The sequence below is a fragment of the Rhineura floridana genome, chromosome 1 (assembly GCF_030035675.1).
Source record: "Rhineura floridana isolate rRhiFlo1 chromosome 1, rRhiFlo1.hap2, whole genome shotgun sequence".
NCBI classification, from domain to species: Eukaryota; Metazoa; Chordata; class Lepidosauria; order Squamata; family Rhineuridae; genus Rhineura; species Rhineura floridana.
The window spans coordinates 143829883-143974061 of NC_084480.1; the positions used below are offsets into that span (position 1 = coordinate 143829883).

Here is a 144179-nt window from a genome sequence, read left to right on the forward strand (position 1 = left end):
TAGGGTCGCCATAAGTCAGAATTGACTTGAAGGCAGTCCATTGCCATTTTTCCATATGCCATCCACTCAACAAAGCAAAACTAGACAATAATCCAAAAGGACATCATGGTTGATGCTACTGAAAGCTGCTGAGAAGTCCAAAAGAATTAACAGGGTTGCAAGGTCAGGATCTCTCTAGCAGCAACCATTATCCCACAGGGCAACCAAGGCAGTTGCCATTACAAAACTAGGCCTGAAACCCAATTAAAATGGAGCAGAAAATCAGCATCATCCAAGCAACCATTCACTCGAGCTTCTTGACCTGGAATGTTAGCAAGTAGCCCATTTCTATAGACATCTTCCAGATACAAGTTGGGTTTCTTCAGGAAGGTCGAATTACTGCCCTTTTAAAGAGGCTACTCCCTCTCTCATGAAAAAATATATAGCTTCCTGGACCCAGCCAGACACCTCCTCCTTATTAGATGCAGTAAGCCAGGCTAGGGGAGGGTGAAGCTAGGACGAAACGTGACCAAGCACTTTGTCCACACATGCTGGAGCCTCAGCAACTGAAAATCATCCAACAAAACAGGACCAGGCAGTGCTCTGGACGCCTCTACTACTGGAATTGCATTAACTGTGGAGTAGTCATGATGGATGCAAACAACTTTATTTTTGATGTGTCTCGCAAACTTGTCACAACATATTATTGAGGGTTTCCATTTCTGGAGGATATCTTCTCTGCACCAGATTGTAACAGACTTTGAACCACCTGGAAATGTTCTGCTGGATGACACTGGGAAGATGGAATGGTGATGGAGAATAATTCCTTCTGTATAATCATCACTACTGCCAAATAAGCTCAATAGTGAGCTCTAATGTGTGCTTGTCCATACTTCCACGACCTACATTTAAGCTGTCTCCCAGCTTGCTTTATTGCCTTCAGCTCAGGTGTATGCCAAGGAGCAGTCTGGGCTCTGATCAGGAGAGGGTGTGATCATGTCATGTTTGAAGTCCTGCCGTTGGATGTATTCATGATTAAACTGCAAAAAGAAAAGCAAAGTGGTGCACTGTACATGCATCTATTGTACTAACGCTTGAATCTCTTATAACTACAGCAACATAATCAACATAGGCCAAAGCTACCTTTGTTTTAAGCAGAGATTTAAGTCTCTGGCAAGCATACCTAGTACATTTTATTGTTTATAACAATAGTCACCCGTGGCCAAACTAGAAGATGCACGAGACGTGTCTGCATTTAATATATCTGGTTTTCTTATTTAAATAGTAGTTGGGGGAGGGGGAGGAATTGGGACAACGACATGTCGGGAGGGCGTTCACCTTCTGCCCATGCCAAGGTCCCACTGAAAATGCCTGCAAGCTGTTTGTCCTGGTAGGGAAGCTTCCATTGGCCCTGAAGGAAGCTTCCTTGCTGGGGTAAATAGCAGCACTGGCATACAATTTACAGCAACATCATGACCCTGCCACCACCATCATATGCTACAGTTCTGATCAGGGCCCCTATGCCTGTAACTTAAATAAGAAAAACAATATGCATTCAATGCATAACCATTGTACAGTCTTCCCAAAGCCAAACATTTCCGTAGTAATAGTGTAACGGATAACATTTTTATACAAACACACTCTGGTACAAATGAAGCAACCTTGCCTCCAATCAATGGTGCTTCTTTCTTGTTGTAGCTTGTCTAGCTGCAGTGAGACTGATACTCTCTCAATACAAAAGGGACAATTTGAAAATCCTCCTCCCAACACATGTCACAGATAATTGTGACCTAGCAGCTATATCTGAGGACATCACTCCTGTGTACCCACAGTAGGGTCTTCAACAACCGGGCAAAGAGTCCTTTATGCTTATACCATCTTCCTCAGTTCCAGACAAGCTTGGCTCCCAAAATGGGGATGCAGTTTACAGAAAAGAACCACAACAGTTTTATGATGCAGGCCTTCAACAAGCAGAGAAAGAACCGGGAGTTTTGTGATGTGGCCCTCAGCGTGGACCAGAAAATCTTCTATGCCCACCTCAATGTCTTAGCAGCCATGTCCTCCCATATTTGGACTCTCATATCCAGCAACGACATGAAAGCGGACAATGAACTCTTTATTAGCATTGATGCCAAGTTCCTGAGCTCGGCCTTGGTGGAGGAATTGCTTGACTACTTCTATACTGGGAAGATTGTGATTTCTGAGAAGAACGTGGAGGAGCTGCTGAAGGGAGCCAAATATTTCAGTTCCCAGACTTTAACAAGCCACTGCTCTGACTTCCTCCTTAGGTCCCTGAAGAAGAACAACTGTCTCTACTACATGCTCCTGGCCACCAGTTATGATATGAAAGACGTGGGGAAGGCTGCCTATGACGGAATACGAGACAACTTCAATTACTGGGCAGGCCCTGGCATAACAGACTTTGTGCATTGCCCTTATCACATCTTCAGCAGGCTCCTTAAAGATGAGAATCTTCACGTGCAAAATGAGGACCAGACCCTTTCGGCTCTCCTCCAGTGGGTGAAATATAAAAAGTCTGAAAGGGAGAAGTTTTTTAAAAAGTATTTCACCTACCTGCATTTGTCTGCTGTCTCCACCAAGATGCTGTTAGCTGCTTGCCGTGAAGTGTTACTCTTTTCAGACCACACTGGCCCCCTATCTTCCATAGAGAGTACTTTGAGTGCTCGTCAACAGGGAAGTCCTCAAAGCCTGATGCTTTACCAAAGGAAGGGGGCATTAATGGACGCCGTGGTGGTTTTAGGAGGACAAAAAGAGCAGGGTAAGTTCAACAGCGGAGTTTTTGCGTATATCATTGGAGAGAACATCTGGCTAAAGCTCACAGAGATGCCATACAAAGCAGCCGCTCTCATTGCAACATCATTAGGGAAGTACATTTATGTTTCTGGAGGAACAACAGAGCAGATCTCTGGCTTGAAGACAGCCCGGAAGTATGATATGGATACTAACTCTTGGATCAAACTGCCAGATCTGCCGATAGGTTTGGTCTTCCACACCATGATGACTTGTGGGGGGGCAGTGTACTCCGTAGGAGGAAGCACAGCCCCAAGAAATTACATTTCAAGTATCTACAAGTACGATGAAGGGAAAGAGAAGTGGATCCTTGCTGGGAAAATGAGCATTCCTATGGATGCAACTGCGTTAATCACCAAGGGAGACAAGGCTATTTACATTGTGACAGGGAGATGCCTGGTGAATGGGCACTTCTCCCGAGTAGGTGTGCTGGATTGCTTTGACACTCAAACCAGGAATGTGGTGCAGTACCTCACATTCCCCATCCAGTTCAATCATAAGCCGTTGCTGTCCTTTCCAGAGGAGCACGTCTTGAGCATACAGAGCCACAAAGAGAGTATGGAAATCAATTTGCAGAACATCAAAATGAACAAATCCACAAACCTTACGCCTCTCTTGCCGAATAACTACGGCTTGGATCTTTCACATGCGGTGTGCTCTCTTGGGGATAACAAAGTGTTTGTGTGTGGTGGCCTGATTTGTCCGGGCGACAAACATCCTGAGGAATATTCTATCAACCGGCAAGCATATATGTTAGATCAAAATGTGGGGGAATGGAGGATATTGGCTCAGCCCCCAGAAGCTCTGGATTGCCCTGCTTGTTGCACAGCTAAGTTGCCATGCAAGATTCTCCAAAAAACTGTAGTCAATTAATTTGGGAAGACAAAATCAAACAGAATTCCTAGCAATAAAGAATGACTCACTTGCATGTCACAGGTAAACACAAGGTTGCTTCCCTTCATCTCTTTACCGTGTACTTTGTTTCAGCAATGTAACTAGAGTGGGCACAACCAGGACAGGGGTACAAAATGGGCATTCAATGATTATGTAGTGTACTGATAGTCAAAATATATTACAGGCATACCCCGCTTAAAGTCGCTTCACTTAGGGCTCATCCAGACAACTGTAAAATGTGTGACACGCCTGCTATGTGTGTTCATTATTTTTCGGTCGTCCAAATGACGTCTCGCGCTGTTATGCATTTTCGCGGGTTAAATCCGCTCCTTGCAATACCGGCAAAAATGCGATTTGCTGTTTAAAATCGGGAATCATCTGCTGTGCCTTCAGGAGTTAGGATGCAATACTGCGGACTTTACAGCTGATAGGTGGTTCTTGGGTGTTTCCCCTTGCCCCTTCCCCTCATTCCAGCCAATCACGTATCTGCACTTTTGCGCATGTGCGAGAATAAGCCTGGGGAAATTGAACCAATCATCACAATGGTGGGGTGTTGTGGGGGGAGTCTGCAACTACTGCGCAGATGCATTTTATTTTTTGCCAGCCTGCAACCTGGGCGGCCACTCTGGGTGAGATCTGCAATGCACAGCAAGTGAGAAAGGCGGGGTGGTCAGTTTCAGCCTGCCTCTGGAAAGCTTTCTCAATTTCATTCTACTTGCTGGGGTTTTTGCTTCAAATCAGAAAAGCATACATTAGTTTAAGTGTAATATCGCAAATACAAACAAGAAAAGGTTTGCTGGTCGGTTTCAAGCCTGCTCCAGAAAGCTTTGTCAATTTCATTCTCCATGGGAAGGAAAGGGAGAAGGAGGGTGTGTGTGACACGTTTCTTGTTTTTTTGGAGAAATAAGTGCAATTGCCAGCGTGTGTATCTCCTTAAATATCAATAAAAGCAGAAAAGCATACATTCATTTAAGCATAATATCGCAAATACAAAAAAGGCAGGCGTGAAACCGACCAGCAGCCTTTCCTTCCGAGGCAAGAACTCCTTTACAGCCATATTGTGCTTCGTTGCAAAGGGGGAGAGGAGCATACGTAATTTTTTTGCTGACCAATTGGTTGATAGGGGGAGGTTTTAGAGGCGGAGCTTGGAAAAAGCGAAAAGAATGTAGGGGTCTTACCGCTGCGTGTGCAAAAAAGCGTGTTTTTTTATTGGGAAAGAGCAAACTAAAAGGCAAAGTGAGGACTATCAGATGACAAACCGAATATGGAAATCGTGGATTATCCCGCTCCGTTTGGATAAGCCCTTAAAGTCGCCTCGCTACAACGGACATGCTCCGTACTCCCCCATACCCCACTTTAACGTACGCGCTTTGCAATAACGGACACTTAATGGCATGACGCGGCTGCCATCTAGTGGCGATTGCCTTGCAGTACATGCATATATAATTGCCTCTCTTTAAGTACGTTTTCACTTTACATACACGCTCCGGTCCCATTGCGTATGTTAAAGCGGGGTATGCCTGTGTATAATGTTTTCTTTGGGGTGTGAAAACTCAAGCATGTTTTCACAATGGTAGATGGAAAGTCAGACACCAGCCTGTTCTGAGGGCAATAGGCCAGGCAGAGTGCCACCACTGCAGCTCCTCCACGGACTCTGTGCCCGTAGCCTAAGCACATCCAGCCACTGAGCGTTGCCGGCAGTTGAGGAGAAAATCCAAGAGGTGACGTTGGGGTAGCAGCAATCAGCACAACAGCTTCTGGAGACACTCATCTGAGCAGTGAGACTTTGGAACTGCAGCCGTAGTGGCTTCTAAGTCCACAACCGCTCTTAACTATTTTGCTGCTGGTTGCAACACAGAACTTAGGGCCTGCCCAAGGCCTAGAAATGAGTAGTTACAGCACTGCTTTCATTCAGGTGTAGATGGTTCCACAGCACCAAGGAATCCTGCACTCTGTATATAACCAGGGTCAGGCTCTTGCCCGCTTCTTGCTTTTAGGAAACATAGTGTGGTTCCTGAGGATCTCGAAAATGCACACGATCTTCAAGTGGAACAAATGCTAATCTCACTGATCAAGGGATTGCAATTCAATTCATTTATTTCAGTCCAAGACCAGCACATTTAAAATAGCAGAATAATATACATTTACAGAGCAGGTACAATGTAATTAAAACAAATATTAAAATGTTTGGGCCAGACACTTTCTGCGTGCCATGGCTGCAACACAGAATCTTGCTACCCTCCCCGTAATAAATGGATCGCAGTTGTCAAGTAAAATCTGTACCTGATTATCTTCGGAAGATCTAAATTTTCTAGAAAGAGAGGGGGAGATAAACAGAGTGTGGAGGTCTGTATATAGAGAACAATGGAATATAACATGTTCTACCCCTTCCACCGCTCCAGAGCCACAGAGACAAAACCGTTCCTTGAAAGGCACTTTCTTATATCTCCCCTCTAATACAGCAGAGGGGAGAACATTAAATCTGGCCAAAGAAAATGCCTTTCTATATTTGGGGATGCTCAAAGAAGTTAAATAAGTTGCGAGAGGAGGAGCTTTTACGCTGAAGCCGATATTGGGGAATGCTGACAATTGGCTCATGTTATGCTGTAGTTCAGTGTCTCTGATGTGTAACAAGATGAGCTGTTTGGCTTTGAAATATCCCATATATAATACTGCTGCCCATGAGAAGCCCATAGACAGCAATTTAGAATTCGCCGCACGTTTCCAGCGCGATAAGGGTCAATAGTTAGTGGAGCGAGTCCCGGGGGGGGGAAATTCAGCTTTAGCCATAAGTTTATCCAATAGACCCAAGCCCTAGTTTCAACCAGCAAGGTATCTAACTCCTGGTATAATGCAACATTTGGGACGCAGCAAGGTAAGCCCAGAATGTTCCTGAGAAATTTAGATTGCGCACGTTCCAGGGGGATGTAAATACCCTGGGTGCACAATTGGGAACCGTAGAGGAGTTGGGGTACGACTTTGGAGTTAATGACTAACGTTGCCGCTGGGATGTATTGCCCCCCCCTTAGAGAAGAGAAACGAGAGAAGAGCCCTAATACTTCTCTGTGCACTTTCGGCTGAGTTTCTTAGGTGGAAATTCCAGGAGCCCGACGAGTGAAAAATAATCCCCAAATATCTGAAAAGGGGGACTTGTTCAATTGGATGATTATTCAGCCTCCAGCGATGTTTGAGTTTCTTCCATGTAAATACTACGCTCTTAGATTTTGACTAAGTGCTCTCAAAAGGAAACGTAGACCCACACAGAATAGGGACAGGAGGGCGGCATCATCCGCATACAAAAGGGACGACAGTGGCCTTCCCGCCAATATAGGCGGGTGAGCATTTTCCCTAGCAAGATGTTTAATTAGTGGGTTAATGTAAAAGTTGAATAGTGATGGTGCGAGAACACAGCCCTGTTTAACACCATTGTAAGTCGGGATGGGTGCAGTTAACTGTCCCGCACAGTTACACCTAACCTTTAGGTAGGTGTTCGCGTGTAGGCTTTGAATTAATAGAAGAAGTCGCTCATCTATATTATGTTCCCTCAATTTTTCCCATAGTCTGTTCTTGGGAATCAGATCGAAAGCTTACTGAAAATCAATGAACGCTGCATATAGAGTTCCACCTGAGGGAGACATATACTTCTCCACAAGATGCTGTAACACCGGTCCCTGGTCAAGGGTGGATCGTCCCCCCCTGAAACCAGCCTGTTCATCATCTAGGATTTTCTCAGTATCCAGCCACTCCTGGAGTTTATCCAGAAGATGGGAAGCATAGAGCTTGCTGATGGTGCTTAAGAGGCTAACTGGGCGGTAGTTGGCGAGGTTGGAGCGTTTCCCTTTCTTAAAAATTGGGATTACTATAGCCAACCTCCAATCCTCTGGGAAACGTGCCGTTCGATCTATATTAAGAGCACTGCCAAAAGCGGAGCCCACCAGTCCACATTCTCCTTGAGGAGTTCAGCTGGGATATGGTCGCTTCCTGGAGCCTTGCCCCTATTCAGTCTGCCAACAAGGGAGATAATCTCCGAGACAGAACCTGTAGGCCATTTTGGGAGCATTTTCAATTGAGTGGTCTTTTTGTGTACACAATCTTTACTAAGGGGCTTGGAGAATACATACCCTCCTAAAGTGGGATTCCCATACATTAGGTGGAATATGGAAATCCGCGGCTGAAGCGGCAGTCTGTCCACCCCTAGACACCAATCTCTAAAAGGCAAATGAGTTCTTTGTTCTGCGTTGATCAAATTTTTCCAGTCCTCCCTCCAAGCCTGCTGTTTTTTTGTTTTAATTAGGGCTTTATAGCTCCTCTTGAGTTCAAGGTATTATTTAGGGAGAGAGAGTGAATCTACAGATCTATAAGTTTTATATTTAGACAGAAGGAGATTCTTAAGGGTGACACATTCATGGTCATACCACGATTTGGAGTTGGAGTAAGGAGTTCCAAGCCTTCTGGTCATTTTTGGGGCTAACGAGTGGCAAATAGAGGTGATGAGTTTCTCAAAGAGCTCCAAGGCTATATCTGGAGTTCACGCAGTTAGTATAGGTTTGCGTAAACAATAGCCTTCCTCAGATTGAAGGAATTTTAGCATGGTGTCACTCAATTTCGGGGACCATTTCATACGGGCGGGACCATACTCCACCAGGGAATTCATCATGGGCACACATTCCAAGTCACTTGCCTGGGCTTCCAGATTAAGCGATACAAGCAATGGTAAATAATCACTGTCACATCTCATCCCCACCACACCCTGGAGCACCCTATTAAGAAACACGTATGAGATTATAAAGTAATCAATGGTGGAAGCCCCCCGGTTGGATAGATTGCAGCACCTTCCCTGCTAGGATAACTGAAAGAGTTGGGGCCTTTTAAGTTAGGCAGACAACTGGGAGGAGAATTATCATCATTATCATTATTAGCTTGCTTGCTTATATCTCCTGCCCTTCCTCCCAGTCGGAGCCCATGGCAGCCAGATATGATAAACGTTTATAACATTTTGCTAAACCTTGCGGTCAGATAGCTCCTCTTGAGTTCAAGGTATTCTTCAGGGAGAGAGGGTGAATCTACAGATCTATAAGTTTTATATTTAGACAAAAGGAGATTCTTAAGGGTGACACATTCATGGTCATACCATGATTTGGAGTTGGAGTAAGGAGTTCCAAGCCTTCTGGTCATTTTGGGGGCTAACGAGTGGCAAATAGAGGTGATGAGTTTCTCAAAGAGCTCCAAGGCTATATCTGGAGTTTGCACAGTTAGTATAGATTCATGTAAACAATAGCCTTCCTCGGATTGAAGGAATTTTAGCATGGTGTCACTCAATTTCGGGGACCATTTCATACGGGCGGGACCATACTCCACCAGGGAATTCATCATGGGCACACATTCCAAGTCACTTGCCTGGGCTTCCAGATTAAGCAATACAAGCAATGGTAAATGATCACTGTCACATCTCATCCCCACCTCACCCTGGAGCACCCTATTAAGGAACACGTATGAGATTATAAAGTAATCAATGGGGGAAGCCCCCCGGTTGGATAGATTGCAGCACCTTCCCTGCTAGGATAACTGAAAGAGTTGGGGCCTTTTAAGTTAGGCAGACAACTGGGAGGAGAATTATCATCATTATCATTATTAGCTTGCTTGCTTATATCTCCTGCCCTTCCTCCCAGTAGGAGCCCATGGCAGCCAGATATGATAAACGTTTATAACCTTTTGCTAAACCTTGCGGTCAGACAATAAAAAGGGATTGGCAGAAGGTCTGGGCCAGATTAAGAATGATTCAGTCTTGATATAATGCATAATTTAGCTTCTAGAATTCGTTAGTATAAGATGCAAAGATGATCACAAATTTAGATGCATTTTAAAAGGATGACAGAATGGGAGGCAGAGGCAATTGCTTCATACATGCAATGGGCCAACCACCATTGACAAATGCTTCAGCAGAGAACTAAAAACAAGACGAACATAAAGTGCAGTGTAAAGGAAGTGGGCAGGGAGGAGGCATCCAAATAAACACCTAGCCCCTGTGCTTCAGAATCCGAAAAAGGGTCCAAGGAGAAGCCACAGATCAGTGGGAGAGCACAAGCTTTGTATTCAGAAAGTCCCTGCTGAAATCCCCTGCATCTCCCGGTTGAATCACCAACATCTGCCTGTTCAAAGGTATTTGCCTGAGTCCTTGGAGAGTTACTACTCCTTAGAGATGGCCGTACTGGGTGACTGGACACAGGATAAGGAACCTTCATTTTTGCTACGCTGAACACATTTCTTTTTGTGGTGAGAAGCTCCAGGGATGCAGTGCTTACCTGGATTCAGTTTCCTTTGGAAGGTCACTAGAAGTTTATGTCACTGGTAATGTTTGAGGGTTAAAAAAAGTTTCACATACGTAGAACAGCAACAGACAGACAAATCCCTTCTCCGACATCAGAGACAGAGGGCACTCCACCCAAAAGACACTTTCCAGAGCTTGCCAAGCCCCAACTCAGGGGTTTTTTTGTTTGCTTTTTTGCCTCTCAGTGTCTCACTGGAAAACTGCAGTCTTCCCCATCAGGATTGGAATGGATATTGCCGCCACCACCGCATGGATAGGAGGCTTAGGAAATATTCCCATTTTTCTAAGGCTCATAACCCTGTGGGTTAAGTCAATATCCTTTCCAGTCTTGTTTGGGGACGGGAGCGGGGCAGGAGGTGTGCAGATAAGTACATGCTCACAGGTATAGTTCTTCATTCTAGAGTTGTCTGTTACACTTGTACCCTGCTCTTTTTCTAAAGATCCCAACAGCGGCAAATGTATTCAATACATACACATCTCTTTTTCCCCATTAAATTAGCAGCATGGTCACAAATGGGAAGGGTGGTGCTCAATGGGGTGTGTAGCTAAAGGGGAGAGCCACTGGAAGACCAAGTTTAACAGGACCTGCTTAATATATATTTGTTTTACTCTCTCCCCCCCCCCCGCTGTCAGGGGCATCATTTCAGTTTTCAGTAGGGAAAGGCTGAGGGCTCATCCATACTTCCATTTAATCTGTAATGTAAGCCTCCTTGTGTCTCCATTAATTCACCCTCATCCATATGATGTTCTCCTCCAGTCACTGCCTTCCCACACTTTCCCTTCCCTTGATCTAGAGTTTCTCTTACCAGGTATACTCCGAAAAGGAGAAAGCGATTACAACTCATTGCTAAGGGCAAAGCCTGGTTGCTTTGACCCACTGTTTTCCATGTGGGTGGTTCTAACTCCACCTCCTTCCATGCTTCCTGCTTCTGTAGTGTTGCCATTGGCTCCCCTCCCCTCACTCCTCCCCCTTCCCCCTCTGTTGCCTGAGCCAAAACACAATGAGATGGCAAGAAAGCAGTATCTCGGGCTGGCTTCTCTCAGCTCTCCCCCTCCCCTCATTTTTACCAATGGGTATGATGGTCAGTGAGAGCCAGTGTGGTGTAGTGGTTAAGGTGTTGGACTATGACCTGGGAGACCAGGGTTCGAATCCCCACACAGCCATGAAGCTCACTGGGTGACCTTGGGCCAGTCACTGCCTCTCAGCCTCAGAGGAAGGCAGTGGTAAACCCCCTCTGAATACCGCTTGCCATGAAATATTCATAGGGTCGCCATAAGTCAGAATTGACTTGAAGGCAGTCCATTGCCATTTTTCCATATACCATCCACTCAACAAAGCAAAACTAGACAATAATCCAAAAGGACATCATGGTTGATGCTACTGAAAGCTGCTGAGAAGTCCAAAAGAATTAACAGGGTTGCAAGGTCAGGATCTCTCTAGCAGCAACCATTATCCCACAGGGCAACCAAGGCAGTTACCATTACAAAACTAGGCCTGAAACCCAATTAAAATGGAGCAGAAAATCAGCATCATCCAAGCAACCATTCACTCGAGCTTCTTGACCTGGAATGTTAGCAAGTAGCCCATTTCTATAGACATCTTCCAGATACAAGTTGGGTTTCTTCAGGAAGGTCTAATTACTGCCCTTTTAAAGAGGCTACTCCCTCTCTCATGAAAAAATATATAGCTTCCTGGACCCAGCCAGACACCTCCTCCTTATTAGATGCAGTAAGCCAGGCTAGGGGAGGGTGAAGCTAGGACGAAACGTGACCAAGCACTTTGTCCACACATGCTGGAGCCTCAGCAACTGAAAATCATCCAACAAAACAGGACCAGGCAGTGCTCTGGACGCCTCTACTACTGGAATTGCATTAACTGTGGAGTAGTCATGATGGATGCAAACAACTTTATTTTTGATGTGTCTCGCAAACTTGTCACAACATATTATTGAGGGTTTCCATTTCTGGAGGATATCTTCTCTGCACCAGATTGTAACAGACTTTGAACCACCTGGAAATGTTCTGCTGGATGACACTGGGAAGATGGAATGGTGATGGAGAATAATTCCTTCTGTATAATCATCACTACTGCCAAATAAGCTCAATAGTGAGCTCTAATGTGTGCTTGTCCATACTTCCACGACCTACATTTAAGCTGTCTCCCAGCTTGCTTTATTGCCTTCAGCTCAGGTGTATGCCAAGGAGCAGTCTGGGCTCTGATCAGGAGAGGGTGTGATCATGTCATGTTTGAAGTCCTGCCGTTGGAAGTATTCATGATTAAACTGCAAAAAGAAAAGCAAAGTGGTGCACTGTACATGCATCTATTGTACTAACGCTTGAATCTCTTATAACTACAGCAACATAATCAACATAGGCCAAAGCTACCTTTGTTTTAAGCAGAGATTTAAGTCTCTGGCAAGCATACCTAGTACATCTTATTGTTTATAACAATAGTCACCCGTGGCCAAACTAGAAGATGCATGAGACGTGTCTGCATTTAATACATCTGGTTTTCTTATTTAAATAGTAGCTGGGGGAGGGGGAGGAATTGGGACAACGACATGTCGGGAGGGCGTTCACCTTCTGCCCATGCCAAGGTCCCACTGAAAATGCCTGCAAGCTGTTTGTCCTGGTAGGGAAGCTTCCATTGGCCCTGAAGGAAGCTTCCTTGCTGGGGTAAATAGCAGCTCTGGCATACAATTTACAGCAACATCATGACCCTGCCACCACCATCATATGCTACAGTTCTGATCAGGGCCCCTATGCCTGTAACTTAAATAAGAAAAACAATATGCATTCAATGCATACATACATTGGATGCATAATCTTGTTTGGCCCTCTTGATGAAAAACTAGTAAGCTGGCCAGAAAGCCCAAAGGCAGCAACACCCTTCCCCCGCTTCCATCCCCACCCTCCACCCAGTCTCATGACACCCCTGCTGCTGGTTCACCTTGCAGCAAACTAGGATTCCTATACTTACAGTATCCAGTTCAAGGCCCTACTCCAAATCCTATGAAATTCTGAAACCAAGTCATATCAGTGGAATTGTGGCTCCCAGTCTGTGGAGTTCGCTCCCAAATGATCTCCGTCATGCCCCCGCTATGATGAGCTTCCGCCGGGCCTTGAAGACCTGGCTCTTCAGATAGGCTTTTGGGGTGGGTTAGGTTTATTACTACCGTTGAGATTTTAATGTTTTAATGTATTTGTATGTTTTTATTCTGTACGTCGCCCAGAGTGGCTGGACAACCAGCCAGATGGGTGACTAATCAATCTAATAACTAACTAACTAAATAAAATGTTTCTTCTGCCATGGCACTGTCAAAAGACATCTACCAAAACTGGTTCTACTGCTAAGAACAGAATGCTCTGTTAGATCATATGCAGTGGAACCTAATAAATTCAATGGGAACATATTCCTATTTGACCATCACCAAAGCATGCTGCTATAACCACTGTACAGTCTTCCCAAAGCTGCAGTGAGACTGATACTCTCTCAATACAAAAGGGACAATTTGAAAATCCTCCTCCCAACACATGTCACAGATAATTGTGACCTAGCAGCTATATCTGAGGACATCACTCCTGTGTACCCACAGTAGGGTCTTCAACAACCGGGCAAAGAGTCCTTTATGCTTATACCATCTTCCTCAGTTCCAGACAAGCTTGGCTCCCAAAATGGGGATGCAGTTTACAGAAAAGAACCACAACAGTTTTATGATGCAGGCCTTCAACAAGCAGAGAAAGAACCGGGAGTTTTGTGATGTGGCCCTCAGCGTGGACCAGAAAATCTTCTATGCCCACCTCAATGTCTTAGCAGCCATGTCCTCCCATATTAGGACTCTCATATCCAGCAACGACATGAAAGCGGACAATGAACTCTTTATTAGCATTGATGCCAAGTTCCTGAGCTCGGCCTTGGTGGAGGAATTGCTTGACTACTTCTATACTGGGAAGATTGTGATTTCTGAGAAGAACGTGGAGGAGCTGCTGAAGGGAGCCAAATATTTCAGTTCCCAGACTTTAACAAGCCACTGCTCTGACTTTCTCCTTAGGTCCCTGAAAAAGAACAACTGTCTCTACTACATGCTCCTGGCCACCAGTTATGATATGAAAGACGTGGGGAAGGCTGCCTATGACGGAATACGAGACAACTTCAATTACTGGGCAGGCCCTGGCATAACAGACTTTGTGCATTGCCCTTATCACATCTTCAGCAGGCTCCTTAAAGATGAGAATCTTCACGTGCAAAATGAGGACCAGACCCTTTCGGCTCTCCTCCAGTGGGTGAAATATAAAAAGTCTGAAAGGGAGAAGTTTTTTAAAAAGTATTTCACCTACCTGCATTTGTCTGCTGTCTCCACCAAGATGCTGTTAGCTGCTTGCCGTGAAGTGTTACTCTTTTCAGACCACACTGGCCCCCTATCTTCCATACAGAGTACTTTGAGCGACCGTCAACAGGGAAGTCCTCAAAGCCTGATGCTTTACCAAAGGAAAGGGGCATTAATGGACGCCGTGGTGATTTTAGGAGGACAAAAAGAGCAGGGTAAGTTCAACAGCGGAGTTTTTGCGTATATCATTGGAGAGAACATCTGGCTAAAGCTCACAGAGATGCCATACAAAGCAGCCGCTCTCAGTGCAACATCATTAGGGAAGTACATTTATGTTTCTGGAGGAACAACAGAGCAGATCTCTGGCTTGAAGACAGCCTGGAAGTATGATATCGATACTAACTCTTGGATCAAACTGCCAGATCTGCCGATAGGTTTGGTCTTCCACACCATGGTGACTTGTGGGGGGGCAGTGTACTCCGTAGGAGGAAGCACAGCCCCAAGAAAGTACATTTCAAGTATCTACAAGTACGATGAAGGGAAAGAGAAGTGGATCCTTGCTGGGAAAATGAGCATTCCTATGGATGCAACTGCGTTAATCACCAAGGGAGACAAGGCTATTTACATTGTGACAGGGAGATGCCTGGTGAATGGGCACTTCTCCCGAGTAGGTGTGCTGGATTGCTTTGACACTCAAACCAGGAATGTGGTGCAGTACCTCACATTCCCCATCCAGTTCAATCATAAGCCGTTGCTGTCCTTTCCAGAGGAGCACGTCTTGAGCATACAGAGCCACAAAGAGAGTATGGAAATCAATTTGCAGAACATCAAAATGAACAAATCCACAAACCTTACACCTCTCTTGCCGAATAACTACGGCTTGGATCTTTCACATGCGGTGTGCTCTCTTGGGGATAACAAAGTGTTTGTGTGTGGTGGCCTGATTTGTCCGGGCGACAAACGCCCTGAGGAATATTCTATCAACCGGCAAGCATATATGTTAGATCAAAATGTGGGGGAATGGAGGATATTGGCTCAGCCCCCAGAAGCTCTGGATTGCCCTGCTTGTTGCACAGCTAAGTTGCCATGCAAGATTCTCCAAAAAACTGTAGTCAATTAATTTGGGAAGACAAAATCAAACAGAATTCCTAGCAATAAAGAATGATTCACTTGCATGTCACAGGTAAACACAAGGTTGCTTCCCTTCATCTCTTTACCGTGTACTTTGTTTCAGCAATGTAACTAGAGTGGGCACAACCAGGACAGGGGTACAAAATGGGCATTCAATGATTATCTAGTGTATTGATAGTCAAAATATATTACAGGCATACCCCGCTTAAAGTCGTTTCACTTAGGGCTCATCCAGACAACTGTAAAATGTGTGACACGCCCGCTATGTGTGTTCATTATTTTTCGGTCGTCCAAATGACGTCTCGCGCTGTTATGCATTTTCGCGGGTTAAATCCACTCCTTGCAATACCGGCAAAAATGCGATTTGCTGTTTAAAATCGGGAATCATCTGCTGTGCCTTCAGGAGGTAGGATGCAATACTGCGGACTTTACAGCTGATAGGTGGTTCTTGGGTGTTTCCCTTTGCCCCTTGCCCTCATTCCAGCCAATCACGTATCTGCACTTTTGCGCATGTGCGAGAATAAGCCCGGGGAAATTGAACCAATCATCGCAATGGTGGGGTGTTGGGGGGGGGGAGTCTGCAACTACTGCGCAGATGCATTTTATTTTTTGCCAGCCTGCAACCTAGGCGGCCACTCTGGGTGAGATCTGCAATGCACAGCAAGTGAGAAAGGCGGGGTGGTCTGTTTCAGCCTGCCTCTGGAAAGCTTTCTCAATTTCATTCTACTTGCTGGGGTTTTTGCTTCAAATCAGAAAAGCATACATTAGTTTAAGTGTAATATCGCAAATAAAACAAGAAAAGGTTTGCTGGTCGGTTTCAAGCCTGCTCCAGAAAGCTTTGTCAATTTCATTCTCCATGGGAAGGAAAGGGAGAAGGAGGGTGTGTGTGACACGTTTCTTGTTCTTTTGGAGAAATAAGTGCAATTGCCAGCGTGTGTATCTCCTTAAATATCAATAAAGGCAGAAAAGCATACATTCATTTAAGCATAGTATCGCAAATACAAAGAAGGCAGGCGTGAAACCGACCAGCAGCCTTTCCTTCCGAGGCAAGAACTCCTTTACAGCCATATTGTGCTTCGTTGCAAAGGGGGAGAGGAGCATACGTAATTTTTTTGCTGACCAATTGGTTGATAGGGGGAGGTTTTAGAGGCGGAGCTTGGAAAAAGCGAAAAGAATGTAGGGGTCTTACCACTGCGTGTGCAGAAAAGCATGTTTTTTTATTGGGAAAGAGCGAACTAAAAGGCAAAGTGAGGACTATCAGATGACAAACCGAATATGGAAATCGTGGATTATCCCGCTCCGTTTGGATAAGCCCTTAAAGTCGCCTCGCTACAACGGACATGCTCTGTACTCCCCCATACCCACTTTAACGTACGCGCTTTGCAATAACGGACACTTAATGGCATGACGCGGCTGCCATCTAGTGGCGATTGCCGTGCAGTACATGCATATATAATTGCCTCTCTTTAAGTACGTTTTCACTTTACATACACGCTCCGGTCCCATTGCGTATGTTAAAGCGGGGTATGCCTGTGTATAACGTTTTCTTTGGGGTGTGAAAACTCAAGCATGTTTTCACAATGGTAGATGGAAAGTCAGACACCAGCCTGTTCTGAGGGCAATAGGCCAGGCAGAGTGCCACCACTGCAGCTCCTCCACGGACTCTGTGCCCGTAGCCTAAGCACATCCGGCCACTGAGCGTTGCCGGCAGTTGAGGAGAAAATCCAAGAGGTGACGTTGGGATAGCAGCAATCAGCACAACAGCTTCTGGAGACACTCATCTGAGCAGTGAGACTTTGGAACTGCAGCCGTAGTGGCTTCTAAGTCCACAACCACTCTTAACTATTTTGCTGCTGGTTACAACACAGAACTTAGGGCCTGCCCAAGGCCTAGAAATGAGTAGTTAAAGTGGAACAAATGCTAATCTCACTAATGCAGTGTTATAATTCTTTGATCTTGTGAGTCCAATATGAATTTGCTCACAAAAGTCTTAGAGAAGGCAAAGCTCTGCTGAGGCATTACTTTTTCACAACCAGCTAGAAATGGAATTAAACCATGGTTTCACATAGTACTTACTATAGAGCCCTATTATCTAGCAATGCCTATTTCCATGGCCAAGATCCTCCTTTAACATTTGAGAAACACTGTAGCCCTATTAGGCAAATGACCCCTGCAACATTAATTAGACACTTCCTCCTTGCTCCTTCTAACTGCTTCTTGTACTCAGTGCAGCTGTGGCATTACTGATTAAATTCGCCTTAAAGAATGAGTTCCTCTTCCCTGTACAGGGTGTGTGTGTCAGTACTGATTTCTTCTTATGTATTTATTTCCTTCTCTTTTAAAACATGAAACGGTACTTTTTTACAAGGGAGGAAAAGGGGGGGGGGATGAGAGGAAACCAGAAAGGAATCCCTGTCTCAAGAACAACCTGAACATGGGTGCCATGCTAGCATCTAATATATTAACAGTTAGCAAAACAACATTATACCCTCCTTCTTTGAAACAGATGTGTTTTCAAAGCAGATGATGAAAAGCATCAGCTTGCTCAATGCCCTGATGTGTAGTTTTGAAAGCCAAACAAAGCACCATCCTTGCAGTTTCTCACTGACCCACTGCCATTTTGCTCACAGGTGAAGACATTTATTTACTAGAGTATCCCTAATTATTAATGTTGCTACAGTTCTCTTGTTACACTTTAATTGGACTTTTGTCTTTTAATAGAGTGCTTCTGCAAAGGAAGCTTTTAGGTGCTTTGAGTGTTTTCCTGATATTTTGCACTGGCTTTGTAGGGTTTCTTAACAGAAAAGTGACATGTAAATTTACAAAGTAAATACTAAATACATTCACACATGGTGGCTAAATGTGTACTTCATGGTTCTACTGTATTATTCAGACGTAGCCATGTAGGTATGCTTAATAATTGAGTAGGGAGCAGAAACTGCACCCACTCCAGCCCTGTAAAGGGTACTGTGTTCCCCGCTGACCACCTCCCCCCATTGCACACCAGAACTGAAAGAAGGATGTGGAGGGAGAAGGATTTTAGAGCAGGATATGGGGCTTTGGATCTGGGGTTGGGGCATTGGCCCAACAGCTCTTCCATTCCAGCAAAACTACTTGTCAGAAAAGGAACTAGGATGACTCTGACAGTATAGCAAGGTTATGGAAATCAAGCAACTAAAGGTTTACTTATGATTGCACAATCATTTCCAGAGAACTATAACAAAGAACTGAACCAGTTGTCCTTTAGAAGGGAGGGAAATGAAAAACACCGGCACCGGCTAGGAGAAATTCTTCTGAGCATTGACACAAAGCTCTATGCAACTCTCTTAGGGCAACGTCACTCCAGTAAGGGTCCAGAATGTTGCCATCTTGTTCCTGTGCTTGTAACAACTTGCCATGCAAAAATCTAGCAGGCAACTCTTTCATAATGAAATGCCAGGAAAAACTTCACTTGCTTCATCATAGCTGTAATGTGGGGAATCTTTAACCCTCTAGATGTGGCTGAACTACAACTCCCATCAGCCTCAGCAAGCACAGCCAATGGTTAGGGAAGATGAGAGCAATAGGTCAGCAACATTTGGAGGGCCAAAGGTTCCCCACACCTGCAGTAAGAAGTACAGGAGCAATGCCAGTAAATAGCTGGCAACCCCAAGAAAATGTATTGAAGCCATGGAGTTTTACATTAAAAGAAACAAACATTTAATACTAGCTGTAGAAAGAGAGAAACAAGAGGAAAAATGCTAGTACTGCAATCCTTAGCCCATATGCCTGGGAATAAGTCCTACAGAATGGTGTAATTTACTTCCAAGTATATATGCATATGATTGGATTATAAATGCTGCAATCCTGTACACACTTACCTGGGAATAAAACCCATGGAACTGAGTGGGACTTACTTCAGAGTAAACCTGTATAGAATCAGACCACATAAGGATCTTTATCATGTGCTTTATTTCTATACTAACGGTCTGATCTTTTTTATGTTGTAATGGCACTAATTTCAGTGGGAAGTTTCTGCAGGCCTCAGCATGCACACGAGAAACATGAATATAAGATTGCCCTGTGCCTGAGTCAACATATGGGTCAATGTGAGGCATGTTTACACAGCTCCAGTGAGTTCAATGGGACACCCTCCCACAAGGAAAGGTGCACAGAAGTGCCACCCTAATACAAAGTGAAAAGAACTTAAATCATGGTCACGATTATCTAGTTAACAACCTAGGGACTGTGCAGATATACAGACGGTACAGACCAAGGCAGTCTTTCACGCTTTGCTGCTCACTCTACCATCAGCAATTGTCACATGATGCCAACGCAGCAGCGGGCCTTTGGGGTGACAGCACCCACCCTCTGGAATGCTCTCCCTCAGGTAATTCGTCAGGTAGAGACAGTAATGCCCAAACGCCTCCTAAAGGTTTATTTACCCAAGCTTTCCTGGACTGTGACTCTTACTGTCTTTGCTTTGCACACTACTCAGTTTTATCTGTAAAAGGCAGTTGCGTTTTGGGTTTTTTGATGTAGTTTTTAGGAAATGTTATTGAATGTTGTGTTTTTATGTAAACCGCTTAGACATTTTGTTTTTATTAAGCAGTATATATTTATAAATCAATCAATCTAGGGCACGCCTTCCTGCCGGCAGCACTGAGAAACTGGCGGGGGAAGCCATTTCCTAAGAAGCCAAGCACAGACAGACACGCGCAAGTTAGTCAGCGATCTTCTCCAGCGCGCGCGGAGAAATGGGAAAAGAATGGGGATCATGCGGAATGTACTACAAAGCACGCCTTGTCGGCGCGCTGGTTGGATTACGTTTTTCGACCCTCTTCGTTGGTTGGTGGAAATGCGCCGTCATTCTAGGAGCTTTCCGGCTAAGAGGAGGGAGGAGGAAAGGAGGACTGCCTGACTGAGTAGCTCGCGGAGGCCGGAAGTTGTAGCCGCGTCTGCTGCTGAGCCCGTTAAACGGCGGAGTCTGTCTTGTGCACGCTCACTCCCTTGCGGCCGTTGCTTCCTCCCCCTCCTGTTCGCCCATGGCCGAATTCGATCTCTTCGGCGCCCCTCAGCCGGCGGCGGGGAACGGAGCGCTGGGTGGCGGCGAAGAGGATCCGGCCGCTGCCTTCCTGGCCCAGCAGGAGAACGAGATCGCGGGCATCGAGAACGGCGAGGGCTACAGTATCCTGGAGAACGGCGACGTGCCGTCGGGGATGCAGGACGCGGAGGGGCTGTCCGCAGGTAAGGGGGCTGCTAGGGAGAGGGAGGAGCCGCCCGTGCGTGCTTGTCATGTGATGACTGGCACGTGTGGACGGGCCATCGCGGGTGTCCGCCATCGTCGAGTTAGAGCTTCCGTGTCGTTTTTCAGCCTGCATGGGCCCTTGGGTCTCGCGCTCATCTGGCCCTTATCCAAACATGGGGTGGTTTAGGGCTCCAGGGAGCTGCTGAGGTGTGAGTTGGTTAGTGCTGGGATCTCGCTTGTTCAGCCTTGGCCATCCCCTTCTCTTCCTCTTTCGGCCCGTCGCCTGTAAAATGGAGGTTACAGGATGGTCCGAAGAGTCGCTGTGATCATGTACGTGAAGTGCGTTGAAACTTATAAATTACAATTTGTTATTCCCAGGCGAAACGGAGTGATTGCATGCGCGAGCCACCCCGAGGTGGTCCAAGGCATTTGGTGTGCTTAAGGCCGAAAGTTCTTTTCCCCTCCCCCCCGCGTTAGCAAAAGTAACTAAATAGTAGTAACGTGCTGCCTCTTTAATGATATCCCCCAAATCTGCAGCCTGAAGCAGTTTAATGGGGAGGACAGCGATGGGTTTTAAGTGGCGAGGAGACTGCTGGCTAGAAGGTGATGAAAAGGGGTGGGGGTACTGGATCCTTTTCTTACCTTCTAATTTTCCTAGTTGCCTATCTGCACTTACTTGCAGTCCTCATCCCACTTGCCTGGGAGTATGTCCCATTGAAGTGAAAGGGACTTATTTCAGAGTAGACCTGGTTAGGATTGTGCTGTTAATCCATTTTGCTCTTCTTTCCCACTTCCTTCAGTCCGTTGATCAGGCAACTGTTTTCTCTTGCCTGCATTCATTTAGGGAAAGGCATCCTTCAGCAAGAGTTTTTATCATGGAAAGCTCAACATTGTTTCCTGCTATTGACAAACCAGGATTAGGATGCTTTTATCTAAGGCTTGATGGAGATGCCCATCTCCTTGTTTATCCCATGTATCTGCATGAGCAGGCACGCTTTCTCAACATGGAGGCTCTATAATGCCTGTGTCTATAATGCATCTTAAATGTTCAACATTCTTTGCATGCATTCTCAATAAGGTTTGAGCAACAACCTTGTGGGGTAGTCTAACCTTGCTCAGGCAATGCATGTGAAACACGTGATCCTCTATGGGTTGCAGAGTTGGAGATGAAATTGAAGGGGATTGCTGAAGGTCACACAGCAAGTTAATGAGGGAGGTGCTGCTGTGCTGTGGTAGCTCTGTGGTACTGCTCTGGGTTGCAGCTGTAAGCTCCCCAAGCTTAATGCCCCTCTTCCATCCACATTCTTAAAAACATGACCTTTGTATTTGTGCAGCTCAGTTTCTGCAGGTTGCATTATGGACAATCTCTTCAGTTGTACCTTCTCCTCAGTTAATATCATCTGTCTAAAAATCCCAGAGCAATAACTTACGTTCTGTGGTTTCCTGTTAACTTTTTTGATTGTGTGATGTAGGTCTATTCACACAGCTGTTTTTTATTTGTGTTTTAAAACTTCTATTCTGCATATCTTCAAGAAGAATCCAAGGTGTTTTTACAATAACATGAACAGACAATGTAGAGTGTGTGTATGCATATGTTTTTAGGGTTGTTCTAAGTACATCACAGTGGGCTTCTCTGAGGAAATAAATATTCATTAAAACGTAAATTATAATAATAAATTGTTATAAAACATGTAGATCAGAAATAAAAATGGTAGAAAATGGCAGTTAACATAATCCCTGAAATCAATTAAATAACAAAGCAGTAATAAAAAGGGAATAGCAGTAATCATAAGAGCAAAACCAAAAGGGAATAGAAAACGTGGATTGAGTAGTGCTTGAGAAAAAGAAACTTTTTAATCATTGCATGTTTTACTGACTTGGGAGCCCTTCTGAGGGCTAGAAGGGGATATGCAAGTGATTTTATAAATAAAACTGTTTGGAGGTGAAATAGTTTGCAGTAACAAATTATTATACCAGACAACTTAGTGCACAACTGCAAAGCTGTCAAAAGTAATTTAGAATAGCATAGAACATTGGCTGTGTTGTACTTGCAGCAAAGACACGTGATCACTTCTATCTGAAGCACAACTCAGCCTAGATCTGCCCAGTTTGCATTCTTCTGTTAGCAATTTCCACTTCTATATGAGAGCTGTCAAGCCCCTAATATTGTGTGTCTTCAACCATAAAACTTGGTTTTTAAAAGAAGGCTTTTGGCTGACTGTTCTTACTGACAGGCAGATTAGTTGTGTGCATTAATCTGATTCTTCAGGGCGCCCGGTGCCTTTATATCATAAGCAGTAGATGAATTTGATGAACGCTAGAATGATTTGGAAGAGCCAGTGGGGTCCAATGAACAGGTTAGCACTGTGTTTTTAAAACTAAAAGTACTGGCTCTCCTTTCAAACACAACGAAAATGAGATTGCTACAGACTAGTTCTTCAACAAATCTTTCAGACATGGAACAAACCATAGCTGATGCTTGCTTCTAATGTTGCCAGCAGTTAGATGATGCATGTCAATATCTTGTCAGTGAACTCCTGTATCTCTTGTATTCCAAGTTTCTCTCCACGCTTTTTAAAGAGTGTCTAGATGTACATTCATTCCGCACAGATACTGAAGGACTTAGAATGTCTTAAGACAAGCTACCCAGTACTAGTCTTTTAGGGTGTGTTTCAACTGACAGCAATAGCCCAGTGCCAAATATCATGCAAGTAAGTGTCACTGACTCTGCTGCCTTCCCCAGCTGTTTCTCCTCATTGAGTTCCTCTCTGATATTGTAGTCCAGCTGAAGGAAAACAATGTTACAGGCACATTTAGGGGAGGTAAGAGTTGGGAGGCAGCTTAACCTTCCCCAGCCTTTGTCTGTCTTAAAATCAGGGCTGTGGAGCCAGAGTCGGAGTCGGAAGCAATTTTGAGTGGAGTCAGAGTTGGAGTCGGTAGAAATGTTCCGACTCCGGCTTCAAAATAAATTTTGATTGACAAATTTTTTGAAATATAAATTCAAAATGTCAAAGAAGCTTCCCATGAAGTCAGCTGTAGTTGAGCATTTCGCCATAACTCAAGATGGAAAACATTTTGTGTGTCAGTGTATGACACAGGACCCAGATGAAGACAAATGCTGTGATGCCAAGATCAGCGCATATTCAGGCAGTGATAAAAGTGCTCCTATGAGAGCTTCCAATTTAAAAAGACATTTACAGCCCTTTCAGGGCTGTGGAGTTGGAAGCAATTTTGGGTGGAGTCGGAGTCAGACAGTAGCAAAATAGAGGAGTCGGAGTCGAAGGTTTGGCGTACCGACTCCACAGCCCTGCTTAAAATGATTCTCTTCCTACTCTGGTTTATATATAATTGAGGGAAATCCAAGTTTTAAACACATGGGTCTGTTGCACGTAGTGCCGATCTGAATCTACAAACTGCATCTTCAGCCACAGCCAAACTTAACTACTGTGTATCATGTCATGCCCTTTCTAGACTCTGGATGCTTGACATCATTAAGCAAGCTGGTTAACTTGTCTGCAGAAAGATGTTGACTTCCACTGGGACTGAAGTACATTTCAGTACTACGAATTGGGAAAGCAAATGTTAAGGTGAAATGAAGCCAAATGAAAGATCTGTTTTTTAAGAATCTAAGGTTCTTACTGTTTCACTTTTTAAAAGAAATCTTTCTCTGTTAACTATGTAGAATTCTAGACCTGATGCCAACTGCCTTGTAAGACGGTCCAGAAGGAAATGTGAAAAAATGTTTAGAGATGGATTCTTATTCTCCTCCAACCTCTGTGGTTTTCAAATTGTATTTGGGGAAGACTGGGGTTCATCAGTGAGATCAGTAATAGCAGTTCCCTTAAAGACAGCTTGCCTACCTGTTGCGGGAGAAGATGAGGAATCAGTAGATTCCACTGGCCATGCTCTGAATCACACTTCCATAGGCATCTGGTTGGCCAGTGAACGTGATGCTGTACTAGATGGGCAGTTGGTCTGGCTCAGCAAGGCTCTTACACTGTGCAGTTTGGCCCAGCAGCCCTAGTTAGTTCCACAGAAATACTGAGGGTATATCTGGAACATGCCCCAGAAATCCTCTACGGCATGGTGGTGCAGGGTGGCAAATATGGAGAAGTTTGTCAATGCAGAAATGGTTTCCTGAAGGTAAACGTTTGGACAACCGCTGCCCTACATTATTGAAAGTTAGAGATGGAAATCTGGCTGTTGCATATAAAATCCTAAACAGCTCATGATATTTAAGGGATCACCGCATCCCATGTGATACTTCACATAAGAACAGTAAGGGGCCATTTTGCATGCTCACCTTGGTCTGGTGGGTATGACAGATATATCTGGGATCCTTACTGACCCCGCTCCCTGTTGTCATTTTGTTGTCTCCTGAAAACATTCCTGTTCCAGCAGGCAATTGTGACTAGAGGCTTAATTTTTACTATCATTTAGAGATTGTTTTAATTTGTGTGTGGTATTAAAAGTGGCTTCACTTGTTGATGTCAGCTATTGGTTGCTTGAGTGCTGGGATCGAAATTGGGAAGATGAGAGATGAACTAAACACCCTAGTCTCAGCAGTTTATTTGCTCTTGGTACTTCAGAGCTAGATGCTGAGTAGCACGATTGCCTTTGCCCCACTAACCCCCTTGCTCTGTTTAAAAAAACAGGAAATAGTAGTATAGGAAAACTAGTCTGTTGCACTACAGTGGAAAAATATTTTTATGGATTATCTGCTTTTTGTGACCGAGTACACTACAAACATACTGATAGGAAACTTGTCTTGGACTGAACTGCTGTTTCAGCCATACTTGGCCAAATCTTCAAAAATAGGACTAACTTTAAATACAGTTATCTTTCACAAACATATAGTTGATTGATGGCAATAGAGCACATTTTAATAACAACGCTCCCATTCTGTGTATGTAACATTGGGTTTATATTCCCAAAGCTTGGTGGAATGTTCTTTTGAAGAGATTTCAAGTGTTAAGAGTACACAACTGGACTTGTTTAAGAAGTGGTAATAAACTCTTATGTTAGAATTCTGAAAGGCTGGATTAATTTTTGCATGTAGAAATGGCCTTTCTCCAGGCACCCGTATTGATATTAACAAGGGGGAGGGGAGAAATAAAACTAAAATGCTAAACCAGTACCTCCCCCAACTGGGCATACATGGCATCTGACAAGATCTCGCCCCTCTTCTGTTGGGAGTAACGGGGGGCCCTGGTAAATACAAAGCTTGGCTGGCTAAGTAAATACCTCTGCCTGTGTTGATAGTTGGCCTTAATAGAGGGAACATATACTAAAGTGCTATCTGAACATGGGGGGGGCGGCAATTTTTAGATTTGTGATAACACAGGTAATTAAAATTTGCTGACAGAAGCGCTGGCATCCAGTGATTGATGAACCAAAAGGAGAAAAAAAACTCGTATGTCAGAAAAGGAATTCTTTGTTTTGACAAATTACCTGATGCATTTCAGCCAAATGGCCTTTTTTTGAGCAACCAGAAAGATGACTGTACACGTGGACATCACCAAATTATCAACATAGGAATCAAATTAATTATATAATTGGTAGCAGAAGATGGAGAAGTTCCATACTCGCGTGAAAACAAGTCCAGGAGCAATCATAATGCCAAAATACAATCTAAATAACATCCCAGAAGAATATAAAGATTAAATAAGGAACAGATTTGAGGCTTTAAACTTACTTGATAGAGAACTAGAAGAACTATGGAGTAAAGTCAGAGACATGATCAGGGAAGAATGCAAAATGACAATACCTCTAGTTAAAAAGAGAAAGACCTCAGTGGATGACTGAAGAAACTCTTAAAATGGTTAAAGAGAGAAGGAAAGCAAAAGGCTATAGAAACACGGTTAGAACCCTAAATGCAACTATACAGCGACTAGTACGCAGGTACAAAGAGAACTATTACGAGAGCTATTGTATAGAAATAGAAGAGGACAACAAAAAGGGTAGAACAAAAGCCCTATTCCAAAGATTACAGAAATGAAAGGGAAATTTAAACCAAGGGTAGGGATGTTGAATAATCAACAGGGGAACACACTGACTGACCAAGATGAAATAAAAGGAAGATGGAAGTAATACACTGAAGAACTCTATAAAAGAGATGCAATTCATTCAAGGAGGAACTGTATGATGAAGAACCAGAAATTTTAGAATGTGAGGTGGAAGCTGCTCTTAAAATACTTGGAAGAAACAAATCACCAGGAACAGATGGCATACCAATAGAGTTGCTACAAGCTACTGAGACTGTCCAAATTTTGACAAATATGGAAAATAAAACAATGGCCCACAGACTGGAACCGTTCCGTATACATCCCAATTCCAAAGAAAGGGGATCTCAGGGAATGCTGTAATTATTAAACTATTGCCTTAATATCCTATGCAAGTAAAATAATGCTCAAGATTCCACAACAAAGGCTCTTACCATATATGGAGCAAGAAATGCCAGATGTCAAGCTGGATTTAGAAAGGGCAGAGGTACCAGAGATCATATCGCAAACATATGCTGGCTAATAGAATGGACCAAGGAAGTTCAAAAGGAAATCGCCCTGTGCTTTATAGATTACAGCAAAGCCTTTGATTGTGTAGATCATGAAAAACTATGGAATGCTTTTTAAAAAATGGGGGTGCCACAGCATCTGATTTGCCTGATGCGCAACCTGTACTCTGGACAAGAGGCTGCTGTAAGGACAGAATATGGCGAAACGAGTTGGAAAGGGTGTGAGACGGGTGTATTTTATCACCCTATTTGTTTAACCTATATGCAGAACATATCATATGGGAAGCGGGATTGGACCAAGATGAAGGAGGTGTGAAAATTGGAGAGAGAAATTAATAATTTAAGATATGCAGATGATACTATACTCTTAGCAGAAACCAGTAATGATTTGAAACGAATGCTGATAAAAGTTAGAGGAAAGCACAAAAGCAGGACTACAGCTGAACATCAAGAAGACCAAAGTAATGACAACAGAAGATTTATGTAACTTTAAAGTTAACAACGAGGACACTGAACTTGTCAAAGATTATCAATATCTTGGCACAGTCATGAACCAGAATGGAGACAATAGTCAAGAAATCAGAGGAAGGCTAGGATTGGGGAGGGCAGCTGTGAGAGAACTAGAAAAGGTCCTCAAATGCAAAGATGTATCACTGAACACCAAAGTCAGGATCATTCAGACCGTGGTATTCCCGATCTCTGTGTATGGATGTGAAAGCTGGACAATGAAAAAAGCAGATAAGAGAAGAATCCACTCCTTTGAAATGTGGTGTTGGAGGAGAGCTTTGCGCATACCATGAACTGTGAAAAAGACAAATAATTGGGTATTAGAACAAATTAAACCAGTACTATCGCGCGAAGCTAAGATGATGAAATTGAGTTATCATACTTCGGACACATCATGAGAAGACATGATTCACTAGAAAAGACAATAATGCTGGGGAAAACAGAAGGGAGTAGAAAGACAAAGGCCAAACAAGAGATGAATTGATTCCATAAAGGGAGCCACAGACCCGAACTTACAAGGTCTGAACAGGGTGGTGTGTAACAGATGCTGTTGGAGGTCACTGATTCATAAGGTTGCCACAAGTCATAATTGACTTAAAGGCACATAACAACGATGATGATATAAAAGCTAGCACTGGAACTGTAATTCAACTACTTTTATAGAGCTGACCAATTTCTTTTTTAATGTACAGCAAAATTAAGCAGCTACATGCAGACAAACGGCTTTTTTGCACCTTGCTTAATTTTAAGCACAAGCAAGGGGAAGCAGCTGGGGTTTTTGTGGATTTACTATTTATAACTCTAACCCTCTGAACCATCTTATTCAATTTGGAGCTATTGAAATGTGTAGCTTCTGCCAAGCTCTACTCCCACGTGGAATGAAATACGGTGTTCTGGTGGTAGTTGTGCATCTTAGGTGCTTTCTTGGCACTAAATACAGCCTGAGTAAAATTACATAGTAAGAACGACTGGTTTAGAAGTGGGAGTCTATGAAAAGATGCCCTGAATTATACTGTAGTGTTGATGGCTCAGTAACTTAGCAGGGTGCTCAAATGTAAAAAGGACGATGTGGATTTGCTGGGGTGTAAGGTGATTGAGAGAAATGACTGTTTGTTAGGTTTTCTAAAACTGAGCTCCCCAGCAACCTTCATATGCAAGTTAAGTACTACTATTATTCACACTTTTTGGATATTTAACATAGATGGGCAATTTTAAAAGCAAATATTCTGATGTTTTACAAACACCTGTTAAGTTTCTGCAGCTATCAGAATGATCACATCACGACATAGGCCTAATGAGCATACTCATCTGGGCATTGATTTTTCTTGTGAGATAGAAAAGTGGACATGCTTCCTTCCCTTCCATACACCTGAAGTAACATGTGAGGTAGTCCTTTACATGGAAACCCATATATGCAGTTATTTCCCTGAAATAAAGGAGATGGGGATAATGTGAATCGACTCTCCATGAAGCCCCTGCATAATGTGATTTTTGATGCATGGTGGAGGAGAGGTGCATACTCTCATCAGCTATGCAAATGGGTGGCAGTACATGTCTCAGAGCTACGTCCTACACCTTCCCAGTGCCGGCACCCATCTCATCCTCTCTACAGAACTTTCCTTTGGTTGGCAGAATGCTGTTATGTCCTCTGGCAGATGAACACTTATTTATAAAAGTATTTTCTAACTTTTCTAGTCAAGAAATGCCACTACCCAAAGTGTCATTACAATATTATACAATAACCATCTAAACAAGCACAGCAACCAATAAACTGCAAAAATCCATAGCGATGGGGCAGAAAAGGTTAAGTTTCAGGATTGTGTACCCAGTATACAATATCAGCTTGTGTAGGAGTAAGCTGCTCCTTAAAGTGTGCTTTTTGAATGCAGAGTTTAGACACTAACAAGCGAGAAACTTCATGTGATGCCTTCTGCAAGAACAGCAGCCCTATAATCTACAGTGGATCACTTGCTAGGTGTACACAAAACAAAGGCGTGGCTTGTAATGGAAAACAAACCAAAATCCACATTTGGGTAATATTTTTATTAGGACCAACTAAAACGTTGCAAGATATTGTGCAGTCAAGTTCTCCAGAACTCTTCATCAGGTGAGGTGTTAGACAAAGCTGGAGGCAGGACTTGAGGACTTAGTGAGAGGGGAATAAAGCTAGATCTTCTATTTCAGACTTCATTTGAAGACAGAAATTGCAGACTGAATGAATCTGTTAGATGTTTGCAGGTATCTAGGTACACCTCGTATTCTTGGATGAAGACGCAATGGCTGATCCCCATTTTTGAAAAAATTGTTACCTAGATCTGTCTTCTGCCTTAAGCAAAACACACAGGTTCCAGGTTAGGCAAGAAGGGATATAGAGTCTTTTATTAACAAAGTTAGAAATAAATTTTGCATGGTGTATTAGGTAAAAGTTGATTGAAGCTAGGCCAATATAGCTGCCTTTGTGTTTTATGTGCAAGAACACCATATTTATCCATTGAGGACAGAATAAAAAAGATGGCCTTTTTGAATTTTGAGAGTTCATTTTATTTATTTTTAAATTCTTTATCCCGCCCTTCCTCCCAGAAGGAGCCTAGGGCAGCAAAGAAAACCACTCTAAAACATATTAAAACAAAACATATTAAACGATTCCAGCATTGACACAGATTGGGATACGGTCTACTTAACAGGCTTGATAAAAAAGGAAGGTCTTAAGTAGTTGCATGCTTGCCAACCTCTAGGTAATACTACAAAATTTGGCTTCAATTTGCTTACCATAGTTTCCCATTACATCCAAAATGGGGAAACAGTGGTTACCAGGATCAGAACAACCAGTTCCCAAATCTTGGTTTGTTCCAATCCTCATAACCATAGTTTCCCATAGTTGCCCTCATGGCTCAGAAGAGAGAACAAAGATGTCTCCTCTCTCCTCGGACAGTCAAAGAAAGAGGGGCAGGTCAGCTTCCTGACCATATCAGTTTACAACAGAAGGAAATTAGGTAGAGAAGACTACAGGTAAAGGCAGGCAAGCCTAGCCAGCTAGAGGACCTTAACTCTATCTTCCTTCTGGAATACAAACCAAAGATCCCAAACAGGAGTTGCTCTTGCCCCACTTCCAACATAATTAATCCAGGCAGTGTCCAGTTGGGTGGTGCCCGTGCAATGCTTGTGCATAACTTGGATTAATGGGTCAAGAGTCTGCCCAAGCTGGGCCAATGAGTTTGCATTTGTTTCAGGTCTCTAAATTGTTGTACTGGATTGATTACTTTTTAGTTGTGAGGGACAGAAATTTATTTTTTTTAACTAAAAGATGAGGTTCATGGATCCAGAGCCAAGCGATGCACAAGTTTTCACACTGTCCATTCTTGATGTTTTATACCAGGATTGGGCAACTTTTTAGCCCCAACAGGCACATCCAGCAGTGGTTGGGCAGTTGGGTGCTGCACGCCAGTGGAAAAGACTGGCAGTAGGCAAGGGTTGTGCTGGCAGGCTGAACTCATTCATTCATTGGATATTTGCATATCTGTCTTCCATCAATAGCGAGCAATAAAACCTACACAAAGAAAAATTATCTAGCCAATTTTGCATTACCGTACGATCGCTTTGCAGGCCACCAATTAATTTCCAGTGAATCTGTATGGATCTCAGACAGGCATGAAGATGCCTCACAGAAAAACAGAACACTGTTCTAGTATCAGCAGGCTGAGAGAAGCAGAATTCTGATGGATGGGGTGACATAGGGAGAGCCATTGTAAAGGGACTGGCAAAAGGGGTGATTATTGTCCTCCAGCCATTTTAAACATGATGGTTTTTCTTTTGCCTTCTCAAACCAGTTTCTCCATATCATGTAGGCAGGTACCCCAGCATGTGACTAGTATGCAGGGCATTTTAGGGCAGCAAGTGCTACATAGCTCCTACTTTGCCCAGGCCTGCATAGCTTAGGACCTACACATGGGTGCCTTCCAGACTTTGTTGGACTCCAGCTCTCATCGCCCCTGACCATGGGCTAAGTTGGCAGGGGCTGATAGGAGATGGGAGTCCAGCAACGTCTGGAGGGCTGCAATATTGTTTTGTTGTACTAAAACAATAAGGTCATTAATCGATGTATGCTTTAAACAGCTTGCATCTTTAAGCAACAACTAAGATCGTAGAGGAAAAGCAAAGAGCTGAGAAATGAAAGCTTCCTAACTAAATGCTGTTGAAAGCCAGATGAAATGAATGTTTTTACTGCCTGCCTAAAACTTATATCAATCAATCTTTATTTTTACCCCGCCCTTTTTCCAAAACTGGAACTTAGGGCGGCTTACAAATAAAAACTACACATAGGTAAAAAACATATAAAATATACAATTAAAATAGAATTAAACTATTCGTAACATTAAAAACATAAAACATACACTTAAAATACTAAGACAATTTAAAACTTTAAGAATAGGACCATAGAACAATACAACAGACCTTATGAGGCCCTATCTTAAACATCTTCTAGTCCAAAAGCCTGTCGGAATAAAGTCTTTCCCTGCTAATGGAAGGATAGCAAGGAAGGGGCCATTCGTGCTTCCCTAGGAAGAGAGTTCCAGAACCTGGGGGCAGCCACTAAGAAGGCCCTGTCTTGCGTCCCCACCAATCGCGCTTGCGAAGGTGTTGGGACTGAGAGAAGGGCCTCTCCTGAGGATCTCAACACCCGGGCAGGCTCATATGGGGAGATATGGTCTGACAAGAGATGGGGCTGGACTTAATGTCTTTTTGCCAAGAAATTCCATAATGAGGTTCCTGCCTCAGCATGTACTAAAATGGTACTGAATTTTATGATGATGTTCAGTTATCTTTGTTTTAGTTTTACTCATTGATAAGCATTAAAACCATCATCATGTGCAGCCCTAGGATCTTTTGAATCAAGGGAGAATTTTAAGGGAAGTTCTTTTCATCTCTTATAACAGATAATGAATGCTAATGTCAAAGCTTTCCAAATGCTGCAGAGCTGTCATTGTCATGATGGCTTTTACAATAACCTTGCAAGGTCTGCTGTTACATTGCAGCTGGGAGGATAATGAAGGTGGGGTCTGAAACGTAGCAACTTGCCCAAGATCACCGAGATGAGAAATAGCAGCTTTCAGGTCTTTTCCATTACCTAACATTGTCTCTCAATTTCCTATTGAGGGTGTTTGAGGCCTGTATCCCTGTTGCTGAGTAAAAACTCCAGTCTCTGATTCATTCCTACATACTCTTTTAACTTCTGCTGTCATCTGTAGTAATGCTTTTTTTTTAATCTTTATGATTTATTATGTAGAAACCCTTTTCTTGCCAAACCAAAGCTAACGTTGATAATTTTCTTTCCTGCAGATGCAGTTGACGGAGTGACAAATGGTGACATCTATCAGGTAAATGGAAATGGAATGAGCTGCTCCAACAGTAAAGTACCACGAGTCCTCGAAGAGCTCTTCAGACAGTGGATCTTACTGCTCCCCTTGCTTTTGCCCCCATCCAGCCACTCTGTTGGTTTGCTGTTTCTGCTGTATTGGTGTTTGCCACCAGTGTGCCAGACTTGGCTTCTGTTAGCATCTGCCTTGTTACTGAACAAGGGCTGAAGGGCCAGGCACAGGTTCTCGGGGTTTAAAGCACTATCAGTTCTTCCCATCTGCATCTCAGTAGCCCACTCCCTATATTCCCAAGTCCTGGCTTGCATAGAAGACTGGGCAAGCAAAAATGAAGCTTCTGCTACCATTCTGCTGGGGGAAGAGGTAGTCTCTTGCCTGCCTACACTTAGGAAAAAATAAGCAGAGCTACCTTAAAGGAAAGCAGGGGGTAGCCTGGAACCCCCTGGATTTGATTGCCTAGGCATGTGCATTTCTACATATCCCTTGTCCTGCTTTTGGAAGCTGTGAACTCAAGGCGGCATATATAGTTCTCCTCCCCCCCTTTTGTTCTTTCCACAACCCTGTGAAGTTGATTCGGATGAGAGACTATAACTCACCCAAGGTCTCCCAGTGACCTCCATGGCTGAGTGGGGATTTGAACCCCAGTCTTCCATGTCAGAGGCAACTACTCTAACCACTACACCACGTTGGTGCATATGCAGTGAGGTGCTGCATATCAAGTCTGAATTGGCTTTGGTAAAGCAGCGGACTTATAACCTTAAGAGTTTGGATTTCAAAAAGCTGGGCAGCATAATTCGTAAGGGTGGTAGTTAAAGATAAATGAAACGGCAACTTTTGATTTCTTATTTACAGGGGAACTATTCAATGTTTGCCTTGTCTTGGTGCATTGTATAATATCACATTTTGCTGAACGCTTCTGGCTTCCTGTAAACCATGTGATGGGTAAACAATGTCCGGAGGAGTGGGAGAAGAGACTTGTCAATATGCCAGTTTTACAGATGTTGTCTGGATGCTTCTTTCTCTCCTCACTCCCTACACATGGATTGATGCAGGAGCCCAATCCAGTTACTCCCTAGTAGGCTGGCACTGTGATGGTTGCTGATACAAGAGTTCCTTCTGATCTGTTAATTGATGGAGGGGTTTTAGGTTTGCTCCTTCTCCCCCCCCCCCCCCGCAGTCTGGATTAGCAATCAAGGCAGTTAATTTTTTTCTTTTTAAAACGAGCCTGAAGCCCTGTTCTCTTCCCTTCATTGAATAGTTCTGCTTGTTTTTCTTACTTTGAAACAGATGTCTTGTAGGAGTCTCCCCATGCAAGCGATCTTGGCCTATCCACCAAATCTTTAACTCTTGATCCTGCTTGTTTTTAAATTTGTCCTGCAAACGTAGCGCTACCTTAGAAGTGTGTTTTTATCTGTTGGGAATTATAAAATGCCTGTTGCTTTCTGGTTAAAGGAGAGCAATGGTCCCACAGACTGCTATGCTGCTATTTCACAAGCTGATCGTCTGCAGACAGAACCGGAGAGCATCCGCAAATGGAGAGAAGAGCAACTGGAGCGTCTTGAAGTACTTGGTAAGGGCCAGGACCAGAAGCGGTTCATCTCCTAACTTAATTGAGCAAGACCTAAAGTGGCTCCACCCCTTGACTTCCAAGGCACAGACAAGAGCTGCTTTGTCCCCCATCCCAGTATGAATAGCAACATTGGTTGAGGTCTCTTTTGACTCAGATACAAGGATGAGCTGTTGAGGCACATAAGGGGAGGATTTTGGTAGAGCTTCTATTGCAGCTCATACTGAGAATTAAAAAGCCCTCTGCGTATGACTTGCATATCAGACCATCAGAGATCCTTGTGCAGGCCCCAGTTTTGAGGGACTATACGGGAACAATCCTGGGGAGTGGTTTGGCTTCCAGTCTCTCAGTGGCCTGTTTCTTGTTTTTCTTGCTATAACGGCCAACTTTAAGGATTAGTGCCCTGCTTCTGAAGTTCATTGTGTTGGGCAAAGGGAACCTGGCGTGGTATTGGAAGAGGTGGGAGGTCCTCTCCAGCAGCAATCTTTTGTAATACACATGAAGGCTGTTGGTTGCAGTGTTCAAGTGGAAAAGGGACTGATTTCTTATTGCCTTAGGTAAAGCTTCCTATGGGCAGGCTTGTGTAAGTGTAGAACACACAGTCAAACTTCTTGTCGGAATAACTCAAACTATGCAAATGTATATTTCTCCTTTTGGCAGTCATGATGCAGGGGTGGCGGCGGCAAAGAGGGATTCAGTGCCCTGAATGCCTAACCCAGGGGTGGCTAATGTGTGGCCCTCCCGATGTTGCTCGATTACAGCTCCCATCATCCCTGACCATTGACCATGCTGCCCAGGGCTGATTGGAGTTGGGAGTCCATTAACGTCTATAGGACCATTGATACCTCATCCCTGACACAACCCCTGGCGAGCTTGGTCAGCAACTCCTCTGGCTGCTGAGGTCACGATAGGTGTTGCCCATATATTCAAGCAGATCCTCACAACTAAAAAGGCTAGGAGCTTTTCATTTAAAAAAAATGAGAAGAAATGAGAGTCAAATCAAATAGCTAATTTTTCATTACTAGTCTTTCATTTTATGTTTTTATGTTTTCCAATAGAAAAACTGCTGTTTAGGCCTGCGAGTGTTGGCCAGTGGCAGTGATATTTGCAAATATTCTATGTAGATTTTTGGGGAACGAGGACAGAACAGTCAAACTTGTTCTACTAGTTGGGCTTGTGTATATGAAGCTTATGCTTATCTATGGAATCCCAACTATTGAGTACTTCCATCACTGCTCCAATAGCCCTTGAATTTAAAGCTGTTATTGGCACATCAGAGTTTTGGAAGCAAGCTGGCTGGTTTCTCCTAGTGTGGTGACTCTTTGCCCTCCAGCGGTTCCATGCCTTCCACACCTTGGGGTACTTACAGTTCAGAACCTTAGCTATAGTTAGCTCTAAGAGCAATTGTGTTTAAGCCACATTCTTGTCTGTCTTTTTTTTTTAAAAAAAGATGCAAACTCTCGAAAGCAAGAAGCAGAATGGAAAGAGAAAGCAATAAAGGAGTTGGAGGAATGGTATGCCAGGCAAGACGAACAGCTACAGAAAACAAAAGCCAACAATAGGTAAGGAGGGTTTGCAGGCTTACTTGTGCTGGTTGGGAGGAACTATAACATGGTTGCAGATCAGCTGCTATGCTGTTGGCTTCCTCTGGTGTATGGCCCAGTGCCAGCGTAATGTTGGCTCCCTGCAAACCATAACTTGTACATGGGAGGCCAGCTTCTGGAATACCCACTCCTTCCTCTTCCCCTCTGCAGGGTGAATTCCTCTACCACCCACTTGCCTTTCCTTCTCAATTTAAACTTCAGTTTAGTACTATGACTGCACAGATGGCAAAACATAACCTTCCCCTGTTAATCTTGGTTTTTGTTGGTGCAGTTACAGCACTAAACTGTGGATAAGGCCAGTGGGGTTCATCCTCCTCTTCCCTTGGAGAGGAATGGAAAGATGGTGAGGAAGCATTGTTCCCAAGGTTGGCTCCTGATTTGAAGAGGGTGCCGGCATTGTGTCTGCCCTGGATCTGTTATGCTAGGCCTAACTCTTGCAAGAGTTCTGTGGGTTGTTCCAGGAAAGCAGGTTTGGCTATTATCTCTGTAGGTAGAGCCATTATAATACCTGTTGAATTAATATGCAAATTAACAATTGGAATTACTTGGCATATTCTCTAATAATGGGGAAAGCAAAAGGAATATTAGGATGCCAAGTGATGCTTGAATAGCAATGTCTCCAAGTAGCCATTCTAAAGCTACAATCTGAATTTATACTACTTTAAAAAAAATGAGAAAATCTCTCTAGCTCTGCTCTTGGCAACAGTTGGAGACGTTTGGAGAAAAAGGTGGCATGTTTAGTTTAGAATACATGAGATCTCTCGTGCAAGCAAGGTGAGCAGACTTTATCTTGCAATCCAATACTGCTTGGAAACTGAAGATATGCGAAACTAGGTCACACAGGCTCCTTAACAGCCTTTCATGCTGCAAAGTAAGCCTCTTTTTATAAAGGGGGGTTATTTCTGAAGTAGTTTGTTTTGATTCTTCAGGGTGAAAGTCTGTTTTTCAGAGAGAAGTAAACAATTCCACAGGGTGTGGGCTAATCCTTGGCCATGACTAAAGTAGTCAGTGGCCAGGATTCAAGGAGTTACAATGCTAATGGTCTTTAACTTTGGGGAATCAGATGACTAGCAGGGCAGTGTTGCCGGTTTTGTTGCCAGTTCTACCCATGTTCAGTTAAAACACTTGGAGTCATCTTGCCCTAAGAACATAAGAAGAGCCTGCTGGATCAGGCCAAATGACCATCTAGTCCAGCATCCTGTCCTCACAGTAGTCAGCTAGATGCGTATGGGAAGCCTGCAAGCAAGGCCAGAGTGCAACAGCACTCTCTCCTGCCACTTCCAGCAACTGGTATTCAGACACATAGTGCCTCTGACCGTGCCTTTCCATTCAAACCATGTGGTTCTGATGCATAACGAGCAGCAGTGATTCACTGGGAGGCCAACAAAATCTATTGGATTTCCTAGGCTGATGGAAATTCTGGAATGTTGATGGAACAAGGGAGATCTTGATAGAACATGAATGCCTAACTGCATTTCAGTGTAACCTTCCCCTCTTAATGGTTTTCATTGCTGAAGGTCTCCTTATAAATCAGCTAACAAATATCTTCTTGCAAAACTCTCAGAGAAGTAGTAAGGATGCCATTGATTTCATTGCGCTTAGGTGTCCTTCACTCTGTGGTTACGATGTATTGGTATACTTGCTTGGTCAATTAATATGCTTTAGTTTAACTGGATAGCAGTGTCTTAGGGAAGGTGATCTTGTAATATACATGCATCTGATGATGATGTCATATATTAGCAAGGAAGTAGGCTGGCCTTTGTCTGCTTACTGTACTTAGGTAATCAGTAGTTCTAGGTCTTTGATCTTAAGAACCAACTCTCAAATCTGGTGGAAGGAAACTGTTTTCCTGTTGTTGAAAGCTATAAATAGCCAAAGGGGCAAAATAAAATTCTGCCCTTCCTCAAAGGAGTTCGGGGTGGTGTATATTAAGTTAGGCCAAGAGATGACCATTTGCCCAAGTCTGCCTGAGCTTTTTGACCAAGCAGGGATTTGAACCTAGGTCCTCCAGTTCTATTTACTAGTGGGAGATGAGGGTCAAAGTCAACGCAGGTTTTTGAGCTCTGCTTTTGCTCCCTTTTCATAACCCAGTAAGGTACCTGGATCTCTTAACACAACAGATTGAAAATCTACCATATATGATAGACTATTTTTGTATTTGGGTGACTAATAAATCAAATTAATGCTAATAGATTCCTGAGTAGAGTAGTTCAGAAGTCCTATAATGTTCAATTGGCTTGGCCATGAAGTTAAGAGTTGTTTCTTCCTTCAACTGCTACAAGACAGAAAATTGAACCTGTCTCTTGCTTAGCTCACTTCTGCGGTACTGCAGTTTTGAAACTTGTGAAAAATGTGAACTGTGGAACACAGGGGCATGCCAGTGCACGTCACAAGGCAGTTCTCTGGTGCAGACCTAATGCCACCTCGCTACCACCCGTGTCTTGCAGATTAGGAGTCAGCCTCGTGAACTTGCACTTGTTTGCTTTCTGGGGGAATTCTCTTCCTTTCTCGGCAACAGCCAAAGCACGAACACAAGCCATGGCTAATGCAAACTAGGTGCCCTTGTTAGTCAAATCTATTTCAGTGGTTACAGTATGGTTTCTTGGAGTTGGTGCACCTGGCGCACAAAATCTTGACTAAGATCATGCAAGGGTTCGGGTGGCTATTTTCATGAGTCTGGCTCTCAGTATGCAAATAAAAGTGTGCGGGGAGCCAGCATTTGACCTGATCTGGGCCAGAGAGTTTAACTCTGCTTAAACCATTTTCTTAAGATTTTTCTTGACTGGGAATTTCTTAATATTTCCAAGATCAGACTAATCGGCTGCATGTTTTAACATATTAAACCAAAGACTACTTCAGCTGTATTTCCTTCTGCTTATTCTTCTCTTTTTCTCTCCTGCCTGCTTGCCTCTTCTATGGACCACTTGCCACCTAGGGTGGCAGATGAAGCTTTCTACAAACAACCCTTCGCTGACGTGATTGGTTATGTGTATGTTGTCTAACTACTGGTTATTTGTTTGATCCATTCTCCATCAGCTTTCAGTTAACATTTCTAATCTGTTTGGCTTATTGTGCACAAAGTATCCCAAGACCAAACATATCAGGCAGAGAGGTGTGTTCTGCCACAGAGCAAATTGCAAGGAAGCACCTGACTTTCCAGGATATGGAGGAGGGGGAGGAACGGCAGTTCTCATTCCCAACAGGGAAAGCCATAAATAGTAGTGATGGTAAAGTAGGAAAGAATACTGGAGGTCTGGGATGGCCAGCTGGAATCTTGTTGGCCACATCTAGCCCAGAAAGCCATTTCTGTGGCCTCCTGGTGGTTCTACCAAGTTTTAATCAAGGTATGGTGAAAGCTTTATGGTAAAACTTTAACGGAAAGAGGGATTTCAAAAGCTGGAAGGGGTGAGGTTCCACAGTTAAACTTACTGTTCTCATTTGGATTTTGAATATAATGATGAAAACCTTACTGCTAGGTGGCACAGGCTTGATTTGAGCCTGACAACCCAGGAAAGAGTTTAGATTGACTTAACAAGATAGACTTAACTCCCTAATCTGAACAGCTAATGAGAGAACATTGTGACCTCTGAGAATATATTGGAGATGACTGTCCATGCCGTGGCTGAAATAAAATGGTAGGGTCGTGCACTGCTTGTTTCCAAGTCATTGCCAGGTTCCGTAAGCTTTCTAGGAAAAGTGGGTCTGTGTGAAAGGAAACTGTCCAAGCTATGTTGGAAAGTAAATGCTTCTAAAAAAATGCAGTGGTGATTTTTCTCAACTGGATTAAATTGGTGGGTATTTAGAAAGCTGAAGAGTGGAAGAACCAGGGTTCAATTATTTTTGATCACTATTGGTTAGACGCTGCCCTGTTGTGCTGGTTAGAAATGTGGGCATGTAGAGTTGTGTGCCAGGAGCATATAAAACTTTGGCAGAAAACATATGCAGCTTCCCTGGAACTATAATAGCTTTTAAAAGCTGGTTTTGATAAGCAGTAGTAATATAAAATGCATAGGATAGGAGGAGTCATTTGAGAGTGCAGAAAACTTGGATGTGTTTCATCAAACTGACTGGTTCAAATGGCCATTCCTTTAGTATTAAGATGGTCCCAAGGACAGTAGGACACTAGATTTGCTGCACTACTTATTGATAAGAAATAACCAGCATCTTCCTGTTTCTGGAAGCATGGATTTCTTTCTTATCATTAGATTAGTCTGGTTCATACTCTTCCACTAACTCCAAATCTCCAATTTCATACTAGGTGTGCCTTCCATGTACGATGTTTCTTGGATGGTTGCTACTCTGAATTAAGAAGTCTTCTACCCCTTACTAAGAAGGTGGTGGTCCCTATGCTGGTTCATGCCACTCCAGATTGACTAGCAGGATCAACATGAAAGGCAAAGCTGTTGCCTTGACTAGTAGTGACAATGGCTGTAAGCCAGCCTTCCCCAAACTTTGGTCCTCCTAGATTGTTGGACTACAACCCCCATCATCCCCAGTCAGCTTGGCCAGTGGTCAGGAATGATAGGAGTTGTGATCGAACAACATCTGGGGTCCCAAAGTTGGGGAAGACTGCTGCAAACATTAAAAGGGGAGAGAGGAAAAAGCAGCATTTCCCTGCTTCCTGTTCCCATTTGAAAGCCATCATTTGGGTGCAAGGTCAGGAGACAAAGGAAGTTGCTCTACCTCTAGCTCTTTGGGGCAAGCACTAGTTGACTGATATGCACCACCCAAACTGGGAACCCCTTGCTCTAACATTATACATTGGGTACTACCTATTTCACAGCCTGTCTAGGCCACCAGGATCACCCATAGCAGCACCTGAAGAGGCAGATGGTTCTTCCATGCATGTTTCTATTTTAAGTCTAGCATCCTCCCCCTACATTTGACAGTGACCTAGAATATCTCCAAACTGGTGAAATGCTGGACTTACAGGTGGTGTTTGCCTTTTGCAATTGTAGTTGATGTGGATGGACTTATTTCCTGCAGGCAGTAGGGGAGAAGAGTCTGCAGAATAACATGGGCAGCATGGTTCTTGAATGTAGACAGTGCTCAGAAGTGCATGTCTGGCCAGCTTTACTTGTCATCTGCATTATGCTCATTTTCATTTTCTATATCTGACTTAAACTCTCCTTTTTGTTTCTCCTCACCTTTAAGCACAAACATAAACCATCCTTGCTACAGCCTAGAACAGTTAAGTAAACTCTTCACTGCCCCTTAAGTGTCCTGTCACATGAAATAGCAGTGTTGTAGTGACCCTTGTCATCAGTGGTGTTTGTCAAAGACAGTCATCCTTGTGATCTGTGCCACACCTCATGGGCTCCGCAATCATTGCTTCTTTTCTATACTGCTTGTTGCATAGATGGGAGGCCGCCTCTTCCCTCTCCTATGATTAGGGTGCCTTCTGCCTCTGCCCATGTGTGAATTCCAGGGTCTTGCTATTTGCTTTAATTAGCCAGTGAAAAATCCATTTTGTGTTTGCATAACATAGTTAGTTGAAAGGATAACATTGATTCTTGTAGAGATAATCCATTGAGCACAACTGGATGAACAGGCCAAGTCATCCCGAGAGGGCCTTTTGTTGCTCTCTCCTGCTCCTACCTGTATCATCAAGTCCATAGCGCTTTCCAGCATGAGGGCTATGTTTCTCCATAGCATTGGAAATGTTGTCATATGCATTTTTATACTCTGGTTTTATCAGCCTTGGAAGTGGCATTTAAAATCTTTTAAAGGGCAATTGTAGCACAAATTCCTAGCACAATTTTAAGTTGGGTGGCTAGCCTAAAAAACTAATGTGTGCTGTAGGCGAAACTTGAGGGCTGTGTGTGGTGAGGAGATTGAGATACTATCTGCCCCCACTGGCAGATCTCTCTGCATTGGATGTCATGTTTGCACAGAGGCCTGTGCATGTAGAGTCTGCCATTTGTAGACCCCGACCATGTAATCTGTATACTTTGATTTTGTGGTAATCCCAGTCAGTCTCCCTCACTATACATAGTCAGTGTCTGCATAGGACATCAGAGTGCCTTAACAGCATAACTGAGGTAACTCATAGCTCAGTCTTGTTTGTGTATTACAGACGTTGAGTATGTACGACTCTCTTGGATCAAACACCTGTATTCCAACATTTTACATAGTACTTCTCTGCTCCTGTGGGCTTGCTGACCTTTTGGGATGGAGGGTGTGGGAAGTCCTCAAGATGCTACTATTTTGAAGCCCGTTGAGGGGGGAAATTCAAGGAAGCAAGTAGCTCCTGGGAGCACAAAATGTACATAGATGAAATTAAACATCGTATTGCATTGCTTCTAGGGCAGCTGAAGAAGCCTTTGTGAATGATGTTGATGAATCTTCCCCGGGCACTGAGTGGGAACGTGTGGCTCGGCTCTGTGACTTTAACCCCAAGTCAAGTAAGCAGACAAAGGATGTGTCCCGCATGCGCTCAGTGCTGATTTCACTCAAGCAGGCTCCGCTGGTTCGCTGAAGGGGAAAGCACATGCAACACTACAAATGCAATATCTTTAACTTTACTCAGAGAAGCTGTGTTTGCAGTAATTGAATTATGTTTCAGTGTTTTTTGTTTTTGGACCAAACCTCATGATGTATTTAGAGTTTGATCATTGTTTTGTGAGTGCATGTTTTTTCCCCCCCTCATCTGTGTCCTCCTAGTGTCCAGACTGGGAAGAAGCTTCCAGAACTGTAGTCTTTGTGCTCTCGGGCATTGAGATTTCACTTTCAGCTGTACTGATATTAAAGATCTGTTTAAACAGCACTCTTGTGTGGGATATTTAATAAGCCAAGACACCTTCCTTACCTAAAAAGGTACTAGTACATTAGCATGGGTGCTAAGTTTAAACAATGCAATTTGAAGCAAGAAAGATCTCGTAGATGAATTGGCCCCATAAAAAGCAAAGCAAATGGGAGTTCTCTCTTTACTGTATCATCCAATGTATGGTGTCTTTCCTCATGTCGTGTTTTTACAAGAAGCCCCAACCCTACAGCTGTGCCTTCAACAGAAGAAGCTTTAGCTCTAGGTATGAAGGCAGATGGCTCAGGGGTTGTTTCATAAATCCTCCCTCCCATCTGCTAGCTTAATTTAGAACTGTGGTCTCTTTCTGAACTGCTGTTGCTCTCAGCTGGTGTGTTTGTGTGGAGAGGGAGGTACAGTAGTGTGTGGGAGTAGTAAACCAAACATTGGTCTAACAGATGTGATCTGTGACTGTGGGGGTAGGGGCTTATTTCCTGCGAGAGCAGGGTTGCCAAATCCAGAACTTGAGGGCACTTAAAACTTCTAAAAATGGCAATAGGGAAAATTCCTTCAGGAGCTTTTCTTAAGCAAAATGACAGAGAAAGCCTGTAGCTAGCAGAATTATATCCGCTGTTAAACTAATGTCCTGGTTACCCTGTTCTTGACAGGTGACAATAGTATAGCTTCCTACCTAAAATCCACCTCCAGAAGGTCTTACTGCTCTTCTCTACTTCAGTTGACGACATTCTGGGTATGGTAATTCCTCTTGTTGGACTCCAGAGGCTGGGTAAATTTAAACAGCTGAACTCCTAGAGAAGTTCTCCCCCTTCCCTTGCCCTGTCTTAACCAGAAAAGCTGGGATCCACCCCGCCACAGCTCCACTGAAAGTTAGCATGCTTTCTTCTCTTCTCATATTTCTAACTTCGCTTGGTGAGAAAGCAGAGGAGGCAATTTCTACCCAGAGGCAAAAGCTAGATAAGTGTTTCCAGTTCCAAGAATGTCTCCCAGCCTGTCCTACCCACTGTCCTGCCCTCAAGGCAACCTTGGAACTTAGGACATCCCCTTTTTTCCTCTGTGGCTGATAAGAGGAAGAGTCCCAAGGATATATGGTTTAGGCATTGTAGACTGAGAGCTAGACCAACGAATGAGTTGGCACCGTAAGTGTAGGGACTAAAGCCCATGTTGTGTAACAGATTCAAGAACCACCTCCATAGTTGCCAAGGTGGCAGTGCTCAGATTTTCAGCCGTTAGTTCCCACATTCAGTTGACAGACTCCTTGAACGCAATCATAGGTTATAAATGGATCTGGCAGTATTTATGTGGAAACCCTGGTAGCAAACTATCAACAGGCAGAAAAAGCTAGCCCCAAGCACCTCCACTCACTGCCTCCATGCTACCAGCAGCGGAGGTTCTTTACTATTTAGATATGGGTCCAAGTAGCACTCTCAATGTTTCCCTCTGCCCAACTGCTAGGCACCCTTTTCTAGCAGGGTTGCTGCCTGCATATATGCAGTTTCTGTACCTCCTCTTGTGGTCCCTGCACTTTGTTCAGAATGTACAGCTATTGCTAGTACTGTTAGTATGCAAATAGCTTGTAAACTTATTTTTTACCATATAATGTATGGTGGGAGTCCTCCTGTTGTGATGTCATGACAATCCCACCCATTGAAGACCAATACATATACACCTTTACTCCTTTAGCTTTACAAATTTGCTAACAAGTTGGCGCGTAATGTAAAGAAAACCACGGAAGGGCAATGTGTTTACTATACTTTTGCCTTTGAAAATGAACTAATCCTGGAAACTTGGGGCACACAATAGCTTTATTTTTTCTTTAACACGCTAATATCCAAATTAAAACATAGGCTACATGAGCCTTGTATTTCAACGTAAGTGGTAGATCAGAGAATGAAATTGAACAAAATTATTTTAAGCGGCAAACTAGGCGCCAATAATGAGGAAAAAGTTAACATTTACCCCCAAAGTCTTCATTGTTACAAGAAATGTCATACAAAATGACAATGAAATCTGATCCAGTAATTTTCTCCCAATATTATCATCTGCACTTACCACTTGTGCATAAATAGTTGTTATAACTAATGAGAAATACCTTATCACACCAGACAGCAGTGATTACTTCATATGGAATCAAACAGTAAAGGGGGTTTCTTCAACCGAAAGGAGCATGATTCACTTAAAAGTAACAAATATTAACAATGGCATCCAGTTAATTATTAAAAGATTTACTGCCCTTTGCCAGAAGGCCACAGGGTGGTTTACAACATAACAATGTAACAGCCCCACAATACAAATTTAGTGACAATATAGTTCCTAATAAAAGCAGCGGCGTCAAACCACTCCAATTCATTCCAGCTCCTCCTACCCAAAAACCTGCCCCAAGGGTTGCATCTTCACCCATTGGGAATAGCAGTCCCTGGACACTGAGCTGCTGCCAGGAAAGCCCTTCCAAAGTCTACAGCACTACACACTTCATGATACCCAGGGCTCCTTCAGGGGGAAGGGTGGGATATAAATTAATGTGACAAGAACGGAGAAAGGCTCTACCATTTGAACATCATGAAACAGAAGTGAACAAGCTTTTGCTAACATGCCCATAACTTTGGTAAAAAGGGATTTTCTCAAAGTCCCCATTAGTGCTTATCAAACTGGACAGCAATGTGCATTTAGGGCAACATGGATCCTCAAGTTTCAGTGTGGTACAGGGGAGAGGGAGTGAAAAGTTCTGAACCATCTTCAGCTGAGAGCTCCTGAAGATACCTGTATATAAATAGGAGTCTTGTTCAACAGCAGTTTTTTTTTATAAATCAAAGTACATTATTGCCCTCTGTTGGTGAATACATTCATCTTTGCTACTCAGCTGTAATTCAGGCTTGGTATAACACATATAATTGATTAGGATACTTGATCTTTATCTAAGATTGTCTGAAAAAGTAAATAATAATTTATTCTGATTCAGCAAAAGCAGTTTGCTCATAGAAATAGCTTTTTTCACTGCACCAGATCCAGTCCTCTTTCTACCCCCACCCCCCCACAAAGAATTACTGAAGATCTGGGATATAAAGTCTAGACATTCCCTTCCACCCACCTGTCAAAGTGATGGCTGCACCATCTCTACTGACGTCTGAGGTGTGTGGGCCTCTGCAAGTGCAACAGTGATCATATACATAGCCCACAATTCTTTGAATTGGGGTGACAGTGAATAAACATTTCAGAAAATATAGCTACATACCTCTGAATGATGTTGCAAGGTTAAAACAGGCATCTCAATTGAGATGGGCATCTAGTAGTATTTAGTTCCCTCCCCTTCCACCACCACCATTGCAAAAATGGCTTATGCTTGTTGGCTAAAGAAGCATAGACTCATTCACTGAAAACTATCATCATGTGCCGGTTTTGCTTCTTTTGGTGAGTACTTGCAAAGAGATAAACGAAAGGTTCTCAAACCTGTTAGATGACAAACCACCTAACACCTAAGTCAAGAAAACTGCAAGTTGCCCCAGAGTGTACAGAAGACAAATCAAAGGCAAACTGGCAGCACAATGGTCCACTTACACATTACCACTACCACTCTTAGTACTGAACTGGAAGCAAGACAGGGTCACACTACAGCATTTTGTTTTGGGTCCCTACGTGGGCCCCTACCTATTAGTTTTGCAGCAAACAGGTATACCCACAGACAACGGATCAGTTTCTATACATCCTGGAAACTTGTAGGTATGCAGAAAAATATGTTCATAAATCTAAAGAAAGAAACTAATGCCAAATGGATGAATGAACATGCCTATTGCCCTCCAGGAGGCATGGAATGTAGGGCAATTGAGCATCATTTAGCAGAGGGGGAAACTAGCCCACACAACCCCCTAGCAACTTACAGGAACCTGGGGGGAGGAGGAATAATTATTATTTGTATTTAATTATTTTAAAGATTTATGCTCACACCCCTCACCAGCCTGCTCCAAGCCCTCATACCATACCATAATTGTTTTATTTGTTTAGCAATATGCCATTACAAACATAGATCATTCAAAGCTGAGACACAAATTTAGCTCTTACATTCCTAGCTGCCAGGGCAAATAAAGAAGCATGCAATGAGATTTATATTTTTTTGTCCAATGACAAAACAACACACAAACTCACTTGGTCAAACAAAATTTTTCCTATGACTAAATTCAGACAGACAGGGCCGGTTCCAAGGGGCGGCCAGGTGGGGCACTGGCCAGAGGGCCCCTGAGGCTACAGGAGCCCCTGGAGGGCCCCTCTGCTCCCCTTCCGTGATTCTGCCACGGATCGCAGGGTGAGAGCTTCGGGGCTCTGCCATTCCCTTCCTTAACTTACCTTGTTCTGCGGTTGCACACGCAGCAGTGGCCTTAAGAAAGTTGGCGGCTGAGGTTTTCCTAAGGGGCTGAAGCTTCTGCCGCCATCTTGGCTGATGGCACGCATGCGTGCTGTGCGCTCGCATCCCTGCCATGAACCACGATGGCGGCAGAGGCTTCAGCTCCTTAGGGAAACCTCAGACGCCATCTTTCTTAAGGGCACCGCTGCATGCGCAACCGCAGAACAAGGTAAGTTAAGGAAGGGAATGGCGGAGCCCCAAAGCTCTCACCGTGTGCGAGTCGCAGAAGGGGAGCGCTGGAGCCTGGGGCAGGCTTTTGCCCAAGGGCTCCAGCATGTCTGGGGTTGGCCCTGGGCGTGCGCACACATGCATGCCAGGGCCCAGGGCAAGCTGGTGCTCAATGGCCCTGGCAGACAGATATTTCTCATGAGGATCTTTATCTAAAGGACACTGGGTAACATAACAACATCCTCTATAGCTGTTACAAAACCGGTGTTCTAAGGGAAGTTTTTCATAACCACCATCGAGAAAGGCAGAAGGGCCCCTCAAGTCTTTTTGCGTGGAATATGTTGTTGAACTGTGATAATGTATTTTGGTTGTCTGGATGAAGAGAGAGGAAGCGTAGAAACCTGATTTTGTGTGGCAGGAATATAGCCTATTGTACAAAGGTACGAGACACATCCATTACTCCCACCGCTGGCAATATTCTCCATCCCTGTCCTAATAGCTTAAAGGTATCCTGGAAGAAATGGTAAAATAAAGGCTGAGGATGTCCACCATCAAGTTAAGCATTTCCTGGTCCCCGTTTTTCTCCAACTCTCCCATATATTGCAGCAAAGGAAACAGAAAAATAAAGCTCTCTCCCCACCCCATCCCTCAGGTTCAGGCCTCCTCCTCACCTAGTGACAAGTCTCAGCAGTCTCTTGCTATTTGCAAGTGTGAATATTCGCACCAGTCAATTCCCCTCCCAACAATTCCAGAACCCACCCACCCCGTTTCTACAAAATCTGTAATAAATATGTTTGCTCTACTCTATGGAATCTCCTAAGCTTTTCCAAGCTTGTTCATGCAAAAGGGTGCTATATGCATAAAGCAATGGGAAAGCCCCAGGCACCTCAGAAATTTCACCATAGCAGAGCAACTAATACTGCACTTTGCAAAGTGCTCCATGCAGGCCTGCACAGGTTGTGACCTTCTGCTGTTGAGTGCAGCTTGCCCTGTTGGACAAATCCCCTGCTTTTACAGCCTAAAGCAGGCAGGCACTCTTAACGGTCATGGAGCCCCCCCCCCCCCGAGGGTTGTGCTTGGTTTGGGCTGGAAGGGCTTCATGGCTTAACTGCTGCTGCAAAAGATCAGCCATACATACTCTCACCAGGCAAGAATGCATTGCCTTCTTTTTCCTTTTTCAGAGTACTGGGAAGCATGGGTGGGAAAGTGTCATTTCCTGCTGGCTGCAGACATGTTAAGATCTTAGCAGTAAGAATTGAAAATGCAAGCTGAATTTGGGGAAGCGTCACGGAAAGGGAGTAATGTTCTTCCTATATTATTTCTTGAAGAGAGGTCATTTTCCAGACCAAGTATTTTTAAAACAGTTCTAAGAATTTTATAGCTTCTATTACTGTCCTAACTTAGTCATGGAAGACTAAATGATACCCTCAGGCAGTTGGTCTCCTGTCTGGGGGCATTACTCTTCCTCATCCCATCTCACTGAGGGGTCATGAAATCCTAGCTCACTTTAGTGTGTCAGTCAGGCCCTATTTTTTCTTACCGAAAAGGGGCACATTTTCCAATTAATATCTGTCTTCTTGCAGTAAACAAACTGAAGCAAATATTGTAAGTTAATATGAACTTTGATTCATCCAATTTGAAGTGTAAACTTTGCTTCATCTTCAAATGTGAAGGTTAAGTTTTTATATTCGTATGCACTACACACTAAAGCAATTGATCCTGTAGTTTTTATGACGGCAGTCCTCAAGCACTCCACTCATGTCTGTGTTATTCTAGTACTGGGGTGGGGAATCTTTTGCAACCCAAGGGCCACATGCCAGTAGTGGGAAGAGACAGGGCCAGAGCCAAAAGTGGGCACAGCAACAGTAAAATGCGGGAGTTGCTACACACACTTAACAACCCTCTCCATCTTCCATCCAGGGAAGCAAGAGGCATTATCGGAATTCAAGGACACATTTCAGCCAGGCAAAAACACTGAGGGTGTCAATCGGAGCCAATGAGAGGCAAGGCCTAAGGAGAGTTCCAAGGGCCACACAGAGGCCTGGAGGGCCACATTCAGCCCACAGGCTCACGCTCCCCACCCCACCCGTTCTAGCATGTTACATTTTTAAAAATGTCTTCAAAATTGAGTCAAGAAATCAGATTTATAGCCTCACGCTGCTAAACAATGCTTGCACAGAACCAAATCGGGACACAGAGTTGTTTCATATTTTGCAAGGTGTTTGGGGTGCTTCAGTATTTGCTGAAGTAACTATGTGAAATGTGAAAGAGAAAATTGCGTCTTCAAACATGCCAGAGAGAACAGCCAATCCTGGCTCCCCAGCAAGTCTCCACTTAATGTCTTCAAACATGGTTACTGCAAACATCAAACACTGGCATGCCCACAGTACTGTGTAAAGAACCAACCCTTATTTTTGGGTAAGGCTGCTTAGACTTGCAACCTCAAAGAGTCAACATACAGTTGAGGCTATTGGTGGGAGCATCATAAGGGAGCCTAACAAAAACCTAGCTATATACAATAGGCACATAAATAGATAATGTGCTTGGGCTGCTAAAACTCTGTGATGTCTTCGGAGGTCAGTTTGAGTATGGAATTTATCCAAACAAGGATAAAGCAGACATTGCACACACACACACCAACTAAGACTCCTCTTTCCAGCCAGATGTCTAGCAACCTCAATGAATGGGTAAAGGAAACCTGTAACACAAGACACAGTTCTCTAAAGCTCTAAACATGAGGCCACTGACTGAAAAGCAAGACCAGAAAGTCTCTTCAACTTCCACATTAGAAATAACAGGTGTTTGAGACAAAGCCAACCCTTCAGCCCACTTTCTTCTTGATTCTAGTACGTTGTCTAGGCTCTTGGAAACTATACTTGTAAGTGCACCATTTATCATTGGGCTCTTCTTCCAAACTAGGATTCTTAATATTAATTTAACAAATATGTATATATATATATATATATATATATATATATATATCTCTCTCTCTCTACTACTTGATATTCTAGCATTAGATGGTTGTAGTCTCCCCCCCCCATCTCCCTCAAGCAGAGATTATAGCTGGTCATTTAGTCTCTGCCAAGGCAGGAACAGTTGCACACATCTCTAAGGGAAGGTTCTTTGTTTAGTGACTATCCCATTTTCTGGTAATGGAGATGACATTGGCTAACACAGCTGGAAAATCCATGTGTAGGGAATTCAGATCTCTCATCTTTATTTTTAGATGTCTCGGCTTCAGGAATTCCCAGGAATTATTTCGTTTCACAAGGGTCTGTGAGAAAGTCTTCCTGTGAGTCATCTCGAGTCTGTGATCTCAAGCATACCACAGCATATTAAAAACAATTGGATAAAGAGATTCTGAAGACCTTACCAGTCTACTTAAAAAAGAAAGGTGACACCAGTAAGAAGCCACTCTTTCCAAAGAGCCACTATAAATTAAAGTAATCCATTTCTTCTTTTTTTCTTTTGCCAGATGTCTAGTATATCCTGCGTGTAGTATAGTCCAAGACCATACTAGCAGCTCCAAGCAGGGCAGGATCAGACAGGTCTGAGACAACCACATCCACTGTCTGCGCAGAGAACAAGGCCCGCTGACGGATCACATCTTTGACAATATTGAAATAATGGCTTGCCAGGATGCCAGAAAGTATCACAAGGGAGGGGTTAATAGTGTGCAGGATGTTCACAATTCCAAGGCCCAGAGCTGTCCCTGCTGTGAGGAAAGCCGGAAACAGAAGTCAGAGAGAATATGGCAATAGCTAAGAGGCAGCTTTCTTGAAGTTGAAAAATGCTATCACAGGAGTAGTATTGCTCTTGGCCTACATCTACATTTCTTCTGCTTCACTGTCATCTATAGTCACATTTTGCAGGTTTCTTAAAACACCACAAAACATGTTTGTTTATCAGAGGTGACAGTGGGATGAGCATATATATCTTGGGCAGCTATGACTCTCTTATTCCACTTTCAACTGTCCAAAGTAAAGCTAACGTCTGCTTTATTTTAAGAGAGACCCAGTTGGTACATGACAGTTTAAACTCAAGAGCTGTAACACTGTGATTAAAAAATGACAAATGTTATTTAACTAAAGTGTATGTATTATATAAAAGACTTGTAAATCATTATAACAGCCTCTCAGGGATACAAAAGGTTCACAAAATGCTGCACTCAAATCTGGTACAGGGATAAAAATTACAGGGTATCCCTGTAGAATTGTACTTCAGAAGGCAACAATCTCTGCTAGGTATCACTCTATTTAAGAGCATATATAATTCCTTAAATTGTAGGCTGGACTGATGTTTAGAGCATCTAGCAGGGAACAGAAGGAGCAAAGACCAGGACATGCCCCAAGTGACAGTGGCCTTAATTCCATTAAGGTTACATCAGACAGCTAACTGTAAAATGCCTATGCACTGATTGCAAAGAGAGCCAGCTTTTCAGAGAGCAAATATACTTCAGCCTAACTCCAGTGAAGTATGGACCCATCCCTAAATGAACAAAAATTAAGAATGTGTAATTAAATCTGCTCATACCCATCCCTGCTTACCTTGCCTCCCTTATTTTTTGCCTCCCTTTGTTGCCTGCAAGTAAAACATAAAATGTAAGGCTTGTATCCAATGTAGGGCTAAGTAACCATGCCGTCAGCGCATAGCTTTACACTTGCACAACAGGGCTTTCTCCACTCTCCTTCCCCCTCCCCATGCACGCTCCCTGCATCCTTCCTAAATTTGCTCTGGAGGGTTGGGGTAACCCCTAGAACAGATTTAGGGGACATGTTGCAGGGGGAGTCCTGCTGTGCAAGTGGAAATCCTTGTGTTGACAGGTTGGCTACTTAGCACTACATTGGATACAAGCCTAAGGTCCTTGGGGGTAAGGACTCATCTGATTTGGCTAAATGTCATTCTGAAACTGACAATGCTATATCAAGAACAAGTTACCACATCACATCTTTAACCCTAGTCAGGTTCCAACAAAGATTTCTGCCACATGTTAGTATTCCTACCTGTTTTAACAATATTGTCAGCTTTTGGATTTCCCAGTTTGGAGGCCTGAATGAGATGTGCAGCAGTTACAGTGTCTTCCTTCTTTACAGACATCCCTCCAATTAACAATAAATCTTCTGCTTGGACAGATAATGGGGGTGGGAAGAAAGCAGCAGCAAACAAGGAGTGAAAATCAAGCAATACCATAAACAAACTGGAAGTTTGTTACATTTCACCAGCCTTAGAAGCAAAGGAAACATACAGATTTTGATGTGGGCAGTTAGTACATGGCTCTTATCTAATGGAACAAGATTAATATTGTTGTAGCTTTTTGCTGATATGAAACTTAAAATTTACCCTTCTGCTGAAATATCACATTGACTTACTTGTGTATGTAGAATTATTCCACATGCAGATATATCAAGGAAGAGTGAGAGCACTCTTTTGCCAGCAAGCTCTGTCTACACAGTACAAATGCACAATTCCACAAAGCATTATGGATGAAATTGTAGTCATACCAGGCGTGGGTGGAGCTATCACTAGCCTCCTGGTTAGGGGCATCATTGCCATCCAGCAGAAGAGGCAAGGTGGTAGTGAGGTAAGGACTGTCCAGGCACACCAGTGGGAGTGCACATGTGAAGCCCCGCCCTTACTGCTGCCTCTTCCAGGTATGTCTCTGCCATTCCTGAGTCAGACAGATACTATGCCTGGCACTAGTCAAATACCTACTCATTAGCAGTGAGGTGCTCTTTGTTTTTTTCTCTTTCTCTGATCCCTATAAGCAGAACAGCTACCTTCTGATGATCAGAGACAGCAAGGCTGACAACTCTTTATAAATGTAAAGTGGTGCAATTTAGGTAATTTATCAACTTTTTTTAAAAAAAGAGCTTTAATACAGCTACACTACTGTCAAAGTTTCATTATGCGAACAAGGCATCTCAGAAGACATGAAAGTGGCATTTTGCCAAATGAAATACATGGCCATAGGAAATTGCCTTACATTGATTCAGACCATTGGTCCAACTAGCCTGATGTTATCAACTCTTGGCTCTCTGAGATTTCATGCAGAAGCTTTCAAGCTGTATTATCTGGATCTTTTTAGCCACTGAATTTGAAACTTTATGCATGGAAAGCATGTTCCCTACCATGGGGCAACTATCTCTTCCCCACTAACTAATATCTCAGTTTAAAGTAGGCATAGAACATTTTTTACAGAAGGACATCTGCACCTTGGTCTTAATGGAAAAGCAAGGCCTGGCTGATGTGTATATCTGGCAATGCTTTACTTATGCTTGGGCCTATATGGTCATTGGAGACGAAGAGAAGCACTGGAAACGAATGAAGGAGATCTAAAGAATATTGCCCTAGCAACAATTTACATTAAGGATGAGGTTACCTTTGCATTGTACGTTATCCAAATATCTCACCAAAGCAAGAATTCAAAAGATGAAACTTGAAATCAGAAAATAGTTTTGAGCTGTAGAAAATACAAAGGCTACAAATCTGTAAGGAGCAATCTGGACATAGTCATGTTTAAGTGGGTTAACTGGCACCACATGATTTGTAGATTGCAAATTAAGAGGAACCCTTACATATTCTATTTACATGTGCTTGGTAGCACCCTCGTGATGTGTTGTATAATATAGCTCAGCATGTGCTTCTTCTGAATCATATAGAAGAACTTCCATACCAGGGCTGCATATTTCTGGTGAGATTGCCTATCTGGCAAGTGTGCACGTGGGTTCACATGCAGGCTTGCCTTCCAAGTAGATTTCTCTTTACTGGCTTGGGCTGCAATCCAATACACTTTCCTAGCAGTAAGTCCCACTGAACGCAATGGAGCTTACTTCTAAGTAAGCTTGTACTGGATTGCAGCCTTGCTCACTGGGAGCAAAGTTAAATCAGAACAGACTGCTCCGTAAAATCTTGCCACTGTTTTTTGCTTAAGATGACAACTGTATATGGTGTTCTGATGCTGTGATTATTTAAATGAAAGTGCTGTAGGTGAACTTTTTGATTTTATGTCACTTGTATTATATAAACACCACGTAAACAAACTTGAAGGGTTCCACCTACCATCATGCAATTTCTTAGCTTCTCTCTGCAAGGCTATTCCAGAAGCGTATGCTTCAATACATCCATAGCTCCCACACAAGCACTCAGGCCCATCTAGAGACACCACAATGTGCCCAAGCTCAGCTGCACAAAAAGAACTTCCATGGATCAGTTCATTTTGATGAATGATTCCACCACCAATACCTATAAGACATGAAAATCAATGACTTCCAAACTCTCAGGCCTGAAAAAGTGTAGAAAACCCATACACTCAGAATGGTTTACCGATTAGAGCTCAGTGAAGGACAAATTATATTTTCATCCAGACATTTTCTGTAAATCTAGAATCTGTAAATCTCTATTCCACTTTGAGATAAAGATTTTATATTTTCCACTGTTAGAATAATACTGCTTGGATCCTAAGAACCCTGAGCAGAATGAAGCTTGTGGAAAGGGCATGTCCATCTCCTCCTCCCTGCACTAAAAAAAAAACCTATCCAAAGAGTCAGGGGATCCTCATGAACAGCACTACACGATGCGTAAGTGGGGGTGCTATGAGAGGGAAACTGTTGAAAATCGGGCAGAGGTCCCTTGGTATGAGCTGAGCTCTACTTGTGTAAGGTGTTTCTACCCTACTTTGGGGGAATTCCTTCCTCAAGTTGTATCTGACTATTAGCAAGTAGTTCAGCGTGATTTGTTGCAGGCATGCTCATCTATGAGTTCCATAATCAATGAATTTCTGAACGCGTAAGATTCAGAAGAAGTACCTATACACTTATTATTCACTCCATTGATTTCTAAGGCAACCATCACTTAACAGTACATGGGAAGATTTGTGCATGAAGTTTAAAGCGCGTAAAACATTTTACAGCCTGTATTTTCTTTAGTCAAAGCAGCTAAAAACACAATAAAACAACTTAAACTAATAAGATGTTATTAGAGAAGTTTGCTGCTATTTGAATTACTACTACTTAAATACTCCCAAATATATTTCCTGTAGGTTAAGAGAAATTAAGTGACACAACCAGCCATCAGGTTCAAACTGTAGCCACTTGCAAACAGTTCACCTAAAAAAATTTGGTGCTTTAAGTAAATCCAGCTCAAGCCTTAATGTGTGTTTAAGATAAATTATTTCAGTGGCTTAACTCTGTGCTGGGTTAAGTTTGAGCATGTAGATACCTGTACCAGTGATGAGGGTTACAAAGTTTTCCACTCCTTTTCCATGTCCAAATTTTCTCTCTGCCAGAGCCGCACAATTGCCATCATTGTCGATCCACACTGGCAAATGCAGCACATCAGATATTGGAGTCCGCAGATCAACAGAGCTCCACTCCTGAATAAGTTTTGTTGAATGAAGAACAACACCTTCGCGGGGATTTACTCGTCCACCTGTAGAAATGCCTAGTCCCAAAGCACAAGAAGGTGAAAAAACCACACATATAAAATGGATAATTTTAGCACATGAAACAAAAAATCTAAAAGAAAGCCTTTACAACTGTCAGCTTGCCATTCAAAAAACAAACATCTTCTCCCCAGTCAGTCAGGTCAGATTTCTTAAAAATAAAAACAATTGCCATCAGTAATTCCCCTAAACAAGCTAAGAACTGTTATCCACTTGGTAACATACTCAAGAATGTGTATTTCTCTTTGAATTTACATATTTTAAGGAGATTCCTTCAGATGTATCAACACTACTGTCTAGTGTCTAATTTTGACTTGTCCTTCATTACTCCTTGCCCATCACACATAAATATAAAAATAAAAGAGAGGAGAGAAGCTACAAAGGACTAAAAGGCTAATGAGGGCTGTGTCTCTCACTTTACCTTAACCATTAGCACTGGAATCAGTGACATTTTGCTTTAGTCTCTAGGGGAAAACAGTAAGATCAAATCTGTATGTGCAAATTCCAATTACTATTGCAGAATTTAACAACTCGTCATGAAAAGGATCAGGTGCAGAATTATTGAACTATATATCAACATTAACACAATATACTCTTTGCAGTTTATAACTACAAAGGGATCCGTCTTAAACTGTGTCCCCATAGTATGTCAGTTTAAAAGCAGCTCTGGCACTGTACTGCAGATCCAACATTGTTCGAACCACCCAGGGGATAATGAACAATTGTCCCTAAAATGTGATAGCACTTTCATTTAATGCTCTCATTTAGTGAAAAAAAAAACCGAATTTAAAGCACGCTAATTTGTTTTTTTTTACAATAATTTTTATTCAAATTTTCATAAAACAAACAAAACAAAATCATAAAACATTCAAAGACAAAAAACAAAACAAAACAAAAATGATTAAACAAAAAAATAAAATGTTGACTTCCCATTTGTCGCAGATCAGTTATAGGTCTACAATATGTAACAATCCTGTCTCTTAAATTATATTATAAAATCACTTTCCTCCAGTAGTTATCTTAATTAATCATCAAATCTCATAGACATTACTTTATTCTTTCCACAAAAAGTCAAAGAGAGGTTTCAATTCTTTAAGAAATATATCTATCAATTTTTCTCCAAATAAACATGTCGATTAATCCATCTCGTTAATAATAATAATAATCTTATTGTCATAACCATAGTCCAAATAAACATATTGATTAATCCATCTCATCAAATCTGTTAAGTCCAATAATTTCAATAGCCATTATTCCATTATCCATATTAATTCCATCTTCCATCTTCAATAGTCCTGTTAAGTCCAGTAATTTCAGTGTCCAATCTTCCATTATCAGTATTCCATAATAATCTTGCTGTCATAGCCATAGTCATATAATAAGAGTCTGATGGGAATTTCTTCTATCCCAAATATTTTCTTGCCATCGATTCTGAATAAGTTGCTGAAATATTGTTGTAAAGTCATATCTCTGTTCTTCTTTTTACAAAATGCACTGGCTCATCTCTTAAGAGTTTTTCCATTGTCACATGGCTGCAGTTAATTCCATAGATTTTCTCTATATCAAGCTCCATCACGTCATTCCAGTCCAGAAAATTATCCAAGCCATTGATAACTTTATCTCTAATATCTTCATTAATTTCTTCAGAGATAACGTTAAGTTCCAAACAGTAGATTTTATTTCTAATATCCATAAACTCCAGATCTTTTTCCAATTCCACATTTGTTCCAATCTCCAGGGCTTGTATCTTCCCTTTATTTTTTCTTTTCTCATCTCTGATCTCATTCTCCTCTCTCACAGGATCCCCTATTTCTTTAAGCTCCTGCGTCATTTTGCTCAGTTCAATTTTCAGCTCCTTACTGCCCTGTCGCAGGGTTTGTTTCGTTATCTCAATCTCATCCATTATTTTCTGAAACATAATTACTTCCAGATTCTCAGTCACTTTCTTGATTGCCATTTTTAAAACCACGAAAACAAAACAAAACAAAAATAAAGAAGAACCACTTCTTATTTCAGCAACAATTGGGTTAATATTCCAGGCTTGATGACATCACAGTATAAACAGAGCAGCCTGCCTTATCTCTCTATGTTCAAGAATACAAAACAAATTTAGTTCCCAGCATCAAAACAGTTAGTGGCGTCGTGAAGAAGCAGATTCGTCAAAATAAAATAGACCAAAAAGAATAGTCCCAGACATTATAATGTTCCAAAGTTCATATTTTTTATTTTTTTCTCCTCGGAATACAAATCCCTCTTCTGTTTATATCTTTAGAATGCACTTCCAGGACAGCTTTTTGCAATAGAAACAGAGATAAGCTGTTAATTTCGTGAATAACAGAGAAGAGTTATAGCTCACCCAGAAGTTCTTTAAAGCTGATTCATTTGACAAATCTCTTTTTGCTGCAACAATTTAAACCAAGTAAAAAAAAAATAGAAAGAAGGGTGCTTGCCTGTTAGTCCGTTTTCTCTTTGAAGAAAGATAAACGTATCGCATTAATCAGATAGAGCTTGTTCGGAAGTCCGTCCGGCATTGCTGGCTGGACCTTTTCTCATAAATTAATGAAATCCAGTCCTCCCAATAAAAACAGGCTTTTGAGGTTGATCTCTACGTTTCTCCCTGCCCGGGAGAAATTTCATCAGTCAAAAAAAAAAAATGTTCTGACTGATTTATATCTGAATAAGCTTCTTGTGAGGCGGGAGCCCGTCTCAAAAGCAGGCACAAGCGAAGTCACCCTTCCCGGAAGTCCCTCTAAAGCACGCTAATTTAATGCTCTTATTTCGTGAGGTAGAAAATAAAATGCTTGTTAAAAACTTACCCACACCCAGAATTCTGCAATTCAGATTTACCGCTTCTGAGGCAGCTTCTACACACATCTTAAGGATCAATGCCACTCTGTCCTCATAGGTTTTCGGGTTGAGCTGGGTATATTTCTTAACTATTTCACCCTAAGTGAACAGAAAAACCATCAAGCTTTTGTATTTTTCTAATTATCCCCATCTATATTAAAAGTGGCTTCTCCACAGGCTATCAAATATGCAATAGCTAGAGGTCAAAGAGCAAGAGAACATGCATGGCATGCTAATGTCATACGAGGAGTATTTGTGCATGTACACTTCTCTCCCTGGGCTTTTATTCAGGATTGGATGTGCTCAATCAGCATATCCTATTCCAGAAGCCATACATCCAAGCTCAGTCCAGACGTATTTGCTAGGCGACTGTTTGCACTCCAGGGGGAGGGCAAATGGCGGAGTCAACATGCACCACAACAAGGAGCAGTGTAGCGCTGTCACCCAACGGACAGGCTAAGATTTCTTTGAATAAGCTTCACTAATACAAATCTAATTAGCAGGACTAACACAATAGTTTAAGGGGGGGGGAAGTATACCAGCTGCATTTTTAGTTGGTGTGTGTAAATGTCTCAGCATGCCATCTTAGAAAAGCATCCCTCCTATGCAAGAGGGAAGACGAGAATGTCCCTTCTAAACCAATATTTGTCACTTATACTTTTAATAAGAATTTTTTTAAAAAAACTGGATTAATCAGGAATGTTTTAAAATTTAGAGCAGTGCTGGCTAGCATGGGGGACCCATGCCACATCATGCCTTCCATTCCAGGATACAGGCATAGTCATATTCTGCTGAATAATCCCCATTTTTTTCATTCTTACTACCACAGCTGGAGATGTGTGCTGTTTGTATGCAGCCTTCATCACCAGCCGGAATGTGTCTGCATATGACAGGCCTTCTCTCTGATTTCCAAGTAGTTCAGCACCACCTAGAGCTAGATCATCAGGATTTTGAGTTGCATCTTCTTCGGTAAATTGTTTGAATACATGTGCATAAAGCCTTTTTTGATCGTTGGGACATTTGTGTACTGTTACATTTGTATGTTTTGTTACTCTGCATCAATAGATAATTATTGAGGTGCCTGCGTATTATATTTCAGTGCCCTCTCTTTTTTTTTCGCCTCCATAGGAAATCACCATGAAATGGACTTCTGATATCTTTGGAACTTGAAGGAAAAATTCTCCTGCAGAACACAATGACCTCCTTGGTACATAAGAGATAAGGCCAACCTGGTCCCGAGCTGTATAGGGCCTTATATGTTAGTACCGAAACCTTGAACTAGGCCAAACAGCAGATTGGACCCAGTGCAAATCCTGAAAGCAAGATGTTATATGCTGGCAGTAGTTTGCCCCCACAAACAACCCAGCCATGTTCTGCACCAGCTGCAGCCTTCAGACCAGCCTCAAGGATAGCTTCACACATCAATATACATACACGCTGTGCAGATTTTTAAAAATGCGGTTCATTAGTCTGTTTTAAATTGGCACTGTGCACCGCCCAACAATCTCTCCCAAGGGATATCCTATCTCCTGTTACAGTTTATATTTACCTTCATGCTGACAATTGCTACTCGGAGGTTTGTTCCACCCAGATCCACTGCCAGAGCACTCTGGGTTTCAAGGATATGGTCAATATCTTGGGAGATGTTTTCTTTTACAGGCGGGAAGCAGAATTTCTTCTGAATGGGTTCTTGGAGGTCAATAGACTTAAGGAATTTCAAGATTCTTGGAACGGCATTCCCATCTCCATATATCTTTGAACTAGAACATCAAACAACAGCAATTGTAACATGTCATACCTTCTAGATTGCAAGTAGGGGGAAAAGACAAAACACTATTGCATTAGGAAGAACATTATGTATTTGTGCCTGTGATAACTTGGTTTTCTACATATATACACACACACTTGGAATGTTTGTTACAATTCAGTCAAAGGTAAGAACATTTAAATCTCACCAACTGGAAAGTCTACATTTAAGGAGACCTAAAATGAGAGGTCTGATATATCCGTGTATCAAACTGCATAACTACTTACTCAAGAAAGTAGCTGTTTTTTGCCTAGTTGGGAAAATTACACAATTAAATTATTCTTACTATTTCTGCTGTGCTTCTGAACTAGGCACTATACATAAAAGAAACAAAAGCGGCAATTCTATTCATATTTAACTGGAAATAGACCCTACCAAAAGGAGTTGGATTTACTTCTGAGTAAATATGCAATGGATCAGGCTGCACGAAATGGAGATTATAACCCTGGGCCTAAGTAAAATGACACACAAGAACAGGAGTGGTGGGAAATGATAAAGGTAAGACATCAGTTTGGGAAAGAGTGAAGAAGGGACACATTTTTATCAGGTATTTAAATATACTCACAGAAGAATTAAAACTTTAAAAATTCCTAAAGTTATGCCTGAGAACTCCATGTGATGGAAAAAAATAGCTTGTTAATAGTGGGCCTGAACAGAAATGCATTTATATAGAGTTTTTGAATGTACAAAGTGCTTAATATACATTGACTCAGTAATCCTGAGAATCCTGTAAAGTGGGCCAGTAGTATTATGCTGCACATGGAAGCTACAGCTGACAGAACGCGATTTCCCTAAAACCACCTATGGCAAAGACAAGATTCAAGCCAGGGACTTCCTGACTGGTACCTTCAGCCTTTTAATTGCTGTGGCCCTTGAATGATAACTATATTGCAATTATTTTATAAAGTCACACTACAAACTTTGAGATTACAAAAAAGAAAGGAAAATTATGTAGGATAACCAACTTTTAAGACATTTTATTTCCATTAAAAGAGGCTGTGAGGACTCAAAGATGTCAACATCCGATCATATCAATCCACAGACAGAAAAAAGCTTCCACTTTACATAATGAGATCTCCTAGAAAACACAGCTCAACAATGTTTCAGCAATTGCACCAAGCAACACCCTACTCTTCAGTGCCAGTAGTATGAGATTTAAAAATTATACCAACTTACATGCCTATAGCACAAATATAACATCTATGCAAAGCCAACATGATATGAGTGCTTGTTAACTATATAATAGACCCTTCCTGTATTAAAGCTTTAACATTTGGCTGCTAGTGAAGCAAGCCTTAATCCATATCAGGGATCATTAGAAAAGGGTTCAAAAATAAATCTGCCGATATTGTAATTCTTTATACAATTCTATGGGGCAACTGCACTTGGAATACTGTCAGGAATGGCCAGTGTGATGGTGCACCACCATCCTCGTGACAGTGGTGTTGCTGCTGCTTAACCAAGGCAGCCAGAGGGCGGCACCAAGGCCAGAAGGGGGCAGGGACACACCTTCATGACTGCCAGTTTGGTTCCAACAGTACTTCCACACAACCCCAACTTTGCTGCCAGCTTGCCCTGGAAAGCAGCAGCGCCACTGCTGGCAGGTTGGTGGCATGGCACTTCCCCACCACTCCTGAATACGGTGTATTTTTAACCACAGTTAAAAATAATATTATACAGCTTGCCAATGTGGGGTAGCCAGGATGATCAGGTAGCTAGATCAACTCCCGTAACAAGGAAAGGTTCCAATGTTTGGGGCTATTTAGCTTTGAAAAAAGGGGAGGGAGGACACATAATAGAAGTGTACAAATTATGCATGGTGCAGAGCAAGCTGCGTGAGATCAGTTTTTCTCCCACTCCTCTGATGCTAGAACCAAGGGTCATCCAGTAAAGTTGCGGGAGGAGAGCACTTCTTACCAGGGCTGTGGAGTCTGAGTCGGAAGCAATTTTGGGTGGAGTTGGAGTTGGTAGAAATGTACCGACTCCGACCCTGGCTTCAAAATAAATTTTGATTGACAAATTTTTTAAAATATAAATTCAAAATCTCAAAGAAGCTTCCCATGAAGTCAGCAGTAGTTGAGCATTTCACCATAACTCAAGATGGAAAACATTTTGTGTGTCAGTGTATGACACAGGACCCAGATGAAGACAAATGCTGTGATGCCAAGATCAGCGCATATTCAGGCAGTGATAAAAGTGCTCCTATGAGAGCTTCCAATTTAAAAAGACATTTACAGCCCTTTCCAGGGCTGTGGAGTTGGAAGCAATTTTGGGTGGAGTCGGAGTTGGAGTTGGACAGTAGAAAAATAGAGTCGGAGTCGAAGGTTTGGTGTGCTGACTCCACAGCCCTGCTTCTTACATATCACATAGTTAAACTATGGACACACTTTTCCTAATCAGTAGTAATGACCACCAACCAAGACAGCTTAAAAAGGAAATTGGGGAAAAAGTGAGGCTAGATAAGACTATAAATAACTACTAGTCATGATGGGGGTACAGTAGGGCCCCACTCACACAGCGGTTTACGTTCCGGACTCCCACTGAAAAGCGAAAACCACTGAAAAGCGGAACTCATTGAATAGAATGGCGTGCGACACCCAAAAACTGCTGTAAAAGTGGAACAAGCGCCGTATGAGTGGGACTTTAGTCTAATTGCGTCTAATTGAGACTGCCGCATTAGCGAAGCGCCGTAAAGCAGGGGCCTACTGTATTCTACCTCCTGGGTCAAAGGCACTATGACTCTGAATGCCAGCTGTTTGGGAACATCAGAAGGCGAGGGCTATTGTTTTCATGCGCTGCTTCTAGGCTTTACACAGGCATCTATTTGGCCATTTCAGGAAATAAGATGCTGGACTATTTATTTATTAAATTTACATCCCATCCTTCCTCCCAGTAGGAGTCCAAGGTGACAAACAAAAACAGTAAAAATACTCTAAAACATAAACAGACTTTAAAATATATTAAAACAAAACATCTTTAAAAACATATTTTTTTAAAAAAAGCTTTAAAACATCTTAAAAAGTAATTCCAACACAGATAGAAACTGGGATAAGGTCTCTACTTAAAAGGCCTGTCTAATATGAAAGGGGAGGGAATTCCAAACAGTAGGTGCCACTACACTAAAGGTCCACTTCCTATGTTGTGTGGAATGGACCTCCTGATAAGATGGTACAGGTAGAGGTAGTGATTGACTGGGTATATAAGGGGTAAGACGGTCTTTCAGGTATCCTGGTCCCGAGCTGTATAGGGCTTTGTTCACCAAAACCAGGACCTTGAACTTAGTCTGGTAACTAATGGGCAGCCAGTGCAATTCTTTCAGCAGTGGGGTGACATGTTGGTGATACTCTGCCCCAGTAAGCAGTTGCACCACCGTATTTTGCATCAGCTGCGGTTTCCAGACCAACCTCAAGGGCAGCCCCACATAAAGGGCATTACAGTAATCCAGCCTGGAGGTTACCAGTGCGTGGACAACAGTGGTCAGACTATCCCGGTCCAGAAACGGACGCAGCTGTCTTAACAGCCAAAGCTGGTAAAAGGCACTTCTACCCACTGAGGTCACCTGGGCCTCTAGTTACAAAGATGGATCCAGGAGCACCCCCAGACCATGATCCTGCTCTTTCAGAAGGACTACGATCCCATCCAAAGCAGGCAACTGACCAATTATCCAAACCTGGGAACCACGAACCCACAGCACTCCGTCTTGCTAGGATTCAGACTCAGTTTATTGGCCCTCATCCAGTTCACCATTGAGTCCAGCCACCAGTCCAGGGCTTGCACAGCCTCTCCGGATTCAGATGCTACAGAGAAATAGAGCTGGGCGTCATCAGTGTACTGCTGACACCTCATCCCAAATCTCCTCATGACCACTCCCAAGGGCTTCATATAGATGTTAAACAGCACTGGGGACAACATAGTAACCTGCCAGGGGCCCAAAATACAATCACGCAATGCTATTCTCTGAAAAAGACCTTGGAGATAGGATGGAAACCATTGTAAAACAGTGCCTCCGATACCCATCTCACCAAGTCGGCCCAGAAGGACACCACGGTCAAAGTAGGAACAACAGGGTTGCATCCCCCCTGTCCTTCTCCCAATAAAGGTCATCCATCAGGGTGACCAAGGCCGATTCAGTCCCATAACCAAGCCAAAACCCAGATTGGAATGGGTCAAGATAATCTGTTTCATCCAAGAGTACTTGCAGTTGCTGCGCCACAACCCTCTCAATCACCTTCCCTAAGAAGGGGGTATTTGCAACCAGGTGGTAGTTGTCACAAACCAATGGGTCCAGGGTGGGCTTTTTCAGCAGCAGTCATCACCGCTTCTTTCAGGGTGGCTGGAACCACTCCCTCCCATAACGACGCACTGATAACACCCTGAATCCACTCGGTCAACCCCCCTCTGCAAGCTTTAGTAAGCCCAAAAGGGCAAGGGTCAAGAGGGCATGTTGCTGGCTCCATCATCACTTTGTCCACATCATCAGGCCGCAGATTCAACTGAATCATTTCATTCAACTGAAACTGATCCCAAGAAGTTGCAGCAGACATTGCACTGGACACTTCACTGGGGACTGCAGTAGATGTAGATCGGGCATCAAGATTGCTACGGAGGCAAGCAACTTTACCCTCAAAGTGCCTTGCAAGCAATTCCCAGTGGGCCTCCAAAGGGTTTAAAAATCCATTTCCTGGAGTTGATGTCAACAGACCCCTGACAATACAGAAAAGCTCCACTGGACAGCTACTTGAGGATGTGATGGTGGCAAAGTGGGCCTTCTTCGCTGCCCTCACTGCCACACAGTAGGCACGGTTATGATGTTTTACTTGTGCCCGATCAGCCTCACAGCATGTCTTTCAACTCAATGGGACTTTGATCTGATCCAATCAGACTCTTAAGAGCACGTTACAAGATGAACAACAAAATCTTGCCCACATCAGCTTGATCAATGGCATCCATTAACAGCTGTCCTGTTACAGCCCAGTGGCAAACTGGGCAAAGAAAAATTGCCATGTTAGTACTGGAGGAACCTAGAGCACATTTATCTACTCACAGCTGAATAGAGAGCCCTTCTACGTTTATAACACTACTCACAAGTTTCTAAGTGCTTACATTCCAAAATGTTCAGCACAGTTCATATACATTAAGCTATATAGCATCCAGTAGGCTAGTACTGTTCTCCCTGTATTGCAGTTGGGAAGCTGAGGCCATGAGATAATCAGATCATTGTCAGAGGAGAGGGCTCTGCTATATCTGCCATTTACCACTGAGGCCAGAGGGCGTTTCACCCTTGATAATGAAGGATTGATTGTTCTGACATCTTGACATAAGATGCTCTTCGTTTGAATTGTTCTTATATGGAGATGTTATAAAGAGTGATGCATTGTACTTCTGGTTGTTGTAACTTGTCATTGTTTTCGTGAACTGCTTTGAGCATAAAAGGACATGTAAAAACAGTACAGTAGGAACCCGCTTTCCGGCGTTCCGCTGAAGAGGCGGCTTTCAATTAGGGGAAATTCCCTGTTTTAAAGCCGATTTTGCGGTTTTTCGGCATTTTTGCACGATGCGACCCATTATAGTCAATGGGTTCCGCTTTACGGTGATTTCTGCTTTACAGCGGGGGCCTGGTCCCTAACTCGTCGTATAAGCGGGGCCCTACTGTATATAAATGAAGCGACTAGGATTATGACTATAGCGCCTTGCCTGAGCATGCCATGCCTGAGACAAGATTTGAACTGGAGGATTACCAGCTCTCCATGCATTCTCCTAGCCACTATATACTATGCTACTACCACAGAGCACGGCACTTCTGTGTGGGTTGATGTCGGGGGGGGGGGAAGGTTGCAACAAAGAAAAGTATTTTCCCCACTATCTTAATATACCTGCAATTACTTACAAGGCTGTACTTACCAAGGATATTGTTTCCCAAACTGGAGGTGGAGAGCTTGCAGTATTTTATCCTGGGTGTCAGCATCACGAACATGAAGGACGTTTTCACCTTGATTTTTTTTTTTTTAAAAAAAGTGATATGTAGAAATTGAGTTTAAAATGAAAAATACTTACTTTTGAATGCAATGTATCCCCAGCAAATGAATGCAGAGTTTGAAAGGGACTATTGCTACTGCAGGGCATAGTTACAAATGATGACATTGCAGCTGGAGTCAGAGATAAGTTATGCCTCCACTGCAGGCAGATATGCTAGTATACTCAGTAGCGGATGGCACGACGGGGCAGCAGAGCTCACCTGACTTCCTGACAGGTGAGTTGCTGCTGCTCACCGGGAAGGAGAAGGCAAGGGACCAGGTGGCAAGGGAGGTCAGAGCCATGCCATTTGCTATTGAGCGTAATTATTTGATTTTACGGTAATTATGCTCTTGCTTTCTCATTTGTTGGCAATGAGAGTCTGCATATCTGAATCTGTAAACGTGTACATGCCATGTTCCCTGAAAGCATAGCAAAAGCATGGTTTATTCTTATTGCGGTGGGATGGCCAAGCAAGTACATGTGGCACTTGGCTACATTCAACAGAACTAAGAGTCTGAGCCTACTGAAGCAGAATGGTCCTCTTTGTCCCTTAATTCCATCAATGTGGTGTGCCTTGACCACGGCTGCACAATGAAAGGGGCTTTGATAATGCAGTAGCACAAATGAGCCTCATGGCAAAATCGTGCAGAGAAGGCAAATATGAGCATGGCAGAGAAGGATTTCCACCCTCATTTTATCTTACCTTCCCATCGACCCCCTAATGCTTCCCTGCTCCTTGGACAACTCAGCACCCACTTCCCACATTCAAGTCAGTCAGTGCTTCTGCTGAAGCTAGGCACTACAACACTTATTATTTATTTATTTTATTTATATATATCCCCCCCAAGCAGGAGCCCAGGGCGCCAAATAAAGGCACCAAAAACACCCCAAAACAGACTTTAAAATATATCAAAACACAACAACCATTATTTTATTTATTATTTATTTATTTCGTTTCATTTCTAGACCGCCCATAGCTAGTAGCTCTCTGGGCGGTGTACAAAACTGGATTAAAATACAATAATATAATAAAATCAATAACACATAGCAGCAAGTTAACTAACAAAATTAAACGTAAAAACATTAAAATGCCTGGGAGTATAGCCAGGTCTTAACCTGGCGCCTAAAAGAAAGTACCGTAGGCGCCAGGCGTATCTCCTCAGGTAAGCTGTTCCAGAGTTCAGGGGCCACCACAGAAAAGGCCCAAGATCTAACAACAGTCCTCCGGGCTTCCTGTGAGTTGGTACCCGGAGGAGGGCCTCAGATACTGAACGAAGTGAACGGGGGTGTATATATATATGAGTATATTGCCCAAACCTCCCTCCCCACCACCATCGTGGTATCACAAGGGGGTTTGTCTTTGGTAATATAGATCCATTTCAAGCTCCAAGTGCTCAAAATCCAAGATAGCATCTGGATCAAAAGGTAGGTTAAGAGCAAGCTTGTTCCCTCTCGTCCTAAAGCTATCAGGGGTCAGTGCACAGAATTTAGCTCAGAAGTCAAAGGGTCATCTGGAGGGAAATTAATTTAAGCTTCTCAAACCTCACCATTACCACTCCAACACCCACACACCCCTTCCTTCCTTCCCCCACTCACCTTTGTTCCTCCCTTGCAGTTAGGTGAGTCTTGGGAGAGGGGATTTGATTCAGGAGATGTGCCAAGTCTGCCCTTCTTTTAGGACCCTGGTGGAATGGAAGCAAGTGGCTTCCCTTCAGTTCTACACCAGCTGAAGAGGGCTTGCCCTTGCATGATGTTCTCTGGCCAGTGCCCCATGGTCTCTGAACAATTTTATGGGGAGGGGACCTTGTTCTAAAACACAAAGCCAAACTAAACAAGATTGCCCTGCAACCTGTGGTCCCCTTGATATGTAAGGACCCTCTCCTGTTCTCTTCGTGCAACCGCTCATTTGCTATTATAAAGAGGGGTTTGGCTTAATTCGTGCAGATACAAGTGGAGGCAGGCAATTCCAACAACAGAGCACACACAGAGGAGTGATGCTTAATCAACTAGAAACCAGACATTAACGGTGCTAATTTTTTTCCTGCACATCCCAAAGGAACACAACCAAATCAACAATTAGCCCAGAAATTATGATTTTGCACACACACTGAAAATTGAGCAGCTAATAACACACCTAAACGCAAAGTAAACTGGCAATTGTACTCCGTTGTATTGTAAAAACCTGAAAATTCCTTAGCTACCATTGGAAGCCTATCATCATCTGCTATTGCCGTCAACCTCATCAGCAAGCAACTCAGTGGTGGGGAGATAATATTCACACATCCCCTGTGTTCTCCTAAGCCTACTAGGATATGGAGAGCAGGGGCAGGGAATTGGAAGAGGTTTGGAGGCTGAGAGCTTGGTGGGCCTCATGGGATACACCAGAACACCAACAAAGCTCTATCAATGCTGCTAAGCAGGATGTGTTCTAGGAAGCGTGGAAAATCTCTCTTCCATTCTCTGTATCAAAGATTCCTCCCAGTCTGTAGCAGGAGGAGAAGCTTCATCCGAAATATAAACCTCTCTCCCTCATGCTACATGAATGCTAAACAATCTTTGCCCCATGTTACTGTCCGGTTTCCAGCTCCTCAGGTAGCTTCCTCAATTTGTTTAACTCAAGCAGACTTCAGATAAAACCACCAGTTGATGGTAACCTGATTCCTGGGTTGCAGAAAAGGTATTTTTCCTTAGTCTTATTAACGTTTTTGAACTATGGCAAAAAGATGCTTCCCTATCTAAAAACAACAAAATCCAACTGCCAATTATTCTTACTAACTATTAACAAAGCTGGGTGTACCTAAGAAAGCAAATGTAGGGAAGCAGCCCTGCAGCCCTCAGGTATCCAGTATCTGTCTGTCTGTGTATGTATGGGCTCTAGTCCATGAAAGCTTGTGCTATAAGAATACTCTTAGTTTTTAAGGTGCTGTGGAAAACTTATTTGAATACCTGTTTCTCTCCCTATCTGGCGTGTCCCAAGATTGATGACAGGAGTACCAAACGCCCCGACTTCTCGCACACCACAGCTGCTGTTCCCAATCACACAGCCAGCATGAGCCACTAGCTGAATGAATTGGTCAAACGGGACGTGTTTTACCGCTCGGAAATTTGGGTGGTGCTCGACACCTTTCTTCCTCATCACCCGAACCATTTCTTTGCTCCCTGTGATAAAAAAGTTAACACTGGATCACTTAGTCGTAAGTAACTGAATTTTGGCAACGTAACTAAGTACACTGGGGTGGGGAACTTTTTTCAGCTCCGGGGCCACGGAGAGGCCTGGAGGGCTGCATTTGGCTGCAGGGGCTGAGGTTTCCCATCCTTGACATACCCAACAGCTGTCCAAAACAGCCGTCTTTACAGAAAGCATTACAGAACCAACCAAACTGGGGAGCTGCTATTTCCAAAGCCTTGCCACAGTCATGTATGGATGATCCCGCTTAACCACTGTAGGACACAGGCAAAAAAGGTTCCTGTTGAATTCAGTTGACTGGCTTTCAGCGTGTTAAATATCAGAAAGCCTGCACAGTTAAAAGCAGAACAAGCCGACAGACCCAATGACCTATCTGTCACACAGCACTAGGTTTTGCAATACAGTTTAATTACCGGGTCATAGGGCAGTCATGTTTTCCACATTAACATCACATCCAAAGATTTAGAAACCACACAAAGTTAAGTGCCTTTCATACCCATTTATTTCCATCTGAGAGTTACGTTGATGCTTAACCTTTTCCCACTGAAACAATATGGGGATTTCAGTGCTTAACTCTGGATAGGTCACATCAACTTATGAAAAGAAGCTGGGGATCATAGCTGAGAATTATTTGGGAAAGCCACATGGTCCCAAGGATTCATTATTTGCAACATGAAGGTACAGCAGGACAGAAGCTGTAAAATTATCTGAAAAAAACCTGTTTATTTGAATTAAATTGTAGGTGGGTGCAGATTTAGAAGTTCCAGTTAGACAGTGTGATTGGCTGGGGTTGGGATAGAGGAGCCAGAAGAAGTGTATATATGGCCAGGTGCTGGTCAGCAGTGAATTAGTTGACTGGGGAGTTGGTAGTGCTTGGTGTTTGTGGAGTCAGCGAGAAAGATGATGATGACGACAGCAGAGGAACAGGGGCGGGGAAAGAGGAAGAAGACCCAAGAGGCAGGTGGAGTGGCTTGGTAGCCAAAGATTCGCTAGGGATAACTGAATCACTTGGCTTAGGCGGAAATGATGAGGAGAAAACCTGTCTGCAATGCTGAGGGGAGAAGCAGCTTGGAATGTTGGCCTCTGTTAGCTGGTAGGAGCACCAGATGGAAGACTTCCAGGACAGGACAGCAAGACAATGTGCTCTAATAGGTCAGTAAAAGGCTGGGAAAAGAGGCTTCCAGCAGATTCCTCAGTTATTGCATTAGTGAAGCTTCAGTGGGGTGGAAAGAATAAAAGGGCAATTTGGCTAAAGGGTTTTAATAGAGTAACTAACTGCTTCCTTAAAGCTGTCTTAGTTTAACATTAACAGTTGCATATAAGCTGTTGGTATTTAAGGTGACAGCAACAAGTTAACAAAGTATATGCTCATTGAAAGACACAGTAATATTTTAAAGTAATCAGAAAGCACCTCATAATCTTGTAATAAATAACCTTTGTTAAACATAATATCTGCATCTGACTGCCTTTATATCACACCGTACCCCACACTTACCAGGTTATTGGTAAATTAAGGGTTCAGAGGGAAGTGAGAGGGAATTGTGGAAGCAGTATGGGTTTAGGAGGACCACTGGAGCAGGAGTTGGATTTTATTGAGTGAGTAAGTAAATACTTCCTCCACATGCTGCCATCCCATTTTTTAGATTCCTTGAACAGGAACTCTTCCTGCTTACCTGCATCAATATTTGGGAATAAAACCAATGTTCTCTTGTTGAAAGAGATTAGGGCATCCAAAGTCAATTCATACATCTTTATGGAATGTTTAATGTCCGTGGTCACTGGGTGTTGTAAAGTAATTATATAATCCTTTGGTTTTACATCTTCACCTGCAAAAGCAAAGTAAAAAAAATACATTTAAAAAAGCAAAACAATTCTTGAGTTAGAGAAGGATTAAAAAACGTACAGGATACATTACTCTGAATGCAAAGATTTATTCCACTGTGAAATAAGAATTTTTGTTCTAATGTTGTTAGTTATCTGGACCATTTTTTGCGCTGTCTACCAGCACTTTGAGAAGATTTGATCATGATTTGTGTATGGTTCCACTGATTTGTTTTTAGTACATTTATTTAGCTGATGAAATCCCTTAATAAAGGAAGGTGTCCTCATTTATTTTAAGATGGAGACAATCGATTGGATCAATTTGTTTTGGGTGGAAAAAAACCCCCAAAACCCCAGACAGCTAGTAAGCAGTCTGCACCTCAAATGCAGGAGCAGATTTAAACTTAAGAACATCTCTTGTCAAAATACCAAAGAAATGAACTCGGTCATCTGGATGGCTCCAATAAATCAGGAGTCTCTAAAATATGTGCTAATGCGTTTTTTTAATTAATCAGGAAACGGCACCCTGTTTTACATTCGGAACACTGAATGTAAAATTCCCTCAGTGTTCTACACTATTCCTCTACAGCCAAAGATCAAGAGACTCCCAACTTTCACATCATAATGTCTACCTATTTGTGTGTTGAGGAACATAAAATCTGCAATAAGACAAGAGCACCAACAAGCCTGTACAATATGTGACTCACCAAGACAAATACAGCCCATCAACCATGATGGGCACACAAGGAGCTACACAACCCCACCCACCTTTTTGCTGTATACCTGGGACTGAAATAAATAAGAGGGTTACCAAGCAGTGGAGGCTGGCTCATTAGGGCAAATAGAGCACCACCCCACCAATCTGTGCTCACCTGCCTGCTTTTTACTTATAACCAATCCAAGGGGTAGCACTCAATGTCAGCTGCTTCTTCCTTCTTACTCTAAGTGTTGCCTTTGTAGAACTCAGGAGGAGAAAGGAAGGGGAAACAAACCACAATTAGTTTGCTCTGCCCATCACTGGCTCTGGCTCCACCTACTGTTGGCCTCCTTCTGCCCTACCGGTCCCAATGGGCACCAACCACAACTGCTATCAAGCATCTGGCAGGTTGCCATATAAAGATGGTGAGCTACATTCAGCTTAGTGGGTCACAAATCATGCAGCCTATATATACAACACACTTACCTAACCACATGCGAATAACACTCATGTAATCCTTGTTCTTGGCAGACAGCAACTTATCGTATGAAGGGCAGCCCGCAATGAGGATACGGTCATGGTCTTCACACATAGATATCAAATGCTGCTCTGCACTTCTTGTGCAACACACATGGTAATGAGCCATCTTGGTTATGGCATGCCTGATGGAGTCATCTATGGTCCCACTGACTTCTCCGCCTTCAATGTGAAGAATTCGAATGTTCATTAAGGCTGCAGATGTAGCTAGCGCAAGAGCATCAAATCTGTCTCCATGGACTATCATTATGTCGGGCTTCAAACGATTGAGAACATCTGGAAGCTTGACTAAGGCAAGGCCCACAGACTCTACCATGGCTGCCTCATCTTCGCCTCTCACTATTGTGTGTAACCTGGTGTGGATGTCAAAGTCATCCTGTTCAATCATCCGGTAAGTGTTACTGGGAAGAGGAAGAAGGAAAAGTGTTTAGACTGCAATGCCACATGCCTTCATAGCAATATTTTTTTTTGACAGTTAGATTAACATTAGGAAATATTGACTTTTTAACTCAAGCAACTTGTTATAAACTGTCAGCATTTCTAGGATCACCTATGGCTGAGATGTTTTGAATTGCTGGTTTCCAAACGTTTATCACAAAGCATGAATTTGCTGCATTACTAAACATAGGTGTAGTAACATTAACTGGGAATTTCCCCTCTCACTTACATATACAATTTGGTAGTCTGAGAACATTATTATATGCAGTTAAGTTAAAGCCATATGCATTTCCCCTAATACAGGCCAAAGAGCACCACACAGAAGCACCTATACTTCCAGGTTTGATTTTAAAAAAGATTAAGCTTTTGAAATTGATAACAGATCAATTCTTCTAATGACTGATGATCAAATACTCCATAATCCTTTTCTTTTTCCATTCCTCTTTGACATGGATACATTTAACAGCTGTCAGAGGAAACCATGTACAATGAGATGGGATATGAGGAACTGAGCTGAGGATGGGTGCAGACAAACTTTCAGCCACTCGTCCAAATGACTAATCACTGCTGTGAGTATTGCTGCAATTCCACTTTATTAAAACGAAACTGTACAACATTCTCGTGTTTACCTTAATTTATAATATAATCAACAGATCTAAAAACTAATAATATAGAAATGTAACTACATTGTGTGCCAATAAAAACTCTGTTCTGCTGTTAATAACTGGATATTTATTATTTATTTATTTATTAGATGTATATCCTGCCCTTCCTCCCAGTAAGCACCCTGGGCGGCAAACAAAAGCACTAAAAACACTCTAAAACATCATAAAAACAGACTTCACAATATATTACAACAAAACATCTTTAAAAACACATTTTAAAAAAACCTTAAAAACATATTTTATGAACATTGCTGATGCATAACAAAAAAGAGAAAGACATAAAACATTTGTGGTGTTCTAGCATCATCATCAGTATTAATGTTAACACTACATTCATACCCCAGGACTATGATTGTCAGATGTCACCACTCCCCCTGAAACAAGTGTCCAGGGCAATTTCCTCTAAACCCTAAAACAGATGATTTCAGAGATTTTTCACTGCCAAAAAAGTGCCCTAAGGAAAGGCAGAAGCTCCAGCCATGTCCAGTGCTGTGAATTTTTGTCTGACAACAACTGAAAAATAAGCATACTCAAAGACATTCTATACATTCTCAACCTTAAGATTTAACCTTCCATTCTTTCCAAATTTCATTAAATATTGCTTGCCATATTCCAAAGAGGTAACATCGTATTATAGAACAAAGTCACTGCAGCTATAGCTAGAGTGAAAGTTAATTACACATACACACCACTACCACTTGTCTGGCACTGTTTGCAGAAATACCAACAAATCAATTGTTTATATAACAATAGAGTTCATAGAGTTGCCCATTTAATGTGTTTATCAGCACTGCATGCAGTAATAATGGTAAGTATATTGTCCGTGCATTAAAAAATGATAAAAATTATTTACTGGCTAACACCTGTGTAATTTAAAAGACTTTAAATTGTAGCCTAGGGCAGTGCTGGTGAGATTACTAGCACAGGTATATTAGCTCTTAATATATTTTAACAGGAGAGTGCCAATTTATCAAAACACACTATAGTAGGTGTACGGAACCTTTGGCCCTCCAGATGTTGAACTACAACTCCCATAATGTCCAGCAAGCATGGCCAGTAGCCAGGGATGTTGGGCACTGTAGTTCAGCAACATTTGGAGGGCCAAAGGTTCCTCACACATGCACTATAGTAACTAATCAAAGGCTAATCAAAGGGTTATTTGTAATAATTCAAGTTTTAATACAGTTTCAAAGATACACCCAAAAATATACACAAAATATTGGAGGAAATTATATTCATTGTAAACTACCCTGATGGAATGGTATGCGATGGCTCAGTTAATGGTCTGGGAGGACCCAATTCTATACTGTTCTTAAAGCTAAATAGATGCAGACCTGACACATGGCTGAGACACCACTGCATACCTAGGTATGCCACCCTTACTTTGTCAACAAAGAGTAAGATACAAATATATAAAAAATAAAACTGCATTCTTAAGTCTTTTTTAACTGATGAGATTTAACATTTTCTGGACCGTACCCATTAATTCAGATCTGCACTAGCAATTTACAAACAGCTCCAAGGATTAGTATTTTTTCTGCATCAATCAATACATCTTGAGAATGTTGCTTGTTCCAGATAAGCATGATAAAACAAGATTACCCATAGCCTTACCCATAGTCATCAATCAGGTGGGAGCCCAAAACGACAACATCCAGCTCAAAGAACTGCGGTTCTGCTTTAATACCAAACATGATTGGGGCCAATTTAGAATAATCAGCCCGGTTGCAAGTAGCAACGCAAACCCGAAGTTTCCTGTTGTTCCCATTCTTCTCCATTACTTGCTTTTGCTTCTGTTTAGAAAGGTTTTTGAAATATAATTCCTGAAATGTAAAAAACAAGAGTAGTTAGGATGAAAGTGGGGGGTGGATGTGGGGGGGGGTGCATGCTGCTCTGAGCTCTTTGGAGAAGGGGGGAATTGTGACAGACAAAGGCTGCAAACTAGGTCACATGCCCCAAATAATAACTTCGAGCTTCTCAATGCATGAATACACACAATTGCATACTATGGTGCATATATATAAACAACTAGCTACGTGAAATTGCCTATTCATGTACAACATATACTTTGGATGCAATTTGACAAGTGGCTCCTGTAAGAGAAACAGCTGCTTTGTGTGTGAAGCAGATTCTTTAGCTATTGGCCATTTAGCTATTTAGCTGTTAAATAAAAAAACTCTACCATTCCTTTATGGCAGGAGTGGGAAACCTTGTGGGATTTACTTTGTTTTTCACTAGAACCCTGAGGTCCACCAATTGGAGCCCGGTGCAACATAATGGCTCAGGAAGAATATAGAACTGAGGGACAAGATGTTTCTGAGCACATGCTCAGCCCAGGAATTTGTTTTCGGTACCAGAATGGGAGCTCGCACAGAGATCCTTTCACACATATATCTTCTCCAGTTCTGCCCCCCTCCCCCAGCTTTATTGATTTCAGGAACCTAATTTAGGTGAGCGGGAGAGAGGCTTTTGCTATCCTTACTGTAAAAACCATCGGGAGCTGGAAACTTTTGCTGATCTACTGCAAATCATCTACCAGTAGTTCCCTGTCTAACTGGCCCTGCCTTACAGAATTCTGCTTGCTGCTAACTTAATGCCAAGGATGGATATATTTTACTGAATAGAATAATATGTATCTTACATAGAGGTGACCTTAGCAAGAAAGTCTTTCCCCAGTTCACAGATGAATAGAATTAGACCAACCCGAGCTAAAACTGAACAGGCTGTGTCCTCAGAATGATCACTTTCAGCAACTAAATAGTTATATAGCCAACTTAACAAGATGAAAGCACTTTAAATCCAACAGAAGAACCAGTAAGGTTGTGGAGTGGCCTGTCCATAAAGATTACTAAGGGAAAAGACAGGCAATATCAGAAATACAGTCAGAAATATCAGTTCCAGAAACTGAATTGTAATGTTATCAATCAGTGGCAAATATCCCCCTTTTGGGGCAAGGTGCTCAAGAGGACAGTGGCAGTTCAGCTTCAAATATGCTTGGAGGAAACTGATTACAGTAGGGCCCCACTCATACAGCGGGTTAAGTTCCAGACCACTGCCTAAAAGCGAAACCTACCAAAGAGCCAAACTCATTCAATAGAATGGTACCCGACACCTGAAAAACACCATCTCGGTTGTGGTGTTGGAGGAGCCCAGAACGATAGTGCTGGGTAACTTCAATGTCCATGCTAGTGTTCCGGCTCGGGACTTCATGGCCTCCATGATGACCATGGGGTTGTCTCAAGTTGTCACTGGCCCGACGCATAGGGTAGGACACACCCTCAACTTGGTTTTTGCTCCAGATGGAGGAAGGGGTGGTCTGGAGATAGGGGGTGGATGTCACCCCATTATCATGGTCAGATCACTTCCTGGTGAAGGTTAGACTTATGGCTCCAATCCTTCCTTGCAGGGGTGGTGGACAGATTAAGATGGTCCGCCACCGGAGCCTAATGGAATCCACTGGATTCCTGAATGCCCTGGGACAGTTCCCAGTAGATAGAGCAGGTGACCCTGTTGAAGCCCTTGTCACACTGTGGAACAGTGATGCGCGTCGGGCTCGACACGGTTGTCCCCGAGTGCCCTCTCTGGCATTGTGGAGCCCAGTCTGCACCTTGGTACACCAGTGAGCTATGGGCAATGAAACAGGCTGGACAACGGCTAGAGCGCAAGTGGCGAAAGATGTGCTGTGAGGCTGATCGGGCACCAGTAAAACATCATAACCATGCCTGTGTGGTGGTGAGGGCGGCGAAGAAGGCCCACTTCTCTGCCTCCATCGCATCCTCAAGTAGCCATCCAGTGGAGCTTTTCCGTATTGTCAGGAGTCTGTTGACATCAACGCCAGGAAATGGAGTTTTAGACCCTTTGGAGGCCCACTGTGAATTGTTTGCAAGGCACTTTGAGGGTAAAGTTGCTCGCCTCCGTAGCAGTCTTGATGCCCCCTCCACATCTACTGTAGTCCCCAATGAGGTGTCCAGTGCAACGTCTGCTGCAACTTCTTGGGAATGGTTTCAGTTGATGCGGCCTTATGACGTGGACAAGGTGCTTGCGATGATGCAGCCAGCAACGTGTCCTCTCAACCCTTGCCCTTCTTGGCTTATTAAAGCTTGCTGAGGGGGTTTGACCGAGTTTCGTCAATGCATCATTGCGGGAGGAAGTGGTTCCGGGTGCCTTGAAGGAGGCGGAGATCCGACCACTCCTGAAAAAGCCCACCCTGGACCCATTGGTTTATGACAACTACCAACCGGTTGCAAATACCCCCTTTTTAGGGAAGGTGATTGAGAGGGTTGTGGCACAACAATTGCAAGTACTCTTGGATAAAACAGATTATCTTGACCCATCCCAGTTTGGGTTCAGGCCTGGTTATGGGACTGAATTGGCCTTGGTTGCCCTGATGGATGACCTTTATCTGGAGGAGGACAGGGTGAGCTGGGTATTGGAGGAACTGTTTTACAGTGGTTCTGATCCTATATCCAAGGTCGCTCTCAGAGGATAACATTGGGTTACTGTCTTTCGGCGCCTGGCAGTTGTGCTGTAGGGTGCCACAGGGTACCATCTTGCCCCCCATGCTGTTTAACATCTATATGAAGCCCTTGGGAGCAGTCATCAGGAGATTTGGGGCGAGGTGTCAGCAGTATGCTGATGACACCCAGCTCTATTTCTCTGTAACATATGAATCAGGAGAGGCTGTGCAAGCCCTGGACCGGTGCTTGGACTTGGTGGTGGGCTGGATGAGGGCCAATAAACTGAGTCTGAATCCTAGCAAGACGGAGGTGCTGTGGGTTGGTGGTTCCTGAGTTTGGATAATTGGTCAGTTGCCTGCTTTGGATGGGGTTGTACTCCCTCTGAAGAGCAGGTCCATAGTCTGGGGGTGCTCCTGGATCCATCTTTGTCGCTAGAGGCCCAGGTGACCTCTGTGGCTAGGAGTGCCTTTCACCAGCTTCGGCTGATAAGACAGCTGCGGCTGTTCCTGGACCGGGATAGCCTGACCACTGTTGTCCACGCACTGGTAACCTCCAGGCTGGATTACTGTAATGCGCTCTATGTGGGGCTGCCCTTGAGGTTGGTCCGGAAGCTGCAGCTGGTGCAAAATGCGGCGGCAAAACTGCTCACTGGGGCAGGGTATCACCAACATGTCACCCGGCTGCTGAAAGAACAGCACTGGCTGCCCATTTGCTACCGGGCCAAGTTCAAGGTTCTAGTTTTGGTGTACAAAGCCCTATACAGCTTGGGACCAGGATACCTACCCCTTATATACCCAGTCAATCACTGCGCTCTGCAGGTGGAACGGACCTTTAGTGTGGCAGCACCTACACTGTTGAATTCCCTCCCCTTAAATATTAGGCAGGCGCCATCTCTGCTATCTTTTCGGCACCTTTTGAAGACTTTCCTCTTCCAACAAGCCTTTTAAGTCGAGACCTATCCCAGTCTGCGTCTGTGTTAGAATTGCTTTTAATATGTCTTTTAATATCTTTAACCCTTTTTTAAAAGATGTTTTAAAAGTTTTTTTTAATGTTTTTAATGTTGTTTTGTTTTAATGTATTTTAAGGTCTTTTTATGATGTTTTAGAGTGTTTTTAGTGTTTCTGTTTGCCGCCTTGGGCTCCTGCTGGAAGGAAGGGTGGGGTATAAATAAAATAATAATAAATAAATAAATGTGGAACAAGCACCGTATGAGTGGGGCTTTATTCTAATTGAAGCTGCTGTATTAGCGGAACGCCGAAAAGCAGAACCCTACTGTACTTGGATCCATTCGAGTCTAACTTCAGGGCTGGCCATGGTATGGAAACTGCCTTGGTCACCCTCATTGATGACATCTGTTGGGAGACAGGGGGACTGCGACCCTTCTCATTCCCCTCACTCTCAGCAGCTTTTGATAATGTTGATCACAGTATCCTTTTGGAGCATCTCAAGGTGGTGAGGGTTGGGGGCACTCTGCTTCAATAGTTCCACTCATACCTCCAGAGCCGCTTCCAAAAAGTAGCTATGGGAGGCTGCTGTTCAGCACCAGGGGACTTGCCCTATGGTGTTCACCTTCTCCCCCATGATATTTAATATCTATACAAAGCTGATGGGAGATGTCATCAGGAGATTTGGAATGAGGTGTCATCAATATACAGATGATACCCAACTCCATTTCTCTGTTCCATCTGAATCAGAAGAGGCAGTTGAGCTTCTGGATCAGTGCTTGGAGGTGGTGATGGGCTGGATGCAGGCCAATAAATTGAGGCTGAATCCTGAAAACACAGAGGTGTTTTGCAGCCAGAGTTCATAGAATAGAAGACTTGGAAGGGGCCTATAAGCCCATCAAGTCCAACCCCCTGCTCAATGCAGGAATCCAAATCAAAGCATTCCCGACAGATGGCTGTCCAGCTGCCTCTTGAATGCCTCCAGTGTCAGACAGCCCACTACCTCTCTAGGTAATTGGTTCCATTGTCGTATGGGTCTAACAGTTAGGACGTTTTTCCTGGCGTTCAGTCGAAATTTGGCTTCCTGTAACTTGAGCCAATTATTCTGTGTCCTGCACTCTGGGATGATTGAGAAGAGGTTGCCCTCCTCTGTGTGGCAACCTTTCACGTACTTGAAGAGTGCTATCATATCTCCCCTAAGTCTTCTCTTCTCCAAGCTAAACATGCCCAGTTCTTTCAGTCTCTCCTCATAGGGGTTTGTTTCCAAGTCCCCTGATCATGCTTGTTGCCCTCCTCTGAACCTGTTCAGGTTTGTCTGCATCCTTCTTGAAGTGCGGAGACCAGAACTGGATGCAGTACTCAAGATGAGGCCTAGCCAGTGCTGAATAGAGGGGAACTAATACTTCACTTGATTTGGAAACTATACTTCTGTTAATGCAGCCTAAAATAGCATTTGCCTTTTTTGCAGCCACATCACACTGTTGGCTCATATTCAACTTGTGATCAACGACAATTCCAAGATCCTTCTCACATGTTGTATGGCTGAGCCAAGTATCCCCCATCTTATAACTGTGCATTTGGTTTCTTTTTCCTAAGTGTAGAACTTTGCATTTATCCCTGTTGAATTTCATTCTGTTGTTTTCAGCCCAATGCTCCAGCCTATCAAGGTCCCTTTGAATTTTCTTTCTGTCTTCCACGGTATTAGCTGTGCCCCCCAATTTTGTATCTGCAAATTTGATAAGCATGCTCTGTACCTCCTCATCCAAGTCATTAATAAAAATGCTGAAGAGACTGGGCCCAGGACCGAGCCCTGTGGTACTCCACTCATTACTTCTACCCAGTTTGAGAAGGAACCATTTATAAGCACTCTTTGAATACGATTCTCATGTCTGGGTGGTGGAGACAGCCTGTTCCGGATGGGGTTGTACTCCTCTGGAAGGAACAGGTCAGCAGCTTGGGGATATTCCTGGATCCAACATTGTCACTGGAGGCTCAGGTATCCTCAGTGGCTAGGAGTGCTTTTTTTCTAGCTCCAGCTGGTTTGCCAGCTTTGGCCCCTTTTGGACAGAGATGAGTTGGCCACAGTACTCCAGGCTCTGGTAACATCAAGATTGGATTATTGTAATGCGCTCCATGTGCAGCTGTCCTTGAAGATGACTCAGAAACTTCAAATTGCAGCAGAGATTACTGGCTGGGGTTGCTTTTAGATCGTGTAACTCTTGTTTAATTACAGCTACATTGGTTGCCAGTTCATTTCCAGGCCTAATTTAAGGTGCTCCACTACTGTTTAAAGCTCTAAATGACTTAGATCCTAAGCATCTGAAAGACTGCCTCCTTTCCTTGAATGATTTTTATTTCCGTCACAGACCAGCCATTATATCACTAAATCCAATAAAAAGAATTGCATCGTACACAAAAGCGTGAAATACATACAGATTAGTATAAAAAACTGAATTTACAATTAAAAATATTTTTTAAAAAATACATAGTGGCTAGAATAAAATATTTAACCAAGATCCATTACCATTTTCCTACACTTGATAGCTGCCGCACAAAATCTGGCTACATTGCTAGTGACCCATGGGATTTTATCCGGTAACATAAAGGAGGGATAATCAGATTCCGAAACCAGAGGGAATGCTTGTAAGATTGGGGTGATGAAAGCAAGGTGGATGTCCCTGTAAAAGGAACAATGTAAGAGGACATGTCCAATTGACTCCACCTCCCCGTTATCAGATGCGCAGACTCGATCACCAAGGGAGACTCCATTGTATCTTCCCTCCAGGAGAGCAGAAGGCAAGACATTGTGTCTGGCTAGGGTAAATGCCTTTCTATATTTTACAATAGTTAGATCTGCAAGGTAATTTGCCGGTAGAAATACCCTTCAGGTCAGGCCTGGATTAGGGTATGCCGCCAGCAAACTCAGGTTAGTTTGAAGTTCAATGTCCTTTATCCGTTGGGAGATAAGCAGTTTGGCCTTAGTTAGCCCGAATTTAATAAGCTTCTCCGGAGAGAAACCTAAGGCATAATTTTCTTATACACCATCCGCTTCCATTTTGACTGGAAGGGATCTTCTAGTGTAAGAGGGGCTAGTTCCCCAGGGGTAAAGATCAGACCCTCCTACAGATCCTCTTGGGTACTGAGATCAGCAGAGGAGCCCTTTTGGTAGTTCCATAGTTCCACCACCCTTGGAAACTCAGGGGGTAGATGGCCCAGGATAGGACCTTCTCTATGGCAGCCCCTAAGTTGTGGAACTCCTCCACACAGACGTACATCTGGCAACCTCACTATACAGCTTTGGGTGACTGCTGAAGATACACCTCTTTACCCTGGCCTTTGACACCCAAGACACATATTTTTAGGACCCATCTCTTTTGTGATTCTGGTTAATTGTTTTTAACACTGTGTTTTAAGGTGGCTGTAACCTGCCCTGGAACCTCTGGGTGAAGGGTATGCAATAAATGCTAATGATGATGATGATGATAGCTCAGCAACTTTGAATGAGACACAAGCTAGCTTTTGAAAGATGCTCTTCTGTTGAAGGTGTCCATCTAGAAAAAAAAATCAAATACCTGAGTTTCAGGAGCAATTTGACCAACTTCTACCAAGTGATACTTTGTATCAATGAAATGCCAGTGTTTGAAGTTGGACATCTCTGACAGAAGAGGTCAAAACCAGCTGAAAACTGAACATTTTGGCTTTGCTCCCCTGGTTGTCACAATTTTACTCTGTTATGAACAGGATTGCTCCATGCATGGTAACACCATGTACTTGTGGAGAACTTCCAGTCATTCATGTGGCTGTAGCATGTAAATATTAAGTTTAGGGTTTTGTTTTTTAAATATGTAACTAAAAAATCTGTATGGTACTAATACAGACCCCACTATCAGTGGTCATTTTTGGACTTTCAAGGTATTTACATGACTGCTACCTTTCCTTCCCAAATTTTATATACATTGTTTTTGAGCATAACTCACCTGAAATAAAGAACATCAACAAAGAAGTTCCCAGTACACTACATTATGTGCGCTTATTAGTTAACAATGGCAAAAAGTCTTTAAAAAGAGGATACTTTTTACCAATTCCTTATAAACAAGAGGGAGTCCTTCCCAGAATCTTTCCACTGAAGGTCTTTTCCTTTTTAATCAACTACATTTTCCTTAGTTACAATGTTGCTACGCTTGCCAAAAATTACCCAGGGCATTTCCAGAACACCACCATTAAACATGTTCAATTTAATCTGTTTTCTAAAGGGTGCTTTAAATCTGGGGCCTCCTGCTGTAAGAAAGCGTGACATTTTTGTTCCTACTTCCCTCAAAATACCTGTTTAGCATTTGCTTTGTGATGTAGGGAGGCAATCACACATGGAACCAATCAGCTTCCTTCTGCAAAGTCTCACTCAACTCACCCATAAATACCAAGTACTTTCTCAGAAGCAGAAAATAATTGCACTCTGCCCCGGCTTGATAAAAGTACCCCAATTCATCCTCACCAGGAATACCTTTCTACCTTTTGTTCACTGTCTGCATCAAAAAGCTATTGTAAACAAGACAATGCAAGAATGCTGCAGATGTGACTATTTACATTTTGCTAGTCCTGCTGTTCTAAGGAACCACAATAGCATTTAACAATGTATGTTATAACTAGGGGCTGTGCCCCTACTTGTGTTACTCGCCAGCCCATCCCAACCCCTCATCAATCCGTGTACTCTTAGACCTCGCCAACCCCCCCAGACAAACTCATAAAACCAGGGATGGGGAGCCTTTTTTCTCCCAGCCTATGGGCCAACTTTAACAGGTGGGTGGGGCAAACCCAATGTCAATCACATGACATCTGTAATGTCACATAATTGACACCTATCAAAGTTGGCCCACAGGGTGGGAGCAAAAGAGGTTCCCTACCACTGGTCTGAGTTAGTGCATAGGGTTTAGACCTGGCTAAGCCCCCCCCCACTTTCCCCCTCCCCTTTAGAGTTAGCTAAGTCTCCCCACATTCCCCCTCTCCTTTAGAGCTGGCTAAGCACATACCCCTGCTTTCCCCCTCCCCTTTTAGACTGCTGGAATGTATGAGGTTCAACTCCAACTTGGTGGGTTGAGGCTGCATGGGGTTAAAAAGGGTAGCTAGGGAGGAGACCTCTTGGTTGCTAGGCTATACCTGTCCTTTGATCCTTGCCGTGTCTCTCCCCTTCCTGCTAGACTGATATGCAAAGGATGTTGATCCCACTTCCCACCTTCCCAGTTCTTCTTCTTCTCTCTCGAGAGGGGAGCAGACATCTTTCCTTTGTCTCTCCCTCTCAACCAGCATGAGAGCTGCACTGGGACCAGTGCAGACTGCTCCAACACAGCTAGTTAGCTAGATACAGAACTCTTTCCTATCAAGCATATACTTCCAGAATAAAGTAGTTATTTCTTATTTTGAAACTTAAAGTCTCTGTCTGACTAATTTGCAGGGATGGTAGAATCTTAGCAAAGATTCAAACACACACACACACACAAGCTCGCTCAAAAACTCTCCGCTCTGCTACGCAACTCAATAGAATTCCGACATAGACTGCCCTGTCAGGAGTGTTCCTCCACAACTTGCCTGAGCTACTTCCAATGCCTCCTTCCTCCTCCACCGCTGCGATATAGTTCACAGTACCACCTGTCTGTTGGGCTGTGAACTGCAGTGAAATGGATTCATGGCTTGCATTTTTATCTCAAGGTTGTGTAGAAGTTCCACATTTTTGGCTACACAACACAGAAAATGCCTGCCTTGCTTAGCATAATGCAAAAGTTATTGTGACTTATCCAGTACTGTTACCTTTAGCTAGCTTTACTCAGAAACATGCACCATTGGAACATACTTCCAGATAAGTGTGTGTATATAGGATTGCAGATTCAATTAGATAAGCTCTCTAGCTTATTCTTGCATGAGGACTTCCTGGTCCTAAGCAAAAAAAAGTAAACTCTGAGCTCCAATTCCTCACTTTCCAATTATAAGCATAAACAGAAAATAATTATTCTCCATAATTGCATGGGTTAGTGGCTCAGAACAGGCAGCCCTGTGCTCTGAAATAAACATGAAATAAATCCTAAAAACTACAGGTGATAGCTAACCAACTTTTATAGTGTGAACTGTCTATTGCTAGACTTCATGTCAATCAGTGGAATTTTTTTTTTCCACTAAAGGGGAAAAAAATACGTACACAGCAGTCATCAAAAATCTAGAAGATATTTTTCTTCCAGTTTAACCAAACCAAAAAGGCCAGTTAGTTACACAACTAAATAATCAAGATTTTGCTCATAAAAATATATATTTAGCTTTCATCAGGTTTGTTCACAACAGATTTCTCAGTCATGGGCTACAAGCACTGTTGTCTGACTCCGACTCCACCCAAAATTGCTTCTAACTCCACAGCTCTGGCAAGGGCTGTAAATGTCTTTCTAAATTGGAAGCTCTCATAGGAGCATTTTTATCGCTGCCTGAATATGCGCTGATCTTGGCATCACAGCATTTGTCTTCATCTGGGTCCTGTGTCATACACTGACACACAAAATGTTTTCCATCTTGAGTTATGGCGAAATGCTCAACTACAGCTGACTTCATGGGAAGCTTCTTTGACATTTTGAATTTATATTTTTAAAAATTTGTCAATCAAAATTTATTTTGAAGCTGGAGTCGGAACATTTCTACCAACTCTGGCTCCACCCAAAATTGCTTCCGACTGACTCCACAGCCCTGGCTGCTTTCTCTCAGAGTAATAAAATAAACATTTCCCTCTATTAATACCTAGTAAAACCTTTTATCAACACATAAGCTATTGTAGAAAGTGTATTTTGGACACTCCCTCAATCATTTTTTAATATTTGTTTTTAACTTTAGTACAAAGAAGGCTTACCTTCTATCTTCTTGCACACACCATAATGAAGGATTAAATATTAGCTTTTACTATTTACTGTACCTCTTCTGCCGTAACACTGACCGGTGAGTCATGCTTAACTCATAAATTATTCCTCCCTATTAGTTTCATACTTTCTCATCTGAAACAAGCAGCATGCAAGGTATACAGGAGGTTAAAGCATTAGGCCAACATAAATGCCAAAGCAGCATTTGAATTGCATAAGAATCTACAAAATTTATTAACTGTTGCCTATCAACCAAGTAGAATGTGAAAATGAAATAGGTATACTTTTCTGAGTTGAAATACAGATAATTATTATTGTGGCATGTGAGGAACAGGTTACATACGTTTAAACCACGATAATATGTTACCCAGTTAAAGAACTGTTTTCAGGATTAGCGACAGAGACCCTCTTTTTTTTGTCACCACCTCATATTGCAGTTATACTGTAGTCAACATTACCCTTCATAAGAAACACAGGGATGAAATTCACCCTACTTTGTATTGCAGAATTTAAAAACTGTAAAAAAAAAAGTTTCTAAAAATGACAAAGCAGCAGGTAAGTGCCCTTTTGAAAGAACACACATGGCTTTATTTTGGGACACCTGCCTCTCTAAAACACAATGAATTTGCCTTAGGGTTATCCATGTCAGTTTATGTTTAAGAATTAACATTAAGATAGCCATGTGGTTCTTCAAGCAAAAAATATATATAGGGAAGCAGATTAAAGTACTCTTCTGCTGACACAACACACATAGCTTTGTCTGGGACAGTCCAATGCCCTAAAATATATTGGAGATTAGTTTGCAATTTAAAAAAAGCCCTACCACATAAAATTGTCTTTAGTTAGTTTTAGTTTTCTGAAGCAGTGGCCATTTGATGAATTCTAACTGTCCTGACGGAAGAAAAAAAGTTTTTTCAACACTACGGGCTTATCCAAACGGAGCGGGATAATCCACGGTTTCCATATTCGGTTTGTCATCTGATAGTCCTCACTTTGCCTTTTAGTTCGCTCTTTCCCAATTAAAAAAAATGCTTTTTTGCACCCGCACATGCAGCGGTAAGACCCCTACATTCTTTTCGCTTTTTCCAAGCTCCGCCTCTAAACCCTCCCCCTATCAACCAATTGGTCAGCAAAAAAATTACGTATGCTCCTCTCCCCCTTTGCAACAAAGCACAATATGGCTGTAAAGGAGTTCTCGCCTCGGAAGGAAAGGCTGCTGGTCGGTTTCACGCCTGCCTTGTTTGTATTTGCGATATTATGCTTAAATGAATGTATGCTTTTCTGCCTTTATTGATATTTAAGGAGATACACACGCTGGCAATTGCACTTATTTCTCCAAAAAAGCAAGAAGCTTGTCACACACCCCTCCTTCTCCCTTTCCTTCCCATGGAGAAGGAAATTGACAAAGCTTTCTGGAAAAGGCTTGAAACCGACCAGAAGCCCTTGTTTGTATTTGCCATATTACACTTAAAGGAATGTATGCTTTTCTGATTTGAAGCAAAAACCCCAGCAAGTAGAATGAAATTGACAAAGCTTTGGGAGGCAGGCTGAAACCGACCATCCCCCCTTTCTCGCTTGCTGTGCATTGCAGATCTCACCCAGAGCAGCCGCCCAGTTTGCAGGCTGGCAAAAAATAAAATGCATCTGCGCAGTAGTTGCAGACCCCCCCAACACCCCACCATTGCGATGATTGGTTCAATTTTCCCAGGCTTATTCTCGCACATGCGCAAAAGTGCAGATATGTGATTGGCTAGAATGAGGACAAGGGGCAAGGGGAAACGCCCAAGAACCGCCCATCAGCTGTAAAGTCCGCCGTATTGCATCCTAACTCCTGAAGGCACAGCGGATGATTCCCGATTTTAAACAGCAAATCGCATTTTTGCTGGTATTGCAAGGAGTGGATTTAACCCACAAAAATGCGTAACAGCGCGAGACGTCATTTGGACGACCGAAAAATAATGAACACACATAGTGGGCGTGTCACACATTTTACAGTCGTCTGGATGAGCCCTACGTTTCTTTGCTTTTCTGAAATGTCAGATATTCATAACTCAACTGTGTTTGGACAGGGGAAGCAGTGGGTAAAGAAAATGTTAAAAACACACAGCCCCTTCTCCAATCCTGAATGCACTCACCACTGAAGAGACTTTTCTGGTTCAAAATGATCAGTGGGGTTGTTACAATATACATTTGCACACAATGTTTACCTTGGGCCTAAGTCAGGAGTGGGGAACCACCATCATTCTATATTGTTTTAAATGTTTAAATTGTGTTTTAAATTGTTTTTTAAAAGATGTATTTTAAATTGCATTTGTTTTTTGTTATTGTAAACCGCCCAGAGAGCTTCGGCTATGGGGCGGTATACAAGTTTAATAAATAAATAAAAATAAATAAATAAAATCATGCAAGCCAGATATGGCCCATCCTTACCATTCCCAACTGCAATTAGGATTGGAAAAAAGTATTATATTGTAGCCAACAGAAGGCTTTGTTCAACCCTAAGTGTGTGTGTGTGTGTGTGTCAGAGCTGGGGAGAGAAGGGTTAACTCCCCCCACTGCGGCCCCTCCCACAAAGATACACAGTGTGCTGCAATTAGGCTTCAAAGAAGACTTCTAATAGAAAGGAGGGGTTACATCTGGAGAGGGAGCAGTTAACCCTTCACTTCCCAGCTGCAACCCCTTGTACAATCCTCACTATAATTAGCCTTCAAAGAAGCCTTCTATTGTACCTTAGGCTCTACACAAAACAATAAGCAGTAACTTAAGATTTCAATTTTTTTCCTTTTCGGGTAGGGAGTTCGACTGCTGTACAATAGGTGGAACATCTGAGGGTGACACTATACATTATCTTGGCAGCCACATGTTCTTGAAGTTGTAGGCACTTGCATTCCATGAATAACTGCATTCCATGATAATGCTATAACCACAATGATAACTGCAAGCAAAATTTGTGAATGTCTGAAAGCTCAGAGAGATGTTGGTGAATGAAGACAGCTGATATACCCTACTTACATGCGATTCTCAAAATTCACTTCTGGACATATATTAGTTTATAGACAGTGGTCAATATTTATCATTTATTGTAACGATGCACACATTTCCAGCTTTCAAAAACAAGTCAGCGATCACAACAAAAAGGCTTACGTAACCTGTTCAGATATTTAAATTCAGGTGAGCACAAACGTTCACCCTTGGAAATATTTAGAAGATTATTTCTGACAGACAGGATGCAAAAGACAACCTCCAAATATACAGACTTATAACTGAAATGCCTCAAGACCTCAATTTAGAGGATAATATATAAAGAGTTTCAGATGCTTTTAATCCTATTTTAAATATTTCTAGCACCCATACATAACTTTTGTGCCAACTTTCCTGAGAATTCCCTCTGTCCTGAGCCTTTTAAGAACTAAGCTTGAGTGCCCATTTTGAAATTAAACCGTTTTGTGTTGCTAGCGAGGGCACAAGCTGAAACATTTAACAAAACAATGTTATGCTTATCATGGTTCTCTCAGTCACATGTTTACTGGGAAATTTGTGTGACTGCATGCTAGTAAGGATCCAGAGCCTCGTTCAAAGCAGCACTATTTGCTTTCCACATAATGTATATTTACTTCTGATAATAAAGTGGGCGGCACCATATGGAAAACAGGGCCAACCACAGACAAGGGGGAATTGGACTATGTATTCAGGTAGAAACATATGAGCTGTAATTTTTAAAAAAGAACTTCAACAAGTTAATCATTACTTTAAAAGGGGGGAAGGGGGGATTTGGTCTTAACCCCATAATAGCTTATTATAGTGTCCTGATTAGGGTTGCCAAGTTCAGGGCCTGAGACTGATCCTGTATCTTTAGGAGAAGAGAAAGTCAGCCAAGTGCAGGTGTTCTTGCAACTCTGTAATAGGAAAAACCACAAAGTGGAATTCTCCCTTCCCCCTGCACACCTTTTAAAGATACCACTTCACTGCTCACTCCTAACTTCTTCATTAATGACCTAGAATTAGGAGTGAGCAGTGAAGTGGCCAAGTTTGCTGATGACACTAAATTGTTCAGGGTTGTTAAAACAAAAAGGGATTGCGAAGAGCTCCAAAAAGACCTCTCCAAACTGAGTGAATGGGCAGAAAAATGGCAAATGCAATTCAATATAAACAAGTGTAAAATTATGCATATTGGAGCAAAAAATCTGAATTTCACATATACGCTCATGGGGTCTGAACTGGCGGTGACCAACCAGGAGAGAGACCTCGGGGTTGTAGTGGACAGCACGATGAAAATGTCGACCCAGTGTGCGGCAGCTGTGAAAAAGGCAAATTCCATGCTAGCGATAATTAGGAAAGGTATTGAAAATAAAACAGCCGATATCATAATGCCGTTGTATAAATCTATGGTGCGGCCGCATTTGGAATACTGTGTACAGTTCTGGTCGCCTCATCTCAAAAAGGATATTCTAGAGTTGGAAAAGGTTCAGAAGAGGGCAACCAGAATGATCAAGGGGATGGAGCGACTCCCTTACGAGGAAAGGTTGCAGCATTTGGGGCTTTTTAGTTTAGAGAAAAGGCGGGTCAGAGGAGACATGATAGAAGTGTATAAAATTATGCATGGCATTGAGAAAGTGGATAGAGAAAAGTTCTTCTCCCTCTCTCATAATACTAGAACTCGTGGACATTCAAAGAAGCTGAATGTTGGAAGATTCAGGACAGACAAAAGGAAGTACTTCTTTACTCAGCGCATAGTTAAACTATGGAATTTGCTCCCACAAGATGCAGTAATGGCCACCAGCTTGGATGGCTTTAAAAGAAGATTAGACAAATTCATGGAGGACAGGGCTATCAATGGCTACTAGCTGTGATGGCTGTGCTCTGCCACCCTAGTCAGAGGCAGCATGCTTCTGAAAACCAGTTGCTGGAAGCCTCAGGAGGGGAGAGTGTTCTTGCACTCGGGTCCTGCTTGCGGGCTTCCCCCAGGCACCTGGTTGGCCACTGTGAGAACAGGATGCTGGACTAGATGGGCCACTGGCCTGATCCAGCAGGCTCTTCTTATGTTCTTATGTTCTTATACAGAAGACCTCTTGGTTGCCAGGCCCAGTCTCCAAGGGGTCTTCTGTATCTTTAAAAGATGTGCAGGGGGAAGGAGAATTCCCCCTTGTTTTTCCCATTAGAGCAGCCTTTCCCAACCAGTGTGCCTCCAGATGTTGTTGGACCACAACTCTCATCAGCCTCAGCCATTGGCAATGGCTGAGGCTGATGGGAGTTGTGGTCCAACAACATCTGGAGGCACACTGGTTGGGAAAGGCTGCATTAGAATGTTGCAAGAACACCTGCACTTGGCTGACTTTCTGTTCTCCTAAAGATACAGGATCAGTCTCAGGCCCTGAACCTGGCAACCTTAGTCCTGATTATCTTGAAGGGGGTGAAGCTGGGAGATACACCTGGTGAAGTGCGCATCCTCAAACCCTTATTTCCACACACAGAGTCCAAGATGCCCCAACCTTCCAAGGTTATGGCACCCTTGAAGCAGGCAGCTGCATTACTTAGGACTGGAGAAAAAGCACTTGGACTTGGGACAAAGAACACTTCCACAAGCAGTCAGAAAAAGATATATGCTTGCAAAATGCAAGCTTCATTAATTTTTATGTATATACACATATTATATCCACTAGCTATTATCACCATCATCCGTTTACCATCCTCTTAATGCTGCACAATGCACAACACAATGTTAAAACAATCCAGTAAGACAATATAACAGTACAACTAATAACCAGTAAACAAACACACAAGCAGAACATCAGTTTGTAGGGAGCAAGATAAACTAAACTATGGTTTAAAGGCGGTTCACTTGGGGGAAACAAACCATGAGCCAGGGTTTGGACATAATGGTCAGTCAACCCATAGCTTAGCTTGTAGCAGCAGCATCAGGGAAGAGGCAAAAAGCCCACAACTTCAACAGCATGCACCAGGAGCCTGCACATTTAAACCATATTTTAACTTGGAAATTGACTGCCTTCAAGTTGATCCATACTTATGGCGGCCCAATGAATAGGGATCTCATGGTAAGAGGTATTCAGAGGAGGTTTACTATTGCCTCCCTCTGAGGCTAATCCTCCCTCGCTGGCTAGGGCCTGCTCAGCTTGCCACAGCTGCACAAGCCAGCCCCTTCCTTGTCTGCAACTGCCAGCTGGGGGTCAACTGGGCTCCTTGGGGCTATGCAGCTTGCCCACAGCTGCACAGGTGGCAGGGCACATAACCCCTGAGCCACTCCCTGTGGGGGTGATTTTTAGCTGACCCTTGATGCCCAGGAGACACAAGCGGGGATTTGAACTTACAGACTCTGGTCTCCCAGCCAGGCTCTCCTCCCTGCTGTGCCATACCAGCTGTATTACTTTAACTTAAGCATGCTTTAAAGTGATGTGTGAACAAGGCCAATAAAATATGTTAAAACAGCCTCCCCGCCCAATTCAGCTCCTTTAAAAGGCCTCGAAGAAGACTGAAATGGCATTAATATTGACACCAGAGAATTGGAGGGGGAGCTTTCCACAAATGGGGAGACATCAATGGAAAGGCTCTCTTTCTCATTGCCACCCTTCACACCTTGGGAGGGTGCACTCAGAGAAGGGCCTCTGCAGCTGACCTTAAAGCCATCACACACCGAGGCCCCAAACCTGGAGTAAGCTCCACTTAATATAGTGGGATCTACATCTGAATAAACATGCATAGGATTACTCTGTGCACGTTTTTAGGGGGAGGGGATCGTTTTTATTCTCAGTTTCTGCAAAATGAACTATCTTGTGTAACAGGAATAATCCAGTAATTTATTATTAGATTCTGTTGGGAGTCATGGCTATATTCTGACGTTAAATTAAGGCTTGGTTGTGAAATGTGACTGTTAATTTTATTTATGAAGGTATTTATCTCCAGGCTTTCAGGCAAATGACCTCAAAAGGGACTGTTCTGTCTATAATGATTGATAACCATTACCAAAAGCACACCGTGTTTCCTCTCATAACCGAAGCTAAGGAAAACGTTTCTCCAGCGCTGAGTAGCCAACATGAACAGTTCATGTATTAGTACATATGCTTTAATTGTGCATATTTTAACCAGGAACAGACTCGCTTTCTGGCACCTATTCCTCATAAAACACTGCCCGTTTCACTTTCTGGGAGATGTTGGGAATGCCTTTCAGGGTATTTTAATGGGCACTTAATAGGAAAGGGACAGAAGTGGTGTTTTGGCATTTGCGGTCCATGTGTGGTAGAGGCAAGATCCTCTCACTAAGGCTGTGTATACCCCATACACTTAAAGAACGTAACTTCCCCCAAAGAATCCTGGGAACTTTAGTTTACCCTTCACAGAACTACAACTTCCAACATCCTTAAACTACAATTCCAAGCATTCTTGGGAAAGGAATGCTTTTTAAATCTATGTTGTGTAAGCAGCCTTAGTGAGTGCATCGTACCTCTACATGGACCCAAAATGTCAACACCGCACACCTTCCTTTTTCCATGAAGTGATTATGGAAGCAGTAAATGTTACTGGGAATGTTGGCTTTGCATTTACTTTGTAATCGGCACAATTACATCCAGTGGGAGATTAAGCATTATTTTTTTGTGTCTACAAAAAGCAAACAAAGGCTGCTCTTTGTAAGTAACATACTGCTTCAGAAGTCTTTTCGGAAGGACAAGCTTTTGCACAGTCAATTTATCAACCGAAACCGGAGGAGGTGGAAGAGTTGATGGAGACCCTCCTCCCCCTCCCATGTAGAGTAGGAAAGTGGCGCTGCGGCCGCGATCCTCGATACGCCTCTGAAAGGTTGGACCGAAGGTTTTACCTACTCCTCTCTACGCTACAATTCAACACGCCACCACCCTACACGTTGGGGAGGAGGCAACATTTGTAGCCAGGAATAGGACAAGAAAAACAAAAGGTGTTTTTCCCCCTCCGTATCTGGGCGTTTGTTTGGGCCCAGGAGAAGGGGGGGAACAGGGGCTACAGCAAAGCCTGCGAAGAAAGAAGAAGGGGAGAAAAAGAGGCAGACATTGCCCTTTCTTCCACAGGGGTCTGGTGTGGGCCTCGTCGCTCTCAAAGAAATCCACCGAATATAGAAAAGTACGCCCGCTCCGCCTGCCCAGTGATACCGCGGACGTGTCTCTGAGAAATACGCAGGGGGGGGTAGCAACGGCATCGCGCTTACGGCACGTTCCATTTACCGCTATCGGCATCCCATAAGAGAGACTAAACCCGCCTTTTCCTTACCTTTAGTTTGTTCTCCTCGCCTCCCGCCCTCTGGGCCTGGGAGGAATCCGCTCCGGCCCACGCGGTCTTGAGGAAGCCTCGGCGGAGGCGGCGCCCGGGCCCGGCAGATATAAAAAATGGCAAAGACGCCGCCTCCTGTAGGCCGCACGCAGGTGGCGCATATGTATGGCTACGTTAGTCAAAACGAGCGCGCTTTACCGCAGAGGCCTGGTCGTCACGTAGAGGTGCTCCGCTGCACAAATGGCAGCGGCCTCCATCTCCGAGGTTTGGAGAGGCGACTTTCGAGCTTCCTCCGCCTCGGCGGGCACCTTTTCCATTCCACCCCGGAGGGAGCTTCTGCTGTTTCTCTGTCCTGAGAATTCGAAGGGCAGGAGCCTCTCAAGTGCCGCTTCGCATCTCCTGTTCCCGGTTTGGTGCAAGGTCTACTCATAGTTATGAGAGAGCGAAGTAGAAAAGACCTTTTGTAGAGAAAGCAAGCAAAATGTATTTTTGCAATACACCAGCGGTTCCCAAACTGTTTCCCACAGACCACTTGAAAATTGCTGAGGGTCTCAGTGGACCACGTAATGACTTGTCTGCCTGTTGTACCAATCGCAATTCCATAGGATTCAAATTGTAATACAACAAAATACAATATAATGAACAGAAGCAGTGAAAATACAGATAAAAATCAATACGAATATTCAGTGAGTTGCATGTGCTGGGCTCATCCAGACTACTGCAAAACGTGTGACACAGGCGCTATGTGTGTTTATTATTTTTCAGTCGTGCAAATGACATCACACGGTGTTATGCATTTTCGCGGGTTAAATCCGCTCCTTGCAATACCGGCAAAAATGCGATTTGCCGTTTAAAATCGGGAATCATCTGCTGTGCCTTCAGGAACTATGCAATACTGTGGGACTTTACAGCTGATGGGCAGTTCTTGGGTGTTTCCCCTTGCCACTTCTCATTCCAGCCAATCACATATCTTCACTTTTGCGCATGTGCGAGAATAAGCCCAGGAAAATTGAACCAATCATCGCAATGGTGGGGTGCTGGGGGGGGGTCTGCAACTACTGCACAGATGCATTTTTTGCCAGCCACGCTGGGTGAGATGTGCAATGCACAGCAAGAGAGAAAGGGGCTGCTGGTCAGTCTCATGCCTGCCTCTGGAAAGCTTTGTCAATTTCATTCTAGTCCCTGGGGTTTTTGTTTCAAATTATTTCATTGAGGGAAGGAAAGGGAGAAGGAGGTAGGGGTGACACGTTTCTTGCTCTATGGTTCTCCAGTCTCTATGGTTCCGGGCAGTGGGCACGCTGTAGCAAAGCACTCATATGCAGGGCAGGGAATGCCCATTACTTTCAACGGGTAGAGCTGGGGGCAGAAAAGCCCATGCGTCTCAATGGGTAGACATGGTGTCACAACAGCCAACGCGTTTCAATGCGTAAACCTGGCGTTTGGAAAGTCTATGTGTTTCAATGAGTAGACCTGGCCACCAGGTCTACCCATTTGAAGCCTGCTTGCTTTCTTGTTTTGTGTTTGAGATATTACGCTTAAACGAATGTATGCTTTTCTGCCTTTATGGATATTCTACGTTGTGGAAAACACAGCACAGTCTGGTTTTTCATGGGATAGAAACATAATTTGGATGACCTGCATTTTAACAGTATGGAAACCCTGGAAAAACTGAACCAATCATAGCCATGGGTTCTTGTTTGGTTATGCTGCGGGGAAGCGGAAATACGCATTTGCGCACACGCAGGGCGTTTCGAACCACCCCTTTACCATCCAAACATGTATTTTCATGTGTGCGCATGTGCGTTAACATGCTATGGAAACCCGGAGAAAACTGGACCAATTTGTGTAGATTTGAAGACAATTATGCATACATTCGTTTTTTCGCAATAGCGCAAATGCAGAAATAAACAACCACACCAAAGTGTGCCAAGACATCCCACCTTAATAGCTTTCTTTGAATAAATTTCCACTATTGCGCATGAGCAGGAATGTCAGGGTGTTGCTCCAACATCCTAGACATGCCACGTCCTTACTCTATTAACTTTGGTAGAGAAGTCCAGTGGCTGAATGTGGGTTTTGTCACAGAGAAGGCAAACTTTCACGCTTATACATTCAAGCGCGTGCACATTGTTGAGTGGATGACAAGGGGAGAGCGTACATCATTTCTAGAAATGACACGTTAATTGCTTTTTTGGAGAAATAAGTGGAATTGACAGCATGTGTACCTCCTTAAATATGCATAAAGGAAGAAAAGCACACAGGCAGTTTATTGAAATATCGCAAATAGAAGCAAAAAAAAAAAGGAACTATTGCTATATAAGTGGTTTGAAGGTTTCTTTTAGTAGAGGGAAGACCGGAACGCCTGTTTGCATTCCCTGCCCTGAGCCAAGAGCAGCTACCCACGTGGGGGGGGGGGCTGTTTGCGTCCCTCAGGGGAAGCATTTCTGTGGAGGAGCTGGGAGCCGTAGACGAGCGCTGCAGAGTGGAAAGCGGAAAGGAACTCCTTCACAGACATTGGAAATTTTTCGTGCATTCAAGCGCATGCGAGATATTGGGCTTCGTTGCAAAGGAGGAGAGGAGCATACGTTATTTTTTGGCGGACCAATTGGCTGATCGGGGGTGGTTCTACAGGCAGAGCTGGGAAAAACCGAAAAGAATGTACGGACCCGCTGCGTGTGTGGCCGCAAAAAAGTGTTTTTTTCCATTGGGAAACAGCAAACTAAAAGGCAAAGTGAGGACTATCAGATGACAAACCAAATATGGAAACCGTGGATTATCCCGCTCCGTTTGGATAAGCCCGCTGTCTCCTGTCTTCATATCCACAGACATGCTGCATCCATCTGAATGAATCTCAGGGACCACTGGAGTCCACAGACCACTGTTTGGGAGCCCCTGCTATACACTAAATATGAATATACAGTGACTGAAAGTTAAGGGAACAAAATGGGGAATGGGGAATATTTGGGGTGAGCGCCCCTTGGAGACATCCCTGGTTTGGCCAGAGCCTACCCCTTCATACATGTCTTTAACAGCGCAGTCTTATACATGTCTACTCAAAAGTAAGTCTCAATGAGTTCAGTGGGGGGGTTGCTGTTAGTGCCAGGTAAGTGGGTATGGGAATGCAAGGTAAACTGTTAAGAGGAGACAGCCCCAATATTAAATGCATTATTTAACAGGATTCTAATCTGCTCTACTTAGGAGTGAGCCCTTTTGATCTAATAACATCATACTTAAGCAGAAGCAAGTCCCACTAATTTTAGTTATAGTCCCCAATAAGTAGGGCCAGCCCTACCATTGGGCAGAGTGCTGCCTTGGGCAACTGATTATGTGCATCTGAAAAAGACAGCAAATTGTTGTTTAATTTGTTGCTAATTGTAACTTTATTGCACAAGGAGATGAGAGGTGCGTGAGGGATTTTCTCCTTCATATGCCAAAATAACTTGGGTGGCCTTGTGTATTATGCACCTTGGTTTGGTAAGAGGGATGGAGCACCATTTGCTGCTCCCCCTCAGCTAGGAAAACAGGTGCCTGCTCTCCCTCAACTGTTATCTGTAGAAGCCATTCCAGCAAGCTGCCTAAGTGGAGAGATGAGAAGCAGGGCTTATTCCATCAGCTCTGCTCGGAACACCAGCTCCATCAGGCACCTCCTGCCCCTGAACTGTTTCCATTCCAGCTGGTCATATAAGTGCAACCATTTCGCTTTATGAACTGGTGTCAGAAATCTGCTTCTACCGCCTTCTTGCCTCCCTGTATCCTCTTCCTTTTGTGTCATGCCTTTTAGAATGCAATATTGCTGGCAGCCGCAGACTTATTTGGTTGTATGTATGGTTAGGGTGTTGGACTATGACCTGGGAGACCAGGGTTCGAATCCCCACATAGCTATGAAGCTCACTGGGTGACCTTGGGCCAGTCACTGCCTCTCAGCCTCATGAAAACCCTATTAATGGGGTCGCCATAAGTTGGAATCGACTTGAAGGCAGTACATTTACATTTTAAGCCACTGCAGGAGCCTTTTTGATTGAAGAGCGTTTTGTTGTTGTTATGTGCCTTCAAGTCGATTACAACTTATGGCGACCCTATGAATCAGTGACCTCCAAGAGCATCTGTCGTGAACCACCCTGTTCAGATCTTGTAAGTTCAGGTCTGTAGCTTCCTTTATGGAATCAATCCACCTCTTTTTCTATTTCCTTCTGTTTTTCCCAGCATTATTGTCTTTTCTAGTGAATCCTGTCTTCATTATGTGTCCAAAGTATGATAACCTCAGTTTCATCATTTTAGCTTCTAGTAATAGTTCTGGTTTAATTTGTTCTAACACTCAATTATTTGTCTTTTTTGCAGTCCATGGTACGTGCAAAGCTCTCCTCCAACACCACATTTCAAATGAGTTGATTTTTCTCTTATCTGCTTTTTTCACTGTCCAACTTTCACATCCATACATAGAGATCGGGAATACCATGGTCTGAATGATCCTGACTTTGGTGTTCAGTGATAACATCTTTGCATTTGAGGACCTTTTCTAGTTCTCTCAGAGCTGCCCTCCCCAGTCCTAGCCTTCTTCTGATTTCTTGACTACTGTCTCCATTTTGGTTAATGACTGTGCCGAGGTATTGATAATCCTTTACAAGTTCAATGTACTCGTCAACTTTAAAGTTACATAAATCTTCTGTTATTACTTTAGTTTTCTTGACGTTCAGCTGTAGTCCTGCTTTTGTGCTTTTCTCTTTAACTTTCATCAGCATTTGTTTCAAATCATTACTGGTTTCTGCTAGTAGTATGGTATCATCTGCATATCTTAAATTATTGATATTTCTCCCTCCAATTTTCACACCTCCTTCATCTTGGTCCAATCCTGCTTTCTGTATGATATGTTCTGCATACAGATTAAACAAATAGGGTGATAAAATACAACCCTGTCTCACACCCTTTCCGATTGGGAACCAATCGTTTTCTCCATATTCTGTCCTTACAGTAGCCTCTTGTCCAGAGTATATGTTGCGCATCAGGACAATCAGATGCTGTGGCACCCCCACTTCTTTTAAAGCATTCCATAGTTTTCCATGATGTTCATAGTCAAAGGCTTTGCTGTAATCTATAAAGCACAGGATGATTTTCTTCTGAAATTCCTTGGTCCGTTCCATTATCCAACATATGTTTGCAATATGATCTATGGTGCCTCTTCCCTTTCTAAATCCAGCTTGGACGTCTGGCGTTTCTCATTCCGCATATGGTAAGAGCCTTTGTCATAGAATCTTGAGCATTACTTTACTTGCATGAGATATTAAGGCAATAGTTTGATAATTACTGCATTCTCGGGATCCCCTTTCTTTGGAATTGGGATATATATTCTAAATGAATAAATAATACATTAGGCCAGCTGTGCTAGTAGGGCTCGCTGTTGAATGAACCTGCATAAGACTGAGCAGTCAGTGACTGTAGATGTTGTTAACTGCATTTTTTGTCTGTACGTGCATACGGAATTTCTTTTTCTGGAGCAAATAAACAAAATCCCTCCAAGAGTATACTAAAGATAGAGGGCTATCTGGTGCCCTATGGGAAGGGAAGCATAACTCATTGTGAAGGAAGATAGCCTTCACTCGGTCCCCCTAGAAGCCCTTTTTATTGTGCTTTCATTTTGATTTGTGCTTATGATGCTATTAGATCAGTTATATGCAATCCCTTTTGAACATCATTTGTGCCTGCAAAAGTTCTGGGGCGGTTTTACTATTTGGCTGCAACTGGTATGTGTTCCACAATTTCCTGCTAAAATCCCATAACTTTTTATACAATAAATGTTCTGGTTCTTTTTTTACTCCTGCTTTTAATGCGCTATAGCGCAAGAATGTTTTGTCAGTGTGCCAAAATGTATCCACTTCTTTGTGATGGAGCCACTCTGATATGCTTCCTGTTGAAGCCCAATATCAGCATTCCTGTGTGTGTGCGCGCATGCGTAAAAGCAGTGGTTTAGCACAACAATCACAGCCTGAATGTTAAAAGTGTACAAATGAAAGTATGGTGGCATGGGTATCATAGTGCAGCTAAGTTGCACTCGGGTAAAAGGAGGGGGGAATTGGGGATGGCAGGAACATGGACAATGGGGTGGGCAGAGTTAAAGTGCGGTTGAAATATTGTGGGAACACTGGGGAAGCATTGCAGAACAACTGATAAAGCAGGAAGACATGTGGACGGTCCAGTATAAATGCACTATTAATGCATCAGTGACATGTTGCCACATACACTTGCAATAAAACAACAGTCTAGATGGGCCTTCTTTGGAACTTCTGTGTAGATACTGATACAGGAAATATAGCAATCTTGTAACTGGCAAATGTAGGGCATTTCTTTGCTTGTCTCTTGAGAAACTTTCCTCTTTTTTAAAAAAAAAACTTTCTTCCCCTCCTATCAGAATTTCTCCACACCGTTCTTTAAAATGCAAACACTATATCTACTCTGTGTATGTGTAAATATTCCCAAATGGGTCTGGAGAAGCTCAAACTGTCAAAAACGTATTTTGCATATGCCAGTTACCAGTAGGGAGGCTCAACAGGACATTAAGTGGTCATGTGCATGCATGCATGCATATTCAAATGTATATTTTTTTTAATTGGATAATGAAATTATGCAGTCCAAGAAGGCCTTTACCATGTGATTTTGTTGAATGTTTAGTTTGGCTCTGATGCAGTACATATGGGTATATTTCAACAGAAAGGAAGTACCCTTTACGTTTTAGAAAGGGACAGTCTTTGTTAAATATTAACTAGGCATATGTGCACAAGGATAAATGATGGAATGTGCACATAGTCAAAAGGTCAGATAATGAATTAAAATACATGTGCCCAAAGAACAACTACACACATACAGTTGCAGTTTGCAAAGGAGCCTTTTCCATGTGAATAATAAGTTAGGATTCTGCTTGCATGCTACAGTTTGAGCCAAAGAATCACAGGAATCCTATATGTGATTGCAGCACATGGATACCTGTTTGAATATGTATACTTGACTTGCTAATTTCTTCTCTGAAAAACATAGAACATAGCTGACATAGTTTCTGTAGTCAAGCTGCCTCCCAGAAAGGTGTTCTAGATTTATGCAACCAGCTCAAGGGTACACAAGTTCCTTAGGAGACTAACTTGGGTAAATTACTCCTCCACAGAGATGTCTAGCATTCAGGCTGACTATCAGTGAATGTCCCTTCTGATGATTTAGCACTCCCCTTCTTTCCTTTTAACTTCATTGTCAAAGGGAGCTTCCAGATTGGGGCATCATATTGCAAATGGGTCATTGGCAACAGGTTCTTTTAACATTAGTTTTTCCGCAGAAATAAATCCAGGTTAAATACAATTTTGATGCCAATGACATCACATGGAGACTGCAAATAAATTACATGCATAAGGACCACCATTCCCACAATAAACTTTATCTGGAAGCACCCATAATCTTCTCCTTGGCCTCCAAACTCTCTGATTTCCTGCATCTCATTTACCTATGACTAATAGTGACATAATAACTTGGTGTTACATTTTATTATATCAGAGGGCCCTATGCAGGCTCACAGTCTCTGGTTGTCATTAGTTTAGCTGCACTGTGATATCACAGAGAAATTGCAAGTGTAAAGCCAGATAGCAAGGACTTAAGAGGAATAGGGAGATGGCAGGGCTGTGGAGTCGGTACATCAAACCTTCGACTCCGACTCCTCTATTTTTCTACTGTCCGACTCTGACTCCTTCATAAATGGCAAATGTATATTATTTATTTATTTGATTATTTGATTTATATCCCACCCTTCCTCCCAACAGGAGCCCAGGGCAGCAAACAGAAATGCTAAAAACACTTTAAGACATCATAAAAAGACCTTAAAATACATCAAAACAAAAAAATTAAATTATTACGTAATTTTATTTTGAAGCCAGAGTCTGAGTCGGTACATTTCTACCGACTCCACCCAAAATTGCTTCTGACTCCACGACTCTGACTCCACAGCCCTGGGAGATGGTAGACCTCAAAATTCAGATTCTGTGAGCTGAGTTGTGCAGAACAAAACAATGTACCTATTGTATTTACCAAAGCCTTTTGCAGCTTGATGCATTTAAGTTGAATGGCTTCAGAGTCTTTTGTTGGGAACAGGTAACTCCTGTGCCTGTTGATGGTGCAATCCTGTATGTCTACTCAGAAGTAAGCCCTGCTGAGTTCAGAGGGACTCATTTCCAGTTAAGTGAATATCGGATTACAGCCTAAGAAGGGAATCACGTATGAACATGACAACTTGTATATAACCTACAACATTGGCCCAACAAAGCCGTACTAGAGTAATATGCATGTATGATAATAAAACTACTAATTATGTCAGGAGATCTGCAATTGATCTGATGGGGTTTTTTATGCTATAAATGCTTGGTTGATAATTTCAGTGGGGAAGCCATGTGTCTGTGTGGCAGGGTTTCTTTAACCCTTTTCTCCATGTCATAGTCCCTGCTTTAAGACCCCTTCCCCCCAGCTTCTGTTTGCTTCAAAGGTGGAAAATGTATACAATACGCCCTGTGTGCCTTTTTCTATCCTTAGCCTAATGTATAATAAAGTGGTTTTTTAACTTATGACTGGAGCCGAAAATACTTATTGTATATAAATACAGAGCAATTTCTTGACGAACAAGGCATTTTCCATACCCCACCCCAGTATCAGTAAAAGCTTGGATACATAGTTCACATGTCTTCAGACCCAGATTACATGGGTAAACTTTCAGTAATATAATGAATTTGCAAATGTATTATTTAAGGCAAACAGATAAGGTTAATGTTTACTCCTGTTTCAGAGTTATTCATATGGGGGTTTTTTTTTGCACTACAAGTATTAAATACACTGGCAATTATTCTTTGTGCATTTACAAAATGAATAAATAATCCTAGATGTACAGCACAATCATATGCATGATTACTTGAATACAAGACCTGTAGAGTTCAGCGGGCCTGAGAATTGTGTTCTGCAAATTAGGGCTCTATAGTAAGAGGAAAGAAAAGGCACCTGGCAGAGTGAAAAACTTATCACTCAAAATACACAGAACGGAACTGCAGGTTAAGATAACAGTCTGACTTTAGTGACAGAACGGCAAACTCTTCTGTAGCATGCAATTTGCATTGCTTTAATTCAAGGTTGGGTAATCTCTTTAACCCTCATTAAGACGTCAGAAGGAAGCCACAGGCTCAGGTGCCTCTTCCTTCTCTCTGCTATGCAAGTAATTCTTCCCTTCTTAGCACTAATGTGAACACAAAGCACAATTACCTTTAACCAAGGCTTGAATGCCCACTTGTAGTGTGCTTTCCCATCTTCAACCAAAGCCCTTTTTTGGGAAGAGCCAGTGAGTGGCTACCATGGAAAGAATAATTTCTATGGTGATGACGAATGGCATGCTCTCACCAGGGAGATTCACCTGATCCCTATTCTGATGCAATTCCAGGCCCAGGCTCATGCACTCGCTCCTCCTTCCACACTCACGAAGAGCAGAAATTTATATTCCTGGGTTGCAATCAACCACAGTTTTTCATTTCATTTAAACTAGGATTGTGAAATATAATTTCAACATAATTTGCAGTTCTGACTTGCACTAACCATTGTCTGTCAGGTTTGTATGAAATGGCAAATGGTTTGCCACATTTGCAACATTTGGGATCACAAATGTTTAATCTTGGCACGTGGGGAGAAGAGGGAGTATGAGTTCAAGGCTTGTGCTTGTTTGTTCAGAACACTAAATCATTGTTTGATATTGTGTCTGAATAACCTCTGTGATATAATGCTAACCGTGTGGCTTGCAGTGGGGGGACAGTTAGGGAAGGGGGCTCCTTGTCACTTTCCATTTGAAATCACCACAGGCGGACTATATGTGGTTGGCAGTGACCTGAACCAAGACCCAGACAAAAGGGCACTCAAAACAAAAAGGTAATTACAGTGGCTGAGTAGATCTTGTATAGTGGTTATACTGACTGGGCAGCCACTGTCCTTCATATTTTACAAAATACTTTTTCCTATACAAAGATTAAATTTCTGTGTATGAAAAAGTAATATATGAAGTGGTCTCAATAGTGAGAAAAGTAAACAAGTGAATGGTGATCCAAATGTTTTTCATTCTCACGTTATGAAGCTAGCTGCCAGATGATGTATCACCTTCCCTACACATGCAGCATAGACTGAAAAAACAGCACCCAAGCCACCATTCAATACGTGCATGTGTTCTTTCCAACATGAATCTACAGGTCTCAAAAAGTAATGTGTGACAAAGTCCTCAAACACCTTATAACATGCCTCAAACATGGTCTCTTGTTCTGCCAGCATGCCTTCACACCATCACTTTGCCAAAACATAAGGATAGGTAAATTGCTTTTAGGGAGGTTCACAATTATGACTTCCTATTTATTTAATCTAAAAATATTTAAAATACATAAAAACAGCCAGGGGAAGATATGGAGAAATATAAAATAAATACAAATAAAAAAGGGGGGGGGAGGTGAAGAGACCTTAAATGTGCTACTCACCATCTCTCAGCCTATCCTCCCCTCAGGATGAAAACAATGGAGAACCATGACCACCCCCAGGAAGAAGGGCACACTTAAAATGTAGAGGAAAAAAGCATCTGCAACCATAGCATGAAATCAAATACTTACTGGGACACAGTATGAAGAAATATTTATATAAACATGACTATCAAATATGTTTATGAATTACACAATCTGTAAAGATATTTATAGTGCAATCCGATGTTTGTTTACTCAGAAGCAAGTCCCAATGTATTCAATGGGGCTTACTCAAACTGGGAAGTGTGCAGAGAACTACAGCCTCAAGTGATAAGGAACTTGTTCTTTCAACTTGTTCTTTTAAGTTGAGACCTTATCCCAGTCTGAGTCTGTGTTGGAATTGCTTTTCAATATGTTTTTAAATCTTTCTTAATATGTTCTTAACCCTTTTTTCTTTTTTTTAAGATGTCTTCAAAGCTTTTTAAAAATGTTTTTACAGATGTTTTGTTTTAATGTATTTTAAAGTCTGTTTTTATGATGTGTTAAAGTTAAAGTGTTTTTAATGCTTTTGTTTGCTGCCCTGGGCTCCTGCTGAGAGGAAGGGCGGGATATAAATCATATAATAAATAAAATAAATAAATATAATCACAGCCATTGACAGTTATGATACTTTTTATTATTTATTATTATTTTATTTCAAAAGTATAGCCTGCTTTCTCTTTATCAAATAAACAAAGCTACTAACAAACCAAATAATAAAACACATTAGGGCTGCAGTTCTTTGCTGCAAGCTTGGGAGAAAGCCCCATTGCACTCAAAGGGACTTACGTCCAAGTAGATATGGACAGGATTGGATTACACTGTAAAAAATCAATACAAAATAAGCAAATAAATAAACAAAGCAAATACAAAATCACACTACAATATAAATAGCAGTAAGAGATAAAAATAAGACCTCACTAAAATAGCAATAATCAGAAAAATAAGAATAAATGGTAAAACAGAAAACAATGCAAGAACCAGATATTTATCTGTCATGTAGTTTTTGAGCCACCAGGAGGATCAGCCCACAGAATTCCAAACTTCTATATGAAACCATGATGATTAACAACTATGTGGTACTTGTGATGGTTGGTAGATTCTCTAGGTCAGGGGTTCCTAAACAGTGGCCCATGAGCTTCATTCTTCCGCGATCCGCACACCCCCACACGGCCCCCCTACCTGTCTACAGTAGTCTTTACCATTGCCCTTAATTAAGATGGCGGCTGCAGTTTCCCTAAGGTACTGAAGCCACTGCCGCCATCTTAGTAGATGGCAGAGATGTGCGTGTGTAGAACGCACATGTGCCATCAACAAAGATGGCGGCGGAGCCTTCATTCCCCTTAGGGAAACTGCGGCCGCCATCTTAATTAAGAGCAATGGTAAAGACTAGTGTAGAGAGGTTGGGGGGCTGCGTGGGGGTGCGGGGTGTGTGTGTCCTGCCTCCAATGATGTGTTAGCACGCACGCTGCGCCACACCGCTCAGGCCGGACAGCCCAGCTCTCCGCCGTCCGCGGCATCTGCCTGTGGCCTGCCTCGCTTCTTCCTGGACCTGGTGCCACAGCCTAGGGGCGGGGCTGGGTGGCTCTGGTGTCACTCCCTCCATGGTGTCACCCAGGTGCGACCTGCACCACCCGCACCCCACTGGTGATGTCCCTGTACAGCAACATACCAGCACTGGAGGACAGTGAGGAATCAGAGCAAGAAGGGGAACCTGCACAGCTTGAAGGGGCAGCAGAGAATCCTGTACCAAGATGCTCTAACCGCACCAACAGAGGTGTACCTCCACTGAGACTGTCCTACCTTGCAAGAGCTGATGAACTTCCAGAGCCAGAGACCTGGAAAGATATTGAGGCCTTACCCAAAGCTGAAGCTGAGAGGTGGAGGCAGACAGCCAAGGAAGAGCTGGAAGCTTTACACAAGAACAAAACTTGGACACTTACCGAGCTTCCTCAAGGAAGGAAAGCTGTAGGTTGTAAGTGGGTATTCAAGAAAAAGCCAAATGCTGAAAGGAACATTGAGATAAAAGGCAAGATTAGTGGCCAAAGGATACTCTCAAAAGTATGGACAAGACTACTATGAAACTTTTGCTCCTGTAGTCAAACATACAACAATCAGAACTCTTCCAAATGTTGCTGCTAACAAGAAAATGCAGGTGGAACACATGGATATAAAAACAGAGTTCTTGCTTTGGGAAATAGAAGAGGAAATCTACACGCAACAACCACCTGGTTTTGAAATACCAGGAAAGGAAACCCTAGTATGCAAACTGCAAAAGAGTATCTATGGACTGAAACAAGCTGCAAGAGCATGGAATGACAAACTGAACCAAATGCTCTTGAAACAAGGCTATAAAAGAGGTGAAGCAGACAAATGCCTGTATAGCAGATTCAAGAACAACAAATGGACTTCTATTTTGATTTATGTAGATTATTTACTACTGGCTTATGAGAATCCACAAGACAAGCAAGAGTTAGTAAATAATCTAAGCAAGGAAGTTGAAGTGAAATGTCTAGACGACATCACATACACCTTGGAATACAAATTGAAAGAGAGGACGATGGATCCTTTCTTCTACATCAAAAACAAAAGATTCAAGACCTACTTGAGAGTCTAGGACTGAAGGATGCAATTCCAGCACCTACACCAATGGAAGTAGGATACTTGAAACCAGACCAGAACAATCAACCCTGGGAAGACAACGAAAGGTACAGACAAACTATAGGGAAACTCCTATACATCAACACAATAACCAGACCAGACATGGCGGCAAAAGTGGCATACCTATGCAGAAAAACCAGCTTGCCAAACAAGAAAGACTTGGAAGCAGTCAAGAGAGTGGCAAGATATCTGAAAGGCACTGCAAACTTAAAACTAAAGCTATCAGCTACTTGAGATCCTAAACTTCTAGGATATGCTAATGCTGACTGGGCTGGAGACACCAAAGATCGTAAGTCAACCAGTGGAAACTTGTTCTACTATGGGCAGTCGCTTATCTGTTGGACAAGTTGAAAGCAAGAAATTATAGCACACTCATCTACTGAGGCTGAATACGTATCAGCTGATGAGGCATGCAAGGAAATGCTGTGGCTACACAAGCTTCTAGGAGACTTGGGCATATCTGAACCAGAGCCTATCAGAATACTTGAGGACAATCAAGCCTGCATAAGACTCGCAGAATTAGAAGGGCAAAGTTCTCGCATGAAGCACATTGATGTGAAGTTCCACTACCTAAAGGACATAAGGGAGAAAGGACTTCTAGAGATGACCTACTGTCCAACAGAAGAGATGACAGCTGATGCTTTGACCAAACCGTTGGGCAGTCTGACACCAGAAGCTACGAGGCAAGATGCACCTTGTAGAATGAACCAAGTTCTCGTTGAGAAGGGGTGTTGGTATACTCCACGGTTGCGAAATCTGAGACAGGAGGTGAGACGACTAGAACGCCGGTGGCGGAAATCCCGTTCCGAAGATGTCCGGACACAGGTTAGAGCAGCAGTAACTGCCTACCAAGTGGCAATAAAGGCAGAAAAGAAGAGGTTCTTTGCTGCCTCTATTGCGTCCGCAGAGTGCTGTCCCAGGAGGTTGTTCCAAGTGGTCCGAAGCCTGGTCGGTCCAGTTGCTCAGGAACCCTTGGAACAGTCTAAGGCCTCCTGTGACAAATTAGCAAAGCACTTTGCCGACAAAATCGAACATTTACGGAGCTCAATTCCGTACGCCGTGGATACAGTAAATGAAACAGAGTTGGCCAGTTGCAATCCGGTCAAATGGGATCGGTTTCGACCTCTTCCTTCTGAGGATGTGGACAAGGTGCTCTCGACTGTGAAGCCTACCACCTGTCTAACTGATCCTTGCCCATCGTGGCTCCTTGTGAGCTGCAAAGAGAAATTGGGCGAGGGGATTAAGGCGGTGGTCAATGCATCCTTGGAGGAGGGTGTAATGCCATTAGCACTCAAGGAGGCAATTGTCAAGCCCATCTTAAAGAAGTCCTCCTTGGATCCCCAAGTTTTGAATAACTTTCGCCCAATTTCGAATCTACCATTCCTGGGCAAGATCATTGAGCGAGTGGTGGCTAATCAGTTGTCGACACACTTGGATGAAACGGATTATTTAGATCCATACCAATCGGGTTTCAGGACTGGACATGGAACTGAAACAGCATTGGTCGCTCTGGTGGATGATATGAGGAGGGCATTAGATAGGGGAGAATTCACCTTTCTTGTCCTCCTCGATCTCTCAGCGGCTTTTGATACTGTCGACCACAGTATCCTTTTACATCGCCTGGAGGAATCGGGAATAGGAGGCACTGTACTACGGTGGTTCCATTCCTTTCTTTCCGACAGGCATCAACAGGTAGCATTGGGGGAGGAGGTTTCAGATCCTTGGCCTCTCAATTGTGGTGTGCCACAGGGCTCTATCCTCTCTCCCATGCTATTTAATATCTATATGAAGCCACTGGGGACAATCATCAGGAGATTTGGGCTGCAGTGTCACCAATATGCGGATGACACTCAGCTCTATCTCTCGTTTAAATCTTCACCAGAGTCTGCTGTGGAGACCATGTCCAAGTGCCTGGAATCCGTGAGTGGATGGATGGGAAGGAACAGGCTGAAGTTGAATCCTGATAAGACTGAGGTGCTACTCGTGGGAGACAAGGGAAGGCTGGGATATGTTGACCTGGTGTTTGACGGGGTGAAATTGCCCCTGAAGGACCAGGTCCGCAGCCTTGGGGTTGTTCTTGATTCCAAGCTGTCCATGGAGGCTCAGATTTCGGCAGTGAGCCGGGCAGCTTGGTATCAATTACACCTCATTCGTAGACTGCAGCCCTACCTTCCTGCTCATCAGCTCCCACTGGTGGTACATGCCCTGGTCACCTCTCGGTTGGATTACTGTAATGCGCTCTACGTGGGGTTACCCTTCAAAACGGTCTGGAAATTACAACTTATACAAAATGCTGCGGCTCGACTACTTACAAACTGTCACCGCCGGGAACACATCACCCCAGTGTTGTTCGACCTACACTGGCTTCCAGTTATTTTCCGGGCCCAATTCAAGGTGTTGGTATTAACCTTTAAATCCCTATACGGTCTCGGCCCAGTTTACCTGATGGAGCGCCTCCAGCGCCACCAACCATGCCGCCCAACAAGATCAGCCACGCAGGACCTTCTCTCAATCCCGCCAACTAAAACAGCTAGGTTGGCGGGGACAAGAGAGAGGGCATTTTCAGTGGCGGCCCCCACTCTCTGGAACTCCCTCCCGTATGACCTTCAGCATGCCCCTTCCCTGAATGTATTCCGCCAAGCTTTGAAGACCTGGCTCTTCAGACAGGCCTTTGGGACTTACGGGGAGGGTTAAATTTTTACGACGAATAGCCTACTACTCTGTACTGGAATTGTTTTATTGTTTTATTGTTATATTGTATTTTATGATGTATTTTATTATGATGTAATGTATTGTTGTTAAATTGTACGTCACCTAGAGTGGCCATTGGCCAGATAGGCGACCCACAAATTAAATTATTATTATTATTATATGTGGTTCAACTCCAATTTGTGGGTTGAGGCTTCACGGGGTTAAAAAGGGTAGCTACAGAGGAGACCTTGGTTGCTAGGCTACACCTGTCCTTTGATCTCCTGCTGTCTCTTCCTTTCTGCTAGACTGATATGCAGAGGATGTTGATCCCAGTTCCTTCCCTCCTTCCCAGTCTTCTTCTTTCTCTCGAGAGGGGAGCAGACATATTCCTTTGTCTCTCCCTCTCCTCCAAGCATGAGGGCAAGCACTGGGCTCAGTGTTTGCTTCTCCAACTTAGCTAGTTAGCTAGATATAGGACTCTTTCCTATCAAGCATGTACTTCCAGAATAAAGTAGTTATTTCTTATTTTAAACCTTAAAGTCTCTGTCTGACTAATTTGCAGGGAAGATGTAATCTTTAGCAAGGATTCAAACACACGCACATAAGCTTGCTCAGAACTCTTCGTTCCCAGCATCGCGACTCTCCGACATGCTAAACATTTGAAACATAAGTGTGTACTTTCAAAACTGCTTTGAGAAAGAGGGGAGGAGGTGACTTGATGACTGATGAAAGTACTGGCGAGTCAATGATGTGCATAGCCCTGTAGCAAGAAGGCAGTCTGTGTCGCTTCAGTAGTGATATAAATGCCAGCCAATATGCATTGAGCAAATCCAGCTTCTGCTGAACACCACAAGAGACTTCCCATGAGCTTGATCTGGGGAAAAGATTGTACAGCTGTTCAAAATGCAATAAGTGCATTTCCATAGTGGGCTTATCATAGGTATTAAGTTGATAAAAGAGACGGAAGACATGGGAGTGCATATTTCAAGGTTACTCTTGATTTGTTCATCAAGAGGAAAGTAGCATTATGCCAGCATTGTTCCAATGCAAATAGTACTAAATAATGAGAATTTATAGGTTACAAATGGGAACTCCTATTTGAACCTCCATATATGACATTGCGATAAGACTCCAGATTCTACTCTATCTTTAATATATGTCTGTATCAAAAACAAAATCTGAAAAGCTTTTAGACCAGAGGAAGACATTTTTAATATCCAGAGCTGAAGAAAAGACAGCTGTTTTCATGTCTTAATTTGTGTTCGGATTCACTCATGTCCCAGAATATGTAATTTACAGAAGACAGTGCTTCTATAAGCATGTATTACATTATGTGCCTTTCTTTCACAACTGATCAGCTACAGAAACCTGTGCTACTGGGATTGGGGAGTAGCATTTTTAGATCAGAGAGGATGACTTCCAGTTAGGGTTGATCAGTAAAGTAATTCATGTCACCTTTAAAAAATGCATCCACTGTGATCCGAATCACATATATTCAGAAGTATGTTTCATTGAACTCACTGCCTCTGTGTTTATGGTTTCAGTCTCAAGGACATCCCTAGCACTTGGTCCCCTCTCTAGCAAATGCCCTCCCAAATCACTTAAGAACTTTTTTTTTTTACCCAGAGTGTTCTCAGCAAATGTCACTACAACACAAGCTTTGGAAAACCTGTAGAACAAGAAGTACAGGAAATGTACACTGTAAAAGTGAACACTACTTCCTTTTAAAAATGGTGCCTAGGACCTTTCTGTCATTGAGTCAGTGTGTTTTACAAAGAAAATAGGTTTACCTTTACAATAATGTATATGCCCTCATATATCCAATAAGGACACTGAATAATTTAAGGGTAATTTTTCAACACTGTACAGAAGCAAACTTGGGTGTACATTCAATAGAAAGCTTCAGCCAGTCATGGCTTCTGGGCTAGTTAGTGTGGCTGGGTATGAAAGTGCTCCTGCACCTTTAGAAGAGGGGATTTCAGGTGCACAATAGCTTGTCATGCAAGCTATGCCTACTGAAATTCCCTCTTCTTCACAACTATTAAAATGCAGGTGTTTGTTTCCACTTTTGCCTCTGGCCATGCTATCACTAGTGTACCTATCGGATACCTTGCTGCATTGGTTTTTGCAGTCATGCATAAGTTGTGTGCATGATTAGAACATCATAGGTGCACACCTAAAAATGTAATGTGTAACATGGGCCTGAATCAGCCCATTATGGGAACTTTTAAGAAGTGATAGCACAAGACTCCAGCTTGTGCTACTGGTGATGAGCTGCTATGGAAGAAAAGAGCGGGGGGACTAATTTATTTTGTGGTAGAAATATTTTGTCTACATAAACACGCATGCACACACACAATCACCACCATGTTTCCTATGGCTCCAAGAGACATGCAGTAGAATCATACTCAGAAATTATTTCCATTGAGCTCAGTTTGGTTTAGGAGTGCGTTGTAAGAAGTGTAAAGTTATAAGCATGATCGCTTCAAATTTTTCTAAAGTAGACATAGTCATCACTTATCTTCCGTTTGCATCAGCAAATACAGAAAACAATCCAGTTTTCATGTTTGCAAAATTAGTTTTGTTTCTGGCCAGATTAGAAACCCTGATCCAGAAAACAAGCAAGTGGCACTTGTTTTCAAACAGTGTGTATAACAGAGAAGCAAGATTGTATGTTCTCCTGACATATCAATTGTATATCCATAGTGCATGAAAGAGATCAGGAGATTACCTAATGCAAACTCCTTGCTCCCATAAGCTGCACTATCAATCACTTCCTTTATCAGTCTCATATAGATTCACAATACAACTATGTTGGATACCGTTTTTTTAAAGAGTTTAGTTTCTGTTCCACATGAACAGTTATTTCATCTTAACTTGTGCAGTTTAAAACTTTAACACTCCAACTCAGGTTTGGGGAACCTTTGGCTCTCCAGATTTTGCTGAACTACAACTCCCATCATCCCTGGCCATTGAGTCATGCTAGTTGGGGCTGATGGGAATTGTAGTTCAGCAACATCTGGAGGGCCAAAGGTTCCCCACACCCGCTCTAGCTCCCATATTATTCACACTGAGAACTTGTTCACGCTTAATATGTACATCATATGGTTACTCAGTACTTGGTGAAAGGGCCAACCCTACAAGATCAGAGGATAACTCTCAACTCACAGGGGTGCAATTGGAGGACGTACATAGGCATCTCAGACACACTCTGCCAAACATAATGGCAGGCATTTTGCTCATTATAAACAAAACCATTTATATTCTTTGAAAGTGCTCTGACTGCTGCACATACAGGCGTTGTTCCAGCCTTCAAATGATCATGTGGAGGCTGTGAGCATGAGAAGTAAGAGAGCACACGTGTGTGATCCTGGTTCCACATCCACCCATTTTTCAAAAAAAATGCTGAAGGCTCCAATAGTGCTGCTGGGCTTGATGACATTACACATGCACATTATTTCCAAGCAGACATAAAACTTTCCACGGAAACATCTTGTAATAAAACAGACATTTCCCCAAAGCTTCCTACATCCCCTGTCTGCAGACACAAATCGCTTCAAAACACTGACCAGGCGATTTAGGTCCCAGGTAACTGCTACAGAAAATTCAGATTCTTGCTGTGCAATCCTTTTTGTGTATGTTGGGAAGTAAGTCCTGTTGAGTTCAGTGGAAGCTCCCTCTCAGGTATGCGGGGTTAGGATTGCAATCTTAAACACGCGCAGCCACAAACCAGAATACAGTAGGAATGACTAGAAAGCGTTTACATTTATCAGGACTTGCATCACCAGCTCTCGCTCTCAGTTTGATAAGAGATGGGGGTGGAGCCAGAGAAAAAGACAGTTTAGACGCACTCGAGTGACTTAGGAGTGGCCTCGTTGTCGCTGATGCCGAAGGTAAACATGTATCTGAGGTCCTGGTCACTGCAAGTGTAGGAGCCACCCTTAAGGAACTTTAGACTTCCTAAGTGAAGAGTGGTGTATAAGTTAAACGGGGCTCACTTTGCGCTGTACCTCGGCTCTGGCTGTTTTCATGTCCGCGTAAAGAGCTGAGAGAGCGCCTGGGCACATGCAGAGTGCATTTCCTTTACCCACTGAAAAAGTAGAATGCATAGAATAGGGGTGGAAAACAAGGGCTACCCGCTCAGATGTTTCCAGATAGACTTGAGCCGCGACAGCTCGCTCTGTCTGGAAATTAGCTAACGGCATCGCTCGCTCTCCCGTCACAACATCCCTCCGTTGCCTGAAAAGCGGACCTGTCTCCTTGCCCGAATGAAGGGAACGTCGAACCAAACAGAGCGCGCCCCATTCATCATTTGTGAGTGGTGGGTGGGAGAGACCGTTTGGCTATCTAGCTATGCGTTCTCTTCCAAAGCCGTGAAGCTCTCGGTCCCCCTGAAAAGACCCACACCGAGGGGAAGGGGGCAACACGCGAGGCGGGCACGGGGATGGAAGCGACACCTTACAACAAATCCCCCATCTCCCCCCCCCATCCGTTGCAACGAACGCTTTCGTTTTCTCCATTGCCATTTCCGAGGCTTCTCTCTCTTTTCCCCTCCCACCTTGCCGTTTCAGAGACAAAAGGCCCTCTGTCGAGATCGGGCTTACATGAGGACCGCGAGGGCTCTGCTGCTCCCAGCGGAGATGCACGTTGCTTCCCATCCTGTAGAGCCGGCTCGTGTGCTTCCTTCTGGCTTCACGAACAAAACAACTCTTTGCTTTTCACAGGGGAGGCTTTGATGGGCACCTAAATTCCATGCTCGTCGTTAAGCCCTGCCCCCTTCGAAAGTCGTTGAGAGAAAGAGAGAGATCTGACTCATTCATATTCTCATTCGTAGCAACCAGGATGCCAGCTGAGTCTATTTTCCAGACTAAAATATAGAGTTTTACTGGTCTACGAAAAGCACCCCTCTCCCCCGCCACGTTTTCGAATCCTTACTTTACTTTCCCCAGTCGACATCTGGAAGCCTAGGAGCCCTTTTCAAGTGTAAAAGCATTTTACAGAATGTGATCTTTACAACGACCCTGCAAGGGAGGTTGTCATTATTCGTATCCGATATCAGAAAGGGGGGAGGGGATGGTTAGGCCATAGCAGAATAAAACCCAGCATTTCCTGGGAGGGTTCAGTCTCTTAGCAATTTCACCATGCCAGTAATGTATTAATAATGGAGGATCACAGAACCTAAAAGTGTGAGCTGGGAAATCCCATGTTCAAATGTCATCTCAGTTTCAAGACCTGTTAGGCAAGTGTCTCCCAACCTCACATAGCGTATGGGAGAATAATACTGACCTACCTTTTAAGATTGTTGTAAGGATTCCTGAGCCAATGTTATACAAGGAATTTAAATGGTCAAAAAGCACCATAGAAATATTCAGTATTATAAAGTATATAATAATTACTTATAATCATGTAACAAGTGGAACCTGCAACAACATATTGTAGCATGGTGTACTCCTGTTCAGGATTCAAGCCACCCCAGTTTTAGGATACTTCATTTCATCTAACACCGCCCCCACCCCTTTTGCATTCTCCCAACCATCTGTTAGCACTCCACACCCACTGAGCATATTCAGTGCTCACTGAGCTGTTTTGGGGGGGGATTTTCCCCCTAAAGATTTTTATTGTACTTCTACATATCTTTGGATTTACTCAGGCCTGCTGATGCCTCCTCCTTGTGCATGGAAGGTGTCATTTTGGCTACATAAGGATGTGCATGCTCAGAGAATTAAATTCACTATTAGCAGATGTTTGAGAACCCCTGACAGAATCTCACCTGCATGCTGTAGGCAGGGGTTGCCAACCTTTGGGGGCCCATTTTGGCCCATTTGGAATTTTGAGAGAGTATTGTGGGCACCACTCCTTCTGGTTACTTCTCACCTCATCCCCAGATCAGTCCCCACCCCCAACAGAAATAAAATGCAAATACATACACACAGAAAAAGATTTTCCAAGGGGTTGGAAAAAAGTTGGATCTAGCAGAATGAAAACAGCTTTTTGAATTTGCATGATTTTACATACATTTGCAAAAGGTTACTATCAAATTCAGTTCAAATGAAAGCTTACACTGGTAGACTGCACTGCAAAAGCATTGTTCTAAGGTTCAGATTCTCATTCTTGATTTTTATACAAGATTACAACAAAACCACCAACAAATTATAGAATACATCCGTGGACACAGAAGTGACCTATGATTTGATGGTGGTCTGTAAAAAATATGAGGATTCATATGGTTCAGTGCTTTGGATCAATGTTTTTGTACCATGACAGTGCTGGAAAGCACGAGATGTGTAGTTTTTACTGTTCATTTAATAGAGGCAGATGTGATATGTGTTCTAATTATGGTTGGTCAAGGGGAGAGAAACAAATGAAAAAAATGCAGTTTCAAGAGGATCCTTTTTATTGGATCCAACTTGTGTGTGTGCATGCCTCCTCTCTCTCTCTCTCTCCCCCTGTGACACCTGTGGCACCCCACTTTCTGCTCCCTGGCTGCCCCATTCTTCTCCCCCCAGCCTCCCAGACCTTTCCCCTTTCTCTCCTATCTTCTCAGTCACTTCACTGCTCAGGGTGCCAATCTGTGTCTTGGAAAGTACATAGAGCTGAAAGAAGAAGTGGAAAGAATGTCACTTCCTCCTTCAGCTCTATGTACTTTTCAAGAGGTGAAAAGTTAACCACCCTCACCACCTCATGATGAAAGAGGGGAGGGCTCAGAGGCTTCGTGGGCACCAGGGAAGTCCTCAAGAGTCCCATCTGTGCCATCTGATGCCACCTTGGTGACGCCAGCTCTAGAGTTCATCTCAAGATATAACTTTTACTGTAGGTCACCCTTCCCCAATCTGGTGCCCTCCAAATGTTTGGGATTACAACTCCCATCAGCCCCAGCCAGCACAGATTGGGGAAGGCTGCTGTGTACCTGCTCTTCATATGGAAATGTGTGTGCAAGCTACTTTTCTTTTCTTTGCAAGGTAAACTGTGAATAACACAATCCCAGTGTGTTGGATTCAGCCGCATGGAAAATGCAGGAAAGCATTGGCAGGAGGGTCAGTGAAAGGGCAGTGTGTGCACTGTCTCCTACTCTCCACACCAGTGCCCATCTCTGCCAGGATGTTGAGGTACCCATTTCTAACACCCCCTCCCTGTCCAGAATAACCAGCCTACCCCACTGGATTGGTTTTCCAGTTAGTGGCCTATCTCCCGTCTTCTTTCTTGGGGTGCAAGTATTGTAATTTCCCATGCTGTTTTATCTCGTCCTGCCCTCACTGTCACAGTGATACTCTACAACAAAGCATTGCAAGAAATAATGACCTAGGGGGAAGACCAGCGCTTGTGAAAGCCTACTTGCCCTGCTCACTCACCCATACTCAGATCCAGGACAAAAAGAGTCAAGGTAGCCCAGCTGTGTCGGCCTTTCTCATATGCACCATGGCCAAAGTGGTGCTGTTTCCCCTTCTTAAAATAGCACCACAATAGCAGTTATTGTCCATGTTGACCGACTTTTGTGGTGGTGGAATCCTGGGGAATCTTGGAAACTGATGGGCATGGATCCTAGAGGAGAGTGAGCCCTGGATAAAATAGCTCCCCTCTAACAGTCTCTTGAGGCTTCTGAATGTGCCCTCACAATGCTTCTGATTATGTTCAGCATCTGGGTAGAATGGTTATCAAAGCTTGCGCTAGGTCGTGCCAGCTCTGTGCTCCAAGACCAAATTGCTGATTTACAGGGCTTCTGTCTTATATATTCAGTCATGTTGTTAATATGTCATTATTATTTAGTTGCCTATAAGTTGCTTTATGTAGATTCAGGCTTATCACCAAAGTGGTATTTGTGTATTGGTACAAATTGCCTGTAGATCTTTCTTTAAGGTGCTTAATTGTTGTGATGAAGGGCTTTTCAAGGTATATGCCTCTGGTGCAGTGCTACAAGGGGAACAAACCCTAATATTTTCCCAAACTGTCTTGCAGCCATTTGTTATCTGGAGGTCATAGGAAGCTCACCTGAGAGCTGCTCTGCCACGGCTATGAGTTGTCTTCTATAATAGCTTAAGGCAATAATTCCAGAATGAGAGCTTGGAAAAGTTACTTTTTTGAACTACAACTCCCATCAGCCCAATCTAGTGGCCATGCTGGCTGGGACTGATGGGAGTTGTAGTTTAAAAAAGTAACTTTTCCAAGCTCTGATTTGACCTAGATGCAAATTCAATCTGTGAACCTGTGCGTGCTTAGTAGAATGAATCCAGTTCTATGGATCTCAATTACTACCTTGATTACTCATTATGCTGGAAAGATGGCAGCTAAAATGCTGCTATGAGCTACCGACAAAAAAATGACGGTTGTTATTTCATGACAGGGCTGAAAGACTGCAGAATGTGGTAGTGCTGGCCAAAGAATGTTCTTAAGAACATCAGCTTTAATTTAAAGAACAAACTTATGTTTCTAGTCCTTATGGTTGATGAAGAAAATACTTGTGGCAAAGCCTGGGGGAATTTCAGAAGTCAGAGGAGTTCATGAATGAGAGGGCAGAGTATCAGTGACCTGTGTAGCTCTTTGCCCCATCCCCATGATTAGCAAGAGCAGAATGCATTATGCAGAAAACTTTAAAAAATGCAGTTTCAGTTATGCAGAATAAGTGATATTATGCAAATTTCACTTATTGTAATAATGGCTGGTTTCTAGTTGTAGACTTCAACTTTTCTGATTGGACAATTTAGGTTTGGTACAGAGTTTTAATTTTGATTTTCTTGCTTTTGTTTTATATGCAGAATATACACAGCTATGGTGGTGTTCATGCCAATAAATGGGAAATGTGCTATGGAATATCTTAGTCCTGTAGCATCCATTCATATAGAAATATGCATATACACTAGACTAGTGCATTGCCTTCTGTTTGGTTTTAAACAGATTGAACATACTTTGTATATGTGTTTGGAGGTGAAGAATCTTGGTTAGTTCAATCTAGCCAATGGACCACTCCAGATTTGATTCATTTCTAGAGAGCCTGCTGCACTGATATGGTGGAAAAGTTATCATTCATATATATCTTCATACACTGGTTATCAAACTGTCAATCAGGCTCTCAGCAGAGCTTGTGGGTTTTCACTTATACACATCATTCTTTATTTTGTTTTTTGTAGATATATTCTGCTTAGGGCCAATCTTAAGAAATTAGGATTTTGATTAATTATCAACTTTCCTCTTCTTTGGGATATCACTTATTTGAGGAGGTATTTTGTCAAATAGAAATGAACTTCTGTGGAATGATTACCTTCCACTTTTTGTAATATCCATCCCTTTAAAGTGTTAAATTAGCTGTTTGAGAGTATTTAATCTTGAATAGAAATTCATTGGATGGAAATTCAGTGTTCCTACAACCAACATATTAAGGAAAATTACTATAACTCATCCTGCTGACTGTGGGAATCTTAACCTTGGCTGATCACAAATTGGCACGATATCCAGGCACAGAATTCCTAAGAGCTGATTTCACCAGAGTCTTAATTTCTCTTCTCCTCCAAGCACCTCATTTGAAACAAGACATTTCACCTATGGAATTAATTGGTCCTATCCAGTTCAAGGGAATCTTAATCCATCTGTCATTGGAATAATATTTACCTTAGTTTAGTAAATTAGTGTAAGGTTTATAAAATCATCTAGTCCAACTTCCAGCTAAGTGCAGGAAATCCAGAGGCTCGTGTCCAGCCTTTGCTTGAAGATCTCCAGCAACAGAGAACATACTCCCCCAGCAAAATAATTGACTCCATCGTTGAACTGCTCTTACCATTAAGAATTTTCTCCTCATGGTCACCTAAAATCTTACCAACCTGTAACTTAAGCCCATCTGATCTAGCTCTGCCCTCTGGAGCAGCACACCACAAGTTGTTGTCATCTTCTACATGATGTTCCTTCTGGTATCGTGCTATCATGCCCATGACCCTGTCAGTCTTCTGGTTCTCTTCTCTTAGTTCTCTTCAACCAGGTGTGGGGAACCTGTTGCCCTCCAGATATTGCTAAAATACAATTTCCGTTATCCCTGGCCAGGGAATGCTCTAGCTCTGGATTTCCCATCCCTTCAATATCTGGAGGGTCAAAGGTTCCCCACACCTGACATAATTTAAATCCAGTTGGCGCCAGCCTGATCTTTCCATGTTTGGGTTCTTCTTAGAAGGAGGGGAGGTGACCTCCCAGCATCCCTTGGTTCTTGGGCTTTTGACTGGGCCCAAGTGTCCTTCCCCTTGTGTCTGCCAGGCAACAGTGCACCTGAATTCAATCTTCCCACAGGCATCTGGTTGGCCGTTGTGGGAGTAGGATGCTGGGCTAGACAGATCAGCAAGGGTCTTTTTATGTTCCTAATTAAACATATGCAAAATTATTTGTAATTTCCTTTTCTGGGAGACATGGTAATGCTACAACCCTCATGAAGAAAACAGAAGGTTAAGTGTATTGTCTCTGTGTGTGTTCTTTAGTTCACTTTTTGTTTAGCTTTGCTTCTGATACTCAACATGAGTTGGCCTTTGGTTCATATGTGAATGTTGATGAGGCCAGTACAGGATAAACCAAATAGAATTTCACAACTTCAAAAAGTTGTACTTTTATATCCTAATATTATACACGGGACAGAGAAGAACAAGGAAGGAAAGAGGGATTCTCTTTTTTCCTCCCTTGTTCTTTCATACTTATACTCTGCCCTAACATGACAATCCTGTGATTATGACTGAAAAATGAAGAAGATCACAACAGGAGGCTTTTGAAACTCTGAGTGAGGCAGAAAACGAAATGTGAACTTCTGACTTCCTGTGATATAGATATCTTGTCTTTGGGACAAAATAGACAGAGTAAGTGTTTTGTTAACAGGGTCAGAAAGCATGTCATATACTTGGATGGGACTTGGAGTACTTGTTTTTCTTGTTTGTGGTTCTACTTTTCTTCCTTCTTCTTCCTCATTTAGCCAGTGCTAAATGTGCCAGTACTCTCCCTTTGATTCTCCCCACCCATTTCAATCCACCAAAGCCTGAAAAGGCCACTGAAATGAGGTGACAGAAGCATGCAGGACTCCATGGAAGGGAGTGCCACCTTCTGACACTCCTCATGAATGTTTGACTCTCTGTTGCTTAAGAGATGCTCACCTTATGCCAAGGGAGATGGTGGATTTCTGGGATGTACCACTTCAGTTTGCATGTGTGTATATTGTCACTTTTACAATGCATCTCTGTGGCAACAACTCCCCTACATTAAGTAAACCAGCACTGTAGAGAGATTGCTGCCCTAAACTGTTTCTTTCTAATGTGTTCATTTTCTACACACAGAATATTTTCTAGTATCCTACTACAAAAATAACAAATAAACTCAGTTTGTCAGCCAATAATATTATTAGGTTCTCTACTAGTTTAACCATATCATCTAACTCCCAAACCCTCCCAAATCCAATCTTTTGAGGTGGGGCTTTGCAATTTCCCTCAGTTATAGCAAATTGAGAGAGGATGTTAATACATGAATTATCATTTCCATGGGGTTTTTTTGGTGAATTATAATTTCTGTATTTGCTGTGAAGAAAAGATTGTAGTCAATCAGTAAAAAAAGTTTGTTTTTTAAAAAGTGGAAGCTTTCAAAAATGCATTTCAAAAATGCAGTCTGAGTGGTGTAGGTCAATAACTCTGCCATCTTCCTCTACCACCTTGTTCTACTTAGCATGCAGTATCTTGTTCTGAACTTTGCATTTTCTCTGTGTATTTTGCGTGGGCAATTGAGATAAGGAGACCTTCCCATGAACTAAGGCTGCGTACCCACCATGCATTTAAAGCATATTACTCCCCCCTCCAAGAATCCTGGGAAGTGTAGTTTACCCCTCACAGTTACAGTTCCCAGCACTTCAGTCCCCAGGATTCCTTGGGGGAAGTCATGTGTTTTAAATGTGCTTTAAATGTATGGTGTGTCATACTGTTTGATGTTTGTGTTTTGTACCTTTCTCTCTCATCTGTCCCCAGCTAAAGGAGTACTTCAGAATAACTTTTAATTTGCAAAGGGTTCATTTGTCAAGGGCTGCCCCCACTCCAACAATGGAAACATTTCTTTGAGCTAGTCTTGATAGGTAATTCCCGCACTGTGTGCCTGGCCATGCCAGGGTGTCTCGACAAAACAGCAACAACTAATGTGCTGTGAGAAATAAATGAAATGAAATGAAAGGCTTCTGTGAGACCTGAGCACCCACAAACAAAGGAGTCTGTCCTCAACACCCCTATATGATTTACTGATTCTCTGGTGCCTCCTTCCAGTCTTCTTTAAGATTGACTGGTATTTCCCTTCCTCTAGAAGCTTCATTCCTGTGGGTTGTAAAGGCCATACATTTCCACTCTGCCAGTTCAATTTCTCTCTCTCTCAATGTGACGAAGTTTGAGGATTCCTTACATAGTATTTTCTGATGCGAGCTGAAGAAAATCTTGCATTAATAGCACCTGCAGTCATTTGTGATGAGTGAAACTCAGAATTCATTAATACAGAAATGTACCTTCAGCTCAGGGGAACTCTGAATAAGGCATATTAGCAGTAGCTGATTCTGCATACGTGTACCAAATTGTGCAATTGTTTATCCGAGCAAGTTCCACTAATTCTGCATACAAATGATCCGGAGCCAAGGAGAAGGCCGATAAAATCAGCTCAACTAATTTGAATAAACCTTTAGGCAACATTTGAACCTGCTGTATACTTGGAATTGCCTAACACAATGTAGTTCAGGAATGGTTCACAACCCTAATTATTTTTACAACTTAGTTACCGTTGGCTGGAATTCAAGACATTCACCAAACAGAGTAACACAGGGTAAAGGCAAGTTTGCTCAGATACCATGATAAAGGCAAGAGCCTTGTGGAGTGGCTGGGCACAGAAATAATTTGTGTGTAAGCTTGTGACACCAGCATTAATAGGTAGATCAACCAAAGTTTTAAGCCTCAGTTCAGCACTCATATGTAACTAGCCACATATAACAGCTGGTGACCCTAGATGCCGCATTCCCATCCAAATCAAAAAGTATATTGAGCTAGTTTAATGGGGCCTGGATAAGCATCACAATGCAGATGTGAGTATGTATCCAGGTGTGCATTTACATCTGTATCAGCTATATGTAAGGAAGCTTCCTTTGGCACAAGGACCCTTTTTCATGGATGAGGTATCTGTTGATTAATCAGTGAGGGCTAATTTGGGTCAGTGAGATTGAGAGCAAGGGACACAGTTCTTTATTGCTGAGTCTATTTTGGTTCTGGTCTGTTACTGTAATAGGGAATGAAAAAGAGAGTGGTCTTTCCTGTGTATAATGAGCAGTAGTTGTTTGTCTGTATGTTTTTAATTGTTAGCAATCCCACTCTTTAATAATCCAAAAAGTACCTCTATTGTGGTAGTAATAATCATCATCATATATGTATATATACATACACATTATTCTAACAATCCTCACAAGAGCACTGTAAGGAAAGGCAGTATTATCCCCAAGGTTGGTAGAAGGGAATAATGTATGGGGGGGAGGAAGGGAAGGGGGAGTGGTGGTGACCCATGGGGGGAGGGACCACTGGTGACACATGGGGGGGAAAGGGGAGGGACTGCTGGTGACCTGTGGGGGGGAGGGACTGCTGGTGACTCATGGGGAAGGAAGGGGAGCATTGGCAACCCTGGGGGAGGGACGTGGAGTGCTGGTGACCCATGAGGGGAGGGGAGTGCTGGTGATTCTGGGGGAGGGAGGGAAGCACTGTTAATTGGAAAAATGGTGCGTGGCAAAATCATATCTCCAAATATCCCTTTCCATTAAAAGCTCCTTGCAGTTGCTTTCTTTTCTTGATTCAAAGTTCCAATTAAATTGGTATCCCCTCCGCCCCCATTCTGAAGATGTACAGTCCTGTCTCCCAACATCAGTGAGTTACCACCTTGAGCAACTTGGAAGAAAGGTGGGATATAAATGCAATAATTAAATACATTTCAGCTGCAGTATGTGGACCCCAGCCTCAGTCAACCTGCTGAGATTTTCAATAATAATAATAATAATAATAATAATAATAATAATAATAATAATAATAATAATAATAATAATAATAATAATAATAAAAGAAGCAGCAATGTGCTAGCAATGCAAGAATGCTAGATTGTGAAGACAAAAGGGTGGATAGATTGAGGAGGAGGGTTAGTTCAGGTTGGGAATAACTGATCTAGCTAATGTCAAGATCACTAGTACACCTGCCAATACCCAGTTTGTTGTCCATGCAAGGTTCCCACTTAATATATCTTTTCCCCCCTGGTCTTTTAGAAGTGGCAGCTATTTTGTGTTAAGTCATGGCTCCACAGCATCTGTTCTGTGTTAGGTCATGCCCCCACAGCAGCCATTTTCAGACTGGCACCCATAGCCCTTTCTCAACGCTCCAGATGTGCGCACTCACCCCCAAAAGGTTGGTGATATCTGAGCTGTCTTCTGATTTGGTCCAGAGAGTCAAGCCGATGTTGTCTCTTAGCTGGTGGCCCCCTTCAAACAGCTTGGCCCTTGGCAACTGCCCAACCCCTGGAACCTCTGGTGCAAGCCATATCACAGACTTTCTTTTCTTTTTTAAAAACAAAGAGTGTTGGTAAAATTAGAAGAGATGTTAGGGGGTGAGCCGACACCTAGTAACATTACTGAGAATTCATCTTCGTTCAGAATATTAAGGAGAGATAAATGCAGGACAAAAGGACCCAAGGGACAGGCAAATGCAAAGGATGCTTCATTGTTCTTTCTCTGTTCCTTTGTTTCCCTTTCTTCTCTCCCGCACACCTCCCATCCATTTTTAAATTAAATATAGAATTATGGTTTCCACAACAACCCTAACCAGGACACAAGTACAGGCTGTTTTCCTTTATGGGACAGAATAACAACATTGTTATTGTCAGTACTACTTAGCAAATAAAATACAGCACAGAAGTAAGTGCTTCATTGACTAGGGGAAAAAAATCAAATAAAAGAATCCAGCCTTGCCATGATTTTATTATTATTATTATTCCTCTCTGTCTGGTTACCAGAACAGTGAAGGAATAAGTCTGTTCTGCTTTCTCCAGCCAGTTTGTTTGAAGATGTAAGCCATGGGTGAATCTATAGCTTCTGTGCTGGTGGCTGACTCTGAACCTGTCAGAAACCACTCCGCTCCACCCCTGGCTCCACCCCAAGTCCCATCCAGTTATCAGCATTTCTTTATTTCAAGATTGGCAACCCGTTTGAAAGTTCTGGGACCTTGCCGATTATGTGGTAGATATATGAAAACTTAACAGATACCCAAGATTCACTCAGAGTACAGCCGCTGAGTATTTTAAGAAATGAAAAACTGTTCCATTGTCTCTTCTTCCCTTGGATTCCATCAATTCCAGTGTAGTGGAAGCAAGAAAAAGACAGAGTTGTAGCTAGGGCTGGGTCAAAATGGAGGAAGAGCTCTTCAGAAACAGTTTCATTCCCTGAAAGCACCTTCCCCTATTTGGTAGTTTCTCAGGATAGAGCTGTAAGCAAGTTCTCAGAGCAGGAAACATCCCCCTCACTCTGAATTTATGAAATGGCTTTGTGATGTCATCATGTAGCAAAACCTGATTTACTAAGTGGTCAACAGTCAGAATGAGGTCAGGAAATACTCTGAATGGCCACATGACATAGTGGCATCATTATACTTATGCTTGGGGAAGGAGGTCAGCTGGATAGCTGAGGGAGCAAAAATGATGCTGAAACAGCAGTAGAGAGAGGAAGCAACTGTTACAAAGCTGAGAATAGTGGCAAAAAGGGAAAGTGGAAAGTTTTTTTTTTTTAAAGAACATTTCAGGCTTCCATCAAAATTCCCCATTTGTCTTGAAAATGTTTGTGGATTGTCCTACTTAAAACACAAAAACATATGAATATGAACATAGCACATGGTATTTTAAAGCAGGGATGGGTAACCTGTGGACTTCCAGATGTTGTTGGACTGCAATTTGCATCACCTCCAGCCAGGATGGTTAATGTGTTAAGTCATGGCTCCACAGCATCCATTTTGTGTTAGGTCATGCCCCCACAACAGCCATTTTCTGACTGGCATCCATAGACCTTTCTCAACTCTCCAGATGTGCACACTCAACCCAGAGGTTGATGACCTCTGAGCTATCTCCTGGTTTAGCCCAGAGAGTCAAGCTGGTGTTGTCTCTCAGCTGGTGGCCCCCTTCAACAGCTTGGCCCTTGGCAACCGCCCATCCCCTGGAATCTGTGGTGCAAACCCTGGAACTTCTGGTGGAAGTGTTGCTATTTTGCCAGATCCCTCAATCTCCAAGGCTAGCAAGAAGCACAGCCACAATTAGGGCCAACGTCTCCTTTCAAAAATACTGTATCCCCTGGTGAAGTTAGGGAGAACTTGACTAGTGAGGGCAGGGTGGGTGTGGCAAGAATGTTGCAGGTCAAGGGGAGACAGGATGTTATCTGGTGGGTCAGAAGCAGAGACAAGAATAGAAGCTGCTGGGTCAGGGGCGGGACCAGAAGAAGAAACTAGCTTCCCTGGTAATCTAGTGGTTAGATTTGGCACTCTCACTGAAGTGGCTGAGGTTCAGTTCCTCATCAGGGAAAATCTTGTGAAAGGATTTGTTTTCAAAATAAGCTGATAATCTCTTGCAGAATATTCTTTAAGGAAAGGGCCATGACTCAGTGGTAGAACATCTGCTTTGCATGCAGAAGGTCCCAGGACTATTCCCTGGCACATCCATAAAGGGCTGGAAGATACCCCTGTCTGAAAACCTGGAGATCTGCTGCCAGTCAGTGTATACAATACTGAGCTAGATGGACCAATGATCTGACTCAGTATAAAGCAGCTTCCTATGTATAAGTTAAGTTGCTTTTCAAAATGGACATGGTTACTGATTGGACAAGTACAATAATGGCTGATCGGCTATTCTAGCCACATTTACTGCCTCCTGTTTGGATTCCCAACAGACCCTCACACTCATCTGGGGTCATTTCCACCATGTTGGGAAGGGCACCTGAGCAGCATGTTTCATTAATTCCCCCCCCCCTTTCCTGCCAATATTCATGCAATGCATCTCAAGTGGTTCCTGTGCTTCATTGTACATTCTGAAATAGGTGCTTGCAACGCTACTGGCACTTTAAAACCAAATGCAGGTGCTACCTCTCGACGTGAGAGCATTTGTTATTGGCACCAACCCCTTATCCATCAGGATCCACTCTTAACCTGCCTGACCTGACACGTCCTACTAAGCTTCACCCTTGCTCCACCAGCTGCTTCAAATTCTGCCCTGAAATCCATCAACCACCAATTGACCGGCCAGGTAGATTGCCGCCTCTGAAATCTTAGACTTCCTCCCACTGAAGGTCAGGTGACCTGAAACTCTAATACTGTTCTCCTTGAACTGTATCATTATGATTTTTTTTTTAAAAAGTGTCTCTGTGTAGAGCTCTAACACAGGCTATCTGAGTACTGAATGAGTTTGCATTTCTGGTCAGCACCTGGTGTTGCTGGAAGGTACTAAAAAGATATGGGGCATGGGCCGTAGACACAGATTTGCACATGCTAATAGATGTGTATAGATTCAAACTGAGAATTCAAATATCACAGAATGCAAGCCAATCAATTTCCCAGACAAATCACCCCAGATAAACTTTTCAATTAATTTCCAGTCCTCACTGTATCATCCCAAATCTGTTCCTCTTCAGTTTAATTATGCCCCAATGAATTTCCCAATAGATCCTGCTCAGTCCAAACAGGGGTGTAGTCATTTCTGGTTGCAGGAGGTTGTAGACCCATTACTTTGGGGGGGGCAAGGTCCCTATGTATGAGCCAATCAACAGGGAAAGGGAGTGTGTTAGCCACTGAAAAGAGTCTTTGTGCTTTCGTGCTAATTGGAGCCAATCAGAGTGAAAGGAGGTGACTCAGCCACTGAGAAGACTCTTCTCAGTAGCTAACACATAACCTCTCCTTTCATGACGACTAGCTCCTAGAGATGTCTGTTGCAGTGGAGTGTGGACTTGTGAGACAACAGGGAGAGCAAGGAAGCCGAAGGAAAGTGGAAAAGGGGGTGTGGCTGCAAGGGGACTTGGTGTGATTATCATGAAGGGACCCTGCACTTCTGAATTTGCCACTACACTACTAAATCCAAATCATCCCCATTTGTTACCCGGCTTAAACCATCTCTGTTGTTATGTGCCTTCAAGTCAATTATGACTTATGGCTACCCTATGAATCTGTGACCTCCAACAGCATCTGTCATGAACCACTCTGTTCAGATCTTCTAAGTTCAGGTCTGTGGCTTCCTTTATGGAATCCATTCATCTCTTGTTTGGCCTTCCTCTTTTTCTACTTTTTTCTGTTTTTCTCAGCATTATGGTCTTTTCTAGTGAATCCTGTCTTCTCATGATGTGTCCAAAGTATGATAACCTCAATTTCATCATTTTAGCTTCTAGTGATAGTTCTGCTTTAATTTGTTCTGACACCCAATTATTTGTCTTTTTTGCAGTCCATGGTATGTGCAAAGCTCTCCTCCAACACCACATTTCAAAGGAGTTGATTTTTCTCTTATCTGCTTTTTTCACTGCCCAACGTTCACATCCATACATAGAAATCGGGAATACCACGGTCTGAATGATCCTGACTTTAGTGTTCAGTGATACATGTTGGCATTTGAGGACCTTTTCTAGTTCTCTCATAGCTGCCCTCCCCAGTCCTAGCCTTCTTCTGATTTCTTGACTATTGTCTCCATTTTGGTTAATCTGTGCCGAAGTATTGATAATCCTTGACAAGTTCATTGTCAACTTTAAAGTTACATAAATCTTCTGTTGTCATTACTTCAGTCTTCTTGACATTCAGCTGTAGTCCTACTTTCCTCTTTAACTTTCATCAGCATTTGTTTCAAATCATTACTGGTTTCTGCTAATAGTATGGTATCGTCTGCATATCTTATTGATATTTCTCCCTCCAATTTGCACACCTCCTTCATCTTGGTCCAATCCCGCTTTCCGTATGATATGTTCTGCATACAGATTAAACAAACAGGGTTATAAAATACAGACCTGTCTCGCACCCTTTCCCATGGGGAACCAATATCCCTGCTGGAGGGGCCTTCTGAGAAGGGAGTGGATTGTTAGGCAGTGTGTTTTAATCCCATACCCACCTCCTCATAGGTCCTGCTGCCAAGTGGATGTTGCTACAATTACTATTTATCCACACACTTTCTGTGCTTATGCAGTTTGCCGTAAATAGCAGCTTCATTCCCCACCCCTAAAAAAAAAGGGGGGGGAAGAATCCTGGGTACCATAGTTTGTTAAGAGTCATGTGAATTGTAGGCCTCTGAGGAGTAAACTACAGTTCCCAGGATTCTCTGGAGGAAATAATGTGCTTTAAATGTGTGGTGTGTACACAGCCATAGCTTACAAGCTTAGGTGAATTAAGGTTTAAGGCAGCCTGGCATTTTTCTCCCTGTTGAGGTCTTTGTGTGTGTGTTTTACTACATCACTACAGCAGCGCAGGGGAGGGCACATAATCCCGGACTTGTATCCTTGATCCACCCACCCCTGGTCTTTTCCTTGTACTGGATCATAACTTCCTTGAGACTAACCACAGGAATGTTTGCTTTATCAGAAGCCCGTCAGGTACAGATAATGTGCTATTCGCCTCTCGCAGGTAGATGGGGGGGGGAAAGATAAGGGAAAGGTGGTTACGCAAAACGGCTCATGTAAGGGAGTTCAATACATGTCAGATTTATGTTCTGTTTTAGATGCAAAGAATTCAGCTCTGTTTCACTGGGGGGGCGGGGCAGGGAAGTTAACTCTCATGCTCCATTGCCTGTCTTTAAATAGCTCCAACACCTGCAGAAGAAACTGTACCAAGGCAGACTGAACCTCGAACACTTTCTGTGGTTTGCACCATAACATCAGTCTCTTTTGCAATGGAGATTTGTCCCAGGAAGGACTAAATCAGGGGTGGGGAACCTCTGTCCCTGCAGAATTGTTGGACTACAACACCTGTCATCTGTGACCACTGGCCAGGCTTACTGGGGCTGATGGGACCTGGAGGGCCACAGGTCCCCCACCCCACCACAGTGTGAAGGACAGGCCATGGACCTTCTATCTGCCCTTGGGCAAGTCATTGTTTCTCAGTCTTGCTACCAAACAGCATTTGATAGCCAGAAATTCCAGACATGGAGTTATGATGGAGAAAACGTTGCATGTTTTATTTCTGGATGGTAGAGGCTGTGAAAAGAATGGGAGCAGATGCATAAAAAAAGTGACAACCCCACCATTTCTCAGCCTCATTTTAAAAAAACTTTTATTTTATTTTTATTATTAAATTTATATCCTGCCCTTCCTCCCAGTAGGATCCCAGGGCGGCATAAAATGAATATAATAAATAACAAGCAATCATGGTTGCCACCTTTTAATGTCAGGGCTCTTGTGCCTTTTAAGAGCTGCACGACGGGCATACAATCAGCTGATGAATATTTCTCATCTTTGCATCTGCAGGAAAAGAGTCTTCTCTTGAATTCTGCCTCTCATGTAGCTGTACAAAGGCAGAGAAGTCCTGGCAGAAAAATATGTGGCAACCTCTACCAAATATTCAGGATTTCAGCAGGGCCATTATACATTGTTATTTATACTGAATGCTCAAATGTTGTTTTTAAAAAGAGAAAAGATTCACTTGAAAAGGAGAAAAACACAAATGTTTCCTGGTGACAATAATTTATACAGTAATGTCTCTGTACAATACACCCCATCCTGCCCTAAAAAGAACTGATGTATTATGTCAGGAGGCACCAGATGGCACTGTTAACACATCATTTTACAAATTATTTTTTTCTTTTCAGGCAAGTTGCTGTTTGGGGATGAGCTAGTGGTATGCTGATAGTTTGGTTTGTGTACTCTTTTTGCATTTGCTTTTATTTTAAAATCTATGCAACGCATTTGAAAATAATAGCTGAGAGTGTGAGCCAGAAAAAACATTAATAAAATCACAGTAACACTCCTAAAAACAACCATCAGCTAATATATATAAGTAATAGCAAATGGCTTACTTATAGCCATAGCAAAAACATCAGAATACACAAATCAAAATTAAGACCCTCAAATGCTTGCCTAAAGAAAAAGCTCTTGGCACACTAAATAAGAGCATAAAATGATGTAATTTGGCAAGCTTTTGAAGGGAGTTCCACAATCTAGGTCAGCCTTTCCCAACCTTTGGGTCCCCAGATGTTGTTAGATTATAACTCCCATCAGCCCCAGCCAGCATGGCCAATGCTTAGGAATGATGGGAACTGTAGTCTTGCAACATTTGGGGACCCAAAGGTTGGGAAAAGCTGGTCTTGGTACCACCACCGAGAAGGCTCTGCTCCAGGAACCATTCCGTATGAATTTCAGTACGGATCTCCTATGAAAATCTTAATTTTCATAGGAAGAATTTCATGGGGGAGAAGATGCTACCTATGCTAGGCCGAGAATAGTCAGAGTTCGGTATGCCCGATGAACACCCTGAATTGAGCCTAGAAACTGGTAACCAGTGCAATTTGGCCAAAATAGGAGTAATATGGACTTTGCTGTTTGCTCCAGAGCATATGAATACTGGCATTAAGAAGCTTCTGTCATCACCATTTTGATTCAGATTAGTTCTTGGATCAAGAACCAGCTAACTGAGTATTGGTTAGCTTGCACAGATCCTGAAAACCAGCCAGTTATGCCACTTGGGGAGATTTTAATATGAACCTTCCTCGTTTCCCAGTAAAAGAGCAGCCAAAGGCCAGTGAACTGATGTGATCATGCTTCTGTCAGGGATGGAAGAATCTGTCCATTTTGGTTCCCTCAGTTTTGCAATCTCATTTCTCCAGCATTTTTGTGATTTTTTAAAAAATCCTCATGAAGAATTTTAATGCAGATTTCTCTGAATAAACACATTTTTGTATGCAGTTTTGACAAAGGTACTTTTTTGCAAGCAATTTCTCCCAATATAATGCATTTTTAAATGTTATTTTAATTAATAAATTCATTTTTATTAATTCCCTTAATATATGCTTTTTTGTAAACTCTGATTGGAAAACTGCATTGCAAAATCTGGATAAGTGTGCATTTCAAAGGATGGCTGTGTCTCGGTTCTCATATTGTTTCAGAAAGTGCAAATTTGACAATTTGGTTTTAAATGAGAACTGAATTGAATTTCCCCTCCATCCATAGCTCCAACTATGCAACTTTCTGAAAAGGTTATTCTTTCTCAGCCTGTGGAAGAAGACATATCTGTCCTACTTCACAAAAAAACTTAGATTTTTTTTTAAAAAAATTGAACATTGTTCTGTGTTTGTGACCTTTAATAGTCTGGCACCGACTATATATTTTGGCACCAGTGGACAAATATATGAATGAACATGTCTGCTGGAAGACTGCCATTCAGCCCCCATGTGGGAATTTGTCATAGCTTGACAAAGACTGGAACAACTGCAGAAGGACAAAATATCGCCTGGAGAATGTTCCAAAGAGTGTGATTCAATGCCCTGCCAATGATGACAAGGAAACGGCAGATGAATTAATCTGGATTGCAAACAATGGGCTAATATGGGATTTAGAAACTGTAAAATCCAATTGCACCCAGTGGAGTGATGTGGCAGAAGCAAATTGGAAGAGAACGAGGCTGGAACAGCAACTCACACACAGTGGATACTGTGGGCTCACATTAGCCTTTCATAACTTTATTTATTTCTCATGGCACTCTAGGGCACCCAAGGACACAGTATGGAGACAACGTGGCATACTGTTTTTAATATACATTGCATGCTTTGCTCCAATATCTCTTCCTCTCCTGCAACTTCCCCTTCTCTTCTGTGTCTTGTTCTATTTTAATTACAAGCCTTTGGGCAGAGATTTGCCATTTGGTCTTAATTTACCATAAAGCGCTTAGTAAATTTTAAGTGCAGTACAAATTAGTCCTAAGGATAATGATAATGTCATCAACGACACTGTTAAAGCCATTTCCCCCCCCCTTCCTGGCTGCTACAAAACATAATGTGTGTGAGGACAACAGTGCTTGCAAAATGTTATATGTGAAGGAATAAGTGCTCCCCTAGGCATGGCTGGGAACCAGGAAGACTTGAAAGCACTGCTGACTGCTGACGTCAACAATAAAAATCAATAAAGTTGTTATCTTATCTTATGCCGAGCTGGGCCAAGGAGTCATCTGGTGCCAGTGACCTTTTAAAAAGTGTGTGTGTGTGTGTGTGTGTGTGTGTGTGTGTGTGTGTGTGTGTGTGTGTGTGTGTGTGTGTGTGTGTGTGTGTGTGTGTGTGTGTGTGTGTGAGAGAGAGAGAGAGAGAGAGAGAGAGAGAGAGAGAGAGAGAGAGAGAGAGAGAGAGAGAGAGAGTGGTTTAATATTTATTTTGTGGCAGGTGTAAAGAGAGAGTTTATTTACTAAGTCCATAAGAATCTATTCCAAACCACTACCTGCTTTGTGAACTCACATACAAATGGTGGAGGAGTCTGAAAAGAATCTAGTCCTGATGAAAGGAAGGACTCCAAATTTTACAACATTTGGAGGGCACCAGGCTGAGATAGGCTGCTCTTGACTGTGTTGAAAGCCAAGCAGTGAGTGACTGGAAAATCTGGGAGCAAAAATATTTTAGGAAGAGTGTCCTTTGCTGTAAAGTGAGTTATAAAAGTATAACAAAACAAAAAAAGGTTGCACAAGCCTTCTTGTGCCTATGTGTATGCTAGGGTTGCCAGGTTCTTGGCCTGAGACTGATCCTGTATCTTTAGGAGCAGAGAAGGTCAGCCAAGTGCAGGTGTTCTTGCAACCCTGTAATGGGAACACCCATAAGGTAGAATTCTCCCTTCCCCCTGCACACCTTTTAATGATACAGAAGACCTCTTGGTTGCCAGGCCTGGCCTCCAAGAGGTCTTCTGTATCTTTAAAAGTTGGGGAGGGGGGAGGGAGAATTCCACCTTGTGGTTTTTCCTATTACAGAGTTGCAAGAACACCTGCACTTGGCTGACCTTCTCTTCTCCTAAAGATACAGGATCAGTCTCAGGCCATGGACCTGGCAACCCTAGTGTGTGTGTATATATCTATATTTATCTATAATATCCCAACACTAGCACAAACGTAAGTCAGCCAGGAACTATAGCAATGGCACCTCTCTGTATATCTAGGGGCAAGAGTGGAAAGGGTGCGCACTCTTCCCTATCTGCCTCTCATAAGTTGCTGGCATGGCTGCGCTACGCACCTCTACTTGCCCCCAAAGAGTTATCGTCAGGGCTGTGGTTAGGCAGCTGGGCACCATTACATCTGCAATGGGCTGGATTGTCTTGAACGCTTTTTCTCTCTGCCTTCAAATTATTGGGCAGTGTTCATTATTTCTAGAATGCATTAGCACTGGGAAAATTACTTACCCCTGTCTGGACAGGATTTCTAACTACAAGTGTTCAGCTATGCAGCAGAGTCCACTACAGTTCAGCTTGATTATAAGTTTTGCATTTCTGAACTGGTTTACTAAGAACCAAGGGTGTTTCCAGATGACCTGTTTATTTGTGGGGAGGTTAGATGACATCGTATCAAGCGAATGTTATTCCCAAACTTTCCAGTGCATTTTCCCATCAGTTTCCTTTTCACAATATTTTCCTTTCTTTTGGGGAAAGCAGGTTTGTGCACGAGACCTCCCAACCCAATATGTGATTGAATCACACTTGAAAAAATGTACGTCTGCAAGTGCCCAAAGTCTTCTGAGATGTAAAATTATCAGAGCTTGGAAAAGTTACTTTTTTGAACTACAACTCCCATCAGCCCCAGCCAGCATGGCCACTGGATTGGGCTGATGTGAGTTGTAGTTCAAAAAAGTAACTTTTCCAAGCTCTGAAAATTATAAGAAGGATCTGAAGTGAGTTTTAAAACCTTTGAACTGGGAAGGATGAGCACCTCTTGAGAAGCAATTTGGCTGTTGTACACATCCACAGGATGGATGAAGCTTGCAAGTCAAAGATGAAAACTAACGTGCTGGCCTGCCAATGTTTGTAAAGTTTGTATAGCACAATATCTCTGAAAATCAGTTTCTGGGGATCATCATGAGCAAGAGAGTGCTATTGTGCTGATGTCTGGCTCGTGAACTTCCCAGAGGCATCTGTTGGCCAGTATGAGAACAGAATGCCGGACTAGGCAGGCCTGTGGACTGATCCAATATGGCTGTTCTTGTGTTAGCCCACCTTCTAGCCTAAAATCGGCTCCCTAAGGACCATGCTAGATGTAATGCTAAATGTGTAATTTGCAGTGGTATGTTTGTTGTTTCTAAACTGTTAGCAGCCACCATGCGTGTGTGTGTGTGGGCATCAGAACTGCAGTGTGTAGGGAAGGGGCTATTAACCGTTTCCTTCCCTACCAAGCTAATGAGAAAAATCTCCCCCTCTGGCACCTATTAACCCCAGAAGGCAAGCTCCCATAGGTGCGTAAACCAGTTAGACCCCACCCCTGGTGCCACCCACTGACCAGGCATTGGTAAAATCTCAAGGTGGTAACTCTGCTGATAGAATAGATAGACAGACAGTGGCCCAGTTCAGTCCAATAATGTTATCTCTGGATTTTACTTATGCGCCACAACAGAAACAACAGCACAGCACTGAATGGGCAATTTCACTGTGGCTCTAAAATATACCTGCTTGAATGAGTACAGTCACAACCCTTTTAATTCCTGGAATAACTCTTTCTTTGCTTTTCGTTCTTCCTCATTGCTGGGAGAGCCCATCACAAATCACATTCTGTGCACTACTTCAAAGTAATGGATGATACTTCTTTTAATTGCATTTTCATTCAATAAAGCAATGCTTTTATTGGGCTTTTGCAAAAGCTAGCAATTGTTGAGACATGCCATTAAGAATGAAAGAGAGATGGGCCTTGTCACTACCAAGCCTCTCATATCCCAGTGGGCAGGAAAGAGCAATTGCAATTGTAACGGTAATTACTACTTTGTGGGGGCCATGTAACTGTAACTGTAATTTATTATTTTTAATTACTTTTACTCAAAAGTAATTGCTACAATTACATTATAGTTACATTAAAAAAATGCCTACAAGGTGCTGCCTTTGGCTGCTGCACATCTAAGTAGCCTAAAACAACATTAAAAATAAGCACACACACAGAGAGGGTAGTAGAATTTTTTTTTTATCCATAAGATTAACAGAATGGCATAACAGAATCTCATATCGCCCCACCCCCAGCAATGATGATACCCCAACACACATATTTTTGTATATATATATTGCCTCCAGCTTTTTTCTCCTTCCACTCCTGTCAATTTTTAAACAATTGTTTTCTCCACCCCGTCTCACTCTCCACCTTCTCCCTCGTCGCCTCCTAAGCACCCTTAGAGCATGAAGCAAGAACAATGCTGCGCAGAAGCCCAATTTGAAGCACATGATTTTTATTCACAAATCAGAGGAGCAGAAGACTTCCCCTGCTCCCCCCCAAGTAATGCGCAAAAGTAATGCTGGAAACATTACAATTACTCCTCAAATGTAATGAAGTTACGACTCGTTCTATTACCAGCAAAATGTAATGAAGTCACCCACTAGTTACTCAAAAAAGTAATAAATTACAAGTAATTCGTTATTTGTAACTAGTTACTTCCAAGCTCTGGATTTTGTATGTTCAAATATGGGGGATCAACTAATATATATTTCTTGGTTGATTCCCCGTTGCCCCCAGGAAGGGCTGTAGCTCAGTAGAGAGCATCTGCCTTGCATGCAGAAGGTCCCATGTTCAATCCCTGGTATCTCCAGGTAGGGAAAGACCGTTGCTTGAAACCTGGAGAGCTGCTGCCAGTCAGTGTAGACAATCAGAGCCAGATGGGCCAATGGTGTGACTTGGTATAAAGCAGCTTCCTATGTCTCTATATTCTCAGCAGCCCTAAGCAATTATATGCATCCTTGTATGCGTCTGTTTATGTGCTGGTTACATTCGGAAACTTGGAATGCATACATGTATCGTGTTACACATATCATAAAGCATGTAATAAGGCATATGATGTGTGAGAATGGTTTGTATTTTTAGTGGAACTGGGAAAGATGGGATTTTAAAAAAAACTGTGTGGAAAAGTTCAGCATCAAGATAAAGTTCCATCCGTAATTGTGAGTGACCAGCTGAAGATGCAGATGCCACGATTTCACCATCAGGCACCTTTTCTCCTTTCCTCCTCTCCCCTCACTCTGTCTACCATCCAGCCTGATGATCTGGAGAACTCAAAACTTGCACGTTATTTTGTGACATGTTGGTTGGCCGGATTAAGAGATGGTGTTGTTCTGATAGGGCACTTTCAGACAACTGTATTTTTTTCAAATTTCATTGATTAGTTGTATGAATAATAAATCTACATGGGCTAGAATTCAGGGCTGCTGTCACACTGCACTTTATTCTGTTATTCTGACTATTTCTTACCTGCTACTTTGCACATTATATTTAACCTTTCACACTATGTACAAGCTAGTTCTGGAAATGTAGTGGAATGTAGTGCTTGTTTAGCACTCATTTCCGTGATAAATAATACCAGAAATAATCCTTTGATAAGGCTGGGAACTGAGAAGATTGCAGGAGATTTGCGCTAGCAGCCTGTTACATGACAGGCATCCAAGCTTTCTCTCTCTAGCCTTTTCTATATTTTTCTGTATTTTTTTTACTCGTTCCTGCCTGTTCCTGTTCCCCATTTGCCTTTGTTTGCCCTTGGTGAGTCCTCCTTACATTGTTATTTTGAGTTTGTCCTCTGATCTGTTTCTTGGAAGTCCTTTTCTTTCTCACCTGTTCCCCATACCCTCCCCAGAGCCGGGCAGCTGCTAAAAGATCTTACTTGCCTTTTTTCTCTTCTCTGTGTTCAGTTTACTCCAGCTAGTTTCCCCTGGCTGCTTTCAGACATGAGGCTTATTGTATGTAATAGTTGCTGAAGTTGCTTTTCAAGTCCTTTTTTCTATTGTCTTTTAAGCCCTCCTCATTCAAGCATCAGCTTGTATTTTTAAAATGACCACTTTTTTCCCTTTTCCTCAGTGCTTTCTTTCTGGCTTTTTCTTTTTGGAGTTTTTGCTTTCTTGCTGTTTTTCTTGCCTTTTCCACCTGATCCTGGTGTCTCCAGTTGCAGCATTGTGAAAGATATTCGCGCAACATGCCAGTATACCAGGTACTGCTGTGTGAAAGGAATTTTAGAAATCGGGACAAAAGCGCAACCATTTTAATCCATTAAACTAACACAATAAGCCCCATGTTTGAAAGCAGCCTCAGGCTGTCATAGATCTCCCCTGAGAAACTCTCTCTCTCTCTCTCTCTCTCTCTCTCTCTCTCTCTCTCTCTCTCTCTCTCTGTCCCTTGAAATTCCTTGGATGTCTCACCCTGCAGGAATCGCTAAATGTGCCTTGAAATTTCACTTTAGGCAAATTTGGTTATAACTCCCCCAAGAATGCCTATATTGTTAAAAATGACATTTTTTCTGCTTTCTGTATTGTTTTAACAATATTAAAATATTTCCAGCCGTCATCTTTTGTGGAATAAATGTGCAGCCATGTTTTGCATTTGTTGCAGGTGATCCAGTTGTCTCTAGCTAGCATATGTCAATTATCATATTTCCCCACTTCTCAAACCACAATATGCCTTTGCTGGGAACATGTGATTCCCCCCTCCCTTTGACAGCTAATGCTATGATTGTTGCTAATGTGGCACCTTAACCCCAGGAAGGTGGTTGCATGAATGCTATGGATATATATTGGCCAGTACCTATGATCTCAACAACGGCCAGCAAGACTCCTCCTCCTGTTCCTTATCTCCAAAATGTTACATCTCAGGCACAGGAATGAAGCGTGGTGAGCAGAATTTTTTTTGCTTTTCGCAGGAGTGACAGGCTTCCCTCTTCTGTGCCAGAGTGCACAACCCTATACAGTTTTAAGGACAGGGTGCAGGATGAATAGCATATCAAACCACTTCCTCTTCCATCTGCTTGGAATCATAGAATAGTAGCGTTGGAAGGGGCCTATAAGGGGCTCAATGCAGGAATCCAAATCAAAGCATTCCCAGCAGATGGCTGTCCAGCTGCCTCTTGAATGCCTCCAGTGTTGGAGAGCCCACTACCTCTCTAGGTAATTGGTTCCATTGTCGTATGGCTCTAACAGGAAGCTTTTCCTGATGTCCAGTCGAAATCTGGCTTCCTGCAATTTGAGCACATTATTCCATGTCCTGCACTCTGAGATGATCGAGAAGAGATCCCTGCCCTCCTCTGTGTGACAATATTTCATGTACTTGAAGAGTGGTATCGTATCTCCCCTCAGTCTTCTCTTCTGAAGACTAAACATGCCCATTTCTTTCAGTCTCTCCTCATAGGGCTTTGTTTCCAGTCCCCTGGTCATCCTTGTTGCCCTCCTCTGAACCTGTTCTAGTTTGTATGCATCCTTCTTGAAGTGTGGAGACCAGAACTGGATGCAGTACTCAAGATGAGGCCTAACCAGTGCTGAATAGAGGGGAACTAATGCTTCAGGCAATTTGCAAACTGTACTTCTGTTAATGCAGCCTAATATAGCATTTGCCTTTTTTGAAGCCACATCGCACTGTTGACTCATATTCAACTTGTGATCAACGACAATTCCAAGATCCTTCTCACATTTCATATTACTGAGCCAAGTATCCCCCATCTTATAACTGTGCATTTGGTTTCTTTTTCCTAAGTGTAGAACTTTGCATTTATTCCTGTTGAATTTCATTCTGTTGTTTTCAGCCCAATGCTCCAGCCTATCAAGGTCCCTTTGAATTTTGTTTCTGTCTTCTACGGTATTAGCGATGCCCCCCAGTTTTAATAGAATGCTTCTCTTGGCTGTCCCTATTTTGGCTGGATCTTTTGGAGCAGGTCTTGTAAGTCAACTAGTACATCCCTCTCTCTGCTCAATGTAATAAATCCAGAGCAAGAACATTCCCAACAGTTGGCTGCCCGTCCTCTGATTCAAGACATTCAGCACTCCCTCTAGGTAACTGGTTCCATTGCTTTACCACCTAGAAGAAAGTTCACCTGAAATTTACCCTCCTGTAATATAATCCCATTAGATCTAGTCCTGCTCTCTGGGGCCAGAGAGAACAAGTCTTTGCCTTCTTTTATGTAACAGCCCTTCAGGGGCTGTCATCTGACACCAGTCATTTGTACTTTGCGTACAGTATCTTGACACACCTGTTTCTCTGTCTCTCTGGCTCTGGGGCTTTTTAAAAAATCTGTTCCCATTGTGTAAGTACCTATTAATTTTCTAGACAGCATTACACTTCTGACAAAGTGGGCTGTCGCTAGGGATAGAAAGATCTGGTTCTCTCAGTTTCCAATTATTTAAAGCTTCAATTCAGTTCTCCACATTTCTGCATCAATTTGCATTTTTTTAAAAAAATTCTCATGAATATTCTCCAGTATTCTAGTGCAAATTTCTCCTAATAAACACATTTTTGTATGTCAGTTTTGACTAATGTACACATTTTTGCAAGCAATTTTTCCTGATATCATGCATTTTTGTGTTATTTTCTTTAATATATTCATTTCTATGCACACTTTCCCCCCAATATATGCATTTTTGTAAATATTGTTTGATTGGAGAAGTACATTGCAAAATTCAGATGTGTGAATTTTGAAGGGTAGCTGTTTCAGTTTTCATTTTGTTTTGGAAAGTGCAAATTTGATAGATTCAGCATTAAATGCAAACTGAATCAAAATTCTCTCCCATCCCTAGGTATAGCCCAGGAAAGCTTATGCCAAAATACATTTTCACAACCATATCAGGAGCAAGGGAGACACATGTGGAGGATCCAGCTCCGCAGATGCAAATCCAGGCATAAAAATAACAGAGAGTCTTGTAGCACCTTAGAGGTTAACAAATTTATGATGGATGCATTTGTTGTAACCATTTGCTGTCCCTTACAGCTTCCAGTTAAACCAATCAAAATGTTAATGATCTACAGCCCATTCTGAACGATGACACTTCTCTCTTACAGGGCTTTGGTCGCTAGGCCTATAGTTACATATAGTCAGCACTACTCCCAATGTAAAGCAGCTACTCACCGGTAATAACAGGCCACATAACAAGGATACAGACTCAGGGACCAGACCTTCTGGCAAATCCAGATGTCAACTCTGTCCCCATATCTACTCTAGAAGCACTATTACAGGACCTAATAATGTCATGCACAACATCAGTTCATTCATTCACCTGCTCATTGTCCAATATGATATATGTGCCATCATCTGCCATTAATACCCTTCTACGTTTAACATAGGAGAAATAGGTTAGTCTCCGTGCAAAGAATAAACTTTCACAAATTTGACATCAGAAATGGCAATATAGAAAAACCATTGGGGGAACATTTCATCCCCATCAGCCCCAGCAATCAATGCCAATAGTCAGGGATGATGGGAGTTGGAGTCCGACAAAGATCTAGAGGGCAATAGCTTCCCCATCCCTGTTTTGGGCAGCATACACATCCTACATTTAAAGCACATTGCTTCCCCCAAAGAATCCTGGGACCTGAAGTTTACACACACACCTGAGTTGCAATTCCCAGCATCCTTAACAAACTACTGCTCCCAGGATTCTTTGGAGCTGGCGAGGATGGGCTTCAAATGTATATTGTGTATACACAACAGACAAAACTGTCACTGAAATTGCATGAAATCCTTCCAGCTCTGCCATCCCTCCAATAAATTTCTCCCATATTCTCAGCCAGATCAATACAGTAATTATTACTACTTTTGAAGAGCTGTGCTGACACCAAGTGGTGATTAGGATAATCTGCAATGTATTTCTCCTTCTGCATAAGGAGTGTCTGGATGGATTATTCTCAGAGGTTAATTACAACTCCAGATTGCTTCAGATTTTCCACTATATGCTATAGGAAGTTCCTGAGCAGCATTACAAGGTCAATTTTAAAAATTGTTTTAAATTGTTTTTAAAAGATGTATTTTTAAATTTGTATATTTGTTTTAATGTTTTTAGTTACTGTAAACCGCCCAGAGAGCTTTGGCTATGGGGCGGTATATAAGTACAATAAATAAATAAATAAATAAATACATTTCCTATGGAGCAGGGAGAATACTGGAGATGTCTTTTTCCTGACACATGTTTATTCAGAAATGCACAGAATGAGAAGGTAGCAAGCAAGTAGGCACATAAGTACGTAGTGCTAGCCCCAAAGTAGTATCAGCCAGCTGTGACAAAAATCCAGCAAAATCCAGCAAATCCAAAATCTTGCAAAACTGACTCTGATGTCCAGAAACTGCTAAGCAACGTATCCCAGTCTGATCTACATGTTGTCTGACCAAATTCTAGAGTGATCGCTTATGCATCACCAAAAACGGTCAGAAAAGAGGAAGCAGAATATTTGCGTATGATAATTTATAGATATAGATGCAAATTTAGAAATAATTAGTTATAATTTAAATAGAAATACAATGCATTCACCATAGGGGGAAGACTGTGGCCATGTTGCCTGTGTAACTCTTCAGTCCGCTGTCCTGGTACTAGCAGCTGATGGGCAACTTCAAGGGCCCTGCACTCCCTTCTTACGATTCTTTTAAAAAGAAAACTGGACTTCAGATAGAGGACTGTCCTTAGACTGGTCTTAAATTGAAGACCAACCACATGCAGACCGCATAAATTGTCTTTCACCCACAGCCATCCACCCAGAGAGGTGGTTGTGATCACATGACACATTCCGAGATGCCTCAGTGTAGCACCCAGCTATAGGATATTGCCCATCAGCCCACTGAAACATACGATGATGCCTTATAATCAGTCAGACCATTGGTCCAACTAGCTCAGTATCATCCACACCAGCCTTCCCCAACTTGGTAGCTCCAGACATTTTGGACTACGTTCCATCACCCATGGCCATGTGCTGACTACTGCTGATGGAAATTGCAGTTCAAAACATCTGGGGGGAACCAGGTTGGCTAGGTGTGGTCTGTACTGACTCTCTGCAGTGGCTCTCCAAAGGTCTTTACCAGCCCCAGCTGGAGATGCTGGGGATCTGAACTTTGGACTTATTGTGTGCAAAGCATTTGCTCTATTCCTGAGCTGTGGCCCTTCACCCTATCAAGTGCCAGGCTATAGAAAAATGTATGTTTTATATATAATTATATCCTACCAGCCTATAATGCCTTCGAACAGCATAAACTGATAATCACTTATTTTTATTATGTTTTTATAGTGATGAATTGTTTTATGCTTAATTGCATTTTCTTGTCCTTGTCTTTTATTAATATGTCAGCCACCATGAGTGTAGGAGAGGAAGCATAAAAAGGTTTTAATCAAACCTTTTGTTGTGCTTCCCCAAAGGATTCCAGGAATTGGAGTTTGGTGAAGGCACTGATCATACTGTTAGAGCAGTGGTTCCCAACCTGGGAGCCATGATGCCTGGGGTGTGTGCACGAAGTAATCAGAGGCAGCCATGAACAGTAAAGAAATGAATTATTTATTAATTTTTTTAAAAAAGTCTTCACTCCCTGGACACTGTCTGCTTCCCACTGCCACTGCAGATGACACTTCCCCTTGCCCCAAACAAGAGGGAAGAACTTTTGCTGAAGCGGCAGAGTGTCTTTCAGGTGTGTTGAGGGCAGGTGTCTGCCATAAAACACATGGCAGATGCTGAAGGAGGCTGAGGGTGGAGCTACCAGGAAGAAGAGGGGATTACTATAGTCGACTCCCATCTCCTCGCACTGCCACTGCTGATGACACCCTTGTTCAGA

The 144179-nt window shown here is 42.8% G+C and overlaps 4 protein-coding genes across 11 annotated transcripts; 3 read left to right on the forward strand and 1 right to left on the reverse strand.

Moving 5' to 3' along the window:
• Nucleotides 1-1778: 1778 nt before the first annotated feature.
• On the forward strand, nt 1779-3663 carry LOC133382306 (calicin-like). Its single transcript, XM_061622024.1, has one exon. The coding sequence runs from the start codon at nt 1891-1893 to the stop codon at nt 3661-3663; it is 1773 nt and encodes a 590-aa protein (XP_061478008.1). The 5' UTR covers nt 1779-1890.
• A 9912-nt stretch (nt 3664-13575) lies between these two features.
• Nucleotides 13576-15460, forward strand: LOC133388682 (calicin-like). Its single transcript, XM_061634757.1, has one exon. The coding sequence runs from the start codon at nt 13688-13690 to the stop codon at nt 15458-15460; it is 1773 nt and encodes a 590-aa protein (XP_061490741.1). The 5' UTR covers nt 13576-13687.
• A 4865-nt stretch (nt 15461-20325) lies between these two features.
• On the forward strand, nt 20326-43025 carry CLTA (clathrin light chain A). 2 transcript variants are annotated; one of them, XM_061634793.1, is made up of 6 exons: nt 20326-20697; nt 33054-33091; nt 34541-34658; nt 36106-36217; nt 41414-41449; nt 42566-43025. In XM_061634793.1, exons 1-6 carry the CDS (start codon nt 20496-20498, stop codon nt 42735-42737), a joined length of 678 nt encoding a protein of 225 aa, XP_061490777.1. In that variant the 5' UTR covers nt 20326-20495; the 3' UTR covers nt 42738-43025. The 2 variants fall into 2 exon arrangements, with proteins under 2 accessions (XP_061490777.1, XP_061490784.1); XM_061634800.1 differs by lacking the exon at nt 41414-41449 and having other exon boundaries at nt 20331-20697.
• A 4335-nt stretch (nt 43026-47360) lies between these two features.
• GNE (glucosamine (UDP-N-acetyl)-2-epimerase/N-acetylmannosamine kinase) lies at nt 47361-115179 on the reverse strand. Of its 7 annotated transcripts, XM_061634865.1 has the most exons (13): nt 115073-115179; nt 75652-75860; nt 72884-73335; nt 71553-71705; nt 69639-69851; nt 66579-66666; nt 60420-60630; nt 58840-58969; nt 55801-56022; nt 54643-54825; nt 52587-52706; nt 52131-52164; nt 51155-51298 (listed from the first exon to the last, which is right to left on the reverse strand). In XM_061634865.1, exons 1-13 carry the CDS (start codon nt 115124-115126, stop codon nt 51250-51252), a joined length of 2118 nt encoding a protein of 705 aa, XP_061490849.1. In that variant the 5' UTR covers nt 115127-115179; the 3' UTR covers nt 51155-51249. The 7 variants fall into 7 exon arrangements, with proteins under 7 accessions (XP_061490811.1, XP_061490800.1, XP_061490819.1 ...); XM_061634827.1 differs by lacking the exon at nt 52131-52164 and having other exon boundaries at nt 47361-51298; nt 52587-52703; XM_061634816.1 differs by lacking the exon at nt 52131-52164 and having other exon boundaries at nt 47361-51298.
• Nucleotides 115180-144179: the final 29000 nt, after the last annotated feature.

Bases quoted from the DNA above. Each gene is read 5' to 3' on its own strand.
- LOC133382306 (XM_061622024.1), top strand. From the start codon at position 1,891: ATGGGGATGCAGTTTACAGAAAAGAACCACAACAGTTTTATGATGCAG.
- LOC133388682 (XM_061634757.1), top strand. From the start codon at position 13,688: ATGGGGATGCAGTTTACAGAAAAGAACCACAACAGTTTTATGATGCAG.
- CLTA (XM_061634793.1), top strand. From the start codon at position 20,496: ATGGCCGAATTCGATCTCTTCGGCGCCCCTCAGCCGGCGGCGGGGAAC. The intron at 20,698-33,053 runs GTAAGGGGGCTG...TCTTTCCTGCAG, and splicing joins CGCGGAGGGGCTGTCCGCAG to ATGCAGTTGACGGAGTGACA. The intron at 33,092-34,540 runs GTAAATGGAAAT...TTCTGGTTAAAG, and splicing joins CAAATGGTGACATCTATCAG to GAGAGCAATGGTCCCACAGA.
- GNE (XM_061634816.1), bottom strand. From the start codon at position 115,126: ATGGGAAGCAACGTGCATCTCCGCTGGGAGCAGCAGAGCCCTCGCGGT. The intron at 66,667-69,638 runs GTATTCAAATAA...AAAAAAATCAAG, and splicing joins CCAGATAGGGAGAGAAACAG to GTGAAAACGTCCTTCATGTT. The intron at 60,631-66,578 runs GTAAGTACAGCC...TTGATGTTCTAG, and splicing joins TTTGGGAAACAATATCCTTG to TTCAAAGATATATGGAGATG.